At 37.2% G+C, this 144,179-nt stretch overlaps 1 protein-coding gene and 1 long non-coding RNA gene across 2 annotated transcripts; one reads left to right on the forward strand and one right to left on the reverse strand.

Moving 5' to 3' along the window:
- The first annotated feature begins 10,548 nt into the window (after positions 1-10,548).
- Positions 10,549-10,830, forward strand: LOC129777196 (uncharacterized). The gene is made up of 3 exons (XR_008743219.1): positions 10,549-10,579; positions 10,636-10,656; positions 10,716-10,830. It is a non-coding gene; the product is annotated as an uncharacterized LOC129777196 (long non-coding RNA).
- Positions 10,831-26,981: 16,151 nt separating this feature from the next.
- On the reverse strand, positions 26,982-111,680 carry LOC129773613 (uncharacterized). Its single transcript, XM_055777251.1, has 6 exons — positions 111,569-111,680; positions 111,133-111,506; positions 110,694-111,062; positions 110,486-110,616; positions 27,256-27,307; positions 26,982-27,176 (listed from the first exon to the last, which is right to left on the reverse strand). The coding sequence occupies exons 1-6, from the start codon at positions 111,678-111,680 to the stop codon at positions 26,982-26,984; spliced, it is 1,233 nt and encodes a 410-aa protein (XP_055633226.1).
- Between the last annotated feature and the right edge of the window lie 32,499 nt (positions 111,681-144,179).

The following is a 144,179-nucleotide window of genomic DNA, read 5'->3' on the forward strand; positions in this document are numbered from 1 at the left end:
TCAAGATTTTTCAACCGCTTGCAAATAACATATTTCTCCGTTACATGGAATAATCTCAATATACCTAATTTGGTTTCAATTACTTGATTAGTTCTCGAGTAATACAAAAATTGGTGTTCCATTTGCAACGCAGCCCCGCTAAGAGAGGGGGAAGGAATATCTTACCACCGTAAAAACATTTATTGTACCCTAAAACCTCCAGATGTCTAATTTGGTTTCATTTGCTTGATTCATTCTCGAGTAATGCAGAAATTTGTGTTTCATTTGTATGGCAGAATATAACCACCATAGAAACATTTATTGCACTTACTTTAAAACTTCCATATGCCTAATTTGGTTTCATTTGCTTGATTAATTCTCGAGTAATGCAGAAATTTGTGTTTCATTTGTATAACAGCCCCTTTTAGAGAGGGGGGTGGAGTGTATAACTACCATAGAATCATTTATTGCATCCTAAAACCTCCAAATACCTAATTTAGTTTTATTTGTTTGATTAGTTCTCGAGTAATGCAGAAATGTGTGTTTCATTTGTATGTCAGCCCCCCTAAGAGAGGTGGAGGAGTATCTAAACCATAGAATCATTTATTGCACCCCAAAACCTTCATATGCCAAATTTCGTTCCATTTGTTGTTTAATTCTCGAGTAATGCAGAAATTTTTGATACATTTGTATGGTAGACACGCCTCTCCCTCCCCCCCTTAGAGAGGGTGATGGAGTGTCTAACCACCATAGAAACATTTATTGCACCCTAAAACCTTCACGTGCCTAATTTGGTTTCATTTGCTTGATTAATTCACCAGTAATACAGAAATTTGTGTTTCATTTGTTTGGCAGACCCCCCCCCCTTAGAGAGTGGGGAGGAGTATCTAACCACCATAGAAACATTTATTGCACCCTAAAACTTCCATATGCCTAGTTTGGTTTCATTTGTTTGATTAATTCTCGAGAAATGTAGAAATTTGTGTTTCATTTGTATGGCAGCCCCCCCTAAGAGAGGGGGGAGGGGTCTCAAACTATCACGAAAACCTTCCCCGGCCCCAAAAACTCCTACATAGCAATTTTCATGTCGGTCGGTTCAGTAGTTTCCGAGTCCATAAGAATCAGAACAGACAGACAGACAGAAATCCATTTGTATATATATAGACTATCGCAATTTACATGCACTGCTAACTTTTTTTCTGTTTAGAAACATGTCAAGAACATGTCAAACGTGAGTATTTACACGCAAAAATGTTACGAGCAAAACATTTTTGTTTCAGGAGTCTTCATACAAATATATATTATTATATTATATTCCAAAAACTATAAAAAATACATTTGATTGCCTTCGATGCCTTCGACAAAAGTTTATATTTTAACAAGGTCTAAGACTTTGTCGAGTACACTATAACGCTATCTTGACCTTAAACAAAATTAGGATAAGTTGTATTTTGTTCAAAGAAAACATGAAAAAGTTGATGTTCGAAAAACTTTTTTCCTATATATATATATATATATATATATATATATATATATATATATATATATATATATATATATATATATATATATATATATATATATATATATATATATATTTGGGAATTAAAAAAAACCTTTTTGAGAAAAATGAATTTTAGTATTTTTTTCCAATTTTTTTTTTTTTGGAAAAATTCAAACAATTTCCTACATTTCATCCTTTGACAAGAATTTCGTAGGTATCATAGTTTTTCAGTTATAAATTTTTTGTAAAAAAATATGAAAAAAAAAGGGTTTTTCCAAAAAGTAGTCTTATTATTTTTCGAATATTCAAGTATGCAAAGTTGCTTAAATGACCCATGTCTTTACACCCAGAACGTTTCACTACTATCTTAAATTGGTTAAAAAATGCAGGTGCTCCGTCAAATGTTTTTGCTATGAAAAGTGCTCTGCCATAAAATAAAATATGAAAACCCCTGCCTCAGGGTAAGGATAGGTGCCAAATGTCCAGATTCTCGTAAAATTTGAGATACACGTCTTTTCGATATGGGTAGGTCAAGTTCCTGCTTAATCCGCTAGGCAATAAGCTATCCAGTCTCTCAAAGCTGTATAATACGGTTCAGGTCAAATTTCTTGCCACTGTTTCTCCTCTTTTGATCCTCTTCTCTAGCGACCGGTTGCTTAAACCGATATCTTTCAATTTGCGGATTATTCTCCACTCAGTTTCGTCTAAGAACTTTCCTTTCTGCATCGTGCTTAAAAATCTTTCGAAACGCTACAACGCCAAACTGATTATGGCACTGGTGTAGGGTTTCATTGACATGGACAATGGACATCTCGAATTAAAAAAATTAACCCTATAAAAAAATGTTCACCATCTCGAAGAAAAACTCTATGCAAAATATCAGCTCAATCGAACTTAAGGGAAAATAGCGCAAAGCGGTCAAAGTTTGAGTTTTTTTGATAATCGAAAAATCACCGAAACTCGGGGTTTTCGGAAAACTTTTTTGTTGCCAAATGTCTTAAAATTGCCTTACTCGCCGAGATTTACTGTGATCTCGAAACATTTTTTTGACACTTGGTTCTGAATAGTCTATTTTTGACAACAACAAAAAAAAATCGGGATTACTGTAAATGTGGACTTTTTGTGCAATCAGAAAACATTTGGCACCGAAAATAATTTTTGAGAACCTCCAATTTCCAGTGATTTTTATGTTTTCAAAATACTCAAATTTTAACGTCTGCGACACTAGTAAATGAAGTCCGATTGAGCTAATATTTTGCATTTTTTGTGTTTTGTCGTGTAAATCAACATTTCGCACGAAGTACTGTATGAAAAAGCGAGATGGTCATTTTCATTGGAACCCAGTACCATACGTTTTGCTTCGTATTCCGAAAAAAAGTCCGAGAGTGACAATTGTTTTTTCGAGGTGACAGTAGATCTCGGCGTTTCATGCAATATCAAAACATTTGGCATCAACAATTTTTTTTGAAAACCCCGATTTTCTTAACTCCTCGTTTGGGTAGTTTTTCGATTTGCAAAAAAACTTAAACTTTGACCGTCTTGCGCCACGTTCCCTTAAGTTCGATTGAGCTGATATTTTGCATAGGGTGTTTTTTCGATGTGGTGAACATTGGATGACCATTTTCATTAGCACCCTAGTGTACGATGATTTGACAGGTGGTCAATATATTGTCATTAAGGTTGGGTAAATACTAAGATGTCAATTCCGCGTATAGGAATTTCGCTCCAAAATATTGAAAGTATTTCTCCAAAAAAGGATAGAAGCGATAATGATAGCGAAAACTATATATTTACAACAAGAATACACTTCGTTTATTGTTTATTGTTTGAAAATAAACTCATCTGATGAATTAAAACTTAAAAATTAATTATTGAAACATAACATTAAGCACATCAGAGTTCACAATTCTGTTTTTGAAGCTTGGCTCTTCAACAACAAAAAGCAAATCACTCATACTCGAGACCATCCGAATGTATAATATTAGCAATCATCATAGCAAATAATAATGTCAATGTAATGACAACTTTAATTTTTTTTGAACATCCATGAATCATACAAAAACGAGTAGCACAACAAATGATTGCAACAGCGCAGCAACAGCGCAGTGATAAAATGATGTCTTACAGCACTCCGTACGTCGCGATGCTTCCAACGTATCATCTTCCCCTCCGCAACAATTTGTTATCCAGTTTCACTGCAATAGCTTCAAAAAAGCGGAAAATTCTATGTTTTCCTTCATTTACACCGCATCTCCCATCTACTTACGATCCACATTTTCAACGACCAACGCAAGTGCGCATGTTCCTTCAAGACATATCTCTACTCTGCTATAATCGAGAACTGAATATGGTCTCTTTGATGAAAACGTCTAGCCATAAAGGAAATCTGCTACGAGTTATTTCATATAGTATGCTGTGTTTCATTGTACTCTGTCTTTCTTTCTTCGTAATAATATGATTTGTTGGTGAATAAACGGATAATGGATTTGCTATAATCCTGTTGTTTGATGCCCTTCCTTCCTTCTTTGTTTTTAAGAGGATTTAAACTTGGAAGTTCATTCGCCTCTATGATGCCCTAGTTTTCAATTCCATATGAAACCACATGAAATCATTAGGACACGTTTTAAGAAGAAAATCATTTGATTTATACCATGTAACTTCCTGCTTTACTCTGCTATACTCGCGCATACGTTCTCACATACCTAAAGATCAATAATTCTGTTCTGAGTAAGCTGAAGTAAATGACTATTAAAACTGAATGAACTTGTTGAAAAAAACCGTGCGTGAGTATACGAGTTATGATTTTCCGCGCGAGTGCAGGAGGGTTCAAAATATAATCATGGCTATGGTTATGGCTATGTTTTCAACGGATTTTTAACCCTTTGCGGTCGTTTGTCTGCTCTCAGACACCACAGTAAGGAATCATGCTAAATACTTTATTCAACGATGTAATAGTGTTCATATTTTCTAAAATAATTTTAATGTCTAATGAACTTTTCCATGAATGTATACGGAGCTTCTATGCATAATAGGTAACAGTACTAATAAGAGTCTCTTTCAAGCGAAATTAATTCCGACCGCAAAGGTTTCGCTGAGCGTTTCAACACATTAAGCTTTTCGTCAGAAAAGCGATGATCACTGGGACTGACAATTACAAAATAAAAAAATAAAAGAATACATGGTTTGCTTTCGAGTGTGTTACATAACTGCTTACTAGACGAATTTCTGACTAGTAAGTTGTTTTGTTGTTTTGTATACAATAAGTAAATCGTTTGTTTGAGAAACCGCATAAGTCCACTACTAGAAACTTGTTTTTACTCGAAAGTTTGACCTGGTCTACCCATTTGTTACTATATGGTCCGGTTATCACATCCCGATTTAAGAGGGTTCGTAGAACTAACTTTTTTGATAGTCAATGTAAGTACCCTCAAGGACTCAAAAACTGCCAAAAAGTCAATTTTTATCAAATTGGCGCGGGGTTTCTAAAAAACGATTCAAATATCTTTGGGGACTGGTACCGACACTGATGGTGTGTAAACGCTCTTGATGCGGTCCGAGTATGAAGCGCTGCGAGAACAACGTGTTAAAACTGACGCTGCTAATAATATGTTGAGAAGGCGAATAATTTTAGAAAAATCGGAGCTATTCAAGATGAAAAGCAGAAGATAGAAAAAAATCAATTAGACGGGAAGAAAAAAAAAATTAACATTAAGCGTTTCTCAATGTCCTGCTATCAGACAGAAGCAGTTTACTTCCTGTGAAAGCTGTGTGATCCGATCTTGTCCTTTTTACTTCGATGTCGTGCGCTTCCATCTACACTTAACAAAAACATTAGTTAATACTCTCTAACATCGAGGCTTCTGATTGGTTTTTAAAAGGCTGTAAGGTTACGAAAAGTTCATTCCAAGAGTACGCATAGCACTTTGTGCTTCTGGTACAATTCGTGATGAAGTGTGCCTCTAGTTTACTCAAAACTTTGATCGATAGGTCAAGAAAAACGTCTAAACGTATCAGTATGAAACGTTCGCAGGGTTTTTGGAGATACATTACATTAGATTACGAAGCAACAAACGAACCTTATACTAGTTTTTTTTGTAAAAAAATCTGAAGAAACCCTGGATGTTTTTTTTTTGTAAAAATTATGAAGAAACCCTAAGCGTTTCCCAAAAAATTTCTAGATTTTTTCTGGAGATTTCAATTATGTGAAGTTACTTAAGCGTATATGTCAATCGCGTACTTTCTAAACTTTGATTTAACACTAAACCTACCAGAGTGGTCAAATGACCGCTTTTGAAACTTCAATCAAACTTAATAAATTCCATTTTTATATTATTTTTTACTTACTGTACGAGTTTTTTTTCTATGTCGAACCACCATAGAAACGTCTATCGATCCCTAAAACCTCTTTATGTCAAGTTTGATTCCGTTTGCTTGATTATGTCTCGAATTATTCAGCCTTCCTCCACCTTCAGAGAGAAGGAAGGAGTGTAAAACCGCCATAGAAACATTTATTCCCCCCTTTTTCCTCCATATGCCAAATTTGGTTCCGTATGCTTGATAAGTTCGTGAGTTATGCAGAAATGTATGCTTCATTTGTATTGCAGCAAACAACGAAGAAGAACTTTAATGATATCTTTGGAAACTCCCAAAACTTTGATGCAGTTTCTTGCAATTCAATATACTGTCTCTCTACCTAATTCGTCAAATATTTTACAAAAAAGTGTTTTTCAATGTTTTTTACAGAAATTAAATCAGACCGAAAAATACAACTTTTTTTCGATGCGGGTAAAATGGATATATAGTGGGGGCAGAGATGCCAACCTTGATGATGTTTCAGGACTTTTTAGCATGCTCCCTGATACCCTGACGAGCATTCAATTTATGCTGATTTTTCTGAAATGATCCTGTTTTTTCCTGATTTTTGTACTCTTTACATTATTCGTAATAAATATACTGGTATCCATGCCAAAGTTTTCTGTCATGATAGTTCTCCGGCTCGCACTTGTATATATCTTACGTTAAGTTAAACTTTTTTTATCTCTATCTTCAATTGTTTCGTGGCTTCCCAAAACAGTGCTAGAAAATTTCATGAAACCAGATTGCCTGACGAATTTATGAAATTACAACGAGATTAAGTTTGAGGAACAACATTGCTTTATCGAGGATAATGTATATGTAGATGTATCCTCAGAGTTATTAATGTAGGAATACGTTTCAGAGTGTAAAATGTAAAAAGTGTAAAAAAGAGAAAAAAATTATAGGAGGTTGTGTCCAAGATACGACCGCATTGTTGACGTAGAACTACGCTGTTATTTTATATAAGTCGCTTGTTTATACCTTCGGATATTGTTCTATAATGCTGTGAAATTTTCGAAACAACTGCTTAGTAGAATAATCTTTGAAATGTTTTTCATTGTAGAATCAGTTGACGATAATTGATTGATGATTCATTCTTGCCCTTGCAAAACAATACACTAGCTGATCGTATGTCGCAATTTATTTCATGTCAATGCATTGAAAATTTACCTCGAATGCTATTCCGGTGGCCTTTTTCGCAATTGACATAGACTCGGCTACAGTCGATTATATACATGTTGCACCAGCATCATTATTCTACATATCATAACTACATCAATATATCTTTGGCACCGAATGGAAACAACAACAATGACAACACTTGCAAGTATCAAATATCATTCTACATGTTATTTAGTATTGCTTCAAAGAAATCAAGCGTTCGCCATAGCATGCATACAGAACCATACATTGGTAGCTTGAAGCTAATATGAATACAAATACTTCTCATCATTTTGCGCTATTCTCAAAAGAAACGTTTTTGTTTATATTACTGGCCTCAAAAAAAGTTGCGTTACTTTCTCATGCTCGAGAGAAGCGCAACTGTCACCCTTAGTGGAAGATTTTTTGCTACTGGTAAGCGAAACCTAATCACATACAACACTCCAGAACGACATTTACTTTCTTGATGACTAAACAAGCGAAATAAACTTTTTTTTTGTTTATATCAACAACCTCGAAAACAGTAGCAATGCTTCATTATGATCAATATTAGCGCAAATGCAATCCTAGTTGACCAAAACCTAAATAACTTATAACATTCCAGTAATACATTCAAGATGCTTGGTATTCCCCAAATATTTTTTTGGAGCATAACCTTAACGCCTGCTTCGCCATAACGTCAGTTTAATGCATTGATGCATTCTCAAAAGCACCAAAGAAGCCGTTTACATTTTCTACCGACGCGCCGAAATCGCCTATTTTGCTGTTGTTCGTTGCGGTGTGACACTCGCGAAGGCTCGGTTCAGTGCGAGCGCTTTTTACTCCATCAACATCGCGTGCATCATTAGATGACGCTTGCCTCGAAATTGTATTGCCCCTGGCAATGCGTTCGTTTTTTGCAGGGCTCGAGTCTGTCTTCCTCTTCTTCTTGCTCATCACACACTACGTGAAGCGTCCAATTTATGACGCGGAAAGAAAAACACACGATACGAATAACGCGAAAAACGAACAGAAAAAGCAAACGACGATATCCAAGTTGGATTACCACTGGTGGGGTCCAATCTTAGATCGAATCGCAGCGAAAGCAAAGTCAACTGGATTGCTCAATAGTCCGATGCCGAATGAAAGTTTGCCTCAGCGAGATCCACTGTTTATACTCAAGGCAAATATTCCCCTTCATTCTTCTACTTTTCCTTTGTTCACGGCGACTTAAAATCCTACGATTTCCCCTTCGTTTGTCGTCGATAAGTTGCTCGTTATTGACAGCTCTGTTCGGGAAAGCAGACAAATGGACAGAACAAATGTATGGAAAAATGGAAACGCCCAAAGTTTTCATGAATTTTAACCATTTACAAACCAGGGGATTCTGATGTATAGCATATTAAACAAATCTTAGGGAATTTCCGATTTGTTTAGTATGTAAATCCCTAAAATCCGTTCGCGGCAAAAATAGTTATTAAAGTTAACTTTATTCCATAAAAACGTGACCTGTTTTCTGATTTGGCACCCTTAATGAAAGACGTAGTTCTACGTCAAAAATTTGAATCCACAGTCAATATAAAAAGATTTTATTAGTAATTTGTTCGTCTGATTCAAAGTAGAATAAACTTTGATGATGGAACTATGGTAAATATATGCTGATATGCTTTCCTCATTTGTTGGGTAAAGATTTATTCCAAAACATGGATGATGAAATCAGTGAAAATTTGAAGATTGATCTCTCTGCAATTGACTGTAGTGATGTTGCAGGTTTTTCGGAAAAAATGTAAACGATCAGAAAGTCAGGCGAAACACTAGCATTTCCGCTTAAGCGAAGATTTATACAATGCTTATTAATTCTTTTACATACCCGGCCTTCGCCCGAAGAAAGATATACTCTGTTTCTGGTTGGATTTGGAATGAATTCTGTATTATGAGCTACTACAAAGCAACTTGTTTCTCACATGTAAGGCTCGCTGCACTTTTCGACGAGGAAACAAACAGGTTCTTAGCGGATAGAATATTTAAGCTGTGTGAAAGATGGCGAAAGATAGTGAAACAGAACTATGTATATAAAATTAAATTATAATGCTTTGATTGAAAATGATATTTTTGTTTTCCCAAAAATCGACATTAACTTTTCGGACAACCCAATATGAACTATCCTGATTTATCCTGATTTTTATTTTCATTCTTCCTGGTTTTTTCAAATTATAGTTGGCAACCCTGAGTGGGGGTAATATGGGCAGGTTTGTAATATATGAAGCGTAGAGGTTTATCGATCGTGAGAGGAATAATTTTATTCAACCAAGGTCTGAACTTATCACGAATGTCAGTTTAATTATGAAAAAATCGAATTAATCCACCTAGAAGTGATATCTTGCTTTTCAGCAGTATAAATGAACATACCCTCAACTATTTTCAACTATCAGCCAAATGTTTGGAATTTTCTACACACAAAAATAATATTTAGCGCATTGTTTGACAGAAGTTTCATAGAATGTGATATCTACCCATATTTTTACAGCATTTACTCAAGCGAATGGCGAGTTTGTGTATAGTACTACATGGACTGAAAAGTCCCGGGATTTTTCAACAGACAACGCCACTAAAGATGAACATGATTCTTTTCGATTCTTCATCTGTCACCAGCTTATATGTGAAATTTCATGACATTTCGTTTATTTGTTCACAAACTACAGTTGTTTGAGTGTATCTAACTGAGCATTCGTATATTATTTGTTGTGAAATTTGTACTTATTTGTGGTGAAATTGATGCGCCTAACTTGCTCGAGAGGGTGAACTTTCACGTCCCCAGCAAAATTCTACGATGCTCGTATTTGCTGCAACCGCTTCCACATCGTTCATCGTTTGGTCAACATCAACCGATCACGGAAATGATCAGAACCTTTTCGTTCGTAGAGCAGTTTTTTGACTTTGAAGAATTATCCCTACGCTTCAGAAACCGAATTGAAAATCCCGATGTGTTTAATGTAATTGTTACGGGAGAAAATCGACGCACTTGTGGGCTCGAAACTGAATTCGGACACTTCCCGACACTTTGTACTTCGACCGACCAAACTGCGATAATTTTAGGACTTTCTTCCACTTCGGATCAAAAGAAAAATTTTCTCACTTTTGCACTTCACTAGAATTCCTGTTAACTGAACTTTATTTCACTATAATTAGTCGATCTGTAACTGAACCACTGTGATTTTAAGACTGAACATTTCACTATGTTGGTTGATCTGTAACTGAATCACTGTACTTTTAAGACTGAACGATGTACTGAAGGAAGGAAGGTATTGAATTAGAGAGACTTTAAACTCTGAGAGTTCATTCGTCTCTACGATGTACTGAATATTTCGTGCCCCATTTATACGGTACACGCTACAGTAAATTCTATTGTTGCATTATTGCTCGGGTATTCTAGAATATTCGCTATAAACAATGGGGCTTTGTTTTATAGCAGGTTCGTTTCCATGCGTTCCTATCCTATCCTATGACAATTGTTATTGTTTTGATTCTTCAATGTTATTGTTTATATTGTGATAAGTGTTTGTTGTTAACGTCGAGTCCCGAACGTTCTGGACGGAACGGGTAAGTGCTTTTTGTTATGCATAATGCCTAATATAACAATATTTATATTGTTGCAGGTTATTGTTACTGATGGAAAGGTAAGTGGCTATGAATTATATTGTTGATATAATGTACTTTTTAATCCTCCCTTTTCCAGGGGCGGAAAAGATTGGTGTTGAATGTATGACAATATCTATAAATAAAGTGATCTGAAGAGACTAATGTGTCTTTCTCTTCTGTTATCAAATATCCGATTATTCGGACCAGCTCGGGCCGTAACAGTAATGTTCCATGATTTTGTTCGACTATTTTACAACTTTTTATTCATTAATATGATGATGTCGGATGAATGTTATATCTAAACAAATAACCAAATAAACAAATAAACGAATAAAAAATGAAAAAAAGGAATATCGTATTTTGATCAAACATTGTTTTTTTGATGAGAAAGCGTTCGATAATTTTCAATTATTCGTTTCACACTTGCCGGATGAATGTTGATTCTCTTCGCATTCTGATTGTAGGTTACATAATTTTTCATACATCAAGTATTTATTCAGAATTCTATTTTAATCTCCAATTGAATTTCCAATTGAATTGAAGACATCTTGATCGTTTTATAGATCACTAGCTCACCCGGCAAACTTCATCTCGCCCTAAATTTATTTTTTCGTGATCACATTCACGTTTTCTTACCAAGCGCACATTCATGGGTCCAATCGCAGAACTGTTCATTGATTGATCTTCTTATCTACCCTTTAAAATTACCTTTCACTATAAAATTCCTAGTACTTCTACCAAAACTCGTCATTATAATATCAGATTATTTTCAGACACAATTCTCGTTCAATATTTTTCAACCACTTTCAAATAACATGTTTCTCCGTTACATGGAATGAATGTTTGATACAGAAAATATTATAGAATAAAGACAGCCCTTTCTCAATTCCTTTCTCGAGTTTTGCTCTTATTGACACATTCGGCGATCCATTTTTATTTATATAGATAAAAGATGCTATAGGAGTGAGTTTTATCACATTAAAATCCATTTCCACTTTCAAACAAAGATAAATTTCGTTAGTTGTTGTATAACATATGGGAACTCAATTTTCGCAAATTTTCCCATTTTCTTAAGAGTTTTCAGAAAATTTTCAATTGTCACGTTTGGTTAGAATATGTTTGATTGAAATATGTGTTTTTTTCATGAGACCCCCCTCCATTCTACAGGAGGGAGGGGTGTCAAACCTTCATAGAAACATTTCTAATATCCAAAAACCCTCACATCCCAAATTTGGTTCCATTTGCTTGATTAATTCTCGAGTTATGCAGAAATTTGTGTTTCATTTGTGTGGCACTAGAGAGTGGATAGGTGTGTCGAACCACCATAGAGACATTTATTGCTCCCTAAAGCATCACATGCCAAATTTGGCTCGATTTGCTTGATTCATTCTCGAGTTATGCAGAAATTTGTGTTTCATTTGTATGGAAACTCCCCCTCTAGAGAAGAAAACATAGCTGCCCATAGAAACATTCATTGCACCCCAAAAACCCCCACATGGCAAATTTGGGACCGTTTGCTTAATTAATTCTCGAGTTATGCTGAAATTTGTATTTCATTTGTATGGTAGCTCCCTCTTAGAGAGGGAGAGGAGTGTCTATCTACCATAGAAACATTTTTGCACCCTAAAACCTCCACATGCCAAATTTGGGTTCGTTTGCTTGATTAATTATCTAGTTATAAAGAAATTTATGTTTCATTTGAATGGCAGCATTTGTATGGCAGCCCTCCCTTAGAGAGGGGGATGGCATCTCGAACCATCGTAAAAACCTTCCCCGGCGCCAAAAACCTCTACATACAAATGTTTACGTCGATCAGTTCAGTAGTGTCCGAGTCCATAAGAATCAGACAGACAGAAATCCATTTTGTTATATATAGAAGATATAGATAGAAAGAAGAGTCAGTCAATTATTGGGTCTGCTTCAGCAGCTTATATCCGAATAAATATGATCGAAATACAGATGTTTTCATCTGGTGCAATTTCCAAGAAGCTTGATAGATTAGCGCGCTCAAATACACTGTGAGCTGTAGCAGCTTCGCGTTCCAGGCACCGTTTCCAGATTGCTACTACAAATTAATTATTTTGACTTTTCCGTTCCTCTGGTCCGGCGGAACTTGCCACCCAACTTTCGGACAACCCACGAGAAAGCTTCCCTCAGATGCAAGAAAACGTTGAATTTTCCATCCACCAGATGCTTCAGCTCGATGTGAGGTGATGATCGAAAGAAAATTCATCCCGGTCCATCAATAAGCGGTGATAAATTCTTCGCTAATTGATTTTTTATCGTTACCTGTGCGGAGGCAATGAATCATTCGCCAGGTCGAGGAAAACAACAGGTAGCACGCCTTCACTGGAAATTAGTAGTGCGCAAAAAGCAATCTTTGTCAGACTGCTTTACATCTGAAATTGACTACATAAATCATCTCCCTTCAGCAGGATGCAGGGTAATTCTTCGCACACGACGAAGAAGTTGACCCTTCCGATGCCACCGCTAATTTAATTCCGCCCGGATTGTGTTGCCCAATCCAGAGTGGAGAACCGGTAGGTAAAATGCTATAGCCAACGTCAGTTAGTTTCAGGCGAGTGCAAAGAGGACACATTTTGGTAAGTTTTGTGTTGTTTTAATATACTTTAATTACTGCGACGTGAGAAGTTTTCCCTTCTGGATTTCGCTTGCATGCATTGCACATTCCCATCGAGCATGGTCGGATGCATTGCCATAGTGCACATATTCATATGTGCCGGTGGTTGGCAGTTGGTGTGAATTTTACTACGGCAAAGTTTTCCGGGTTCACGACTGAACCAAACTGAGGTGGCACCTGATGTTATCCGAGTATGCAGGCCGATGCTTAGAGGGAATAAAATCTTTTCCGATCCCGTGTTTCTGATAGTGATAAATTTGTGGATACCTGAATGTTTTATGATTTCAAACTGTGGCTGCATTTTGTGCTTTCCCAACACTATCATGAACTCCGGTAGATCAGTAATCACAACGCTCATAAATTGCCTTTTCGTTTCCGCTTCATCGCGAAACGAATCGATTTGGGGTGGGCTTACGCCGTTCATTGCTATCGACTGATTCAGCATTATTAACCTCTGCATTATTCGCTACACTCGATGCAAACCTCAATGAAATGAGCAGCAGCAAACGGGTCGGATTTTCGCGGCTATAATTATCAATAGTTATGATTAATTAATTCCTCCGAGTAAAATTAGTAACACTAGCAGCTGGAATGGCTCGTAATCCATCGGTGCAAATAGTTCGAGCCTCGGTGCCCTGCCACGAATAATGTTGGCATGTCGAAACTCGAACGAAAACAATTGAAACCAGGGATCTACTAGTGGCATATTGACCTCTTTGCCGTGGGCGAGAGTTAATGATAATACTAAATCGGATCAACAATTAAAGCGCTTGTTTAGGAATGGTACAGTGAGCAAAACTAAGCGTAGGTTGTTGGGATGAGCAATTTCGCCCCCCTAGAATACAGCAACACCGTTCTATTCTTCAGAGCATTACCCTCCATGAGCATCCCTACTGTTGCCCCCATCCACGGAAACATTAGTTTCCGCTTCCGCGCTCTATAAAGGGTAGACTACAGCTAGCGAACCTTGCGAAGTTATGTTCGATGCGGCTGCGAAAGCATCCGTTGCGCACATACGATAAATAAATTATGTTCCGCAAGCATTTTGTTATGACCGCAACGCTTTCGAGGCATCACACGGATGCAATAGTTCGAGAGATATGCGTTTAGACACGGTGCCCGCTATGCTGGAGAACAATGGCTTCTAGCAATTTCGGTGGAAGACACGAACAACAAATATGCTGATTATTTCAGGTATTTTGTGCAGAACCAACGCACGCACACGCAAGCCCATCCAGTGCCAACCAGGTGACCTAGGGAGGCGCTCTTGAGCTGAACTACGGTCACCCCCAACACGCCATCCACCTTTTGGGTGGTAACATTCGCTCTGTATGTACAATATGTATTTAGTGAAGTGGGACTAAGCAAATCAGTCGAACGGTGTCTGTGGGAACCAAAACCTTCACGGAATTGATTATTGATTGTTAATTAAAATGGAATAATAATTATTTATCAATTGGACTTCGCACATTTGCATGTGTCATTCGATCGAATGGCTTGTTGAAATTTCACAACTACGCGCAATGCTCGATTCGAAACTTTGACAATCGAGTTGAAGCTGAAACGTTAGAAGATTGTTTAGATTTGACAGTCAGTTTGCAAATTCAACGATGGATGTAATAAGCATTGATTGTTGTTCAAATTCAAATATATATATATATATATATATATATATATATATATATATATATATATATATATATATATATATATATATATATATATATATATATATATATATATATATATATATATATATATATATATATATATATATATATATATATATATATAGGTAAGCTGACCAAATAGTTCTGGAATAAAAACGTGACACGTAACCCATTAAAATTTTCATATCATAATATAGGGTGGGCAACTTAATTAGATGATGATGATGATGATGGTCCCGCCTCCTTCCCCTACAGAGGTTTGAGCAAGACGAGTTATGTAAAAGATATTATTTTGTTTTCTCAGCATTGGAATCAGATTAGCAAAAAAAAAAACAGATTTTATTTACAGATATAAGTTCAAAAAATTACAATGTCAAAGAACAAGCTCAGTCTTGTCCGCTACAGAACCGATACGGTCCCGACAAAGCCCTTGCAGCCAAATGGTCCACCAAGGCACAAGTCCAACCACCAGCCTTGTTTTGGATTGACTTTAAATATCCCCATCCAGAGAAATCGAGAAATTTTCTTTACGAACAATTTCTAGACCAGCTCTTACAAAACTTTTGAATTCTTATCCTTCATATATGTACAACGCGCGCGACGCTCAAACTTTTGTAGACTACTTTTATTTATTTATTTTTTCAACTACTACAATAGAAAAACAACAAAATAAAAATAAAAATAGTCCATCATCACCAAGATCATGACAGACATAATAGAGACGAATACAAATTAAAAAACAAAAAATATAACATAAAAGAAAAATTGTTCAAAATTGTCTGAACAATATAATCCGTTTAAAACAAAACTTCGTCAGGTCATACATTGAGAATAATAAAAACAAACAAAAAAATCGAAAAACTGTTCACTTGAGGATATCCGTTCGTATAAAACTTCGTCAATCAATATTGTTATCAAAATAAAAAAAATTTTGGCTGTTAGAAAAATACAGCTTTAACGTGTGAAATATAGTTTCTCTTAAATTCTGCTAGTGTTGTTGCACGTTTAATATGTCTTGGCATCGAGTTGAAAACATTTACTCCTTTAAAATATAGAGATGTTTGTGAAGCACATGTTAAGAAATGTGGTGTTCTTATTTCATTCGTGTTTCTAGTATTATATCTATGAAAGTCACTTCCCCTTTCAACTCGATCACACAAATATCGAGGCAGCAAACCGTTAACTACCTTAAAAATGAACACCATAGTTAAATACACAATTCTTTGCTTCACAGATAACCATTGCAGAGCGCCCAGCATCAAATATGAGGAAGTGAACCTGCTACATTGTAAAACCAAACGCATTATTTTATTCTGCAAGCGCTGTAATCTCGATATTTGCGTTTCATTGGCCAAAAACAAAATGGAAGAACAAAAGTCTAGATGAGGAGAGATAATTGATTTGTATAGCTGTATTTTACTAGTTAAATCGTTTCTTTTTTTTTATCCCATTTATTTATTTAAGGCTCATTAGCATTTTAGCTGTAACAGAGCCGATTTTTTTTTAATCGTGTACATGTCACATGGTTATCATATCTATAATTAGCACATTACACAGTTGCCATTCGCCAGTATTCCTTCTATACCATTACATATGGTACATTCACACAGTAGCCATTTAGGCGTAAGAGTATTCTTTCTGTTCTTCCATTATCCAGTTGGACCACCGGACAGCGGAAACAGTTGATTGATCATTGTCGAGTTATTTATAGAACAGCAGCCCGATGTGTCTTGCAGAGCAGAGCAGTTGTATGGATGAATCGATCTTATTTCGACCGTGGATCGATCTCCATCGCTGATAATTGTTGCGTGGACGTAGCTATTCTGTAACAACACAAAGATGGTCAATGAGGGTCCTGAGTTTTGAACTCACGATCGATCGCTTACTAAGCGAACGCGCAACCAATGTGGCTACGGAGACCCCCCAATCGTTTCTTAGTCGACACAAAATTCCATACTTCTTGGCAATTTTCTTGATGACATTGTCAATGTGAGTATTGAACTTAAGTTTGTCATCAATAATCACGCCAAGATATTTAATCTCCCGAACGCGATCAATGATCTCATCATCAATCACAATAGAGACGTTTTCATTTATTCAATTTCGCGAGATTACCATATATTTAGTCTTATTAATGTTCAATTTCAATTGCTTATACTTCAACCATCTACTTAAAGAACGCAAATCTCCATTCAAGTGTAAAACGACCTCATGTACATTCTTAGCTGCAATGAATAACACAGTATCATCAGCAAAAAGATTAATATCGCAATATCGTAAAACTCGTCGCATGTCATTGATGTACATAATAAATAAAATGGGCCCTAATACACTTCCCTGAGGTACTCCAAGATTATTCCCTACGGGACTGGAAATGAAATCGTTGAAAGCAGTCCGTTGAGTTCTGTCATATAAATAGCTTTCAAACCATTTATATGCAGTACTCGTAATTCCAAAGCGCTTAATCGTGTTCAACAACAAGGGCCTAGAAATTGTCTCGAAAGCGCGCTTTAGATCCAAGAAAACAGCAACAATCGTGTCTTTACCTTCTAGTTTTTCGTTCCATTTTGCTAACACCAAGTTCAATGCGGTTTCACAGGAATGACCTTCCCGATATCCCGATTGTTCTGGTATTATTAAAGAGTTACGATTCAAATATTCTAACAGCTGGCCTTTAACAACAAGTTCCAAAATTTTCTCTAACGTGTGCAACATGTTGATGGGACGAAACTCTTCAGCTTTAATCGTCCCTGCAACCTTTTGAATGGAAACTACTAAGGATTCCTTCCACACTTGTGGTACATAACCAGTTAGCAATGATGTATTAATGAGGTCCAGCAAGATGTGACAAATTACATGAAAGCAATCTTGAACAACTCTAGCATTAACATTATCTATACCAGCCGTTTTTTCTAATGAGAAACAAATATTTCTAAGTTCATTCAATTTTCAATTGGGTGAAAATCTTCAATTGGGTGAAAATCTTCAAATTTACAACTACTATTAACCGGCTGTTTTATTTCATCGGGTTCATCGACCAATTCAATGGATTGATTGATCAATGAAACGCTGTTGACAAAATAATCGTTGAATTTGGATGCTATTACTTGCTCAGATTGTTCTAATGTGCCATTAAAGGTTATGGACCGCGGTTTGCAACTACTAGGTCTTAACAATGATTTTAAAATTCTGGGGCAAACATGAAAAATGTTTGTTGACGGAATTTGAAAGAACAGATTTCACTCTAGATAATATGTGATTTTCAAAACTATGTTATTTTTTGTGTTTGAGTAAATTAGAATTGAAATCATGAGTTTTTGGATGAAAACCCATCAATAACTCTGAGCAGGATTAAGATATTGACATTTTCTGCATCGCAAAATATTCGTATTGATAAGATCTAAAAGTCGTACGAATGATGTAGAGTTTTAAATATAAAAGTTAGAGTAAAAAAAACGTTTTTTCATAGTTACCCTAATGCAACTCAGATAGAAAGCGCTAAAAACAACTTTGTGGGAGATATTTATTGTTTAAACAAAAACTGTCTTAGATAAAGTTGTTACATATGATAGAACGCTCATTTTTTATGTTATCAAAAATAGGGTGACCAAAATTGTCGATGAAATGAAAAATCTAACTTTTTTATCTTTATAGATAGCGATAAACATAGTTTAACAATGTTGTAACCCCAGTTATTTTAAACAACTTTGTTTTTTCTATCTTTTAAAATAATCGATTTAGCGCTTTTATCTAAGTTGTATTGGGGTGATCACGAAAAAACGTGTTTTTTCTGCTTTAACTTTTATATTCCAATTCTACATCAAAACAGTCTTCGTATGACTTTCAGAGCTTATCGATACCAACATTTTGCGATGCAGAACTTGTCTATATCTTAATCCTGCTCAAAGATATTGATGATTTTTTACCCAAAAACTCATGATTTCAATTTTAATTTACTCAAACACGAAAAATAACATAGTTTTGAAAATCACACATCATGTAGAGTGATATATGCTCTTTCAAATGCCGCCAATAAACTTTGTTTACGTTTGCACCAGAAAGAATGACAAACAATTGAAGAGAGCGTATTTTTTTGGGAAGAAATATCAATAACTTTGAGTGAAGTTGAGATATCGAAAAGTTCTGCGTCGAAAAATGTTTGTATTAGTAAGCTCTAAAACTCTTTTGAAGACAGTTTTCACATAGAATTTGAAATATAAAAGTTAGAGCGAAAAAAATTTTTTTTTCATATTGACCCTAATGTAACTTAGAAAAAAAGGCGCTATAACGATTGTTTTAAGAGATAGAGATAAACTTTGTTCTACAAAGATGTCTCAAATAACTGGGACTACAACATTGTCGAACTATGTTTATCTCTATCTGTAAAGATAGGAAAGTTAGATTTTTTGTTTCATCGAAAGAGAATAACTGTCAAGCTCTAAATGCTAATTTCCACTTCAATGCAACTCCTGGACCATTGTGCAATGAATTGTAAATCATATTTGGATGACAGATATCGACATTTCGCGATCAAGCAAAAATCATCTGTCACCGTTGACTATTTATATAATCAAAATTAATTTCAACATTGTCTGAGCAAGGCCAAATTATGTTTGAAAGGACACTAACGATCCGTGGTGAAAAGTAACTGTAGTTTGAGTTCCTGGCTTCCAAATTAACACCTATGACCTGACGTGTTGATAATCCCTACAAAATCCATTATTAGCATCTCAAACACTTTCGTTTAACAATTTCTCACCTCTCTTTCACCTCTACCACACATAAAAATCCCAAAGTGTTTGAAAATCTCTATAATACAGAAATAAAAAAAAAGATTATAAAAGATAAATATAGTTTTTTTGTGGACTTTGAAGACGATTATATTATATTAGGCAAAATTTATAGAAGAATCTTTTAGTATTGAGTTTTTATATAAAAAAAAATATTTCATTATTCTTCTTCGTGTGATATTATATAATTAGTTTGCTGTATTCTGCTTTTGATCGTTCTGTTTGAATACACTAAACAATCTTTGCTCGTTATACCTAGACAGTGCCGCTATGCTTCCCGTGAGCATGGCTGATAACTTTTGTTTATGCGGAGTACAGTTATTATTGAGTTATCTATTATTCATAGGAGTATCATTTTGATTCGTGACAGGTTCATTAGACATTAAGATTTGTTCAGAAGACGTGTAAACCGATATATTGTTGAATAAAGTATGAGATTAGTATGGTTCCTTGCTGTGGTGGCTGAGAGCAGACATACGAACACGAAGAGTTTAATTGAATATTCATTCTAAAAATAAAAATTAATTTTCTTTTCACTTTTTTACTTTTTACTTTTTACTTATATTTTTACTTATACTTCATATGTTTGTCTTCTAAAACTCCACATTCCACACTCCACAATTTGCTAGAATACCTCGTAGTGTAGAGGCACATATTTCAGAGTTTTTTTCGAGATGCAAAAAAATAGAAATAGAATTGATATTTTTATCATTATTTGTTTATCTATCTTTTCACATTAAAACAAAAAATCATAATTAGAATAGTTATAAGCAGTGTTGCCACACGTACAAATTTATCTGAAAAGGTACAGATTTTTTGGTTATTTTTGGTAAAGATTCTGTACGGTACAGATTACAGATTTCCGTCAAAAGTACAGATTGGTACAAATTTTTTTGCGTGTGAAATTTATCTCTTTATTTGGTCTGTATTAATACTTCAAATCGCTCATTACATTCACCTGAGAATAAATTCCATTACAGAAAAATTCGTAATAAAAAAAGGCGCCCCGGTGTCGTTAACAGTTAAGTCTTTTTAGTATGTAAATGTAGACATAAATTTGGTAAGTGAATATAATATTTTGTAGTAAATAAATGAGTATGTTTTCATGCTTCATGATTTTTCTCTACAATGAATATTTTCGATGGTACAGATTTTTGGTACGGATTTTTTGAAGAAAAAGTACAGATGAGAAAGATTTTCCCCCTTCTGGTACAGATGAAAATGTGGCAACACTGGTTATAAGATGATGAAGTGAGGGGGTTCAAAAATTTACAGGAGGGTTGTGTCCGAGACACGACCACATAGTTGATGTAGGATTCCGTAAGGCTATCTGTTGCATGCTGATTCTGAAAAATTACACCGTTAAAATGTTTGATATTGATTTAGTGGCTCTGAAAAGGACCGTTTAGTTTGGTTATTAGGTATTGTTTGTTCACTCCACAAGTTAAAACCGAGTGATGATGACAGAAGTATGGTGATTAGTCGTTGGATGGTGCGTATCACGATAGAAGATGCCGAAGTGTAATTATATGATGGAAGCCGCCCTCTGTAGCTCGGGACGAGATTGATCCTGTGTTCTGCATGGATGAAATAACGAAAAAAAAACCACAAAAAAATTATACTTTATTACAAAGAAAACAAATTTGCAATGGAACAGGAAATTTTATTTTATAATTTTTACTTTCTGAGAGTGTTTATTCAGCCCAATTCCATTTTCGCTACAAACCCAACGGAGCACGATGCTATATGCCTCAATACAATTTCAATTGGACTAACAGCACCTAATACGATATGTAGATCATATGGGAAAATATTCCTTCACTTTTTCAATTTTATTCGCCGCGTGGTAGGTAGCTAGGGTGACAATAAACACAACAAAACAAACAGTTTAAATCGGACGATTCGTTCTCGAGCGAGAACACACATTGGTTTTCATTTATGAAAATTTAAATAAATCGTTCATATTTCAAGTGATTTTAACACAGCCGCTACTGTATACCATTTTACACTTACTCTTGTGCTAAAGGTTTTACAATGCTATGACCGATCATTGATATGAAACTTTACGAAGCAACCAACAATCAAGTTTCAAATTTGAATTTCATTTACTAGATTTAATCGTATCACTCATCTTACTTGCAATTGAAAATTGTGATTAAACATAATACAGATAATGTACTAAAAGCTAAAAAAATAAGTAGACTAGTAGCCGTCAGCAGTTATGATGAAACCACTAACTGTGGAAAATGGAAATCTCGCAAATCTATCATAAAATGACTAATCAATAATTGTGAGTACAAGAGAAATCTTGTATCTTCACCAATCAGAACGAGGTATTTCCGTTTGTATAACCGTTGAGATTTTTCAGTTGTTCGGTAGTAAGTTCATGACATAGGGGAACCACGGGTAAGACGGACAGTTGGGGGTATAATGGACAGGTGGCTGATTTGTATAGTTGCATTATGAATTTCAAATTTCTGTTGATGGGAACCCCTTCTACATGCTATTCTAGACTATTTCAACCATCCTATGACAATAAATGTGCACCCGTGGCCTAGTGGTTAGCGTCCCACCCTATCATGCCGGGTGTTCGGGTTCGATTCCCGTTCTGGTTGGGGGATTTTTCGTCAAAGAAAATTCTTCCGGCTTGCACTGTGGTCACGCGTATTCTAGAGCTTGCCACTCTAGAGTACATTCAAGGCGTGTTATTCGGCATAGGAATCTCAACCAAGTATTAATGAACGACGCTAGTTAATGAATACTTTGAGACGGCAAAAGTTCCACAGGGAACGTTAACGCCATTCAAGAAGAAGAAGATGACAATAAATATTCATCAAAAGTGGAATAGGGAAACCGAAAACCAAACATGATTCCGCGTGTGGATGTAATTCTTGCGGTTTCGATATTAAGCATTTTGAGTGGTTTAATTGCAAAACTGAATTCGCTGATGGTTATATTTCGGTTTGTGAGTTGTCAGAGAAGCGATATTAGGTATGTGCGAAAAAGCAAAATTCATCCGTAATTGGTAAATTTAAATTATTGAAATAATTGGACAGGCACATTCATAATCACATCCAATGCATGATGGAAGGTGAAGGAAAGAATATTGAACAATTTTTTTATTGCTTTCTCTGTTTGTTCTATTTCAGTTACTGGCGCACAAACACTGAGAGAGAGCGAAATTATTCCTCTCGCGAGCGATAAACTCCTACGCTTCATATTTTTTTTCCCGTTGGGTGTGAATCACTGCGTCCATTATTTTGAACTATTGTGGTATACCTTTTTTATACTACACTTTAAGCTTATCTACTACTTATTGATGAAGGAGTAGACTGAAAGCTATAGCGTGATAGGAATAATCTGTTTGATAAAATTTATAATCCTGATCGGCGACGCAGACCAAATTTCCTTGGGCTCCAGAATAGCTTTATCAAGGTGTTGAAGTCTGCGTCTAGTTAGAGCTCCGCAGTTACAGAGCAAATGTTCCGAGGTTTCGCTTTCGGCATTACAAAAGCGACAAATATCATCTTGTGCTAAACCTATGTTCTTAAGATGGTATTTACTCGGGCAGTGTCCTGTTAAAAGACCAGTGAATGTGCTTGAGCCTTTCTTATTAAGGCTTAGCAGCTGTTGAGTAATTTTAATACTCGGCGTAATAAATTTTTTCGCCTGTTTAAGTTTTGCAGCCATCCAATTGGCTGTCACTTAGCGGTCTTCCCATTTTTTCAGCTCGCTTTCCAACACACAGTCGGAGAGTCCACAGAATGGATCTGGACCAGTGAATGGTGAGTTTGAGCCGTTCCTGGCAAGTTCATCTGCTCGCTCGTTGCCCTCTATACCGCAATGGCATGGAATCCAGTACAATTGTACCGAACTTATCTGACTTAATTGCCGTAAAAGGGAAATGCATTCCCAGACAATTTTTGAAGAGCACTTGAAGGCATTTAGAGCTTTAAGTGCCGCTTGACTGTCCGAGAATATGCAGATGTTAGCATGTCTATACTTTCTTTTGAGGCACACATTTAGACATTCTATTATTGCAGCTATTTCTGCCTGAAAAACTGTTGGCCAGTTTCCCATAGCCACAGAGATTTTTGTTTTGGGACCATACACTCCAGCACCTGTTCTGATTCCCATTTTCGACCCATCAGTGTAGAACATGATTGAACCATTACGAAAGTCGGGGTCACCTTCATCCCATACTGAGCGAGAATGTTCGATCATTCTGTATGGAATGTCATAATTGGTCCTAGGTTCCATCCAATCATTGTTCATCTCTGAGGTCCAATGGGTAAAAGATTCAGGATGCTCAAGTGTCCCCGTCTAGTATTTTTTTCCATCTTTTAAGCTTCGCATTGCTCCAGTATTTGCAACGCATGCTAGTCGTTGGAGTTTGTTTAGCTTTTTTGTCGCTACAGTCTCCTTTGTCTTTGGCCACCATACAAGTGAGGCATAGGTTATCCTAGGCCGCACAATTGCAGTGTAAACCCACATAACCATTTTTGGTTTAAGGCCCCATGTTCTTCCTATCATTTTAGAGCATGCCCATAGAGCTGAATTGGCCTTGATGATTATTGAATCTAAGTGCGCGTTCCAGTTTAATTTAGCATCTAATATTACACCTAGATATTGGGTTGGGGAAAAAGAAATGTCGTATATTGTCAATATATGGCAACACTTAAACATATCTTGTGTTGTACTTATCGCATCGGATCATACTATATGGCTATTTAAAGACGACAATCTGTGCTATAAGTGTCGTTTTGACAGTGTTGTGATTGTCCTTTTCAGTCTCAAGTTATAGCGCGTCAAAGATGGAGTCCACCAAGCAAGAAATTCCCCATATTTTACGTTTTTACTACCTGCGAGGTAAAACTGCAACGGAGGCGGCCGAATAAATTCTTGTAGTTTATGGACCCGATACTGTAACGATTCGCACAGCACAGCGTCGATTTCGTTCTGGTGTAGTGGCTGTCGAAGATTCACCCCGTACCCCGTATCGTTGAAATCATCCAAGTAGACCGGCATGTGACACTCGCTCGATTGGCCAGGAACTGGGTATAGCCTATAAAACAGTTTGGAACCATTTACAGAAGATTGGATTCCAAAAAAAACTGGATGTATGGGTGCCACACGAGTTGACGCAAAAAAATCTATTAGACCGAATCAACGCCTGCGATGCACTGCTGAAACGGAACGAACTCGACCCATTTTTGAAGAAGATGGTGACTGGTGATGAAAAGTGGATCACGTACGACAACCTACGAACCGTCGAAACACGGTGAGCCGGCCCAAACCATCGCCAAGCACGGATTGACGGACAGGAAAGTTTTGCTGTGTGTTTGGTGGGATTGGAATGGAATCATCCACTATGAGCTGCTCAGCTATGGCCAGGCCCTCAACTTGGTTCTCTACTGTGAGCAGCTTGACCGTTTTAAGCAGGCGATTGACCAGAAACGGCCAGAAATGATCAATAGGAATGGTGTTGTTTGACAACGCTCGGCCTCACACATCTTTGAAGACCCACCAGAAGCTACGGGAGCTCGGATGGGATGTCCTATTGCACCCACCGTATAGTCCGGACCAGGCTCCAAGTGATTATCATCTCTTCCGGTCCATGCAAAACGCTCTTGGTGATACTAAGTTGGGCTCAAAAGAGGCTGAGGCGTTAACTGGCTGTCTGAGTTTTTTGCAAATAAGGATAAGCAAATAAGGGTTTAAAAGTGGGGGATAATGAAGTTGCCTTCTAAATGGCAACAAGTTTGCGAACAAAATGGCGCATACTTGACTTAAATTGAAAGTATGTTAAATAAAGCGTCAAATTTCGATCATAAATACGACATTTCTTTTTCCCCAACCCTATATTTCACAGAAGTGCTGCTTTTCCTCTCCCTCAAGATGTAGAGACTGCAGATGCAGTTTTTTTTTTGGTGAACGGAATAATTGTTGTTTTGAGGGATTTATGCTCAGACCTCCTGTGATACACCAAGATTGTGTAAAGTTTAAGGCCATCTGCATTCTGCTCGATAACACGTCGTCAAATTTGCCTCGTACCGTTATGACTAGATCATCGGCAAAGCCCCCAACTTCGAATCCTTTTACCTCTAAACTTATCAGAAGGTCGTCAACTACATGTGACCCAAGGAGAGGTGATGAAACCCCTCCTTGTGGGTAACCTTTCGTTGTGATTGCAATGTTGACGACCCGCCTAGCTCCGATGTGATTCGTCTATGTGTGAGCATGCCCTGGATCCATTTGACTATGGGGAAAAAGTGACCCTCGAATTTTAAAAGCGAACTGGATTAAAAATGTTGATTCCCACGAAAAACTACCCTATGCAAAATATCAGCTCAATCGGACTTCATTTACTAGTGTCGCACAGCGGTCAAAAGTTGAGTTTTTTGAAAACTGAAAAATCACCCAAGGGGAGAGTAAAGGAAATCGGGGTTTTCGAAAAAAAAATTGATGCCAAATGTCTTCAAATTGACTTCAAAATCGACGATCTGGGACTTTGTCGTTTTTTTCGAAATACGAGACAAAACGAATGGTTTAGGGTGCCAATGAAAATAGTTACCTCGATTTTCATACGGGACTCCCTGCGAAATGTTAATTTGCACGATAAAATACCATCTGCAAAGTATTAGCTCATTTGGACTTCATTTACTATTGTCGCAGATGTGGAAATTTAAGTTTTCTGAAAACCGAAAAATCACCCAAGGAGGGAGTAAAGGAAATCGGGGTTTTAAACAAAAAATGTTGATGCCAAATGTCTTAGAATTACAAGAAATGTCGAGATTTACCTTTACCTTGTTACGGTTTGCTAGCAAAACCGGAACAAAAAAATTAAAATAAGAAAAGAATTTGAAAGCTCAATCAAATAACACTCATACTTACCTACTCAGCATTAATACCTACCTGTGAAGACACCGCATGCTGTCAAACGAAAACCCACTGTAAAATTAATAAAAGCGCTTATTCTAACATATATTAACTGGTCGGCTAATTTCCGGCCGGAAAAGGAAGAGAAGGAGGAGAGAAAAAGTGAGAGAGGAGAAAATATCTAAGCGAAGAGAGATGAAAATGGAGGGGAGAAAGAAGGATTCGAGCTTTGAAGGAAAGAAGAATGACTCGACTCCTTCTTGGTTCACGGACCGTCGAAGAAATCAGATCGATTTAGATATCAAGAAAAAAGTAAAGTTGAAGTTACTTGGAAGTTGAAAGTAGAAGTGCGAGAGAAAATAGGGGCCGGAAAGTCGCAGCTCCTAGGAACCGTCCACACCGAGTGACATCCGCCCTCCTCGCAGATATCCGACGGTGGAGAAACCTCGAAAAAGTGGCGGTGGGCAACGAGCCCCAAACGTCATCGTTAACCCATACGCGTTCGGGTGGGTCGATCGGATGTTTTGGAGGTAACAGTGCGGTGAAAACCGGGCTGAACCGATGTGATCGACCACCGTCTGCGGGCACCGTGCGTGAGTAATCCAAGAAACCACAAACCAACCTCTCTCTCTCTCTTCTCCGTATCCGACAACTTACCTGCGTTCCAGCAGCTCCTGTTCGGCCGCATCGTTGAACTAATCCTACTAACCTGAAAAAAAATAAATAAAAATATATAAAGTCTTGTCCAGTTAGAATCCGTACGCGTTGCACATTTTACAGCGGCACAGTCAGTGGCCGCTGCAAGAAAGTTTTTACAGCGGTTTGTTTACAAATGTTTCCTCTTCTGGTGGTAAAAGTTTCAAATTTTTTCGTGCCGTAAGTCCGGAGTTATTCCACATGGAAGACAGAAGAAGAAAATTAATCTTGCACACCCACGTTGACAATCCAACGTGGTCGGGTGCGAAGATCGCGAAACAGTTGGATATCGCTAAAACTACCGTATGTGATGTGCTCAGACGATTCCGCGAGCGGAACAGCGTGGACCGGGCGGTTCAAAAGAAGCGTCGAAGCGGAACCTACGATCGTCAGCTGAATTGGAAGGTGTTGAGAACCGTCAGAGCAAACCCTGGACTGTCCGAACATGATATCGCTCAGAAATACGGTGCCGCTCGTAGTACCGTTCGACGAATCATTCACCGAGCTGGACTTCATTCCTACAAAGCAATCAAGCAACCAAATAGGACGATGAAGCAGAGTCTAGTGACGAAAACTCGCGCTCGTAAGTTGTATTATCAGGTACTAACGAAGTACCATGGATGCCTGCTCCAGGATGACGAAACTTATGTAAAAATGGACTTCGGCCAACTTCCGGGACAAAAATTTTATCTTTCCACGGCACGAGGCGATGTCCCCGCCAAATTCAAGTTCATGTTCATGGACAAATTTGCCAAGAAGATGATGATCTGGCAGGGTATATGCACCTGTGGTGCGAAGACGCCGGTTTTCATCACTACAAAGACCATGGATTCGAAATTGTACAAGGAAGAGTGCCTGAAGGAGCGTGTGTTGCCTTTCATAAAGGCACACAATGGTCCCGTTAAGTTTTGGCCTGACTTAGCGAGTTGCCACTATAGCCGGGAGGTTCTCCAGTGGTACCGCGACAACGGGGTGGATTTTATCGAGAAGGAGTTCAACCCACCAAACTGCCCCCAATTCCGCCCAATTGAAAAATATTGGGCGATTATGAAGCGGAAGCTAAAGAAGACCGGAAAAATGGCTCGGGACGCTGCAGGGATGACCAGATTCTGGAAAAAACTGGCCACAGAGGTCGACACTGCCGCTGTGCAACGTTTGATGGGAGGAATCACCAGAAAAGTGAGAAGTTTCATCAGAAATGAAGAAAAATAATTTTAAGGACATTTTTTTGTAAAAGTGCAAGAATATATCTTTCTTTTGGTTGATCACTCTTTTTTGTATGTCATTCTATCTCCGAGATATAAATGATTTCTTCCGTACGGATTCTAACTGGACAAGACTTTATGTATGCATATAATACTTACCAATATTTTCTTATTATACACAAAACTTATGATATAGTTATTCTACCTTCTACCGCTTAAGTCGTGAGTCCGTTTCGTGTTTCTGGTGAAGTGCCGACCCTGAGGTAACGCTACTTACAACATCGAAAAAAAAATTTCGTCATAAATCGGCTTTTCGAGATAACAGTTAATCTGGACGTTGCTCCTACGTCAAAAGTGATCGAAAATGGTACTCCTTGATTATGCTTCCTCCGAGTCAACCACGGTAGCCATACGCCGGAAATCATTATCAAACAAAAAAAGCAAAGATTTACCCTTCGAATATTCAATTATCAAAATTCACGGTAATTAACACCTCATAACGTTCACTGTTTTTGAAAATTTTACACCTTTGAAAAACACCCTGCGCAACAAGACAAGATAAGGAGCAAAATGTTAACATTATGGCTGAAAATTCCCACCAACAGAAAAGTAATGACTTTTAATAAGCGAAAAAACGAAAAGTAACAATTCGGTTGATCGGATCAACAACACTCCAAACACCTTTCGTTTACCTTTCACTTAGCTAGTGTCGCTCAGTTTGAAATTACCGTCAGTAAGAAGGGTGAAAATGATGTTTGTGATGTTCAACACTATGTATTCTATACTATCTTGCTGCGGAAAGCGCGATGTTGGCAGGATAGCAGGTGCAACTTTATGTGCTCTTTGCTCCAGCAATTTGCAATAGTTATTCCGGATGCTTGAACTTTCGCTTACTTCAACAATGTAGGCTTCCGTTCGTGATTCTCTCTGTCCATTCGCGATCCTCCCGACATGGATTACTGTTTCGAACCCCGCATCCTTCCATCGTAGTAAAACGTTCGAACATACGGAGCACTAATGCCGGAGAAAGTTCCCCGTCCAAGGATGTAAATGTATTTCCTTACCATCCAAATGCACATCTCGTCGCTGTCGGAAGTAAAGCCGTGGAAAAGCTCATTTTCCACTCTCGTTGGTCTCATTTCTCACTCAACCTTTTCGGTGAGGCGGTGCGTGCGGGGACGGATGGCCGGGAATGAAATTGGATACAGTTTCCCGCGTGATCCCGCATTCATTTCAATGTGTGAGCAGGCAGCGAGGCCACACCACCGCCGGAGGAAACGCTCCCGGACGGAAAGATACACCGGGAAGACCAACGAGGCTATACATATCTATTTTTAATCCTATCGGATCCGCACTGAATGATTCCGGACTGGTTGGTAGTGGCGATTGAATTAAGTTTTAATTAAAATTTTAATGTTCTCGTGTTATTAGATTGAGTAGATTCTAATTTAATACTGCATGTTTCTCTGGGACTCAAATGGGCGGATGGGCGAATGAAACTGTAACAGTACACACCATAATCGAGACTCCACGATTATAGCTCGCAACAGCCGTTGGAAATGTTATATAAACACAATAACCAGAGGAAATCGCTGCATTGGATTTCAACTGATAATGACATATGCCCCTGTACATAACATTCCATTCACGGAATGGTGATTTAAGCAGCCCTTAGTTCTCTGAATAGAAAATCCGTTCAGACAGGTTGTCGTTTTTACTATTAAAGTGTGCTTTTAAAACACCTTCAGAAACACATATCAACAGTGCCTTATGACGAAAGCGAGCATTGGATTTAGAAAAGTTTCACATTGTCAAATGAAACTGGAAGCTACAGAGCTAAAGATACTTCACGCCGGGTTGAGCGTGATAAAGTCCACATCAATCAACGATCAATCATAACACAATGGCGATTGTGCTTCCGGTGAGGTGTCAAATCCACATTCCTGAAACATACCAACACGATCCTGTGGCGACAACCGTTTGGCATGTGCTTGCCATGGCTGACGTTCATCTTTTATTCAGCAACCAGTTATGGCGTAACCAGAACGAACCGCAAACGGGAAAGACCATATTTGCTGGTCCAACTTTTCACTATCTGCCGTTTGTTTTATAATCCAGCGCATTCAGGACTCGCGACATGTGAGTGCGGCCAATGGATGCAAAATTGGTGAGCGTATACATTTCTGCAATGCGAAAATATTCCCTCTTCCGTTATGGATTTGCTCGGCTTCGGAAGCTGGACATGACTGCCAACCGTACGACAGTATTTGAAAAAAAAACGGTATGATCAATTCATGACTCTGTCCCTATTAGGTCAAGGTTGAAGAATCAAAGAGGGATTGACATAACATAATAAAAGGCGACAACTTTGTTCCTTGCTTCTGGATTTTTACCTAGCCTGATTCAAGGTTTTTTTCTTCTATTCCGCAAAAAGTTTTAAATTCATTCAGATCCACTTACATTATGTCAAATTGATATTCAGTCTTGAAGCGCTCAATATAATACATTTTATAGTGATGATTGCTATGATCTTTCGTTTAATCACTTTAGTATATCAAAGTTCTAATGACAGTCAATATAACTAGGTTTAATTTGTGCATAGGGGATTTTTTCAGTCTCTTGAATCAACTTCCATTCGTATATTGACGTAGGACTACGTCTTACATTCTTCTTCTTCTTCTTCAATGGCACTAACGTTCCTAGAGGAACTTCGCCGTCTCAACGTAGTATTACTTGCGTCATTTTTATTAGTACTTAGTTGAGACTTCTATGCCAAATAACACGCCTTGAATGCATTCTGAGTGGCAAGCTCTAGAATACGCGTGATCAGAGTGCAAGTTGGAGGAACGTCTTACATTAAGGGTGCCAAATCAGAAAACAGGTCACGTTTTTATGTAATAAAGTTAGCGTTAATAACTATTTTTGCTGCGAACGGATTTCAACGAATTGCATACCAATCAAATCGGATTTAGTTCTCTGGAATATTTCTCTATTGGGCGAAGCTCCGGCGCGTTGGGCGGGTTCATTTCCTTTGGCACGAAGGTGACCCCGTTGGCTTCGTACCACTCCAACACGTCCTTTGAATAGTGGCACGAAGCGAGATCCGGCCAGAATATGGTCGGGCCCTCGTGCTGCTTCAATAGTGGTAGTAAGCGCTTCTGTAGGCACTCCTTAAGGTAAACCTGCCCGTTTACCGTGCCGGTCATCACGAAGGGGGCGCTCCGCTTTCCGCAAGAGCAGATCGCTTGCCACACCATGTACTTTTTGGCAAACTTGGATAGTTTCTGCTTGCGAATCTCCTCCGGAACGCTGAATTTGTCCCCTGCGGAGAAGAACAACAGGCCCGGCAGCTGACGAAAGTCCGCTTTGACGTAGGTTTCGTCGTCCATTACCAGGTAATGCGGCTTCGTCAGCATTTCGGTGTACAGCTTCCGGGCTCGCGTCTTCCCCACCATGTTCTGCCTTTCGTCGCGGTTAGGAGCCTTCTGAACCTTGTATGTACGCAGGCCCTCCCGCTGCTTGGTCCGCTGGACGAATGAACTTGACAAATTCAGCTTATTGGCGACATCCCGGACCGAACTTCTCGGATCACGTCTAAACTGCTTAACTACGCGCTTGTGATCTTTTTCACTGACGGAGCATCCATTTTTGCCGTTCTTCACCTTCCGGTCAATGGTTAGGTTCTCGAAGTATCGTTTTAGTACTCCGTGGATTGGACGATTCCCAGCATCTTACCGATGTCCCGATGTGACAACTCCGGATTCTCGAAATGAGTGCGCAGGATTAATTCACGACGCTCTTTTTCGTTCGACGACATTTTTCCAAATTTACGAAAAATTGACAGTGAAGCATGGCCAACGTGATCTATACACTCTTATCTGAATATAAGCGAAAGCTGAAGATATAATTCCTAAAAATTAAATTTCTACAGCGTTTTTTCCGTGATGCAATTTGGTGTGACACACCCTTTATATAACCGATTACTCGCGGTTGGCTCGAGGTTAGTATTACAAGTGTTCTCATAATTGGGATGTTGCAGTCTTCAGTGCTCTGTACGTATGCCCGACATGGGATACTTCCTATTGGGATGCAGCTGACCGTTAATCAGCAACGCCCCCCTAGTCTGCACCCCATATCTTGCATGGTGCGTCTTTTCCGACTCGATTGGTGTGTATATGTGTGTGTAATTATATTTATGGCTAATTTGAATCCTAGTTTATTTGAATTTCCTACATTCTAATTTGCTTGTATTTTATCTTATAACTAACTTATTTAATTTATTAACCTACCTAATTCTAAACGCTGCCATACAAACGAAACACAAACTTCTGCATAACTCGAGAACTAAACCAGCACATTTTGGGATGTGAGGGTTTTTGGGTATGAAAATTGTTTCTATAATGGGGTTCCATAAAAATATTACAAATATTTTAAACAAACATATTCCAACCAAACATGATATTTGAAAATATTCGGAAAACTCTGAAGGAAAATGGGAGGATTCGGAAAATTCAATTCACATATGTTCTACAATTACATAGTGACAAGCGTTGATAGTTCATTAGATGTTTGCGCTAACGAAATTATTTTTGTTCGAGAGTTGAAATGAATTTCAATGTGATAAAACGCACTCCTATATCTTCGTCTATCTATATAAGTAAAAATAAATCACCGAATGTGTTGATAAGAGCAAAACTCGAGAAAGGAATTGTCCGATATAAGACTGTCTTTATTCTATCACTAGCTGACCCGGCAAACTTGGTGCCGCCCAACATTTGTTTTTTGTTATCAATACCTTCAAACATCCACGTTTTCTTACTATGAGCAAGTTCATGAGTCCAATCGCAGAACTGTTCATTGATTGATCGTCTATTCGACGACCTTTTACTTTAAAATTCCTAGTATTTCTAACAAAACTCATCATTATAATATCAGATTGTTTTCAAAGACAATTTTCGTTCAAGATTTTGCAACCACTTGCAAATAACATGTTTCTCCGTTACATGGAATAAATGTTTTATACAGAAACTATGATAGAATAAAGACGCCCCCTGTAATTTGTGTTTCATTTGTATGGCAGCCCAACAGTTGTGCGATTGGACCCATGAACGTGCGCTTAGAGACGAAGTTTGCCGGGTCAGCTAGTTTAATATAAAAGTTTAACTAATTTGAATAAGTTGTACTATAATTTCATCCTAGTCTCCTGTCAATATTTTTAAGCGTCCACGATTGCTCCTCCATCAAGAATCCCAACTGCTTGTTCAATGGAACGAATAATCTCGACTTTCGGCTGATGAATTCTACGCCAAAGGCATTGTGCATAATTCGACATGGGAAAAATCCCCCATGCTTAGATGAACCACCACATGGCAAGGGTTCTGTGGAACGATATTTTTTGGCGGCTCCGCCGGGTGGAATTTCCCATTAAACGAATTTCTCGCGGTGCACTGGGCAAAACATGCTAATTCGATTGGAAATAGTGCGAGCGGTTCGGTTCGATTCCGCCAAGCCAAGTGCTCGTGGAAGGAATATTGAATAATGCATGCTGCGTGTACGACATTCCAGCTGTTGCTGCTGCTACTTCCATCCCATGGGAGACCGGGCAGCGGCTCAGAAGGCTTTCTCTGACGGATGGGTATGGGAGTGTAACATAGAATCCCTCTCCGAAAGCGGTGGCAGCAACATGAATCCGATCGCTATTCGCGGATTTTGAAATTCCTGGTTCAAGAACATATCCATCCAGTAGTATGTGGAGATGACAACGAAGGACTTTTCCGTAAAATTCATGAGAGTCATTCGAAATTTTTATACGATGAATCAAATCCAAATGGAAGTTAGTCATGTTGATTTGAGTGTGCTCGGAATCACTTTGAATCTTCACAGGTGCCGAAATATAGACGACGACGATTGCTATGGAACCCGTTCTGGCTGTGGGTAGGATGTGTTTCTCATTTTTCCATCAAACACCCCACTATGTTATGAAAACCCTAAACTTTCGCTTAGTTTCAAAGTATGTGCTCTCGGTATTTATTTTAACTTATTTTGTTTTGTTTGTATGGGCATTCATTCTCGCCAATTCACCGCTCCTCTGGAGAACAATAGAATCTTATTTCGAAGCCACACACACAGTTTCCCTAATATCACTCTTTCCTAACCTTGAGTGTTATTTTGACGAGATTCTTAGAAGCTGATGAAACTCAACTAGAACACCCCCAGGAAGAAAAATTCCTTTGAATAGGAAAGTTTTCCACTTCGGCACTCACAGAGCGCAGCATTCTTAACAACTAGTAGTGCGGCAGCAGAAATTGTTCAACGGATCGCACACTCGAATCAAATAAATATTTCAAACTTAATTTGTGCATGCTGCTGCTTTGTGATTCGCCAGACGTAACCCAAACTATTGTGTGCGTTAAATGCAAGAGGTTTGTATTGTTCGTTTTATTAGGTTATTTGCTCACTTTTTATTACGTAAGCAGTGCACAGCGTAATGAAAACATAATCTTTTCAATTGAATTTGTTATTGATTTCTATCAGAACTAGCTAAGAGTAAGAAAATGAAACGTAGCAATCGGCATAGCGTTTTATAGAAGCGATTATCGTTCAATCTTTATATATAAAAATGGATTTCTGTCTGTCTGTCTGTCTGATTCTTATGGACTCGGAAACTACTGAACCGATCGACCTGAAAATTGGTATGTAAGAGTTTTTGGGGCCGGGGAAGGTTTTCGTGATAGTTTAAGACCCCTCCCCCCTCTCTAAGGTGGGGGGGGGGCGGTGTCTGCCATACAAATGAAACACAAATTTCTGCATTACTCGAGTATTAGTCAAGCAAACGAAACCAAATTTGGCATGTGAAGGTTTTAGGGTGCAATAAATGTTTTTACGGGGGGCTGCCATACAAACGAAACACAAATTTCTACAATACTCGAGAATTAATCAAGCAAAGGACATTCATACTAATTTCGGAACTAACCGAATTTCCGAATTTGGAATCTGAAATCAGGAATTTATATATGGAACCCTATAACGAAAATTTATAGTATCCTCCTGAATTGAATGCATGAACCTCGGACAAGTCTAACATATGTTTTTTTGGCAAAATGGCGGCTATTTATAGAAAAAAATGGTGTACAGAAGGTTTTTTTCACGTTTCCCGATTTTTTTTTGAAATAGTTAAATTAAAACAATGTGATTTTTATTGTTTCATGCGATAGAGAAATGTTTACAAATTGTATTCATATAAATTCGACATAAATCGGTTCAGTAGAACTTGAGATATCGTGTACGCCAGTTTGAAAAAAAAACTCGTTTCGAGAAAAAATGCGTTTGGATTGTTATGGCTCTACTAGATTAGAAACTGCATAACTAAAATCGAAACATATTGTATTTGACTACAAAAAACAAGCTGAAAACTGTACCTTAGCACCCAAGGGCCACCATAAATCCATTTCTAGTTGTTATTGATTTTTTCTATATCTGAACACAAAAAAAAATAATAGTTTAGAGAAAAAATCTTGAAAAAGTTTTTGTTAGAAAAACTTTTTTGCCTTAAATATGCACAAGTTGCGATGTGTGGTGTATTTGTTTACCATTACATCAAAATCTGAGATGACCATTTTGAGAAAGTCAACTTTTAGTTTTTTGAACCGTTTTTTTTCAAGTGTACGATTTGAAAAAAAAAATTCAGTATTTTTTTCTGAAAATTAAATTATTTTCCTAAAACTACAACTATTGCATTTGATATGCGTCAATCAATGCTTAGACTAGATATAATCATCTGAATCTAGTTTGAAATAAATCCAATTAAGAGAAGATAAATTTAATCAAACAGTTTTGATAATTGAAACCTCTTCCTTTGAAACGTACCGATACATTTCTCGATAGCTCAATCGAAAATAAAACAAAGACCTGGGATTGTTCTTGAAAAAAAATCGAGGCGTGCTATGTGCTCGTTAAACTGCAGCTTGCTATCAATTATCACACCAAGATCACGAATAGAGTTTACATGCTCAAGGGAGACCGAGTTTGTACTATAGTCGAAGCGAATGAACGACTGTCTAAGTGTGAAGGAGATTATTTTCGCCTTCGCAATATTTATCTCCATACCATTTTTAGAACACCAGCGCAGCAGTTCATTGACATCGGCTTGGAGGGCGCAACAGTCGAGAGCTGAAGTGATGGTCCGGTATATCTTCAGATCATCCGCAAACAGCAGCAATTTTGATTGCAATCGTAGACACAGGTCATTCACAAACAAAACAAAAAGAAGAGGTCCCAATATACTTCCCTGTGGCACACCCGAAGTAATCGCAATTTCCTTAGAATGGGTCGAACCGAGCTTAACGTAAGCTCTACGATCAGTAAGATATGATCGGATCCATTCAGTCACCCATGAAAGGAAGCCCATTCGAGACATCTTGTTGATCATCAGCTCATGTGGAACTCTATCGAAAGCTTTCGAGAAGTCAACGTAGATGGAATCGACTTGGCCGCTTTTTTCTATGACTTTGTTCACTTCATATGTATAACTCATCAGGTTATATGTCGTGGAGCGCTTCTTGATAAATCCGTGCTGGTATTCGCTTATAAGACTGCGAATATCTCAGCAGCACTCCATGGATAATCCTCTCGAAAGTTTTCCCAATGCAGCACAAAATGGAAATACAGCGATAGTTCTCAACTTTGTTGATGCTCCCGGATTTGTGTATCGGAACTTTAGCGGCAACTTTCCATGCATCAGGAAAAATGTTGCTCTGTAGTGATCGGTTGAATAGCATGGCGATAGGGAAAGCCAAAGAATCAGCACATTCTTTGAGGAAGGACGGCGGTAGACCATCAGCACCAGCCCCTTTGCTAGCATCGAGACCTTTTAGCACGCCAAGTACGTCATGCCGAGTAACTGTCATTGGTGGCAAATGCATTTCAATGCTTGTGATATCCTTGGTACTTTCAGGAGAGTTAACAAAATATTCAGAGGAATACACGTTTTGCAGAGACTCAGCCAATAGATCTGCTGCTTCGATAGCTGTATTTGCAGTGCAGTCGTTGTACTGAACATTTAACGGGATCGATCCCTCTTTCTTTCGATTTTTCATAAAAGACCAGAAACCCGACGGATTTTCTTTTAGGCTTGACTGAACACGATTTACATACTCACGGAAGCATGAAATTTGACATTCTTCGTGATGAGTTTCCATCTCAAGTAGGATGCTCTTGTTTTTGTCTGATTTGCAATTGAAGTATTTTTTGCGAGCCTTTCGCAAACGGTTACGTAAATGGCGAAGTTCAGCATTCCACCAAGGTTGCTTGAAGGTTTGGTGCGTAAACCTTCTTCTGAGTGGAACGTTGTCGCGAAAAATGTCAAAAGTCGTTCGTAAAAAACCTCAACAGCCTCGTTCGTTGTTGTACTTTGCAGCAGTCGAATCCAATCAATATCAGCCAGTTTTACATTCAGTGCATGAAAATCACATCGTCGGAAATCGAAGTCCATGACTGTAGTAAGTTCATCCGTCGCTAGGTTGCTGTTGTAACTTGTCTGTAATTGTAGCGTAAACGGCTTATGATGAGAGTAAATTTTTAGAATTGGAGATGGCGGTTCGATAAGCTGCGTGTCACATGGATCAGTCATAAAGGCCAAATCAAGCAATTTCCCATTTGTGTTTGATAGCGAGTTTACCTGCACCAGACCCATTTCAGATTCTGTTAGCTCAATTTCGTGCTCTGAGGAAGCATTTGCCGGAAGAAATCCGTTCACATCATCTTCAAAAGTCCACACAAGATTTGAAAGATTGTAATCACCCAAAACAACGACGCAGTCAAACTCCGTTGCGTGTCTAGAGATTTGTTTAGCCGCGTTCGTATGTCCGGAATACGATGCAAGGCTCGAGTTAGGTCGTATGTAGATGCTGCAGATGTAGATAGAACTATGGGGAAATATGATGCGTACTGCAATTTACTCCAAATCATCGCTGTCAAGAATAGCTACTGAGTTACAATCTACTTTAAGATTTCACAGCAATTAGAACTCCTCCACCTCTTATGAAGTCACTGGTGGCTGTACTTCGATCACAACGGAAAATTTTATAACAGGAAGAGAGTTCCGAATTCTTGATGCCAGCATGGAGCCACGTTTCAGTCAACACAATAGCTTCATAGTCACAGCTGGACAGAAATAAGTAGAATTGTGTAATTTTTGTTCGCATACCTCTCATATTCTGGTAGTAGAGATTCAGAAAGGATTTTTCAGTAGCAGGTACAGTAAAATTATCAGCCGGATTCGGTTCATCTTTGCTATTCACTATTCAAGCTATTACTATTCAAGGGTGGAGTTTACTTCGCTTTTTTTCGCTATCCCCTTTGTTGTTTCTATTCTAGCGGCTGCATAAGTTGCCCGTTATTGACAGCTCTGTTCGAGAAAGCACACAAATGGACATAACAAATGTATGGGGAAGAGGGAATGCTTCCAATTTTCATTAATTTAAATTATATACAGACAATGGGGTTGAGAGCATAAGGCAGACAATCGGATATCCCCGTCCGGGATATCTTAGGTAGCCGTGATCCTGATCTTCTGCTTCATCTATACCTGTTCCTCAGAAACGCCGATGTCAACGTTTAATGATGTTTCCTTCGTTGTGTCCCCGTTTCATATCCCTCCTATCCGATCGATAAACTTTTACTTAGTCGCGGCAATACATACACACACTCTTTACAGATACACGGGCCAAAGGTTGTGCAGTCCACTGATCATTCAACAAGAGCCAAAGGTTGTACCGCTCATGACAACTCTACACGAGCTGATGATTGCGCCGGCTAGTGACCATTCTATCCTGGATTCCTCGAGTCGAGAAAGACGCACCACGCTAGATATGAGGCACAGACTAGGGGGGCGTTACTGATTAATGATCAGTTGCATCCCAATAGGAAGTATCCCGTGTCGGGCACACGTACAGAGCATTAGAGACAGCAACATCCCAATTACGAAAACACTTGTAATACTAACCTCGAGCCAACCGCGAGTAATCGGTTACATATTAAAGGTTGTGTCACATCAAATTGCATCACGGAAAAAACGCTGTAGAAATTCGCCCAGTAGACCGATGCTTTTGAAAATTTTAGACAGTAAAATAAAAACTATTAAACAACTTTTGACATTTTCTTTTTATTCATACTTCGAGCCCAAGCCCGTATGCTCGCACCTTCCTCTTTACCCCGTCCATAAGGTTTTGTACAACGTCAGGTTGTAGTTTTTTTTTTGAACAGAAATCCATTTTCTCTTGAAGTCCGCCTCCGATTTGACAACTTTTGGGTTCTTCCGGAGGGCCTGCTTCATAATCGCCCAATATTTCTCTATTGGGCGAAGCTCCGGCGCGTTGGGCGGGTTCATTTCCTTTGGCACGAAGGTGACCCCGTTGGCTTCGTACCACTCCAACACGTCCTTTGAATAGTGGCACGAAGCGAGATCCGGCCAGAAGATGGTCGGGCCCTCGTGCTGCTTCAATAGTGGTAGTAAGCGCTTCTGTAGGCACTCCTTAAGGTAAACCTGCCCGTTTACCGTGCCGGTCATCACGAAGGGGGCGCTCCGCTTTCCGCAAGAGCAGATCGCTTGCCACACCATGTACTTTTTGGCAAATTTGGATAGTTTCTGCTTGCGAATCTCCTCCGGAACGCTGAATTTGTCCTCTGCGGAGAAGAACAACAGGCCCGGCAGCTGACGAAAGTCCGCTTTGACGTAGGTTTCGTCGTCCATTACCAGGCAATGCGGCTTCGTCAGCATTTCGGTGTACAGCTTCCGGGCTCGTGTCTTCCCCACCATGTTTTGCCTTTCGTCGCGGTTAGGAGCCTTCTGAACCTTGTATGTACGCAGGCCCTCCCGCTGCTTGGTCCGCTGGACGAATGAACTTGACAAATTCAGCTTATTGGCGACATCCCGAACCGAACTTCTCGGATCACGTCTAAACTGCTTAAATACGCGCTTGTGATCTTTTCACTGACGGAGCATCCATTTTTGCCGTTCTTCACCTTCCGGTCGATGGTTAGGTTCTCGAAGTATCGTTTTGGTACTCTGCTGACCGTGGATTGGACGATTCCCAGCATCTTACCGATGTCCCGATGTGACAACTCCGGATTCTCGAAATGAGTGCACAGGATTAATTCACGACGCTTTTTTTCGTTCGACGACATTTTTCCAAATTTACGGAAAATTGACAGTGAAGTATGGCCAACGTGATCTATACACTCTTATCTGATTATAAGCGAAAGCTGAAGATATAATTCCTAAAAAATAAATTTCTACAGCGTTTTTTCCGTGATGCAATTTGATGTGACACACCCTTTACTAACATAGATAATAAGAAAAATTGTCAAAGTATTGGACTCCCGGCCCCGTGAGGCTAACGCCATATGAGCCTTCATAAAAATATATATCTTGGAAAAAAAAGGGGTTGTAAAGGGTGTGTCACATCAAATTGCATCACGGAAAAAACGTTGTAGAAATTTAATTTTTAGGAATTATATCTTCAGCTTTCGCTTATAATCAGATAAGAGTGTATAGATCACGTTGGCCATGCTTCACTGTCAATTTTTCGTAAATTTGGAAAAATGTCGTCGAACGAAAAAGAGCGTCGTGAATTAATCCTGCGCACTCATTTCGTGAATCCGGAGTTGTCACATCGGGGCATCGGTAAGATGCTGGGAATCGTCCAATCCACGGAGTACTAAAACGATACTTCGAGAACCTAACCATTGACCGGAAGGTGAAGAACGGCAAAAATGGATGCTCCGTCAGTGAAAAAGATCACAAGCGCGTAGTTAAGCAGTTTAGACGTGATCCGAGAAGTTCGGTCCGGGATGTCGCCAATAAGCTGAATTTGTCAAGTTCATTCGTCCAGCGGACCAAGCAGCGGGAGGGCCTGCGTACATACAAGGTTCAGAAGGCTCCTAACCGCGACGAAATGCAAAACATGGTGGGGAAGACACGAGCCCGGAAGCTGTACACCGAAATGCTGACGAAGCCGCATTGCCTGGTAATGGACGACGAAACCTACGTCAAAGCGGACTTTCGTCAGCTGCCTGGCCTGTTGTTCTTCTCCGCAGAGGACAAATTCAGCGTTCCGGAGGAGATTCGCAAGCAGAAACTATCCAAATTTGCCAAAAAGTACATGGTGTGGCAAGCGATCTGCTCTTGCGGAAAGCGGAGCGCCCCCTTCGTGATGACCGGTACGGTAAACGGGCAGGTTTACCTTAAGGAGTGCCTACAGAAGCGCTTACTACCACTATTGAAGCAGCACGAGGGCCCGACCATCTTCTGGCCGGATCTCGCTTCGTGCCACTATTCAAAGGACGTGTTGGAGTGGTACGAAGCCAACGGGGTCACCTTCGTGCCAAAGGAAATGAACCCGCCCAACGCGCCGGAGCTTCGCCCAATAGAGAAATATTGGGCGATTATGAAGCAGGCCCTCCGGAAGAACCCAAAAGTTGTCAAATCGGAGGCGGACTTCAAGAGAAAATGGATTTCTGTTCAAAAAAAAACTACAACCTGACGTTGTACAAAACCTTATGGACGGGGTAAAGAGGAAGGTGCGAGCATACGGGCTTGGGCTCGAAGTATGAATAAAAAGAAAATGTCAAAAGTTGTTTAATAGTTTTTATTTTACTGTCTAAAATTTTCAAAAGGATCGGTCTACTGGGCGAATTTCTACAGCGTTTTTTCCGTGATGCAATTTGATGTGACACACCCTTTATTACTAACATAGTTGTAAGCAAACATTGTCAAAATATTGAACTCCCGGTCCGGTTAGGCTGACGCCATATGAGCCTTAATAAAAATATATATTTTGGATAAAAAAAAATATATACACACACCAAACACACAAACCTGTTGTCGGGCGAAAACTCCACAAAAGCCGTGGATTGCGCAATAGACATTTAATAAGCGACATTCGAAAAAGGGAACGATGGGAAAACAAAAGCACTACTGGGTTTACAATAAAAGCTCTTTATCCAAGGCACAACAAAAGCTATTTAGATCGATTATAAAAATTCAAATAAAGCATTTGAAAACTGCAGTTCGACCTGAAAGGACGGAAGGATCAGGTATGGATTGGGATAAAGAGCAAGACCCAGTAGTAACTCTGGATTTTTTCCCATCAGGACCCAGAAATTTGTGTTTCATTTGTATGGCAGACACTTTTTTTTGTACATTGTAGAGAAACATAATGAAGTATGAAAAAATACTGATTTATTCACTAGAAAATATTATATTTATTTACTAACTTTATATCCAGATTTACTCACTACAAATACTAGTACTTACGTATTAACGCCACCGGAGCGAAACTTTTATTATTAATGTATTTTTTTATTCCCCTTTATTACGCGCGGCGAGTGAGGTGAGATGGCTCAAGTCACTGCATTCCCGCAGGCGAATGGCGTGACTATAGTTTGTCACTAAGTGAGATTTGAAGTCGTGTCCTCATATGTTATCGATTCGGGTATGAAAAATAAGTTGAAAAGTAATGAAGCTTCCACAATGAAGCGCGAAATTTTGCCATCTCACGTCACTCGCCGCGTGGAATAATGGGGATTATGAACGTATATTTCCGTAATGAAATTTACTCAGAGGTCAATGTAAGGGGGCAAAGTCTCTGTCTAACGAGAACAAGGAATCGAGACGGCTCCAAAGCCGCCGAGATGACGCAATCCGAGTCGAATTCAGTGTACATTAACATTTGATTGCCTCGAATCACTCGAGTATTTGATGATGCTTATACATAGTATTACTAAATTTAGATTGTTTATTATCATTCAATAAAGTTTTCGAGCTGCCGCCATGATGTTCAATTAAATCTTTTGATCTTAAAATTGCGTTAATCGTATCAGTACTGAGCTGATTTCGAAGATTATTCCTGTTTTAATTATATTCGAAAATACGAACCGTTAATTTTTTTTCTTTTTTCTTTATTATAGTGACTTTCAACACATTTCGGCTGGTTCGTCACTTTTACTTCCATTTTTGGAAGAATGTCGGGAGTGAGAATTGAACTCGTGATCTCTGCGTGAGAGGTATGGATGTTACCACTACGCCAGATCGCCTCCGAACCGTTAATTGTCTTTTGCCGTCTAATTTTTGTCCACTAATCCTACACATGTTCGTTTTCTGAAACTGCGATTTCCTTCCGGAGCAATTTTACTTTTAGGGTACAGAATTTGTTCTCGTTCTGATTGTCTGTCGGGTCCTCGTGTATTGAACTGCATTCCAAATTCGACATTTCGTTTCGTTTAATGATTGTGAATCCGGGTTTAGAAAATCATTAAGTTTTCATTATGGGGATATTTTTCCGTGCTATGAAAATCATCTGGCATCCATGTTTTACATACAATCTTATAGAAATGCGATGGATTTTAGGAAAGAATAAATAAATACATCAAACTTTTAAAAAATTGATTAAAAAATCTTCTTTTTTCGCATCAATTTAACATGCTACGTAATTTTTTCCAGAATATTTTCAAAATGAAGACATATTTTCACATTTGACATTTCTGTTGTAGACTAGGTATAATTTACCAAGCCAAGCTTGTTGCTCGTAAAAATCATATGCGAAGATAGTAAATATAGTATGATTGTATACTATAGTAATGAGATTTCAGTAAAATATTACGAAAAATACACTCGATAACAAAATTAGAGGATCAAAGTGCGAAATCGAAATTAAAATGTTATTTTTGAAATCACCGCATGAAAATTTCGTTCGCATGTAGAAACGATAGTGACTAATCGTTCATTGTGATGGTACGCATAAAAATTTAGTGCTTCTTGTACAGTTTACGATGAACGTAAATGTTAAATTTAAAAATGGATGAATCTATCAATATGGAACCTTCATATGGCTATTGCAAAATGCAAACATCAAAACTTGCTGCAATATTTGCAAAATCACAGAAGATTTTCTACAACACTACAAAAAACTATTTTTGGCTTTTTTTAAACAATAAAGCAACAAATTAACATTGCACACAATTTATTAGAGTTTTCAAAACTTCCACCCGATTCAGAGTGCGATAATTATTATTTATTTCATTCAATTTTTTCTAAGAGTTTTCTAATAAAAATATTTCAACGAAATATCGAAAGGAACATGTTTTGACCTATAAACATTTCTGATATTAAAATAAATTTTTGAGTAAGTTTTTTAAATGTGTATTTAAAATGTTATTTTTCCATAATAGCTCATTGATTTTCCAATAACTTTACTGCGGATCATATTTTAAACATACATATAGATTTCAAGTTATGAATTTTTGGAAAAAAAAGGTAAACGAGATACGTAGGTAAATTATACGATACGTAAGTAAATTATGATTTTAGGTGACTGTCGCCACATACTGTATTGCTCTAAAGATTACTCTAAAGATATATATTAGTGAAATTGCTCTAAAGGTATCAATCAGTTTTTGAGAGTATCAGTATGATTCACCTGAAGGGATACACGAAACGGAGAATATGTCGAGTGACCGACTCTTATACTAGTTTGTCCCATGTTCAGATGTAAATTGCCATTTATGGGAAAAAGGAAATAAAATCAACCCTGGATATTACAATTGTGAAAGTAGTATTTCCACATTGAAATCTATTTTCGCGCGTAGATATCTGAATAACAACCAAAGAAGTGAAATACAGCACCTTCAAAACAGTGCGTTCACTGCTGGATGTGATCGATGACATTGGAAGCGCCTGCGCATTCATTCAATGTCATTTCCCCCCACACCTTATTAGTTCGTCCTAATACTTGGTGGGGCGATTGTGTTTGTGTTATCCCCGTTGCATCTAATATTTTCATCCCGAACAAGTGGTGTCACTAGTATTGTTCAAATGTATACTTCACCGAGTCATAGTCATAGTCGTTTCAGACCACTAAAGCTATCAAAACATAAAAAATGTTTATTGCCATTTTTGAATTCAGCACTGCCCATTCCCTTCTGGTTGGAATTAGTAACCACAATAAAAAATCTTAATTGAAATAAAATGTCGTAATTCATCTAAATTTAATCATAGGAATGTTTCAAATATATAATATTGCTTCCCTTTTGTTAGTTTAATCAGTGATTTGATCTGCTACTAGACCTAGACGAAGATGCTTCATTGCAATACGTTATCTAATTTGAGTCCCGTCACCCTCACAACCCGTTTTGTGGGATTGTTATCCAGCATATGAACCGGTATTCATTATCAATCTCTCCCTCGTCCTTCCCTCGTGTTCAGTTTTGCGGTGTCCGTAAAAGCAATACATTGCAATACATTGTTGGTCTTCTTGGTATTCGCTGTTGTCTGTCGTCTTTTACGGTAAAAGGTAGACGGCAGACAAGCTCGTTAACTATCATAAGCTCGCCGGAGTCGTTTGTAACTCGACCGCCCAAGCAGATCTTGCCACGTTCAATTCCTTTCACGTTGAAAAATTGTTTACTGCGAATCGCAACGTGACAACATAGTAATTAGACTGGGAAATTTCATGTTTTCATTTCCTCGTTTTAATGTCATTTAATTTCAATACAATCTGAGCAAAACATTGGGCCACAATTCCAAGTCTAACTGTTGATGAATTGCATGAAATTGTTCTAGAATACGGTGGTCAAAGGTAACATTGGAATTGAGCTTGGGAAAAAAATCTAGGAAGGAGATTAAGATTGGGTCAATCATAAAGGCATTCCATAAATTGAGCAGAGAAGAGTGTGACAGACTTTAAGCGCCAACTTCTCATTTTTCCATGTTTTCGTTGTGTCTTGAATCATAACGAGTGATGTTCATAACCCGACGACGACCGTACTTAGTTGAGATTCCTATGCCGGATAAAACGCCTTGAATGTATTCTGGAGTGGCAAGTTCTAGAATACGCATGACCACAGTGCAAGCCGGAAGAAATTTCTTTGACGAAAAATCCCCCGGCCAGAACGGGAATGGAACCCGAACCCCCGGCATGATAATGTGGGACACTAACCACTCGACCACGGGAGCAACACAATCAAAACATATAAAAAATCAATTCGGAAATTCCAATACTAAATTTTAGTCGCTTTCATATACTAAATCATCGGCTAGTTCAATCGTTACTGCGTATAGTGCATCATAATATCTAAATGAAAAAAGAAAACGAAGCGAAGCCAGGGTAGTTATTTGTTACTTTGCTGCGGCAAACCGTCAGTTGTCAGTCTGCTACCGTTCTGATCAGATACACCAAATTGTTTACTTCTGAATACATTCTCATAATATGAAGAGAAAAAAAAGTGCATAGATTGCGCAGATTTAGCAGCAAATAAATAAAGCAAAAGAAAAATATTTGCACTTCAAGATGCGCCCTTGCAACCATCATTTGCTCTTTTCATTTTAGCGAGTTTTCATAGCGAAATATTGCACATCTGCTTACGGAGCGAATAATTGTGGGCTCAATCCCAGGACGCTGAATTGTTTGCTGTTCTAATTCACTTTTCTCAAGTCTGAAAATGAAAGCATCTTTTTTGTTTATATGCACTAATGGGACATGTGGCTGATAATGAACATCTTAATGACTGTTTTCGAATCGCGATTATTGAAGATTCAAATCAAAAATTCTTCTTCTTTTTCGCCTTTTTCTTCATTTTTTTCTTCATCTTCTTCTTTTTATTCTTCTTGTGTTGAGTGAATTTTCTGTGGCATCCTATCATGTCATCTGACATTCAGTCGAAATCTTGATGGTAGCCCCAGGTCTAGAAAAGAACGCTGTGATGATGTAAATATTGGGTTAGGGAAAAAGAAATGTCGTATTTCTGATCGAAATTCGACGCTTCATTTCACATACTTAAAATTATCCAATTTAAGTCAAATATGTGCCGTTTTGTTCGCAAACTTGTTGCCATTTAGAAGGCAACTTCATTATCCCCCCCCCTTATAACCCAAAAAAAAACAAAAAACTCAGACAGCCAGTTTTCGCCTCAGCCTCTTTTGAGGCCAACTTAGTATCACCAAGAACGTTTTGCATGGACCGGAAGAGATGATAATCACTTGGAGCCAGGTCCGGTCTATACGGTGGGTGCAATAGGACATCCCATCCGAGCTCCCGTAGCTTCTGGCGGGTCATCAAAGATGTGTGAGGCCGAGCATTGTCCTGGTGGAAAACAACACCATTCCTATTGATCATTTCTGGCCGCTTCTGGTCAATCGCCTGCTTCAAACGGTCAAGCTGCTCACAGTAGAGAACCGAGTTGAGGGTCTGGCCATAGTTGAGCAGCTCATAGTAGATGATTCCCTTCCAATCCCACCAAACACACAGCAAAACCTTCCTGTCCGTCAATCCGGGCTTGGCGATGGTTTGGGCCAGCTCACCGCGCTTCGACCAAGACTTTTTTTCGCTTTAGGTTGTCGTACGTGATCCACTTTTCATCACCAGTCACCATCTTCTTCAAAAATGGGTCGAGTTCGTTCCATTTCAGCAGTGCATCGCAGGCGTTGATTCGGCTTAAAAGATTTTTTTGCGTCAACTCGTGTGGCACCCATACATCCAGCTTTTTTTGGAATTCAATCTTCTGCAAATGTTTCCAAACGGTTTGATGGTCTATATCCAGTTCCTGTCCAATCGAGCGGGTGCTCACATGCCGTATCTTCGACAGCCACTACACCAGAACGAAATCGATCAAACCAACGCTGTGCTGTGCGAATCGTTACAGTATCGGGTTCATAAACTACTCCAATTTTTTCGGCCGCCTTCGTTGCAGTTTTACCTCGCAGGTAGTAGAAACGTAAAATATGACGAATTTCTTGCTTGGTGGACTCCATCTTTGACGCGCTATAACTTGAGACTGAAAAGAACAATCACAACACTGTCAAAACGACACTTGTAGCACAGATTGTCGTCTTTAAATAGCCGTATAGTATGACCCGATGCGATAAGTACAACACAAGATATGTTTAAGTGTTGCCATATATTGACAATATACGACATTTCTTTTTCCCCAACCCAATATAACTTGTGCCCACTTGTTTTGTGACGACCAAACTTACAAAACTGCTTCTCCTAAGTTTACGACTACTTATTTGATAACCTTGTAAGGGTTCCAATGTTTATGCGATTTGTCAAGTGGTTTTTGGTGAGGTTAAAATTAATGTTCAATGAGAAAGGAATTTACCATTTTTTTTTCTACGATCAAATGATCGGAAAGATCGAAAAGCAAAGATCGATTTTCGTGGTTTTTTGGAATTGAAAAATCAATGAAAAAGGAAATGATCGATCTATCTAATTAACTGACAATAATTTGTATAATAATCCTATTTACTGACACTAATTTGACATCCTAGAAAGCAATCCAAATGTTGACATTGTGTTAATAAAATTTATCAGGTGTCGACCTGTGTCGCGGGATGAATGGTCTGGAGGAGGGGGATTTAATGGAATACCCTACCGATAACGGAGCTTTTGAGAGTAATAGTAAAAGTAATAGTAATAGTAATAGTAATAGTAATAGTAATAGTAATAGTAATAGTAATAGTAATAGTAATAGTAATAGTAATAGTAATAGTAATAGTAATAGTAATAGTAATAGTAATAGTAATAGTAATAGTAATAGTAATAGTAATAGTAATAGTAATAGTAATAGTAATAGTAATAGTAATAGTAATAGTAATAGTAATAGTAATAGTAATAGTAATAGTAATAGTAATAGTAATAGTAATAGTAATAGTAATAGTAATAGTAATAGTAATAGTAATAGTAATAGTAATAGTAATAGTAATAGTAATAGTAATAGTAATAGTAATAGTAATAGTAATAGTAATAGTAATAGTAATAGTAATAGTAATAGTAATAGTAATAGTAATAGTAATAGTAATAGTAATAGTAATAGTAATAGTAATAGTAATAGTAATAGTAATAGTAATAGTAATAGTAATAGTAATAGTAATAGTAATAGTAATAGTAATGTTATGGCCGTACCAGGCTAGATACCGCATCACTAGAACAACAGAAGAACAACAGGCCCGGCAGCTGACGAAAGTCCGCTTTGACGTAGGTTTCGTCGTCCATTACCAGGCAATGCGGCTTCGTCAGCATTTCGGTGTACAGCTTCCGGGCTCGCGTCTTCCCCACCATGTTTTGCCTTTCGTCGCGGTTAGGAGCCTTCTGAACCTTGTATGTACGCAGGTCCTCCCGCTGCTTGGTCCGCTGGACGAATGACAAATTCAGCTTATTGGCGACATCCCGGATCGAACTTCTCGGATCACGTCTAAACTGCTTAACTACGCGCTTGTGATCTTTTTCACTGACGGAGCATCCATTTTGCCGTTCTTCACCTTCCGGTCGATGGTTAGGTTCTCCAAGTATCGTTTTAGTACTCTGCTGACCGTGGATTGGACGATTCCCAGCATCTTACCGATGTCCCGATGTGACAACTCCGGATTCTCGAAATGAGTGCACAGGATTAATTCACGACGCTCTTTTTCGTTCGGCGACATTTTTCCAAATTTACGAAAAATTGACAGTGAAGCATGGCCAACGTGATCTATACACTCTTATCTGATTATAAGCGAAAGCTGAAGATATAATTCCTAAAAATTAAATTTCTACAGCGTTTTTTCCGTGATGTAATTTGATGTGGCACACCCTTTATGAGATTATTATATCACATGAAGAAAACAATGTTTTCCACTCACACTGAATACCAGTTTGATACGAAGAAGTTAATTTCCATTATTGATTTTTTATTTGAAAAGTGCTCATTCTGCCTGAAAACTCATTATTATCTTCAACACTTCACTAACTCGTAAAACGTAGTTCAATGGCGTGCCGTTTATTTCGTTTCCACCGTGAAGTGTATTCGAGAATCAGGCCGTCTATTCGGTCATATTATTGAATGCATATGCTTCAGAAATCTGAAGAAAAAATAATTTTGATTTCTTTCAAATTTCTAGACTAGAATACTGCTTTTACAGTTCTGAATTCGTACCACCTACGATGTTACTCAATGCTAATGCTAAGCTAATAATTATAAATATTAGAAATGTGTATACACATACTTTCAAAATTAAAACTATGCCATCTCAAACTAGCGTTGACATAAAAGTTTATTTTTATTGTGCTACATTGACAAATGCACAAATTAAGGCACCTATTTTTGAAAGTGTAAGTATGGAGCAGACATCTCATTATATCAGAGTGAATGTCGCCTAGAAAATGTAGCACAAAAATAATCAAACGATATCAAGACTATACCAATGTCGGACCAACCAAATTGAACCAAAACCGACTGAGTTGTAAAGCTGTTCCAATCAACCACCACTGGTACCGTCATATCAATGCAGAAGATCAACATATTATAAAATGAAATTGGATCTTATAAGTATACGCGAAAGAGAGCTTTTTTTTTTGCTGATTATTGATGTCTCTCATTCTGCTCTCAAATTCCTATGACAGATATATTATACACAAATTCGCCTCCCGCTTGAGTATCACTATGGGTGGACAGCACTTTTAATGATACTTTTAAGCTCATTCAAAGTAATGTATGAGGATGCCAAAAAAAGTGCTAAATATATTGATTATGGGTGTAGTCACCTTCCACACTGTGATGCACATGTGCCAGTGTACGTTCCACACTCCTTGAAGGCCTTCTGGATGTATATTTTTGCTCTTATCATTAGTGCCCTCTAGCGAGTTTTGAATTATTGGATTTCTGTAATTTTTTAATGTGGAAAACATAGCAACGATATCACACACAACACAAAACATAACACAACGACTTATACACAGCAAGTGTGTGTGTGATCCTACACCCAAAAGTCCATACGACGTCAACGGGGATCGAACCAAAGCCGGCTTGGATTGCAAAGATATGTCACACAACCACGCTACCCATATAGCTGCCAGCGCTGATATATAAAAACGTGATAATATTACACCTCATCATAAAATGAAGTTGGAAAGCGTTTTCTAAGAGCATAAAGAAGAACATGTACGAGAATATATCTTTCTCTGTCTGGGCCGTGTATTTGGCAAACTATGCAAAAAGCTTTCATATGCTTTCATTTAAATATGTCTCCTGTTTCGCTTGCTCATATTGGCTCTAGCATATACACTCGACAAAAAAAAATAGAGCAACATAGTGCGAAGTCGGAAATTTTAAGTAATTTTTTATATATTGTAACTTCGTGAAAAATCAACGCATATCCATAAGCTGCGCATCATTTTGAAGCCACAACTTTCAGGTGTTAGAATATTTTAGGTACATATTTTTATCTTGGTGTGTGTAAGTGTAGTGGGCAACAATATCGGGAAGAAATGAAAAATCGATTTTTCTTTGTTTTTTTCAAGAATATTCTGGACTAACAAAAATTTTTGCTAACCATCTCAACAGCAAATCCAATTAGCCTTATCAACCAGCTTTCATTTAGTTTCAAGAACGTTCCTGTAGGACCTTCCCACACAGAGATATTTCAGTTGAATAAAAAATTACTCCTTCGTCTTCGATAATGAATAATTCAGTAAACAACCATCGCACCGCATATCGACAGGCAGTTTTGAAAACTCCTTTAAATTCTTCACAAGAATAATATGTTACTTTGACGAAAAAAAAATTATTTAAATTTTTTGCATCGATTTCAAAAAAATACCAAAAACAGGATTTTTGTAGTGCTTTACAAGATTTACTGTAATTTTGCAAATATCGCAGTAAGTTCTAATGTTTCCAGGTAAATTTTGGGTGTAGAAAGGTTTGCGTACTAATATCATCATATAAATTATGAGCATTTTGAATGATTAACTCCGTGTATAGCTACCAATTGGAAACGAGACGATAAGGGAAACATATTCAACTTCGTTGGTTCCACAAAATATGAGCTATATCACTTTTTCTTGGTTCAATCCGGCATTTATTAAGAAAAATATTCAATCATTTTGAACCATTTTCGATCGAAGACGAAAACAGGGGAAGGCGAAATGAAGCTCGTACGGTCTCGCAATGTGTATTTTCCCGTAATGAACAAATAAACAAACATTTTCCGTACACTTTGCTCCAACTGCTCCCATAATGTCTCAATTTTCCAGACGACCAGCTTCCGATGCTGATTATTTGGAACAAATTTTCCTTTCCCAAGCTCCCACAGAAGCTTACACATCACCGAACAAATCGATACATCTCTGGCCGTAATTGGCTTATCATCAATCACTCAACCTTGAACCGAAAGGCATCATCTGTAGGATAAACTTCCAGACAACACACACCCCAAAACGTTAAGATGGGAACGGACGCACACCTTAATGTGTACCTTCCGCCATCGCAGGTACGAAGAAAATACGAATCGAGGGACAATACAGAATAAAATCAGCCCACCCACAAATGAGATTTTCCAGGAAGGAAACCGACATTGGTATACTTCCGAAAGTACTTGGGAAACGGGCGTGCAGCTATTCGATAAAGGGAGCTTTTCTTTCTGACTTGGCCAGAATGTGCCATTGGAATGGTTGAAGGTACGTAAATACCCAAACCAAGAGCAGATGACGCCTTTGCGTGCCGTGAATTGATTCGTCAAACATTGTTGTCTCCGAATGGCTGAGTGTAGACAAAAGCTTAACTCGAGTGCCTTCGTGAGATTGAATTGTGAGGCAAATCATTATGTCACTGTGAACGTTATCATCGAGGAAGCCATTTTTGTTTGACTTATTTCTTGCATTCATAAGTTGTGGATAATATTTCGAATGGCTCAATTAAAAAAAAGAATAGGTAATTTACGAGATCTCTATTCAACGGTTCGTTAAGCTGGGACGGTATGTTCGCGGTTAACGGCAGCTTTTTCCCGTGAACTTTTGCTCTTTCGAGCACGATTCCCAATGGGAGAGGCAGCGTTGCGGTTGTGCTAACAATCGAATTTAGCCTCTATCAAGTAAAAGTTTAAAGAGCTATTCGTACCATCTAAGTTGTGCTAAAAGTGCGAAAGAGAAATCCCGACGGATGAGAAAAAAAAGTTGTTCACGCCGACGACGAACGTTGGTTCTAGGCCGCAGAAAGGAATAAAAAGGACGATGAATGTGGCTGTAGCGATACAAAAACTACCAATGGTACTTTCACTCTGCAGAGCTGCCACTGACAACAATAGGACTCCACCTCAGCGCCATCTAACCAGTCCAGCACCAACCAGGAGGGAGAGAGGTTATTCTTCTGCAATGCATCCGTCTTCTTCACTATTGCCAGATTGGATAGCACAGTCATTCTTCTGCAACAATAGGTAAATAAAAGTTTAGTTTCAATGGAAGAAAAACGAGCTCAAATGGGCAAAAATGGGTGGGAAATGGAATCGAACACGTGTGGGTGGCAGAAGCTCCTCCAGTCACAGGGCGGGAACGAGTGGTCACGATGCAATGGTGACGTTTATGAAGGAAAAAAATTCCACCAAAGATTCCTCCCATTCTTGTGCCTCGCCTCTTCTCGTCATCCTTTAGCTTTATTTTTTGTTTTGTTCATCCTAAAGCATTTTTTTCTCTCTGAACAATTCCTTTGTACACTTGGTTGGAATGATTTGAGGAGCGAAGAAAAGAAAACTAAACTATAGCTGGGGCGAATCAAACGGATGAGTAATCCACATTTAAACGATACACCCAAGTTGGCAGAAATCATATCATCTTCGGCAGAAAAAAAATGCTTTTTCGTCGGCTAAAGAGTGAAATGAACAAACCATGAACCAGCACCTTGTATCAAAAGCTTTAAAATGTTTGTATGTATGGGAGCAGAAATATATTTCTCTCACACTGAACGTCAGCTTGGGGTTGTACCCAAAAAAAAGTCCAAGTGATGTCAACGGTAATCGAACCAAACCCGGTTGGTAATGCAAGGCTATTTTACACGACCACGCTATCCACATAGCCACTGGTGCTGCTGCATAAATGTGCGGTCATATAACACCTCATTATAAAATGAAGTTGGAAAGTGTTTCTAAGAGTAAAAAGGATAGCATAAACGTGAATCTGTATTCTTTTTGGTCTGGGCTGTGTATGTGGCAAAGCTTTAATGGGTGCTTATTTGAAATGTGCCTCTTGTTTCACCCGCTCATATTGCTCTTATACTGCTAAGGCATATACAGGGTTTTTCATTTCGGGCTTCCGAAAGTATACAGCCCTGCGCTGACAACCGTTTGACATAGCTGTCAACCAAAGCGTCATATCGTTAGTTGAATGTCTGCCATTTTACAATATGGATCGTTTTAGCATCGCACAACGTGTTAATTTTGTTAAATTATGCTATAAAAATGATGAAAAACCGGTAAATGTTTTTCGAGCATTACGGACGGATTTTGGTCGTCATGGACGGCCTACAGAGCACACAATCGCTAATGTAGTCCGTAAATTCGAACAAACTGGATCCGTAGCGGATATTGTGAAACCTGTGCATCATCGTAATGTGCGTTCGGCCGAAAATATTGCTGCTGTTGCTACCAGTGTGGAGGATGACCCGAATGTTTCGATTCCACGGCGTGCTCAGCAATTGGGCTTGTTAAACACATCATTGTGGCAAATTTTACATTTGGACTTGCACCTACATCCATATAAAGTCCAACTGGTACAAAAATTAGAGCGTGGTGACCATGGAATGCGTCGGGCATACGTCGATTGGGTGAACGAACAACAGCAGCAAAATGCTGAATTTTCGCATCAAATTTTCTTCAGCGATGAGGCACATTTCGAGCTCGGTGGCTATGTGAACACCCAAAATTTCCGTATATGGGGCTCAGAAAATCCACACGTGATTGTTGAGAGGCCATTGCATCCGCCAAAAGTCACTGTTTGGTGCGCATTATGGTCTGGTGGAGTCATCGGGCCGTATTTCTTTGAAAATGAGGACGGCGAGACGGTAACTGTGAATGATGAGCGCTATGGCCGCAAGTTAACCGATTTTGTTTGCCACAAATTGAAGATATGGATACGGATGACATGTGGTTTCAGCAGGACGGCGCCACGCGCCACACAACACGACCGAACATGGCCATATTGCGAACGAAATTTGAGGAACGCATAATTTCGCGTTCTGGTGATGCCAATTGGCCGTCCAGATCATGCGATTTGAACCCGCTAGACTTTTTTTTGTGGGGTTATGCGAAAGACCGTGTCTATGCCAACTCTCCGCAAACATTCGTGAAGTTATGACCGAGATACCGCCCCATATGTGCCGAAAAGTCATCGAAAATTACCTGTTCCGAATCAAGGTGTGCGAGGAAGCCCTAGGTGGACATTTGTATGATGTTGTATTCCACACATAATGGCATAAACCAAACTTTAATTTGAAATAAAAGTTTCATCGAAATTCGAATTTTAAGTGTGTTTTATTTCAATTTACTTTCGGAATTTAAAGTTGGAAAACCCTGTACTGTACAAATGCTATACCAGTATGAGAGAGAGAGTTAACACTAAACCTACCGATGTTTCATGTATACCTATTCCAACCCGAGCGAGTCAAGTGACCCTATATGAATATTTAGTGAAGAATGACTCGATTTATATGGTTTTTGTTGAGAAACGTGACATACTATATTTCTCCTGTATATTTCGACATTTTTAGGATAACAATTATTAGTAAAATAATGAAATTACAATTTTTGACACGTAAAATAGCACTGTAGCTCAGCCATTCCGTGCCAAAACGATATACACCCATACCTCGCTTTACGGTCTAGATACGTTTCACGAAATTTGGCCGCAAAGCGAAATGCCGTGTAAGGAATCTATTATTCTAATACAAATTTATACAAATTCAATCAGATCGGTTCCAAATTTGTTCAATTTATAACATGGTTTATCATTCAAAATGCATTTTATCGTTTTATTTTTATTTAATTAGAATTAAAAATTAAATTCATTTAAATTTATTTCATTCAAATCAAAAATACAAACATAACATAAACATAAAACACACATAACACATAATACAACATACATACATAAAAACCAACAATAATCTATAAACAAAAATGAAACAACTTCATGTTACATAGAATATGTGTATGTATACATACCCAATGTTTCTGTTGCTTATTATCTCGCGAATATTTTTTCACTTCTGTGCAGAAGGATTTTTTGATTTTTTTTTTACTAAAAAAAGTATTGAACTTACGAAAAAAATTGATTTTATTTTCGTAATTATTGATTGTATTCGTTTTTTATTGTTTTCATGGTTTTGGACTTGAAGGCTGAGGATTTTTTACATAATACATATCGATATCAGAGGTGCAATTTTTTCGGTTTTGAGTTATTATTTTGTAAATTTAACATGTTTCAAGTCTTCGTTCAAAATTCGTGTGACTAGACTAGACCTGTGCGACTAGAATTCAATCATCCCGCTAGTGTAATATTTTTTTCAAAGAAAGTTAGTTTATTGGCTCCGATTCAATATGTCGATCATCTAAATCGGTTCAGTAGTTCAAATGTTATGATTTTTTCCAAAAAGTCATTTTTGGATAAAGAGAGAAAAATGATTTTTCGAACCACCGGTTAACATTGAAAAATCATATCTCAAAAACGAAAAAAATAGCATCTCTGATACCGAAATATCTTACGTAAAAAATCCTCAGCTTTCAAGAAAAAATATAAAAAATATAGCGCCCTCTAGTCCAAAACCATGAAAACAATAAAAAACGACTTCAATCAATAATTAGGAAAATAAAATCCATTTTTTTTGCAAGTCTAATATTTTTTGATGAAGGCTGGCTGGTTTATAGGCTTCAATTTGATATCCCGTAACAATGTCTCTAGAAACAATAATATTTTGATTATGAAAATAAACATGACAAATTAACTAGATGAACGTGGTGAGATTTAAATCGCATATTACACAGAATCATTTTCGTGATCAAGGTCATACAATATTTCCTTAGACGGGAAACTTTTCCTGTTATTTTTAGTGTACAATACGAAGAGTTATCACTCGCTGAACTCATAGGTTTATTTGCTCTAACTTTTATATTTCAAAGTCTACATGCAAGGTCTAACTAAGAAAAAAAATGCGATGTAGATCTTATCAATATCTCAACTCTACTCAAAGCTATTAATATTACTTCCCCAAAAACGAAATAAGAATATAATATAAGAATATAAGAATTTCAAAACTATGTTATTTTTTTTTTGTGTTTGACTACACTAAAACACAAATAATGAGTTTTGGGTGAAAACCCGTCAATAACTATGAGTAGGATTGAGATATTAACAAGTTCTGCATCGCAAAATGTTGGTCTTGATAAGCTCTAAACGTCATACGAAGACGAAATCCCGATTTTTTCATGGTCACCATAATGCCACTTAGAAAAAAAGCTCTAAATCAATCATATTAAAAGATAAAAAGAACTGTGTTCTACAAGGTTGATTAAAACAACTGAGACCATCGAAAATATTCGCTGTAGAAAAAAAAATCATTTTTATCATCATGACAGAATTCTCATGACCATATAATATGATATTTACCCACTGACTTCATATTTATATTTTCTTACTACAAGTATTACATTTACTGTAAATGTACATTAACATTTGCAAGCTTCAAATTACTCGTGTGTTTGATGTTGCTCACACACAGTCTTTCCAAATTTGGATTGCATAGTATCATTCAATAAAAATTACAAACTGCCGCCACGGTGTTTAATCAAATCTTTTGATCGTAAGTGCGCTAATGGCGTGCATCATGTCGTTGCTGAGCCGATTTCGAAGCTTATTCTCGTTTTGATTGTATTCAGAAAAAAATCGCACGATGGCTGCCGAGGAACGAGGCATAGTGAGAATGTTAGAAACAAACCATCAATGCGCCGAAAATGCGAACGAATCGGTATTTTTAGGCATTCAATTCGGTACATATTCGTTTTCAGAAACCGAAATTTCCTCCCGGAGCAACTTTACTTGTAGGTAATTTGTTTTCCAGACCAAGTAAAATCCCATCCTAAAACCCTGGAGATTCTTATACTACTAGGCTGGAAGAGGACAACAATTGAAGCATCCATGAATCACGAATCTGTTCTTCACATCAAACTTCACAGATAAAGGGTGTGTCACATCAAATTGCATCACGGAAAAAACGCTGTAGAAATTTTATTTTTAGGAATTATATCTTCAGCTTTCGCTTATAATCAGATAAGAGTGTATAGATCACGTTGGCCATGCTACACTGTCAATTTTTCGTAAATTTGGAAAAATGTCGTCGAACGAAAAAGAGCGTCGTGAATTAATCCTGCGCACTCATTTCGAGAATCCGGAGTTGTCACATCGGGACATCGGTAAGATGCTGGGAATCGTCCAATCCACGGTCAGCAGAGTACTAAAACGATACTTCGTGAACCTAACCATCGACCGGAAGGTGAAGAACGGCAAAAATGAATGCTCCGTCAGTGAAAAAGATCACAAGCGCGTAGTTAAGCAGTTTAGACGTGATCCGAGAAGTTCGGTCCGGGATGTCGCTGAATTTGTCAAGTTCATTCGTCCAGCGGACCAAGCAGCGGGAGGGCCTGCGTACATACAAGGTTCAGAAGGCTCCTAACCGCGACGAAAGGCAAAACATAGTGGGGAAGACACGAGGCCGGAAGCTGTACACCGAAATGCTGACGAAGCTGTTCTTCTCCGCAGAGGACAAATTCAGCGTTCCGGAGGAGATTCGCAAGCAGAAACTATCCATGTTTGCCAAAAAGTACATGGTGTGGCAAGCGATCTACTCTCGCGGAAAGCGGAGCGCCCCCTTCGTGATGACCGGCACGGTAAACGGGCAGGTTTACCTTAAGCAGTGCCTACAGAAGCGCTTACTACCACTATTGAAGCAGCACGAGGGCCCGACCATCTTCTGGCCGGATCTCGCTTCGTGCCACTATTCAAAGGACGTGTTGGAGTGGTACGAAGCCAACGGGGTCACCTTCGTGCCAAAGGAAATGAACCCGCCCAACGCGTCGGAGCTTCGCCCAATAGAGAAATATTGGGCGATTATGAAGCAGGCCCTCCGGAAGAACCCAAAAGTTGTCAAATCGGAGGCGGACTTCAAGAGAAAATGGATTTCTGTTCAAAAAAAACTACAACCTGACGTTGTACAGAACCTTATGGACGGGGTAAAGAGGAAGGTGCGAGCATACGGGCTTGGGCTCGAAGTATGAATAAAAAGAAAATGCCAAAAGTTGTTTAATAGTTTTTATTTTACTGTCTAAAATTTTCAAAAGGGTCGGTCTACTGTGCGAATTTCTACAGCGTTTTTTCCGTGATGCAATTTGATGTGACACACCCTTTACGTTTTGTTATGTGTTAATTCATACCGATTTTGCCATCCCTAAACTTCAAAAGTTCTGATAGAATCTTATAATAAAAAAAAACAAAAAGACGCATTCATGATGAAAACTTCTACAAATTCATTACAAACTATGAACCTACATTTTTGATAAACGCATACAGCATTGAATAGCATTCCAATATGTAGAATGCAGAAAAATGTTTTCAAAACTGGAACATTTTGACCACACAGCAGCACTTTACACTTTAAGGACCGGGAAGAAATCTGTAAGACATACGCCTGGGACCGCACGTTTTGACTTGTGTGAAGTTGCTTGCTTTGCTTGCATGTTTTTAATAGGCTTTAAACTATGCAGTTCATTAGAGGCGATGTGTAAAGGCGATGTGTAAAGTTAGCGGATGAAAGATCAGCGGATAAAAGTTTGTGTTGCGTGCGAGTTTCTGTTCATCGTCTTGCTGGATTTAATGAATAATGAATTGTTTCAGTTGAAATAAATTGATTGTTTATCAAGCAACATCCCTTTAAAGTCATGCTCATTAGATAGAGAATTGAATCATTCCTCTTCCAACATAATTCATTTTATTCTTGATCGTGACAGAGAAACGTTCTAGACTGAAACGTGAGCATGGGTCAATATACAGCCATTCCATGCCAAACCGATATAGTGGTTCTCAGATTTTCGTCAAAAGTGGTAGTTTTGTTGTTCATCGCAAATTATTAGACCCGTTTTTTTTTTGTTAGGGCGACCATTACCATTTTAGGGTGGTCCGAAAAATCATTTTTTTCCCATTATTTCCAAAAATGATTTTTTTCAAAAATTCATAACTTTTGAACCACTGGACCAATTCAAATGTTGACATATTAAATTAAAGCCAATTAGCTGGTCTTTTTTGTAAAAACACTACAGTTGCAAAAAAAATTAATTATGTTTTCGTTATTATTGATTGTATTTGTTTTTTATAGTTTCATGGTCTCGGGACCAAAGGCGCTATATTTTTTTTCATATTTTTTCTGGAAAGCTGAGGATTTTTACATAACATATCTCGAAACCATGGAGGCGTTTTTTTCGTTTTTGAGTTGAGATTTTTCAAAGTTAACCGATGGTCCGAAAAATCATTTTTCCCATTTTTTTCACTACAAAAAATCATAACTTTTGATCTACCGGACCGATTCAGATGATCGACATATCAAATTAAAGCTAATGAGCTAGTCTTACCAGGTTTCCAACACCGGACCAAGTCTTCTGAACGTTTTTGTCAAGCAGCTCTTCTCGCTTAATTCATACTCTGGGTCGTTGTTTCGTTTCGAAAAGCTCGAATTTGCTTTCGTTTGATCACTGCACCTTTTGTCAGAACGAGATTGGCTTGTGTACGTATTTATTGGAGAACTCCAAACGTTTAATCTGGTTGACCTTACAGATTAACGGTCTTCGATACGCAAACATGCTTTCTTAAACAATCTCAATCGCATAATTCGCTCCGATATGTTCTATGATAAGGTTTCTGTCATATTTCTGTTTGTAGCTCTTGTTTTTTTTTTTTTGACGTAGGATTACGTCTTTCGGGAACATATTGGGGTACAAATTTAAAATCAGAAATCGAGCACATCGTGAAAATTTTCCAATTTCAAACGCTTATTGCTCAGTCATTTCATGATGGATTGATGATTTTTTTTCGAAGGTAAATTTCGGTACTCCATGACAATTTTTTATATTGAACAAAATTAAACTAACTATTGAACAATGAATAATCTCAACCCCTATTCTAACGGAAATACCCACTTCTGATTGGTCGAAATTGACGACACATGCGGCGGGTCCCAAACAAAAACATCAAAACCAAGGTGTCTGAGGGAAATCGGCATTGAAATACATGAAAGTAGGGGGAACTTTTGTTCCTACCGAAATGTATTCCCCAACAGAGACATCAAAACCAAGCTGCCTGGGGGAAATCGGCATTGCAAATACATAAAAGTAGGGGGGGGGACTTTTCTTCCTACCGAAATGTGTTCCCTAACAGAGGCATCAAAACCAAGCTGCCCGGGGGAAATCGGCGCTGCAAATTCATGAAAGTAGGGGTAGCTTTTGTTCCCACCGAAATGTGTTCCCATTGAAAATATATGCAAGTCGGGTGGATTTTTATATTGCAAGTATGTTGATTGATACGATTAGTTCCAGCAAATAAAATTTAAATTTGGAACTTTTGGTTGCTTCGTGAAATTTCATATCAATGACCGATCGTGTATTGTGAAAAATTTAGCACAAGTTTAAGTGTAAAGTTGTATATGGTAGCAGTTGTTTTAAAAGTTACTTGAAATATGAAACGATTTATTTCAATTTTCACAAATAAAAACGAAGGTGTGTTCCTGCTGGAGAACAGGTCGTTTGGTTCAAGCTGTCTGTTTTGTTGTATTCATTTTTACCCATAGAATGTTTATACGGCGAGAAAAATTGGAAAAGTGAAGAAATATTAGAAATATTAGTATTAGTTGTTGTTGGTCCAATTAAAATTTGCATTGGGTTGAATATACACTCAGAAAGTAAAAATTATAAATCAAAATTACCTTTTCCATTTCAAATGTGTTTTCTCTATATCAAAGTAACATGTTTTTACTGATGAGAAAAATTGATAATTGTGTTCGGTATTGGTAATTATCTTATATTACATTGGTGAGTTTTTTTTCTTTATTTCATCCATACATAACACAGGAGGCATCTCGGCTAGGATCACAGAGGGTGGTTTTCATCATATCTCGTCCCACTTCGGTATCTTTTATCTGATACTTATCATCCAACGACTGTTTACTATACTTCTGTCATCACCACTCGGTAAACACTCGTGGAGTGAACAAACAATACCCAATAACCAAACAAAACGGCCCTTATCAGGGCCACCAAATCATTATCAAACAGTATAACGATGTCATTCTTCAAACATATCCCCAATCAACAGATAGCCTAACGGAATCCTACGTCAACCATGCGGTCGTGTCTCGGACACAACCCTTAGTGACTTTTTTTTTGCACTTTTCTGACGATTCTGGCATCATCCCGGTCCGTTGTCAAGCGTTTGCGTTTTCGTGCAACTCGGTCGCGAACGGTACCAAGCTCTTGGTACTTCATCCAAAAACAACATTTGTGGTGATAACTGTTATCTTACACATGAAAACAAACGATTCATGAGCAAAGAGGAAAAATTTAAACAGTGTATTATTTATTATTGCCAGTACTGTATATCTCTGAAGGACTAATAGATATAAATTATGTATGTAATGCAATAATAATACAATAAAATAATTATTCTAAATTTTATCCTCACTTGATAAGAATTTAAATGAAAATATTCAACGGTCCGGATCAATGTTCTAGATAACTTCTCTGAAGACACCTGACCTCTAAAATATAAGGCAATAAATATAAGGAGAAAAGCGCTAAAACGTCAAAACGTTTTATGTTGAAAATACTTTACACAATCACCAATACAACATAAGTTCCAATTATGCATTTTGCTCAACTGCAATATTTGCCCGCATATCACGGATCGAAACTACTCAAAATGTAAATTTTAAATCGACACCACTGTCCTTTAGGGGGCCCGCGAAGCCTGCCTGCTGCCTCGGTAGAATCCGGCTCAATGCGGTATCAATAAAATGCTTTTTTCTACAGGACTGGCTTCTTTTCGGTTTCCGCCTTTTATTTTCCCTATCTGCTTCGTCCTTCACTGGAGACGGTAATGATAATACCGATAGAATCTCCCAGTGGATGGGGGTGGGGGGAGCGGCTTAAATCGGCAACCCAAATGAGAGAAGCAATTGCTTTGAACTGAACTTTCGAGGGCTTTTCGAGAACCACTCCGCCACCCACACATAGCCGTGACATCCCATTATGAAACAGTGAGTTATAAACTTCATTCTTCATTCACTGTACTGCGCCGCTTCTGCTATGGATGCTATTCAAGTATTCTTCGCTCGTTTGCAAATGGAATTTTATAAAGTTCACCCGAAGATGTTTTTTTTTTCTTTATTGAATCGAGATTTTCTTTTCTTTTGCGTTTCTTTTCACCGGATCGGATCCTGCGTTTCACAAGCGAGATGTGAAAAACGGCTTTTTTACTTCTGCTATGGCTGTGGGTGTGGTGGTAGCGAGATGTGGCCGAGGATATAAGATACACTTCTTGCGGTGTCTCTCCAGATGGCTTGCGGAGGAAAAAATCCAAAACAAATGTCTAAGGGAATAACATTCTTCCTCACAGTTACGTGTACAGCAGCTTGTGTCAGGTTGCTTTCTCAAATCTGATAGTATTCTTTGATATGGTGATAATTTTCCAAGAAATTTCTGTGAACTTTTTACATCGCTTCGTAGAATAATAGGGACGTTTGTTTACTTTTCGTTCTTTAGACCGGCGAGCTAGTGAGTATGGTCCTGAATAAGATGCAAACCCAACTGTGAGATTAACAGGAAGAATAACGACTAACACAATCATTAGCAGCAAGTAAAGCACACCAATCTAATAATCTCTAAATCTACCCCCAGATATTTCCAACTATATTTCAGCGATGTGGATAAAAACGATTGTCGGTTTCTGGAAAGAGCTCCCAAATAGAAGCAGTGAATGCGTGAAATCGTGGAATATGATCTGATGAAATCAAAACTTACTCCACAATTCTATGGCGCTTCGGCGAGGACGAGTGGGTGGGAATTCCACCCGCATCAGTCAACCGCATTGGAAACGGGGAAATCTTGTTATCTAAATAAAACATTGCGGGTAAATTTCATATTTTGATTGTGTCTAGTACAGAAGCCAGTGAACGATGTGATAGCAGATGCTGCGTTTCGTTCCAAGGATATCAGCACGATTCGCAAACCGAGCAGGGAGGAAAAACAAAATAGAGATAGCACACCAGAACCAAATAAATAATAGTGGTACACAGGAGCGATATGAAAGCAATCTTCTTCTCGAAGTCGTGACGAGATTGCGACATGAAGAAAGGCGTGTTTTCTCTGGTTTGCGATGGGAACGAAACATGAACTCGTCACCGATATACAGAGTAAACTCAAGGTCCATGCTGGAATCCAAAAAGGTTCCAACAAATTCATAAAACGAGGAAGAAAAATAGTAGAAAAAACGAGGAAACTACAGTCGGACAAAAACCCTTTCGATTGAACCTCCTAAATGAAAAAATGCAAGTTTTTCGAACAGCCATTTCCAAAAAAAATTACGAGTGGAAAGAAAACAATTATTAAAGGCTGGTTTCTTTAACGCCAATAATCCAAATTACTCCAACGGCCTTCGTTGGAAAATATTATATATACATGAGATTATTCAGATGACATTAGACACTTATGCAAACAATTATTCTGCTCTTTAAAAACAACTACTTCAACATAATTTAAACCAGTAGTTACTCAAATAATGATTTCTGCGCATCCGAAATGATCAGAACTGTTCACTTTAGATTAACATAGATTTTGTCGCTTGAGACACATATGCGATTATTGATGAGACATGAGACATTTATGCAACCAGTAGTTCTGATACTTTTGAACAATCTTTTCCATCACACCAAAGTGTTACAATGGCTAAATTCTGCAGTCATGATTTTTGTCCCACATTCCTATGCATTCGACGCATTGTACGTTGTTTTGTTTTAGTGACTACTTTGTTTGCTACCGAGTACCGCTATCTATTACTCATAGGAGCACCGTATTCATTCGTGAATAGGTTCACTAGACATGAAGCTTCATTAAGGAAAAGCTTAAACTGATACTTGGTTGAGTAAATATAAGATTAACATGGTTTCTTGCTATGGTGGCTGAGAGCAGACAAGCGACCACAAAGAGTTAAAGGATCTTCGTTACATGGAATAAATGTTTGATACAGAAAATATGGTAGAATAAAGACAGCCCTAAATCGGACGCTTCCTTCCTCGAGTATCAACACATCAACACATTTATTTTGTTGGAAGAAGATACAGGAGTGTGTTTTATCACATTAAAATCCATTTCCACATTCGAACAAAGATCGATTTCGTTAGCGCAAACATCAAATGGACTAACAACGCTTGTCACTATGTAATTGTAGAACATATGGGACATGAAATTCCGAATTTTGCCATTTTTCTTCAGAGTTTTCCGAATATTTTCAATTGTCATGTTTGGTTGGAATATGTTTGGTAAAAATTGTGTAATATTTTTATGGGACACCCTCTCCATTCCAGAGGAGGGAGGGGTGTCATACCATCATAAAAACATTTCTCGTAACCTATACCGTCACATCCCAAATTTGGCTCCATTCGCTTGATAAGTTCTCGAGTTATGCAGACGTTTATGTTGTGTTTGTATGACAGCCCCTTCCCCTTAGAAGAGGGGAAAGGAGTGTTCAACCATCATAGAAACATTTATTGCATTTGGTTCCATTAGCTTGATTAATTCTCGAGTTATGCAGAAATGTGAGTTTTTAACATGCCCTGTAATGTGTGTGTGTGTTTGTAACATGTTTGCAACATATTTGTAACATGTTTGCAACATATTTGTAACATGTTTGTCTGTAGCGCTGACCCACATCAATAGAAATTTGACCCCCTTTTGTAGACCGAGTGATCTGAAATTTGGAACACACCTTTATCTTCAGATCATTATAAAACTGCGTATTTCATGATCTTAAAAATCCAAGATGGCAACCGCTACAAAATGGCGAATCATATATTTTCTCAAAACCTCATCAATATGGGTTTTCCAAAACCACATCAATATGGGTATCTGATGAAAGGGCTTGACTAGTAGAACACAGTTATTCGATAACGCGTTTTCAACGGTGAACAAAATTCTTCATGCACAGCTCTAACATTACGACTCCGATGCTGTTGAAAATCCGAGTTATTTTTTTTTTCATTAAGTCTCTCCAAATTTCGTGGCTTATTAACATAGCAACGGCCTTCACGTACCCCCAGAGGAAGTATATGGACAAAGTTTCATTAAGGCTTCGGTTGCTCGAGTAATACGATTTCACTAAAAATACTCGTTCTTGTAAATTGTACATCTTGACACTAAAAGCAGATCAGACTGAACGAGTAGCCGAATATTATCGACCCGAAGTGGGGAATGCAGTGTTACCATCGATGGAGCGAAAAAATACAATGTATAAGGAGCTATTCGATTTTTTTTTTGCGTGAACATTTAATCTGAAAAACCCTGTAGATAAAATATAATATGTAACAACAAAAATCAGAGAAGCGTTTTTTTCTGTAGCTTAAGGTAGCTCAATGGAAAATATAACAGATGAACTAACTTTATTACGATTCTGCCATATGCCGATTTAGAAACCATAAGATTGTTTTATCGAAATATTCTGTATAATATAATGAATATCTAATCAAAATGTACATCGATATGGAGTTCCTTATAGAGCTGTAAAAACCAAAATATGGTCGATAAAATGCTAGCACCACACCTTGGAGTTGAATAAACGTTTTCTAATTGACTTTAATTTCATTTAACGAACAATATAGGTTTATTATTTTTTTCTGATTTGCGTGAACAAGGGTTGAATATAGGATTTAATGATAAATAGAGCAGGAATTATTAGGCATAGAGCTAAACAAAACTATCATAAAATCGTAACACTATTGGGGTTAGTTGGGTCACTATGCATCGTGAACATTCTCTGATGCTAGACATAGTGCGGCCCCAGGCCAGGCGGCAAGGCGATTATATATTTGTTCCCCCACCACTGTTATCTATTTGATAACGCATTAAATCATCAATTCGTACGTGTAATTCAATCATACACAACCAATCTCCACATGAAACCGACGTGATACATCATATTCAATCAGCCCTATTCTCTATTCCGACGGATTTGCATTTCGTTCGAAATCGTTATTTCGTTCGGGTTATAATTGCGCATTCCCTATTTCGAACCTTTTGCCCATTTATTGTTCGAAGAGAAACGAATCGAACGAAATGCAATTCCGTCAAAGGGGGTCTTCGTAGCCATTTGGTTACGCGTTCGCTTACTAAGCGATCGATCGTGAGTTTAAACTCAGGGCCCTCAATTGACCATATTTGTGTTGTTATAGAATAACTACGTCCACGCAACCATCATCAGCGATGGAGATCGATCCACGGTGGAACAAAGATCGATTCATCCATACAACTGCTCTGCTCTGCAAGAAACATCGGACTGCTGTTCTATTGATAACCCAACAATGATCAATATCAACTGTCTCCGCTAAGTCTGGACTTGAGTCGGGACTTTAATCGCACCTTCTCTCGACTCATGTCCAATCACTGTTCGTTAGACGCGCTACTCTTTCGTTTTAATCTTGCCGATGGCAATATCTGTGCTTGTGGCCAAGGTTACCACGACATCGAACACGTTGTTTGGTCATGCGAGGAGTATCTTGTTGCCAGATCGAATTTAGAAAACTCTCTTCGGGCTAGAGGAAGGCAGCCCAATGTGCCGGTGAGAGATGTGTTGGCTCGGTTAGACCTTGATTACATGTCTCAAATATATGTCTTCCTAAAAGCTATCGATCTTTGTGTGTGATTGTCCTTATATCCTTATATTCTCCTTTTCCTTTTCCTTCGCGAGAAACCAAATCCCTTCTTACTAAAAATAGAATGAGGTGAAATGTAAATACATATTAGATATAAGATAGGCTTAAGAATCGAGTATGATAAATGTGAGTGTGAACATTGTCAACATATCCTTATATCCCTTCCTTTTCCTGGAAAAAGATGTCACCCTTCTAAACTCGAGCAAACCGCGAGTAGAATTAATGAAAAATGTTTATATATACTTGTAACAATACAGATAGGAGTTTAGATCATTTAAACTTATGTAACTGAGCCTGTAAGAATAAACGATTTAATAAAAAAAAATAATTAAAAACTGTCTCCGCTGTCCGGCCTGCTGAACAATGGAAAGCAGAAAAAATACCCTTACGTCTAAATGGCTAATATTGTGTAATTTACCATAATGTTATGGAACAGAAAACCTAACGCCTAAATGGCTACTACTACTGTATAATTCACAATTTGTAGAAACATGAAACATATGTTCCTGTACACGATAAAACCCGGCTCTGTTACAGCTAAAATGCTAATGAGCCTAATAACAGAATGGAATTTTATTGAGTCGTTCGAAATATTTCGAATCAATCGAAATACAGAATAGGGGTGAATATTTCCCTCTTACTTTGCTTCTGTCCGTCTTAGCAAGCTCTGCACTATGATTACTTCGCACATATATTGATAATGCATTCTGAGGTGAACATTTTTTCCGTTCAACACGATAGCACCAGTGATACCAGTAGTTTGCCTTCAGATTGGTTTTTGAGATATGGAATAAAGTTTTTGGGTCAAAAAGTATCAAACATCATCACTCATACACCTCTTATCTTTCGAATGAATTGATTGTAGTACCACATCGTTTAGCCGACTATTGCCGACTATAGGGGCTCAAATGCTTGTATTCCAAACGTAACGCTTTCGTTTCGAAGGTACAACTGAGCAAAAATACAAAAATGATTTGGTGCAAACATGCAGACGGACTGTCCACCAGAAGGGACGAAAATCGAAATGGTACTTTCATCGAACAAAATTGAACCACTGTGTATGATATCTATCTTCCATTCTTTCTTTGTGTCGAGCGATTGATCGATTTGTCCCCAAGAAAACAGCCTGCAACTCCCGTTATCCGCCATGGTCTAATCATCTTTTGAAACGTTTGAAGAGGGAAAAACGTTCTACTTTGAGGAAATTTTCCAATCTCCGTTGTGCTTTTTGGAAATCCCGTTACTCAGAAATCAACAAAGACTATAAACAATTAAACAGAGCGCTATTTGGAGCTTATCTGGACCGTGTTCAGAGTAATCTGAAAAAGAACCCACAAGAATTTTGGAGATTTGTTGATGTACAGAGGAAGGAGTCAGGACTACCAACCATAATGACACGCAACAATGTGGATGCTTCAAACAAAATAAGCATATGTGAGCTAATCCGAGAACAATTCAGTAGCGTTTTCGTTTGCGAAAGACTTCACAACGAGCAAATTTATGAAGCCGCCTTGCCTACCTGCTATCTGTATTAATCCTGATATAAGTTCTAGCAAAGTACAACTTGCGTGTTTGGATCTTAAGAGATCTTCGAATCCTGGACCAGATGGCATCCCTTCTATCGTATTGAAAAAGTGTTCAAGCATACTCTCTTCACCGCTAAGTCTATTGTTCAGTCGCTCACAACGCTGTGGAGTTTTCCCGAAGGCATGGAAAAATTCATTCGTTTACCCCGTTTTTAAAAAAGGCAGCAAAAAGGACGTCAAAAATTATGGAGGTATCGCTTGCCTTTGTTCTATCTCCAAACTATTTGAGATAATAGTTTTGGATTTCATCTCACACGCCTGCAGTAGTTACATCTCCGACCAACAACACGGTTTCGTGCCCAGAAGGTCTACTTCTACAAATCTGGTGCTGTACACATCGTTCATCACCCGCTCTCTGCAGTCTAGTAACCAGATCGATGCTGTTTATACAGATTTTTCGGCCGCGTTCGACAAAATCAATCACGATATCGTTGTCGCCAAACTCCAGCGTCTAGGTTTCTGTAGTTTTCTTTTGAACTGGTTACACTCATATCTGACTGATCGTGTGATGTCAGTGAAAATCGGCGATACCGTTTCATCTCCTTTTCGGGTGACATCGGGCGTGAATAGTGTCGATAATGCGTTATTCCTACAGCAACAACTCGATATTTTCTCTGATTGGTGCGAAACCAATAGAACGGTTTTAAATCCAGCAAAGTGTTCAGTCATATCGTTCACGCGGAAACGATCGCCTGTAACATTTTCGTATAAAATACGCAATATCTCTTTGAAACATGTTTTTAACTATCAAGGATCTTGGTATCGTCTTAGATTCAAAGCTAACGTTCAGCGAACATATATCATACAGCACCACCAAGGCATCTAGGATGTTAGGTTTCATTTTGCGCATCACAAAGCAATTCAAAGACCCACATTGTATCAAAGCTCTTTATTGTGCTTTAGTGCGCTCTCATCTTGAATATGCGTGCATAGTATGGTCTCCCTACTACCAAAATAGTGTCCAGCGAATTGAGGTGATCCAGCGGAAATTCGTCCGTTTCGCCCTACGCAACTTGCACTGGAGCGATCCTTCGAACTTACCCAGCTATGAGGATCGTTGTAAATTGATCGGACTCGATTTGTTGAGCTTACGTAGAGATGTAGCGAAAGCAACTTTTATATCCAATCTAATTTCCTCGAAAATCGATTGTGCTGATCTTCTTCAGTCGATCGATTTTAATATACGCCCTCGTAATCTGCGTTCACATACATTTCTCTGCCTTCCCCACTCTCGCACAAACTACGGTTACAACGAACCCGTATCAAGTATGTCTCGTGTATTTAACCGCTGTTACTTATTTTACGACTTTCACTTATCTCGCGCCAGTTTAAGAAAGGCATTCTTGATCGCTCTTTCCAGTTAGGCATAGTTTTAAGTAGATTAAGTATTTTAAGTTATTAATTTATTAGGTATCATTAGGGCACTCATGTTCAGGCCTGTTGATAGTAATTAATAAACAAACAAACAAACAAAAACAGTGTGGCATACAAATGAAACACAAATTTCTACATTACTCGCGAATTAATCAAGAAAATGAAACCAAATTTGGCATGTGGAGGTTTTAGGGTGCAATAAATATTTCTATGGTAGTTAGACTGTCCATCTAAGGGGGGGGGGCTGCCATACAAATGAAACACAAATTTCTGCATTACTCGAAAGCTAATCAAGCACAATTTGGGATATGAGGGTTTTTGGGTATGAGAAATATTTCTATAATGGTATGACACCCCTCCCTCCTCTGAAATGGAGAAGGGGTCCCATAAAAATATTACACATATTTAAACCAAAAATATCCCAGCCAAGCATGACATTTGAAAATTTTTGGAAAACTCTGAAGGAAAAAAGGAAAATTCGGAAAACTAAATTCCCATATGTTCTACAATTACATAGTGACAAGTGCTGTTAGTCCATTTGATGCGTGCGCTAGCGAAATTGATCTATGTTCGAAACTGGAAATGGATTTTAATGTGATGAAACGCACTCCTATATCTTCTTCTATCTATACCAAAAAAAAGCACCACCAGATGTGTTGATAAGAGCAGAACTCGAGGAAGGAATTGTCCGATTTAGGGCTATCTTTGTTCTATCATATTTTCTGTATAACACATTTATTCCATGTAACGGAGAAACATGTTATTTACAAGTGGTTGAAAAATCTTGAACGAGAATTGTGTCTGAAAATAATCTGATATTATAATGATGGGTTTTGTTAAAAATACCAGGAATTTTACAGTAAAAAGTAAATTCAACGGAGAGGAATAGAAGATCAATCAATGAACAGTTCTACGATTGGACCCATGAACTTGCTCATAGTATGAAAACGTGAATGTTTGAATGGTATTGATAACAAAAAACACATTTTTGGCGGGACGAAGTTTGCCGGGGCAGCTAGTACTCAATAAATTGAAAACGGGTGGAGCTGAAATTGCGATATTTTCTCCATCCACATTGTCAATAGCACGAACGTTGCATTTACAACTTCTATTTCATTAAAATGTGCCCTGTTTCTGAAAGACGTAGTCCTTCATCGAAAAAGTTAGTTTATATTTTTTAAGATTTTCGTTATTGGGCAATTAGAATCCGCCGGACCGCAAGAATAAGCTGGTCTAGAGGAACAGACTTGAAGTTGACCACAATAAATTACAAATCAATAGTTTAATTTCATGATGAATAGAAACCGTAATCCGGCATGAATGACCCCCGAATGTCATCCAATAATTAATATCAAGTGCAATAATTTCAATCCAATAATGTAATATTTACCAGCGACAAATTGAACTCGATGGAGCATCAGTAAATCAAAAATCAATATGACGACTCCCGGTGCCGCATACACAAATCACTATACAGTGCAAACGCTATCCCAAAATCGCTGAGTCTGCGAAAAGCACCAATCGAACAACTACCGCCCAAAAACAAACGACGTAACACAGTCACGGTTTCAAATTGCAAATTATGCTAATCTTGAATCAATTTGGATGGTTTTATGAGAATGCCCGGTAAAACGTGACCTGTCAAACAGGTCGCTGGCTAAATTTTGTTCATTTAAGGTTATCCATCCTGGTGTTGCTCTATAGTCTGTTGGGATTTTTCGCATTTGCTGATAATAAACGTTACTCATCAAGTGGTTTTTTATTTCTTGGCCCTCCTAAAAGGATTCATGCTGGTTTCGGTCCGAATCGTCACAGGATGGCTTGAATCATATCCACGGGGGCAGAGCTGGAAAGTATGATTAATTTTATTACTTGCTATTCTCTGCCCGTCGTGACTCGAAAATGAGACCCACCAAATGCTGACGATCTCCGCGGGATGATGAGGAAAAAATTGTTTGCACAGGACATCCCGGCGCTCGCAATCCACTGATTTATTATAACCATTATCATGATAGAGGAGATTACCCGCAAGCAGTTTCCCGATGATGGTGATTAATCTCCGTGCTCAATCTTCAGCAGTTTCCGTAATGCCGTAATGCTGAACTTTCTTTGTTGTTAAAAATGCGCATTTCGAATGATAGTTGCAGTGAAAATCTTGATTCCAATGTTCACAAAGCACTACTCAACAATTACTTCCCGATCATTCCCTAGAATCGAGAGCACTTTTCATCAAGGCAATCCAACAAACGGAAGCGTAAAATGATGAACGAATAATCCTCGCGTAAGCTGCTGGAGCCTTTCTAAATCACGTTGTAACACCTGCAGGAACTAATAGCCGCCGGATCAGAACTCAAATGCTATGAATATTCAACAATGGTGATTTGAAAATAGAAGAAAAAACAAAAAAAAATCGGGTCATCGAGAGTGATTTATTTAACAATTAGCATGAGAAACGAGCTTTCCCAGCGAAGGGTGCTTTTGTGAGCGAGATAGAATGGAAAGATTGCTGGGTATTAGCGTTACTCCGGTTATGCCACGACTGAAAATGCTTTATGACGGCGAACACCAACACCCAAAAAAAAAAAGAACCAAAAATCAAAGAGTGAGAATAGCGACCACGGCGAACGGGATTGGAAAGGATTAAAATTGCGGTAATTTAATTTGTTCAACGTGCGCCGGTCGCACCCCATACATCGCATCCTTTCCTGGGAGTTAGGATTCGTACCTTTGGTCATCATCCTGCATAAATGCTCCGAAGAGATCCGGGCTCGTTGTGTGCAAATTTAGTGGACGGTGTAACACTATGGCAGCAGGGATGTTCCGTTCTGTTGACATTACGATTTGATGAATCAACACTTGGAAGTGAGCTGGAAACAGTATCTGTTTGTTCCGTTTGTTTGGAACAGCAGTTCGGAATTAGTGCAAATCGTTACACTGGACTCAACATCGGGAGGTTTTGATACGAGATTTCTGTTTCATTTTCCGTTATCTACACGATTTGCAAGTCAACGTAATGTTTGTATATGCAGCCAAATTCTATTCAAAACATTTAACATTAGAAAAGGAAAATAAACCTTGCATCACTCCGTTTATTCAGATAAAAACATTTGCTTTGTGAGTGAAGAGCAATTAATAAAATCATAAGCATGCAAATTTATCCAAGATTATATCAGAGACTGCCTAACGATTCAGAATGGTAATTTGTTTTTACTTTTCTTTCTCAAAATGTTCTCCTTTATAATATACAAGTATTCGAATACTTTCGAGTCTCTTTTCGTATCACATTTTCGCTTGGATGGCAACAATGGTAGGTATTGTGCTGGCATCAAATTCATCAAGAGATGCTGGTTGGTAGGGACACACCTTAGACATTATCTAGACCCAATGAGAATATTGTAATCGAACAATTCCATACCAAATCGGCTGGCCCCCAACTCGACCCTCTTCGTTTTTTTTTTAAAAAACTTATATAAATTCGTTTATTTTTACAGGCTCAGTTACATAAGTTTAAAGGAGCCGAAATCTTAAATATATTTTAAAAACTATATATATGAACAATTTTCCTAAATCTATGGTTAGTAATGTGGGAAACCGATTACTCGCGGTGGACTCGAGATTTTTAAAAACTTGGTATTTATGATAGAAACTACATAAAACTACATTTCTACTTTTTTGAAAGGGCGTACTCAAAATTCAGATGTATGATTAAAATATGATGCTTGACAAAGTTGTTGGAAAATCATGAACTGTTTAGGAAAAAAAACATTTTGAATGCACTGTTAAAAAATTTAGTCAAGAATTGAATTTAACGTTAAAAACTTTGTATCTCAAAACAGCCTCGCTTCGATATACAGCCATTTCATGCCAAACCGATATTGTGGTTCTCCGATTTTCGTGAAAAGTGGTAGTTTTGTTCTTAATCGCAAAATATTAGACCCGTTTTTTTTTATTTTTCCATTAGGGTGGTCCAAAAAATCCTTTTCTTCACCTTTTTTTTCAAAAATGACATTTTTCGAAAATTCATGACTTTTGAACCACTGGACCGATCCAGATAATCGATATATCAAAATAAATTTAATTTAATTAAAAAAATATTACACCTGCCAAAAATTTGGGTTTTGTTTTCGTAATTATTGATTGTATTGGTTTTTTGTTGTCATGAAAGAAATGAAGGCGTTGGACTAGAGGGCGCCATATTTTGTTTTATATTTTTTCTTGAAAGCTGAGGTTTTTCTACATAACATTTCCAGAAATCGAAGATGCATCTTTCTTCGTTCCTGAGTTATGGTGTTTCAAATTTAACATGTTTTCAGTCTTCATTCAATATTCCTATGCAACTAGACTAGATCTATGCGACTAGAATCCAATTTTTTCGCAAGTGTTATATTTGTTCAAAAAAGACTAGCTTATTGGCTTTAATTTTATATGTCGATTATCTACAAGAAATGATCTATCGGACCTTCGGTTAACTTTGAAAAATCATAACTTAAAAGCGAAAAAAATCACATCCCTGATTTTTGGATATGTTATGTAAAATATCCTAGGCATTCAAGAAAAAATATAAAAAAGCGCCCTCTGGTCCAAGGCAAATAAAACAACAAAAAACAAATACAATTAATAATTACGAGAACAAAACCCAAATTTTTGGCGAAAAAAATGTGTAATTGACTTTAATTTGATATATCGGTCATCTGAATCGGTCCAACAGTTCAAAAGTAATACATTTTTGAACAAAATCATTTTTGGAAAAAAAAGTGAAAAATGATTTTTTGGATCATCGGTTAACTTTAACTCACAAACGAAAAAAACGCCTCTGTGGTTTCGACATATGTTATGATAAAAGTCCTCAGCTTTCCAGAAAAAATATAAAAAATAGAGCGCCTTTGGTCCCGAGATTATGAAAACAATAAAAAACGAATACAATCAATAATAACAAGAACAGAATTCGAATTTCCTGCAGATGTAGTATTTTTTCATAAAAAGACCAGGTGATTGGCTTTAATTTGATATGTCGATCATCTGAATCGGTCTAGTAGTTCAAAAGTTATGAATTTTTGAAAAAAGTCATTTTTGAAAAAAAAAAGAAGAAAAAGTTGATTTTTCGGAAAACCCTACAATACATTTCAACTGAAAAAATAAAAAAAAATACGAATCTAATGTTTTGCGATAAAGAACAAAACTACCACTTTTTACGAAAATCTGAGAACCACAATATCGGTTTGGCATGGAATGGCTGTATATATATATTTTTATTTGTTATATTAGGCTGTCAAAAAAGTCATGCGGTATTTCCGCGAGGTGTCGTTGTAAGCGCGTAGTTCTAGTTGTATTCATTGTATCGAGTCATACTATAGCTTGTTGGAAAGGTTTTTGCGCGCTATAATATAGTCCTTGACAGTATTTTGTTTGGTTAAGTCGTTTGTGAGTTATAGTGTCGCAAATATGGAGCAAAATAAAGAGAAAATACGACATATTTTACAGTACTACTATGACAAAGGCAAAAATGCATCTCAAGCTGCCAATAAAATTTGTGTAGTTTATGGACCCGATACAGTTTCCATTTCCACCGCACAACGATGGTTTCAACGTTTTCGTTCTGGTGTAGAGGTCGTCGAAGATGCGCCACGCTCCGGAAGGCCTGTCGTCGAAAATTGCGACAAAATCGCTGAATTAGCCGAGAAAGACCGGCACAGTAGCAGCCGTAGCATCGGCCAAGAGCTGGGGATAAGTCATCAAACCGTTATTAACCACTTGAAAAAGCTTGGATTCACAAAGAAGCTCGATGTATGGGTGTCACACACGTTGACGCAAAAAAACATCTTTGACCGTATCGACGCATGTGAATCGCTGCTGAATCGCAACAAAATCAACCCGTTTCTGAAGCGGATGGTGACTGGCGATGAAAAGTGGGTCACTTACGACAACGTGAAGCGCAAACGATCGTGGTCGAAGCCCGCTGAAGCGGCTGAGACGGTGGCCAAGCCCTCATTAACGGCCAGGAAGGTTCTGCTGTGTGTTTGGTGGGATTGTCAAGGAATAATCTATTATGAGCTGCTTCCCTATGGCCAAACGCTCAATTCGGACCTGTACTGCCAACAACTGGACTGCTTGAAGGTAGCACTCATGAAGAAGAGGCCATCTTTGATAAACAGAGGCCGCATTGTCTTCAATCAGGACAATGAAAAGCCACACACTTCTTTGGTGACGCGCCAGAAGCTCCGGGAGCTCGGATGGGAAGTTCTTTTGCATCCGCCGTATAGTCCGGACCTTGCACCAAGTGACTACCACCTGTTTTTGTCCATGGCGAACGAGCTAGGTAGTCAGAAGTTAGCCACAAAAGAGGACTGTGAAAATTGGCTATCCGAGTTTTTTGCCAATAAGGAAGCGAGCTTCTATAACAGGGGTATTATGAAGTTGGCATCTCGTTGGGAACAAGTCATCGAACAAAACGGCGCATATTTGACTTAAAACAGATGATTGTAACTAATTTTATGAACAAATGAAAATTCAAAAAAAATACCGCAGGAATTTTTTGACAGCCTAATATATAATAATTTTGTAATTTCGAGTAATTTCAATACTCGGCGTGATAAGTTTGTTTGACCGGTAAATGATGGTCAATTGTATGGCTGTACCCATACAATTGACCATCATTTACCGGTCCTCCCATTCCTAAAGCTTGCTCTTCAACACACACAAAAAAAAAAGGCAAATGCAGTATCACACAAAGTTAGGTAAGAAATAAAAATAAAAATAAGTTGAATGGTTTTAATGTAGAGAAGCATACGAGGTTGCGTTACTTTCTGTGTATTAGAGATAGGAAATTGCGTTACATAGGGGGGGGGGGTGGAAGGGGGTTCAAAATCCGGATTTTTAGCGTTACGTAATTTGTGCACGACGCCTAATGGTACAGATAATTGACTAAAAACTAGAAAATAAAGAAAGTTAAGCAGCTTTTTAAGTTATACGGTTTAATGTACTAAAAGCTAGAAAATAATTAGACAAGTAGCTGTTAGTAGTTATCACATCCGTTCCTTCATTAATCTAGGGCAATGATGAGACTAAAATAAAATCGTGTGGCATATGATGGAACAACTAACTGTGAATAACGGAAATCTAACGTTTATGTCTTACCTATTTTTTTTCGGAATATTTTCATGATGTACTGTATTCTGTTAGTCAAATCGTTTCATTTGATACCAATATTGAGGGGATTGCAAAAAATACATAGTCGACCAATTAGTGGCACCGACCTTTTCGAATTTATGTTGTTCATAATGTAGTCTATTCTCCAAGTCAAAATGGTCGAATATTTTTTAGCGGCGGCCAAATTGAATTTTTCAAGATCATGGAATACGCAGTTTTATAATAGCAGTAAAATTAAAGGTATGTTCCAAATTTCAGAACAATCAGTGATCAGGAACGGAGTCAAATTTCAATTAATGTGGGACAATCCTACAAACACTCAAATATACATACAAACAGGGCAAGCTGAATGAAACCATTGAAAAGTAATTAGTTATTTGGGGACTGCGGCCATCTTGGATTTGGAGTTTTCATGATCCCATATTGATGTGGTTTTGAAAAAAAATATATTTGGCGCCATTTTGTGGTGGCGGCCACTTTGGATTAGCATTTTTAATAAATAACTGTGTTCTACTAGTCAATCCCTTTCATTTGATATACATATTAATGGGGTTCTGATAAAATGTGTAATCCGCCATTTTGTAGCGGCCGCCATCTTGTATTTACATTATTCATAAAGAACTGTGTTCTACTAGTCAAGCCCTTTCATTTGAAACCCACATTGAAGCGGTACTGAGAAAATATGTAATCCGTCATTTTGTAGCGGCCGCCGTCTTTGATTTACATTTTCCATAAAAAACAGTGTTCCACTGGTCAAGTCCTTTCATTCGATGCCCATATTGATGGGGTTTTGGGAAAACCCATATTGACGGGATTTTGAGAAGATATGTACATCCGCCATTTTGTACCGGCCGCCATCTTGACTCTTCACGATCATGGAATATGCAGTTTTATAATGACACCAGAGGTAAAGATGTGTTCCAAATTTCAGATCAAACGGCCAACAGGAAGGGGGTTAAATTTCTATTAATGTGGTACAGCGCTACAGACAAAATTACAAAATTACAAAGTTGCAAAGTCACAAACAAACGTACAAACGATCCAAGTCCAAGCTAGATAAAACCGTTTAATAAATAAGTGCAAATCATAATTATATTACGTTTACCGATGGAAAATTCGTTCTTGACATAGAACTACGTCTTTCAGGAAGGGTGCCAAACCAGAAAACAGGTCACGTTTTTATGAAATAAAGTTAACGTTAATAACTATTTTCACTGTGAACGAATTCTCATGATTTGCATACCATTCGAATCGGAAATTCTCTAAGATTTGTTTGGAATGCATTACAATTCGTTAATCTCTGAACGGTTTAAATTCATGAAAACTGGAAGAACTTCCCTTTTCCCATATATTTGTTCTACCGATTTGTGTGCTAACCCTACCCGTGTTTCGAATGCTTATAACTCGAACATATCTTAATCACAATAAATAAACAAACAATTCTTTTGAACGAAATTGACGTTAAATATACTTTATTCTAAGCATTTTACAACATATAAAAGTATTTTGTTGAAATCTTAACTGTTTGTGTTGCAACGAAATATAATCAGGATGGTCTTATAGAAGTTGGACAGAGTGTATATGTGAAGTTCCATGACATTTTGTTTATGAGTTTACTAACTACAGTTGTTTGAGCATTCGTATAGAAAATGGAGGAAGAGTAATATCGTGCTTTGGTCAAACATTGTTTTTCGATGGGAAAAACTCCTGAACAATCAATGCAGTTGTTGACGAAATGTTGTTCCACTTCTGCTCCTTCGAGAACAGCAGTTTATGGGTGGTCTGGTGAATTTGAATTGGGCTGTACAAGCACCGCAGATGCACCTCGCTTTGGAAGGCCAAAAGAGGCTTACTGAGGCATATTTCGAAGACTTAGACGTTTAGTACTTCAGAAAGGGGATTGAAATGTTGGAAACTTGCTATACCAAGTGTATTGCCCTCGAAGGAAACTATGTTGAGGAATAAATACAGCACGAACTACTAAGATAAATGTTTTCATTTGATTTTTTTTTACGCATCGCCCAAATTTGAATTCTCCTTGGGCGATTTGACCACCCCTATCAAATTGTCCCCCGCAATGATTACGGAAGAATTCATATCCCGCATCCTATTGTCACTGCGTTGTCGCTTCTTTCGCAAACGCTATTACTTGATAAACATTTAAATATTAAATTCATAATCCTGTCGGAATCGGAAAGGAAGCGGTATTTTTCGGCTAGGCAAAACAAGAATTTCGTACCAACGAGAGAAAACACACAAAAAAAGTCACAGCGGCGGGTTTTGTGCACTTCTTTCTCCTTTTTTTCGCCCCAAGATATCTGATTATCCTTGAAGAAGTTATGCGGCTTCGACCGGTTGTTATGAGTTAATGCTATTACGACGAACTTGTGATTATGATGCTTTTCTCCTCGCTGGTCGATTGATTTCTGCCCACGAGTTAGTAGCGTCTAACTGCAATTTTGATAATGAAATTAAACAGATTTAAATTTTATAGTGCAGGGTGTAGTATTTAACGTTGACAGTGGAACCAGGACAGGACATTCTAGTATAGGAGATTATACTCATGCCAATCTATACGCTCGCCATTACATAAATTCCACCTGGGTGTAATCCCTCACAGAATGTGCGGATCTTAAGTCGACATTCACTTACCTGTAAGATACGGAACAGTGATAATACCGTGCATACAGTACAAAGCATTACAAGCGATTTAGCCCCACCGTCTCGAAAATGCGTCCCTAAATGGAAGAAACTACGCCAAAGCTGGTGGCACTCGAACCCCACAATGCCTCAGGACGCAAACATCCTTCATGGAAGTGCTCCTGAGCGGACGAACCGCACCACGAACAGTCTTCACTCATTCCGTAAGTCGGCGCTGGTCTACAGTGTCAGTCACTCTGGCTAACCACAATTCGGTCCTAAACCATCGCAAGCCGAGTAACAAAAAATCCATCAAAATGGATTTTAATCCCAATCTTTCTCTCGCTCGCTGTTTTTTTTGCCTTCTAAAAGATTACATATTTATAGCATGCGCGCCTTTCAAAAAACACGACAAAAGCCATTCTGTCCATATATGCAAAAGAGAGCGCACTGGTTTTCGCAATTTTTGGATCCATCGGATGTGAATGTTCATTCATCCGGCCGAGCTGCCGGATCCCAAATACACCCGGTTACTCGCCCAACCGCCATTTCACGGGGATAAGCTTCGGTCGAACACCGCCCCCCCCCTCTGCCCTGCACACACCGGTTCGAATTCTTCCGGTCCGAGGAATGTATGTATGATACTGCGTCATTGGGTAAATATTAAGCTTCGAATGGAGTGATAGAGCGGGAGATAGAGAGATATGGTAAAACCGAAACGTTACCATAAGCAAATATACATCAAAAGAAGTCTGGAATTAAAGTCATTGGTTTCGTCGGGTTGGTAGCCGATGATGACGGGTTTCGGGTTGGGTAACGATATCGGTTACGAAAAATAGTTGTTTCATGTTGCAGAGATGAATAATTTTCATCTGCCTGTTTCATCTGAAAAAATATTGTTTGACGTCAGTGCTGTGTATCGCTTGTAGGGATAGTGGGGGCAAAGTAGTCACCTGGGGCAAAGTGGTCACCTGCTTGTTTGGTAGTATAACTATTGACTAATGACACCGTATGGATAGGCACCTTATGTTTGAAGAATTTGATGAATTTTGAGACACCCTGTACTTCAATAGAGCTGTCGCATGTCGAAATATAAATAAAAACAGAACTTGCTCTCCCGATAGCCATTCGGCCGTACTTCTGTTCGCATGGTATCTAAGGAATTTCTCGTGAAATTTAGTTCATTCAATCTGATATGTAGAACAAATTATCAGTTTGGACGACTGTTCACATACTCTAGGAGAGGTGAACAGATATTTTATTGAATCTCAGCGATTAATTAGCACAGAAATTACTTTGATGTTTGAGGGCAAAGTGGTCATAGGTGCATAACGACTTACAATGTTCTGTTTACTAAAGCTAATATACCTCATCACATTCTGCTCTTGAAGAGGTTCCTTTTGTGGCTTTGTCCCTGGAAAATATGCCACTCAAATTGAACCATGCCTCATTAAACGAAACGTTATGTGTTTCTTACAACGTTTTTGTATGCATGAGAATATTTGATTTAACACTCTAGGTGAATATATCAAGCTTATTTCATACCTTTACCTACTAAATCTAATATGATTTGAACAAATTTGGACGAAAAAAACGCATAAATCTATCCCATTTAGCTTGACATGTACGAGTGACCACTTTGTCCCCACTATGTAACCACTTTACCTCCAAGCTAACACCGATTTTTCACCTTTTTTTCTAATGATGAAAAATGTACAATTTTGATTTTTTATAGTAAAAGCCGTATGTTATCTTGAACAACAATGAGTTGAACTATTATAATCTTAAAAAAACGGGAATTGAAAAAAGCGGGAATGTGGACGCTGGAAATGGACATATTCCTTAGGGTGATCACTATGCCCCCACTTCCCCTACTTCTCTAATGAATCTACCAACGTGATATAATCGACTTGTTTCTTCAGTTGGAGCATTTTGGGAAATGTTTTATATAAGCTTAAAACATAACTTCATGCTGACTTTGTTTTCAATATATTTTTTTGCGAAGACAGAAAAAAGCTATTGTCTCTTACAAATCTATGACTAACCATACGTTTTTTCTAGAAATTTGACCCATCGAATCATGCTTTCGATAAAGTTCGAATCAGTTGAGTGTAATCACCGTCTTCCAGTATTTCAAGGTTTCAGCTTCCTGGGTGTCACTTTAGGACCCCCATTTTTGAATACGTCAAAAAAGGTACCTCTGATTTGATCTCTGTATTTCTTTGTTTTACTCTCTTTTTAACTACTGAGCAATTCCAAATGAAACGACAAATGACAAAACATGAGTATTTTTGATTCGAATTAAAGTTTGTATTCCGTTTGGGTTGGAGGAAACATGAGTTTTCTACAGCATTTGGGAATTTTTTGACTCAAATGTAACTTTTGAAAAGGGCGTATCGATTTTAGTAAGAGAAATCTTTGATAATTTATATCTAAAAAACTATGAGTCCTACCGAAATAGTGTCTGAAAAAGAGTTATAGAGTATTGATGTCCAAACGTGAAAAAAACATACACTGAAAAAAAAGGAGGGGAACCGCGGTAAGACGGACAGTGGGGTTATGATGGATAGGTGGTTGATTTGTATAGTTGTATTATAAATTTCCAATTTCTGTTGATAGGAATCCCTTCTACAAACTATTCTAGAATATTCAAACCATCCTATGACAATGAATACTGATCAATAGTGAAATGGGGAAACAAAAACTGAAAATCAAACATGATTACGCGTGTGGATGTAATTTTAGCGGCTTCGATATTAAACATTTCGAGTGGTTTTTAGTAAATTGCTAAATTGAATTCACTGATGGTTATATTTCGGTTTGTGAGTTGACAGAGAAACGTTATTAGGTATGTACGGAAAAGTAAATTCATTCGTAAGCGGTAAATTTAAATTATTGAAATAATTGCACTTGTGGGGTTGAAGTGGACAGTCACATCCATAATGGCATCCAATGCATGATGGAAAGGGAAGGGATGAATATTGAATTTTTTCATATTGCTTTCTCTTTTTGTTCTATTTCAGTTACTGGGCGCACAAACACTGGGAGAGAGCGAAATTATTCCTCTCGCGAGCGATTAATTTCTACGCTTCGTATATTATTGACCTGTCCATATTCCCCCACTACATGTCCATAATGCCCGCATCGATAAAAATGTTCTACTTTTCGGCTTGTTTTAATTTTAGTAAAAAACATGAAAAAAAATTATAAACATTTGGCCAATCATTTCGAAAACCTCAATATACTGGTAAGAAACTGTAAGAAAGCTGTAGCTTTCTTACAGTTTGTCTAAGTTTTTGAAAACATGAATTTCCAAAGCTACAATTGAAGTTTTTTCTCAACATGTCCGTCTTACCCCCATCTCCTCTACTTTTTTTCTATTTACAAAAAAAACATAAATTTTCAATAGCTAAAATATGTCGGGGGTCTTCGTAGCCACTTGGTTACGCGTTCGCTTACTAAGCGATCGATCATGAGTTCAATTTCAGGGCCCTGAATTGACCATATTTGTATTGTTATAGAATAACTACGTCCACACCACAATCATCAGCAATGGAGATCGATCCACGATGGAACAAAGATCGATTCATCCATACAACTGCTCTGCTCAGCAAGAAACATCGGACTGCTGTTCTATTAATAACCCAACAATGATCAATATGAACTTTTACTGTGTTTTACCATAACGTAACGGAACAGAAAACCTAAACGCCTAAATGGCTACTACTACTGTGTTATTTTACAATTTATGAAACCATAAACATATGTACATGTACACGATTAAAACCCGGCTTTGTTACAGCTAAAATGCTAATGAGCCTAATAAATAAACGAATGGGTTAAAAAAAAAATCTAAAATATATATATTTTAATTTTTTTGAATTTTTTTCATATAAAATAAAAGTCATGTAGAAAATTTAAAGAATGGGTACAAGATGGTTAAACCATTTTTGACGAACTTTATGGAACATCGATTTTTTATGAATTTTCGAAACTTGGAATTTTTGTATGTTAACAATCATTTTAGCCACAAATTATGGATGCTGGTGTGATCTAAAACTTAACAGCACTTTATCAATCTCCTTCTAAATGAAGGCATTTGAAAAAAAAAACATTTTGAATTTACTGTCTTTTTCAACTTTTTTTTTTTAAATGTAGATATGTATTTTTTATTTATTTTTTTATTTTTAATATAAAACAGAAGTCATGTAGAAAATTTAAAAAAATAGTACAATATGGTGAAACTATTTTTGACGAACTTTGTGAATTATCGATTTTTTATGAATTTTCGAAACTTGGAACATTTTTAGCAATTGTGAATTTTGATGTGATTTAAAACAAAGAAGCTCATCATCAATCTCCTTCTAGATACAGACATTCTCGAGATATTTAAAAAAATATTTCTAATTTATTGTCTTTTTAAACGGTTTTATTTAGCTTGCCCTGTAATTTTTATGTTTGTTTGTTTGTTTGTAGGTTTGTAACATTTTTGTCTGTAGCGCTTTACCACATTGATAGAAATTTGAACAAAACATTTACAAAATGGCGGATTACATATTTTCTCAAACCCCCTTCAATTTGGGTATCAAATGAAAGAGATTGACTAGTAGTAGTAGTATACACAGTTATTTAGAAAAAATGCAAATCCAAAGTGGCTGCCACCACAAAATGGCGGATTACATAGTTTCCCAAAACCCCATCAATATGGATATCAAATGAAAGGGCTTGACTAGTAGAACACAGTTATTTATGGAAAATGAAAATCCAAAATGACCGCCACCACAAAATGGCGGATTACATATTTTCTCAAAACCCCATCGATATGGGTATCAAGTGAAGAAGCTTGACCAGTAGATCACAGCTATTTATGGAAAATTCAAATTCAAGATGATCACTGTAACAACATAGCCAATTACTTTTTTAAACGGTTTCATTCAACTTGACCTGTTTGTGTGTCTGTAGAGTTTTCCCACATTCTTAAAAATTTGACCCCGTTCCCTTTGACTTATTGATCTGAATTTCGGAACAACCTTTCTCTCTGCTGTCATTATAATACTGTGTATTCCATTATCTTGAAAAATCCAATTTGGCCGCCGGAAAAAAATGGCTGAATGGGTTGACTTGGAGAACACACTACATTATCAACAACATAAATTCAAAAAGGTGTATGTATTTTTTTGTAATTCTCTCAATATCTTTATCGAATGAAATGAATTGTCTAAAAGAATGCAGTACATCATCAACATATTCCGAAGAAAACTAGGTAATGAATAAAAATAAAAAGTTACAGGAAGGTTGTGTCCGAGACACGACCGCATAGTTGACGTAGGATTCCGTTAGGCTATCTGTTGATATTGAATATGTTTGAAGAATTACATCGTTAAACTCTTTGATAATGATTTGGTTTTAATGTCTCTATTAAGGAACACATTTCGGTAGGAACAAAAGTGCCCCCTACTTTCAAGTATTTGCAATGTCAATTTCCCCCAGGCAGCTTGGTTGTGATGTCTCTGTTAGGAAACACATTTCGGTGGAAACAAAAGCTCCCCCTACTTTCATGTATTTACAATGCCGATTTCCCCCAGGCAGCTTGGTTTTGATGTGTGCACCCGTGGCCGAGTGGTTAGCGTCATAACTAACATGCCGGGTGTTCGGGTTCGATTCCCGTTCTGGTCGGGGGAATTTTTCGTCAAAGAAATTTCCTCCGACTTGCACTGTGATCACGCGTATTCTAGAGCTTGCCACTCAGAATGCATTCAAGGCGTGTTATTTGGCATAGAAATCTTAACTAAGTACTAATAAAAATGACGCAAGTAATACTACGTTGAGACGGCGAAGTTCCTCTAGGAACGTTAGTGCCATTGAAGAAGAAAGAAGAAGAAGGAGCTTGGTTTTGATGTCTCTGTTAGGGACCTGCCGCATGTGTCGTCAATTTCGACCAATCAGAAGTGGGTATTTCAGTTAGGATAGGGGTTGACATGTTTCAATTGTTCGATAGTTAGTTTCATGACATATATTATTTTCTTCAATACAAAAAATTGTTATGGAGTGCCGAAATCGAATGACGCAAAAATTTCATCAATACATCATGAAATAACTGAGCAATAAGCGTTTGAAATTGGACAATTTTCACGGTGTGCTCGATATTCGATTTTCAATTTGTACCCCAATATGTTCCCGAAAGACGTAATCCTACGTCAAAAAAAAATAATGGTTTTATTGTACAGAAGTATACTGATCATACAGATAATGTACTAAAAACAAGAAAATAAAAAAAGTAAAAAAAAAATTAAGTAAAACGATTCGATGTACTAAAAGCTAGAAAAATTAGGCAAGTAACAGTTAGTAGTCATCACATCCCTTTCTTCATTAATCTTGGGCAATGATGAAACTAAAATAAACTCGTGGGTCACGTCGGAATTCCATTATCCACAGTTAGTTATTTGATCATATGCAGTAGCGAATGTCTGGAAATTTGATTCACTGGAATAATAATCAAGTTACAAAGAAACTTACCGGTACACCTAATAGTTTAACCATCTTGTAGTAATTTTTTAAATTTTTCAAATGACTACTATTTTTTATGAAATTTTTTTTTATAAATGAAAAATACATGTATAAATTTAAAAAAAAAATTGAAAAAGACGATAAATTAGAAATGTTCTTTTCAAATATCTCGAGTATAGCTGCATTTAGAAGGAGATTGATAATGAGCTTTTTTATTTTGAATCACATCAGGATTCATAATTTGCGGCTTAAAATGATTGTTAACATACAAAAATTCGAAGTTTCATAAAATTCATAAAAAACTCGATGTTCCACAAAGTTCGTCGAAAATAGTTTTACCATCTTGGACTAAGTTTTTAAATTTTCTACATGACTTCTATTTTATATGGAAAAAAAAAATAAAAAATATATATTTTAGATATTGCAAACTTTTTTTTTTCTCAGTGTATATTTTTTCTCGTTTGGACATCACTACTGTATAACTCTTTTTACGACATTAGTTTGGTAGCACTCATAGTTTTTGAGTTATAAACTATCAAAAAGTTCTGTTACTAAAATCGATACGCCCATTTCAAAGGTTACATTTGAGTCAAAAAATTCAAAATGTTGTGGAAAACTCATATTTCCTCCAACCCAAACTGAATACAAACTTTCGTTCGAATCAAAAACACAAGTTTTCAAAATCTGCCTTTTTAGTTCTAATTCATTTGAAATTACACTACTGAAGTCGCAAAAAAAGCAATATTATGGCTTTTTACAATTCAGGGAGTCTGACCCCCTTTCCTATTTTATTTGGTTACTAGCTGACCCGGCAAACTATGTCCCGCCCAAAATTTGTTTTGTGTTATCAATACCTTCAAACATTCACGTTTTCTTACTATGAGCAAGTTCATGGATCCAATCGCAGAACTGTTCATTAATTGATCTTCTATTCGTCCCCATTGAATTTACTTTTTACTATAAAATTCCTATTATTTCTAACAAAACTCATCATTATAATATCAGAATATTTTCAGATACAATTCTCGTTCAAGATTTTTCAACCACGTGTAAATAACATGTTTCTCCGTTACATGGAATAAATGTTTTATACAGAAAATATGATAGAATGAAGACAGCCCTAAATCGGACAATTCCTTCCCCGAGTTCTGCTCTTATCAACACATCTGGCGATCTTTTTTTTTTGGTATAGATAGAAGAAGATATAGGAGTGCGTTTCAGCACATTAAAATCCAATTTCGAGTTTCGAACAAAGATTAATTTCGTTAGCACAAACATCAAATGGACTAACAGCACTTGTCACTATGTAATGGTAGAACATATGGGAATTTAATTTTCCGAATTTTCCTTTTTTCCTTCAGAGTTTTCCAAAAATTTTCAATTGTCATGTTTGGTTGGAATATTATTGGTTGAAATATGTGTAATATTTTTATGGGACCCCCTCTCCATTCCAGAGGAGGGAGGGGTGTCATACCATTCTAGAAACATTTATCATACCCAAAAACCCTCACATCCCAATTGTGCTTCATTAGCTTTCGAGTTATGCAGAAATTTGTGTTATATTTGTATGACAGCCCACCCTTAGAGAGCGGGAGGAGCATCTAACCACCATAGAAATATTTATTGCAACCAAAAACCGCCACATGCCAAATTTTGTTTCGTTTGCTTGATTAATTCTCGAGTAATTCAGAAATTTTTTGTTTTCATTTGTATGGCAGCCCCCCCCCCCCTTAGAGAGAGGGGTGGAGAGTCTAACTACTATAGAAATATTTATTGCACTCAAAACCTCAATATGCCTAATTTGGTTTCATTTGCTTGAATAATTCTCGAGTAATGCAGAATGTTGTGTTTCATTTGTGTGGCAACCCCCTCCTTAGAGAGGGGGGTGGAGAGTCTAACCATCATATAAACATTTATTGCACCCTAAAACCTCCATATGCTTAATTTGGTTTCATTTGCTTGATTAGTTCTTGAGTTATGCAGAAATTTGTGTTTCTTTTGTATGGAAGACCCCCCCCCCCTTCGGATGGAGAGTCTAACTTCAATAGAAACATTTATTGCACCCTAAAACCTCAATATGCCTAATTTGGTTCCATTTGCTTGAATAATTCTCGAGTAATGCAGAAACCCCACTTAGAGAGGGGGAGGTGTCTCAAACTATCACGAAAACCTTCCCCGGGCCCAAAAACCCCTACATACCAATTTTCATGTTGATCGGTTCAGTAGTTTCCGAGTCCATAAGAATCAGACAGACAGACAAAAATCCATTTTTATATATATAGATGTAAGTTTCCACATAGAAAATAAATACAATTTGTGTTTGAAATATTCATTACAAAGATTTCCTGAATGATATAATTTCAGCTGCGAAAGCAAGTACTACTTATTATATCATGGGCGAATACAAACCAAATATAACTGGTTTGATTTACAGGTTTTACCGCCATTATCACTCGCAGTTACCGTTCAATGTTTCCTGCTTCCGAAAATGATGCCACATCTTCTGGCTGCAAACCACCCGCCGAGGATGATCCACCACCACCACCACCACAATGACAGTGGTAGCGGAACAAATATGTCATTGCGCGTAAAAAGAACCAAAAATTCAACGACGGCACAATGTCCCAATCCGGCCCGGTGGAGGAAATAAATAAAATAATACACAGCGCTATCGTGTGATGTTTCCATTAGCACCCAGTTCGCAATTTGTTATCCAAACCAGCAGCAAACAGTTATTGTTTTACAGCGGTTGAGTCGCAATGTCCGACGCGCATTTCCGGTCGTGTGTGTTTCTCGGTACCGAGACTATGCCCGCAGATCCTGCGGAAAGCTGCCGGTGATTTACGGTGTTCGTTTGGGCACATCCACCACCGAGATCAACGGTGGTTTTGTGTTTTTGATAATCCATATAAGGTACGGAGTGGATAAATTGTTCAATTTGGCGTTTCAATGGTGATTATGATACACTTTAAAGCCGAGTTGATAGTAATAGATTAGATTCCGTTACAAAATAACGATACGTGATTTTCAACATATCGTTTCAAATCGTATAAATCATCGGAAAACTCTCCAAACGAGAATTAAGTTTAGTGATAGGAATTTCACGGATATAGAAGTTTATCTAAAATGCTATCTCTAGTCTAAACATTCCGTCGACTCCAGAGAATTGCATTTGTTTTCTTACTCAGTCTCATCTCAGTCTGGCAAGTAGTTGTAATCATGCTAGAGTATTATGAGAAACTTCAACCCACCAAAAATTATCACTTCTTCTTTTTTAAATGTGTAACAGTCGTTCATCAGTATCTAAAGTGATGACTCTGCCCATTACTAATATAGATCAAAACCAACCAGTTGTTCGCTAACTCAACACAGCTAACTAGATGAAATGTTACGTCCATAAATGGGGCAACAGTACGGTTACTCAAAAGGATAGGACATAAGTGTGCTAGCCCTGTCGGCATTGTTCTCTTTCGTTCATAATATATGGTCTTACTTCCTGTTACTGACCGTCTCCGGGAATAGAATTTCGCATAGTATAAAGTGAATGTCTTCAATTTTAATATGTAGTTAGTTAAAAGTTAGTAATGTTAGTTAATGTTGCTGTAGGTTTTTAAAAATTCTCGAAATTCAATTCGAAGAAAAAAACCGAAATCGTGAGCATCGTTAAAATATAAAAATATGAAAAGAAAAGGTGATTGGTGAAGGTAGAACTTTACCGACTCCGACTCTGACTCCCCAATAAAATCAAAATATTTAGCTCAATAAACAAAATTTTATTGAATTATAAGGAAATTTTGATGTCAATTTTATGTATTACCATCATGTTCAGAGTTGACAAAAACTCAATTATGCCTGAATGACCTTGATTCTTGTACTCGTACTAAATCCTTGATTTTTGTACTTTTTATTTTATCAGAATGAAAACTATCCTTGAAACATACGCTAAGATCCCTGTCGAAGTTTTCTTAGTTGAAAATAAGAGAGGTAATAAAAGCTCTCCGTTCCGCACATGTGTGATGCTTATATAAAATTATATTCTCCTGATACAATGCTGTATCTAACTTTTAATCAATGTGTTTGATCGTTGCAATTCGACAAATACCAAATAAGTGAATAAGTGAAAATCCTACCTTATTTTCACTACGCACAATCTCGAAACAATTGTGCATAGTGAAAATAAGGTAGGCTTTTCAAAGGCTATATAATTTCATGAAACTAGAATATCTGAAGATTTTTAGAAATAATAACGAGATTAAGTTTGAGGAGCAACATTCTCTTGTATGATTTAAAATCGAAGTCTATATAATGACATGTTATATAACATTTGTTCGCTAGATTCAAGGTAGAATCAACTCTAATGGTGAAATTATAGTTAATATATCTCTTATCGCATCAAATAACATCAAAATTTAAAAAATTGGCAAACAAAAAACAAAGCATTCTGTTGGTATGCTTTGTTCATTTGGTGGATATAAATTCATTTCAAAGTATGGACATTGAATTCAAAGAAATTCTTAATATTAATTCCTCTCTAATTCACTGTAATGATGCTGTGTGTGTGGAGGCGATCTGGCGTAGTAGTAACATCCATGCCTCTCACGCTAAAGGTCACGAGTTCAATTCTCACTCCCGACATTCTTGCAAAAATGGAAGTCAAAGTGACGAACCAGCCAAATGAGTTTGAAAGTCACTATAATACAGATATATTTATATAAATATATATAAAAAAAATGATGCTGTAGGTTTTTGGGAAACATATAAATGATCAAAAGATCCCTGCAAATTTATTCCAATAACAATAATTTCACCTCTATTCCAGCCAGCATAAACCAAATTTACCAAATATATACGTCTTGGAAATTAAAATGTAGAAAAATGTGAAATAGTTAGAGATCTTGGCGTCGTCCTGGACTGTAAACTCACATTCATAGAACACTACAACTCTAAGTAAAGGAGTTGGCAAGTTCAGAAGTTCCTTTCGGTGAAAGTCATAGTCTTGGGTTGTAGCCAACTCGGAAAAGTCTCCCATAAACCTACTTTTGCTGGTTTCGCTGGTGGGAAAACTGAGGCTACCGGTGCGACTCTTCCCAAATTCAATGATTTGTCAAAAGTGCAAGTCAGTTGTTCATACAGCAGCTTATTGCGCCTACAAGGCGCGATTTTGTATTTGTGTATTTGACACTTTAACCCACTAAAAAGCATCTTTTCTGCCAAGAATGGTATATTTTCTGTCAACGCTAATTTGTGTGTAGGAAGACAGCCAAGTAGAGAGGTGAGAGACGTGTTAGCTCAGTTAGACCTTGATTAAATATCCAAAATCTATGTAAAGCTATCGATCTACGTATGTGATTATCCTTATACCCACAAGAGATATAAGAATGAATTGAGAATTCGGTGAAGCCCTCAACATTATCACACTCTTGTTATGTCTCCTCCTCTTCCTGGAAAAAAATAAGTTATCTGTCTAAACTCGAGTCAACCGCGAGTAATCGGTTTCGTATCGTTTTCACCCTAGAGTTTAGTAACACTGTTTTCAATTATTATTGACATTGGACTACGTCTTTCATTAAGGGTATCAAATCAGAAAAAAAGGTCACGTTTTTATGAAATAAAGTTAACGTTAATAACTATTTTTGCTGCGAACGGATTTTGACAATTTGCATTCCTTTTTGAATCGGAAATTCTCTAAGATTTGTTTGATATACTATACATTACAATCCCATAATCTAGAAATAGTTTAAATTGATGAAAATTGGGGGATTCTCATTTTGTTCTGTTCATTTGTGTGCTACCCTATCCGTGCTGTTAATAACGGGCAATTTATGCAGCCACGAGAATAGAAACAACGAAAGGGATAACGAAAATATAATATTTGCAACGTAAACTCCACCCTTGCATAGTAAGTCCACAGCGTATAAATAATGCATCTCCTCTGAGCAAAATTTTCACTTCCCGTTTGGTGGTCATCGAAGCAATATCGTTGCCGGCGAACGTCGTCGTTGCTAACTGCACTTGATCGAAAAATCACAAAACCAAGTGTATTTGGTCGCAGTATTATATGGATAGAAAACATTAAAATAAATCCTTTCGCTTGAATGTATTGTTCAATTCCAAGGGGACTGGCAGATTATTTTTCAACAACGATAACATCTTTCCGGAATCTTCTCGATGCTGGATGGCAAGCAAACGAAACGAGTTCCGCGCGTGTATGTGTGTGTGGTGGCTGCTCCGATGTCTCAAGCGGAACCGTTTTTCGATGCCGATATTCTCTTGGTCGCCTTTTCAATGACATTATTCTTTAGGCTCGACACCATTCATCAGCGCTTTCATCATGAACGAAGTTAGCTTCACCACAACAGCGACAACATGCTCCAATCGCTGTTCAATCATAACTGAGTGGATTTCCGAGCGGCGCTCGCTTATATACCGATTGGTGATTTCAATAGCCTGTTTTGAAAGCAATTTTAAGGCTATTGAAACAAGTTTTTGGATCAAAAAGTAACAAGTATATAACGCGTAGACATTTTATGATTCGAATGAAGTGTTTATCATACAATTTCGTTTAGTTGTTTAGGAGCAATTAACACTCAAAATCTCGGTCTCCGGCGTAACGCTTTCGTTTTCGAAACTTTGATTTTACACCCCGGTATAGAATTGAAAGACGTAGTCCTACGTCAAAACATGTTTTGGACAACATTTACTGCTTTCGGTGGTGTACGAATGGAAAACATGGTCATATTAGCGCTTCACAGTACTAAATTGAGGCGCGTAATCGCTAGAAGTGGACGTGAGTTGTACAATTCATTCCAATCTTAACATTCATCGTCGAAAAATGTAATGAATCATTGCATGAAAATTTCTTAAATTAAATCCAGTCACAATTTAAATTAATTGTAAATGATAAATATTGCACTCGAATAGCAAAAAAGCTCATGTGGCTCTTAATTTGAATAGTAATCTTTGTCAAATTTCAATCGGCTAAAAATATTCTACTCAATGATTAAGTATCAATGAGTAGAGGAGGTGATTTGTTTCCATGTTTTTTTCACAATATGTTTCCTACGATTCAATTTCATCTTTGCGAGAAAAGTGTGCAGAAAAAAATAACCTCTGAAAAAATGTCTTTCAATAGTAGTCATCATAACATCCATCCGACAATCGTAAGGTCAGTTCACTTCGTAGGACATTCTTTCGGCAGAGCTCTTCAGTTGTTAAATCTCCTCAAATGGCTCCCTGCAGAACGGTCGATTGCACTCTGAATGGTCCTCGCTACCCGTCAGGATCATTTTTACCAATTATGGCCGCCCACACCGGGCTACGTGAACGCCTGCAACTGATTGCACCGGAAATGAACGTTTTCATCACTGTCTCGTCTCCGGTTTGTCTCTCACCAGACTGCGCAACGCTTGGGCGTTGTGCAATCGTCCAACGATATATCGTTCGGGGGTGTCATCGATGATTTATGGACGATGAAAGTTATAAAAGATTTCAACAAGCTATTTTTGCACCTGTCATTTTAGCAACAGATATTTGCCATCTTTCGAATCCACCCACCGGGATCGTATCTGATGCATCCTAGCCCGTAGCGAGCCTAGATACACAGCAACCGGCTCAACCATACCCTTCTGGTCCGCATCATGTACGGAAATTGTTGTTCATGGGGATAGAGTCTGCCCGATGAATGTGAAAATGGAAAGAGTGAAACATTTTGGGAATTTCATCCGCACCAGGAGATGGACCGTTCTTTGTGTGTTCAACGGGGAGGGAAAATGCTGGGCCCAATTGGCATTTGTTCAATTTTACTGAATCATATACGGACATTAGTTATCGAAAAATGGCAATAAATTTGCCAAGGAATTCATTCCATTATCTACGGGGTGAGTAGTGCTTGGTGCTTTTGTAGCTGATCGATAGCGACTGTAGCAACAATGCTACCAAACCCGGATGCCGAATCCCATAAGCGGCCTTTGTATAGGAATGTTTCGATCGACACAATTCACTTGAGACATTCTTCCAATCATTTAACGATTCCTTCGGCAGTCTGGTCAAAACAGGCCAAAGTTTCAATATACGAGTAGAAGAACAAATTGTTCTAGAAAGTGTATTGCAATATGCCACATGGCTTCTTTCGGCGAATCTGTTTTTGCCTCCTAGCCTTCCGTTTCGTATCGTATGGATGAGGAACAGCCCTTCGAGGATATTAGAAAACAAGCGAATAGGGAGAGGTCAGTTTGTGGCGGGGGCAGCGGATTCTGATATAGAAGTTGTTTGTATACAGATTTGATTTTTCGGATATTCACAATCGGCCATGCTGTATACTCGAACGGTGGACGGGGAAATTGAACGGGCGGTGCTTCAATATTGAAGGTGCATTGATGATGATACTCTTTGGCCACAGTTCTCCTCCGTCGATGCCGTGGAATCGAGGAATATGAAGAAATTCGGCTGGCCTGAAGTAGGTTTCTATTTGTGTCGATGCAGACAGGACTATTCATGATAAAATATATATATTGTAGTATTTTTGTGTTATATTCTTCGACCGTGGTTTCTCGTTGCATTTGTGTTAATAGCTATGTTTAGCAATGTCGTGGGATTTTTATTTCGAATATTGTCGAAGAGGAGCGATATTTATTTGTTTTCTTTGCTTTTCTTCAGTATATTGATTCATGTTATCGTCGTACTTAGACCAGATTTTTTGACCTAGCTTCCGCACATTATAAGCATATTTCTCTCATTTAAAATAAAATATACATTCTATCAAATAGATAACGAATCATGCCAAATACACGAACACAGTAAAACAATTGATGTAACCATGTCAAGGTCAATGCTCAAAGACTATTTGAATAGAATAAGATATAGTTAAATTTCACTGTAATATTTGGGCAGCATATTTAGTCTGCGCTGGTTTGACGAAATAAATAAATAAATAAATAAATAAAGTTTTTGATTATGTAACTTGTTAAAACCGTATTTTGAATAAAACGGATAAATTATCCAGCCAGCTCTTTTTAGTTTTTTTTTAGTTTTAAGTAAGTAGTTTTAAGTGGTATTAAGAACAATTTCGATTGACGGCAATAAAAATAAATAAATAAATATACTGGAATTCGTAATACTAAATCTTCTCTCTGAACTTTTTTTTATGCGGTACTACTGTCAGTCGTGTTGATGTCAAATTTGAGTGCGATCTGTCATTCATTTACTTTGTATACAACGTCATTGAAAATAGGTTAACTTTTTTTTTGTTCGGCGATTTGTGATAGTGTCTGAAATATTGTGTTGCAATCAAAATTCCTTGTGCCGAAACGTTGAAAATGTTACAGAATACATTTGGTGATTCAACTTTGCTGCCGTTCTACACATGGTTGTCTCATGTTCCAAAATCAGCAACTGAGAGAAACGCAATCAAAGTGTTATATATTTATCTACCAAAAGCTTTAAGCATTCCAATTTAGCAATATACCGTGTTTTTTATAAGCACTATACTATTGTTTAATAAAGTGTGATGAGATCCTCTCACTGAATCAATCAAGCTTGATTACGGGTTAAAAAATTCATGGTGGTACTGTTATGTCTAGAATATCAACATGGGACAATTGAACTTGATGTTGTTTTTTGATATACTGGAAACAAACAATATTTTTTTTGTGTTTTTCCGAAAGATTATGCATAGAAACATCGTTTTATCAAGAAATGAATGATCTGCAATACCTTCGCAGAATATAAATCTCATTGTTATTAGGCATTCGCTAACAAGGTGTACACGTGTTCTGTTAAACTTTTTCTTATTTGTTTGAGAATTAGTTCGTTCTTCCGAACCAGAAAAGAGTGCATTAGTCCTGCTGAAAGTGTGACATGAAATTCTTGTACTTGAACCGACTTATACGATATGGATCTGCAAAAAATTCATGGTGGGACAGTTATGAATAGAATATCAACATGGGACAATTGAGCTTGATGTTGTTTTTTTTAAAGTTGGGAATAAACTATATGTTTTTTTTTGTGTTCTTTCGTAAGGAATAAAAACAACGTTTTATGAAGAAAAGCGAAAATCGTCAAAAAGTAACATGAGACAACTATACGTAGAACGGCAGTATGTACTTTCAAATGTTCAAAACAGATCTGAAATGTGAAAAGTTCTCCTCGATGAATCAATCAAGCTTGATTGCGGGTTTAAGAATTCATGGTCGGACAGTTATGCCTAGAATGTCAACGCGGGACTATTGAACTTGTACAAGGTCTTTCAGATTAAACGCTCACGCAACAATTTTTTATAACTTCTATAAAGGTGAACCGATTTTTATTTTTAAAAATCCAAAATAAAGCTTATTTTAGGACATTTTCGATGTGACCACCTCTTTTTTCGATAACATTTTTCAACGGCGAACAACGCCGATTTTCAACGGCTGTTGAAAATCCGAGTTATTTCTTCTTTAAGTTCCTCCAAATTATGTGGCATATTAACATATCAACGGTCCTCCACGTATCTCCAGAGAATGTAATCGACGACGAGAAATGTTGAAATTCTTACCATAAGAGGACAAAGTATCATTAAGGCTTCAGTTGCTCGAGTAATACGATTTCACTTAAAATACACGTTCTTGTAAATTGTACATTCTGACACTAAAAGCCATCCGATCAGACTGAACGAGTAGCCGAATATTATCGTCCCGAAGTGGGGAATGCAGTGTTACCATCGAAGGAGCGAAAAAATTTAATCGTTTAATCTGAAACACCATGTGGTTGTTTTTTTTTAATACTGGAAAGAAAAAATATTTTTGCTTATATTGTCCGAAAGATTATGCATATAAACATCGTTTTATGTAGAGGGAAGTGATCTGCAACACCTTTGCAGAACATAAATTTTATTGTTATCAGGCATTCGTTAACCAGGTGTACACGTGTTCCGATAAACTTTTTACGTAGGATTACGTCTTTCGGGAATATATTGGGATACAAATTGAAAATCGAAAATCGAGTTTTATTCAAACGTTAATTGCTCAGTCATTTCATGATGGATTGATGAAATTTTTGCGTCAATCGATTTCGGTACTCAATAACAATTTTTTATATTGAAGAAAATAATATATGTCATGAAACTAACTATCGAAAAATTTAAAAATCTCAACCCCTATCTTGAAATCGGCAATGCAAATATATGCAACTCGGGAGCATTTTTATACTGCAAGTAAGGTGAGTGATACAATTGATTCTAGCAAATAAAATTTAAATTTGGAAATCTAATGTTGGTTGCTTCGTGAATTTCCAATGACCGATCGTGTATTGTGAAAAATTTAGCACAAGTGTAAGTGTAAAATTGTATATGGTATCAGTTGTGTTAAAAATGACTTGATATAGAAACGATATATTTAAATTTTCATAAATAAAAACCAAGGTGTGTTCTCGCTCGATAACGGGTCGTTTGGTTTAAGCTGTCTGTTTTGTTGTGTTCTTTTTCACCCAATGAAAGTTTATACGGCGGGAAAAATTGGAAAAGTGAAGAAATAATAGAAAAAGTGATTTTTTTTTTTCTTTATTTCATTCATACATAACAGGAGGCATCTCGTCTAGGATCACAGAGGGCGATTTTCATCATATTTCATTGCACTTCGGTATCTTTTATCTGATACGCACCATCCAACGACTGTTTACCATCCTTCTGTCATTATCACTCGGTAAACACTGGTGGAGTGAACAAACAATACGTTCGTTCTTCCAAACCAGAAATGAGTGCATCAGCCCTGCTGAATGCGTAACATAAAATTCTTGTACTTGAACCGATTCATTTATTTTAGATCTACAACAAATACATGGTGGGACAGTTATGCCTAGAAAATCAACATGTGACAATTGAGTTTTATGTTGTTTTGTAACTGGGAACAAACTATATGTTTTTGACGTAGGATTACGTCTTCCGGGAACATATTGGGGTAAAAATTGAAAATCTAAAATCGAGCACATAGTGAAAATTGTCCAATTTCAAACGCTTATTGCTCAGTCATTTCATGATGGATTGTTGAAATTTTTGTGTCAATCGATTTCGGTACTACATAACAATTTCTTATATTGAAGAAAATAATATATGTCATAAAATTAACTATTGAACAATTGAAAAATCTCAACCCGTATCCTAACGGAAATACCCACTTCTTACTGGTTGGAATTGATGACACATGCGGCGGGTCCCTAACAGAGACATCAAAACCAAGCTGCCTGGGAGAAATCGGCATTGCAAATAATGGAAAGTAGCGGGAACTTTTGCTCCCATCGAAATGTGTTCTAGCAAATAAAATTTAAATTTGGAACTTTAATATTGGTTGCTTCGTGAAATTTCATATCAATGACCGATCGTGTATTGTGAAAAATTTAGCACAAGTGTAAGTGTAAAATTGTATATGGTATCAGTTGTGTTAAAAATAACTTGATATAGAAACGATTTATTTCAATTTTCATAAATAAAAACCAAGGTGTGTTCTCGCTCGATAACGGGTCGTTTGGTTTAAGCTGTCTGTTTTGTTATGTTCATTTTCACCCAAGGAAATTCAATATGACGAGAAAAATTGGAAAAGTGATGAAATATTAGGAAAAGTGACTTCCCATATGCTCTACATAAAGTTTTGATTGTTGGTAGTCCAATTAATATGCATTGGGTTGAATAAACACTCAGAAAGTAAAAATTATAAAAGAAAATTACCTTTTCCATTTCAAATATGTTTTCTCTATATTAAAGCAACATGTTTATACTGATGAGAAACATTTATAATTGTGTTCGGTATTGGTAATTATCATATATTATATTGGTTTTTGGAGTTTTTTTTCTTTGTTTCATCCATACGTAACACAGAAGGCATCTCGTCTAGGATCACAGAGGGCGGTTTTCATCATATCTCGTTCCACTTCCGTATCATTTATCTGATACGCACTATCCAACGACTGTTTACTATCCTTCTATCATCATCACTCGGTAAACACTGGTAGAGTGAACAAACAGTACCCAACAACTAAACAAAACGGCCCTTTCCGGACGCACCAAATAATTATCAAAGAGTTTAACGATGTAATTCTTCAAAAAAAATCCAAAAGAAACAGATAGCCTAACGGGATCCTACGTCAACTATGCGGTCGTGTCTCGGACACAACCCTCCTGTGACTTTTTGTTCATCCGGAAGATTAGGCATAAATACATCGTTTTATGAAGAAAAGTGAAAATTGTAAAAAAGCAGTAGAACGGTACATTAGCTATTTTAAGTACAATGAAGTAAAATCATGATTTTTGAAGATTCCAATTGAAGGCTCACCAGAATTTGTTCAAAATGATATTGCAACGAAACTAAAAAAGATAGTTAGGTACCAAAGAACAAATTTTAGAACGGTTAGAAAGCTCAAAAGCTAAAGCTTAATAAACATGATAAAAACAATCATGTTTATTATGAATTTTGGGGTAAAATTAATAATAAATCCTTTGATTTTTTTTTACCTTCACAAAGTTTGTTAAATCCACTGATTCAGATGTGTCACTACAGTATTCTGTATTGAATTTTCACGTTTTTCAAATGAAAGTAACAGAATAGGTCCTACGTAGCGTTCTTTTTGAGGTATAACCAGTTTAAAGCAAACAGATCCCGGAAAAACAATAATCAAAAAATCAGTCATTGTTGAGATTCACCCACATGCGTGGGAGGATTTTTTGAACAAATATAATCCTCTATCACCTCCTGAAAAATTCAGTATATATGTATTTTTCGTGTAAGAAATGTGATGATAGAAGTGGGGGTAAGACAGACATCTTAAGAAGAACTACAATTGTAGCTTTGGAAACTTATGTTTCCCAAAACTTCAATGCATATTCTTACAGCTCAACTATTTCAACTATCGAATTAGGCGGTCATCTGTTTCACAAAACCATGTTCATATACAATGTTTTCACATGATTTAAAGACAGACTGAAAAATAGAACATTTGGTGTGATGTGGGGAAACGAACGTGTGGTGAGGGTAAGACGGACAGGTAGTGTTCAGAATACAACGCGGTACAATTTTTACGCATTCACGTGAACTCTCACTGCTTGTATACACATGCGCTCTGGCGGATGCACACGCATCGAAACATAAATGAAATGTTTTGTTTTCAACACCGCTCGCTTTAAGATTCACACCGTGTTTATATACCTCGTTTGCGGTACGATCATACCTCGAGAACGGTAGGTCCTAGGATAAAACGTTATACACAGTTTTTCATTTTGAATCGCATGTTGATTCAATTTTTCATATTACTTTTTTAAAACGGTTAGACTTCACAAAGTATTAAAATCTCATAAATTCATATCTCCATTTCGGTAAGTCCGACACGGCACCACTGTACGTGAAACTTATTTCATTAAAAGGGGTTTTTCATAAATTTGCTGTCTTTTGGTCAATTTGGTGCGGAACTGCTCAAAAGTAACATGATCCGTCATTTTACTAGCATTATTTCTATTAAAAGAAATGAGCTATATCTCGAGAATATTTGCTACTAGCGAAATCTTTATAAACATTTTTTAATGTTGAACAGCATGTAGATTCTATTTTCTATATTACTTTCCTTGAATGGTTACGATTTCACAAAGTATTGAAATTTCATAAATTTTTCAAAAAATCATATCTCTATTTTGGTGTGTCCCCAATAAAAATGGTGTTTTGAGATATAAAAGTTTTTAATATTTAATTTAATTTTTGAGCAAAATTTCGTAACAATTCATTTAAAATGTAAATTTTCCTAAATAGTTCGTTGATTCTCTAATAATTTTGTCAAACATTGTATTTTAATCAGACATCTGTATTTTGAGTCACAATTTTCTGAAGAAATAAATCAATGATTTTTAATGCGCCCTTTTAAAAAAAAAGTCGTAATTTCTTTTAGTTATATGATAATGAAAATTGTAATCACATTTGAAGCGTTTGGTCATCAAATCCTCGGGTATTTGAGGTGAAATTCACATCTGATGTTTGTTTGTTAGCTGTTTGTTAACTCAGTATTTCATACGATCAACCATTTAAAATTAAACAAATCAAGTTTCAAAGAAAATATAAATTATTCAAAATATTTTTTTTATATCCAAGTGTACATTCACAATCAATGAAGGTCCGCGTGGACCTTTATATAATATATCGGGTTCCATGCGTTTGGTAAATGTGATCGTTTTTCAGTGTGGCCACTAAAGGTTCATGCATTAGCATTCGGAGTCGGTGGCTACAACTTGAGGAGCGCTTACTCTAATTTTCAGTAGTAATAATCGTCTCAGCCTCAGACTGTGCATAGCTTAGTGGCCAAATTTGAGTCTACATTTCCGCTGTTGGATGTTCCCGTGCTAACGAGAAGCCGTCTTGCACGAATCAACGAAAATATCGCAGCCACAAAAGAATCCATCCGAAATTATGCAAATCAGTCAACACGACACACGACGCTTTCAAGAATTGGGCATCTCCCAAACCTCATTGTGGCGTATCTTGCGAAAAGATCTTGGGCTACATCCTTACAAGATCAAATTGACTCAAGAACTAAAGCCACTTGTCAACAAGCAAAATATTCTTTATTGATCAGATGCAAACTCAAATGTGCTTCAAGAAGCACCATTTCATCCATCAAAAAAATTACTGTTTGGTGTTGTTTTCATGCCGGAGGAGTATTTTTTCATCGATGAGAACGACCGTCATGTTACCGTCAATGGAGACCGCTATCGCCACATGTTAGAAGACTATTTTTGGCCAGAATTGAAAGATCTTCACATCAATTATATGTGGGTTCAACAAGACGGTGCCACTTGCCCCACAGCGCACGTTACAATGGATCTATTGAAAAGTAAGTTCGGTGAACGTGTTATTTCGAGAAATGGACCTAGAAGTAGACAAGTCCTTAATGAAAGACCCGATATAAAAACTCGAACTCTACTAAAGTTTACTAAACGATCACTGTCCTGCATGCCATTAGGACTATACCGCCAACTGGGTCAAAATTATAATCGATCAGCTACGGTTTTTAATTGAAAATTATTATTGAAATACCGTTTACTACAAGGGCTGAAAGGTCCCGGGATTTTAAATGAAAACAATCGTTTTTTGGGTGAAGCTGTATTTATTCCTGAACATAATTTCCTTCGAGGGAAATACACTTGGTATAGACAGTTTCCAATATTTCGATTCCCTTTCTGTAGTACGAAATGTCTAACTCGAAATATGCTTGTCAGCCACTAGCTTTTTCATGTCCAAAATGTCGTGAAAAATGTATCCCAATCGTTCCTTTGAAATTCCAACGGCCTCAGGTAACTCGCGTAACTTCTTTTTACGATCGTTCAAAACGAGTCGATGCACTTGTTTTACGATTTCGGATTCGTAGCCTCTTTTGGCCTTCCAGAGCGAGGTACATCTGCGTGCACCTTATACGGCCCATTTTAAATTCGCTAAACCACTGATAAAGCAGAAGCAGAAGTGGAATAAGATTTCATCAAACACTGCATTGATTGTTAAGGAGTTTTCCCATCAAAAAACAATGTTTGATCAAAATACGATATTCCACTTTTTTCATTTTCTATATAAATGCTCAGGTAGTGAAACTTCAACAACTGTAGTTTGTGAATAAATAAAAGAAATGTCATGATAGGGCCTGGCCGGGTAAGGGAGTAAAATGTGCCCCCAAACCAAATCACTAGCTGTATGGCAAATATTGTAAAGGATATTAAATAAGAAATTTTGGTGGTTTATTTGAACCCCTATGTGGTTTGACGTAGGATCTATAGTGAAAAACGTACTTTTACGTTTATTTCACGCCATCCTCAAAAGATCCGAGATAAAAATTTGAAAAAAATACTGAATGTGAATGTGTACTAAAAAAAGTTGAAATTTTGAAATTTTTTCTTTTTGATTTAGAGATTCAATACTACTCTAATTCATATTTTAATGTGTTTCTACGGCTTTTCTAGATATGTGTGATTTTTTTCAGTGTTGCGCGGTATCAAAATTTTTTTTTATATTTCCAAAGAGTGGTTAGGTAAGGGAGTAAAAAGTGCCCCCAAACCAAATCACTAGCTGTATAGCAAATATTATAAAGGATATTAAATAAGAAATTTTGGCGGTTTATTTGAATCCCTATGTGGTTTGACGTTGGATCTATAGTGAAAAACGTACTTTTTCGTTTATTTCACGCCATCCTCAATAGATCCGAGCTAAAAATTTGAAAAAAATACTGAATGTGCATCTTACCACGGTGTATCAAGAAAAATTATCAAAAAAATATTTCATCAAAAATTTTAGTACTAAAAAAAATATTTAAATTTAGAAATTTTTTTTTGGGATTTAGAGATTCAGTACTACTCTAATTCATATTTAAATGTGCTCTTACGGCTTTTCTAGATTGATAAATATCTTCAAGCTGTTTTTTTTTTCAAATATCTAATAATAAAAATAAAATAATTCACAGTACGAAAAAATGTTATAGATTTTCTGGCATTTCGAAATTTTGAAAAAAAAAATGTAACTTTGGGACCACAAATCCGTTTTGTTTTTTTTATTTTAATCTTTCAATTAAAAACCACGAATACAATAAAATAATCGATTTCAAAAAAATAAAAATAATAATGCAGACGATGAAGAAAATTATTTTTATGTCACACAATGCTCTTAAAAATTCAAGAAAAATTACGCCACATGTCGAAAAAAGACACATACGAACGCATTTAAATAAAAATTTGAGCAGAAGTGGGTCTCAAAGTTATATTTTTTTTTCAAAATTTCGAAATGCCAGAAAATCTATAACATTGTTTTGTACTGTGTATTTTTTTTTATTTTGTTTTTTTTATTAGTTATTTGAAAAAAAAAACAGTTCGAAGATATTTATCAATCTAGAAAAGCCGTAAGAGCACATTTAAATATGAATTAGAGTAGTACTGAATCTCTAAATCCCAATTTTTTTTTCAGAATTTAAATATTTTTTTTAGTACTAAAATTTTTGATGAAATTTTTTTTGATAATTTTTCTTGGTACACCGTGGTAAGATGTACATTCAGTATTTTTTTCAAATTTTTATCATTGTTCTATTGAGGATGGCGTGAAATTAACGAAAAAGTATGTTTTTCACAATAGATCCTACGTCAAACCACATAGGGGTTCAAATAAACCACCAAAATTTCCTTATTTAATATCCTTTACAATATTTGCCATACAGCTAGTGATTTGGTTTGGGGGCACTTTTTACTCCCTTACCCGGCCAGGCCCTTTCACACATAATCTGATGACAGATGAACCTCTCGAAATGCATCATGTTTATTTTTAGTAGTGCCATCTGTTAAAAATCCCGGGACTTTTCACCTTATGAAGTACATAGTAGTAACGTATCTTGTAGCGTTCCATTTTCTACAGGAGCAAGTGAATTTGGGAAGCTTCTATTATTGTCATAAAAGTGGAACGAACTTTGAGGAAAAATGAATTGAAATCTTTTCTCTCATCTTTTCTCACTTCCACAATAAATGACGAACAAGCGAATAGCGCGTTGAAAAGCTATATCGATCCCATAATAATTCAACCAGTTGAAAACGAGTACTCTGTACTCAGCGACAGGCATTACGCCTGGGATCGAATGCCTGACACAGTGATAATCAGATTAATTTAAAGCTGCAATCACATTACCAGTCATAATTGAATTTGACAATTTGATTGTTCTCTAATAGACAGAGTAGCTCATGTTGAAACGTAATTATTGATCCAAACCCCTAACCCACGTGTGCGTACATGACTGAATCATATCCAACAAAGCCTAAAGCTAGGTGGAAATAAAATAAATCAATTTGGGTCTTGAATTTCCGCAGAACTGAACGTTTAGGGCAATGACCTGAATCATAGAGAATGTCGGAGTTCAAAATTGAATCCACATGTTGGTGAGAGTTTATCGATAAATGGATACGACGAAACGGAAATACACTGAACTCAATCAGAAGTGTTTTTCATTTCGTTTTTTTTTTCTCTGTCACGTCTGGAGTCTAGCCGTGTGTACATACATACAGCTATCAAAATGATGCTATAAGTGGGCGAAAAAACGCGATGCATTTCGGTTGATAACCAACACTCCTTGCCCCGCTGGGATTGTTCCATTTGGACATATGTTTTTCTCGTATAGTGATACTTATCGGACAGTTATGAACCTAGAAATATCTCTAACTACTTAGATGGCGTCAGGAATATTATGATGGACAATGGGCATATTCCGTGTTCCACTTTTTCTCCCAGGTTGAACCCCGCGTTGACCCCTAAGGACTTGCATTGAACTTTTTGTTAGGAAGCGTTGGTCACTGGAACACAGCAAGAATAGTGCCGGATTCAACGTGTTTATGAGTGACGTTGCTTCGGATGCCCAAAATATGTATATACGTAAATCTAATGTACTTAGAAAAACTTTAGATTTCCACGCATATGAATTATTATGACGGTAAAAATCAGGGACGAATATTACTTGAGCTACCATCTTATAAACAACCGTATAACACAAACATTATACCGTTCCGAATCATATTTCGGACGCTTAAGGCATATGATGCAGAAAACAGATCTAAACTTTATGCACAGGTATTATTTGGTAGATATTTTCAATAAATTAGTTCAATATACTTTCAAGCTTTCTATTTTGGTACCTATTTGATTGAAAACATAATAAAATCATCGAATAAAATGCTTTTCAAATGAATCGAATAAGAATCAAACTTCGGACACTAAATCAAATTTCGGACACTTTATTTTGTAATTTTATGGACGAAAATTACATTACACTTGATTATACTTGATAGTCAACTGCGAAACACTTACCAAGCAATCACAGTAAACGGTTAACGATGATGAGAACTGATGAAACACGGGAGAAATTTAAATATTTATGAACGGGTAAATTCTACGTGCTCACGCAAAACAAACGTCAAACACAAACGATAATGAGTGGTGCTGTTGAATTTTTTCCTACCAGGGGAAAGTAGGTAAAGACGGACACCCTAAGGTGTAATCTCAATTTTTACACATGTATAGCTTTCGTGATCGCAGTTGTTGTACAAATTGAAACTTCAGGTCTTTTTCTATCATAATTACCGTTGATACTAGTAAATTTATTCCAACATTGATGTATTCTGGGTCATTGAAAAAAATGCATCGAAATACTATTTCTTCACATGGTCGGGAAAGACGGACATCTGGAATGGGTAAGACGGACACTAAGGTGGGAAAGATGGACACTTACGGAAAAGTTGTAGTTTTTGTACGTATTTTAGTGTTTTCAGCATTGGGGAGTGTTCTTGAATTACGCTACGATTCGAAAGGCTACTCATGTTGTTCGTGGACAGTTTCACCCTTGGAAGAGAACGACAGAAGAGGTCAAATACATACACTCCAAGCAAAAATATCTGGATTTTTGCGGGCCATTGTCCTCGCAAAGGGAGGAAAAGGATCTGAAATAGCCAACAACCTGTCCACGCATATTTTAAATGACCTCCTAGGAAGACGATAATTCATTTGTAAAGTTTAATGATACACTTAAAAATATTTCAAAACGAAAGTTTATTTATAAAGCATTAAAACCAATTCATCGATGGTTTAACTTCATTTGAGTATTTAAATTAATTCAATTTCAAAACAAGAAAAAAAGAAGAATCAGGAGCAGTTCTGACAAATAGTTGCAGCAGAAGTAAAGCATTCAGCGTGGAACCATGAAAGAGCATTGTAAGCATATTGTCCAACCTGTCCCGAAATCTGAATCAGAAAACTGGCTTCCGCATTTCTTGCATAGATTTTCAGATGAGGTGTCCCCTTTGCCCTTATTTTGCTTAGGCTTCTTCGAAGAGCGTTGTTTTTGTTCTTTTTTGATGGATTTAATGTCTTTCGATACTTTTGCCTTCTTCAAAGTGCCAGCGTATTGAGCAGACGTTATGTCAGCTGCCTTTTCTGATTGGCGTTTTCTCTTCGTGACTCTCAGGGTGACCATTTTCGGTAACGGAAGTATGATCGACGGAGATATTTCAAACACCGGGTTATTGGCCGTTGAGATGCTGTCCGGTTCTGCGAAATCAGCCATGATGTCTTCGGGAAGCACTTGAACTTTATCCTCACAGGAAATGCGATTTACGGTCGATTGACTAGGCGCACCTTCAAGATGCAATCGAAACGTCTCTTCTTCACGAAGAATCTCAGGATCGGGTTGATCAGTCACCGTGGCCGGGGCAAAGTCGTCATCGGAAAAAAAACAGGAAGTGGGTTATATCTATGGTATAACCGCAAGGGTGATGTAGGACTATCGTTGATTTAGAGATCATTTGTATGAAGTTGAATCTGAATTCATTCTGAATGAATGAATATTTGGAGAACTTCGAAAACGAGAGCGTTACGTTGGAGGCACAAGGTTTTATGCATCCAATATTGGATACGGAAATATCCTACAGATGGGGAAGAATAATCTTCTGAAGCTATCCTGTTAATTGCGATTGATTGAAAAACCACAAAACCAAATGTATTTGATCACAGTGTTACATTGAAAGAAAACATTCAAATAAACTCTTTAACATGAATATATTTTGAAAATTCCCAAAGGAACTGGCAGATTATTTTCAGTAACGATTAGATATTTCCACATTTTCCTCGATACTGGAAGTCCACCAGTGGTTAATGCCAACTCGATAACCACCTGTTAATAGCACTTGATTGAAATATATTTGGTCACAGTGTTACATGGATAGAAAACATTCAAATAAACTCTTTCACATGAATATATTTTGAAAATTCCCAAAGGAACTGGCAGATTATTTTCCAGCAATGATTAGATCTTTCCGGAACTTTCTCGATGCTGAATGACATCCTAACGGAAAGAGTTCTGCGCGTGTATGTGTCGATCCTTCGCCGTCCACCTCCTCCAGCACGTTAGGCAACGATGTTGTCTTGTCGATGTCCTCACGAAAAATGAATGTGTCTCACCACCAGAATATCGCTTAAGTATGCTTTTTGTGTGTGATTGAATCGAGAGAAGGTGTGGTTTACGATGGCAATTTGGAAGGCAAACTAGAGGGGAATGAACTCTCTGAGCTCGGAACTTTCGGCGACTGAGCAATAATCGATTGCGGGCGCATACAATATTGGATACGGAAATATCCTACTGATGGGGAAGAATAATCTTCTGAAGCTATCCTGTTAATTGCGATTGATTGAAAAACCACAAAATCAAATGTATTTGGTCACAGTGTTACATGGATAGAAAACATTCAATTAAACTCTTTCACATGAATATATTTTGAAAATTCCCAAAGGAACTGGCAGATTATTTTCAGTAACGATTAGATATTTACACATTTTCCTCGATACTGGAAGCCCACCAGTGGTTAATGCCAACTCGATAACCACCTGTTAATAGCCGCGCGTGTATGTGTGTGTAGCGATGTCTTCCCAGGGAACCGTTTGTGGCATCACTCTCCTCCTGATAGATTCCCTTCTGGCCTAGGGTGCACAAACAGGCTCTTGGTGACACCGTTCATCCGCGCTTTGATGATAAATAAAGAGCTTCACCGCAACAGCGACAACATGCTCCAATCGCTGTTCAATTAGAACTTAGTGGATTTCCGAGCGCCGCTCGCCTTAATACCGATTGGTGATTTCAATAGCCTGTTTTGAAAGCAATTTTAAGACTATTGAAACAAGTTTTTGGATCAAAAAGTAACAAGTATATAACGCGTAGACATTTTATCTTTCGAATGAAGTGTTTATCATACCATTTCGTTCAGTTGTTTAGGAGCTATTAACGCTCAAAATCTCGGTCTCCGGCGTAACGCTTTCGTTTTCGAAACTTTGATTTTACACCCCGGTATAGAAATGAAAGACGTAGTCCTACGTCAAAATATTGCGATCAAATGGCCAAATTCCTGTTTTTTCGAACCCATTCTCAGCAATTTCCGTAGTAGCCGTCTTGATGAATGCAGGTTTCATGAGCTCGGCAACGTCATATTGGCTGACGAGTTTACCTGGATTCTGTTGTAGGAAACGCTCTACTTCCTGTGCGTAGTACGTCTTGAAAGGTGCCATAAAGGATTCATCAAGCGGTTGAAGTTTGTTGCTAGTGTGAGGTGGTAAAACTAGAACCTAACAAAGTTAGCTCTAGCTTTCTCGGTAAAAGCTAGGTTCTTCGTGTGCGACGAGTGGCCATCAATTATGAGCAAGACAGGACTGTCTTCAGAAGGTTTTACATGCTCCAAAAAGTGATCGAACCACTCATTGAATATTTCAACCGTCATGTAACCCGATGCATTACAGGCAAATTTGCTTCCACGTGAAGCCCCTTTCTTCAAAGCTTTGTGCATCCGCATGCGAAGAAAAATGAAGAACGGCGGAAGGTGCTGTCCGGTTGCGGACATGCACATTACTGCCGTAGCTGTTTCTCCGCGTTCCGCAGATGTAATGCCACCAACCTGTTTTTTGCCTTTCAATGCCGCTACCTTAGACTTCTTCGAAGGAACCTGTAAGAAAGTATGAATAAAAAATTAAACTGATTTTTAAACTAACTACAATGCCAAAACAAATACTAACGGTACAAACACTAGTCTCATCGGCGTTCAAAACACGATCTGGCGTCAATTTGGGATCTTTCAGCGCTTCTTCCAGTAAATCGTAAAACGCAGATACTGCTGGCTTATTGAAGCCTCTGGCTCGGGCGGCAGAGGTAGCTTCTGGTTTACGGAACGACAATTTGGGATTTCGTTTCAGAAAATTGCTTAGCCAAGCTTTTCCAGCCATCTTAGTACACTTGTTGAACGGGTGTGGCAATCCATTTTTTTCGGCCAGATCAAAAGCAAGCTTTCGAACATTAGTCATCGTTATTCCATAGAACCTCTTTTCCAAATCCAACAGATGTTGTACCAGCTCCTCTTCTTGTTGAGAATTGAATACGGAATCAAGAGGTCCTAGCCGAGTTGATACAGTTGGACTTGTGAGGTGGCGAATCAGTGTGGATCTTGGAATTAACTTCTTGCTGCTGTCTTCACCGGCGATCCACTTTTTACAGCCTTAATGGCTTGTTCCAACTGCTGAGCGGTCCATGACTGCCGGTTACTCTTGCGCTTGTAATTTGTAGGCATCTTTATAGTAAAACCAAACAGTTTTGTTAAATACCCTAGGAAAATACTAGTGTCCGTCTTTCCTTACCTTAATGTGTCCGTCTTGCCCGAACTGGCAGCTTTTTTTCGAATGACCGTAGCTCTTCCTATAAGCGTTGGAAAACCTTTGATTTATCACAGGATAGTTAATGATGGACTAAATAAACACTTACCCGTTGGAGGAACACGTAAAAAACAAAAAATCACGAACTTTTCGCTATTTTCTACGGAGTAAAAAATACATCGAATGGTGCACCCGCGAAGATAATTTTTGTTTTGTTTACAAGCTTGACAGTTCGCTCGCTGGAAATCAACAGTGTGTCTCGAAAGTATTGATACACTTTTTTTTTTTCCAAAATATATTTTTTTATTAAGGCACATGTGGCGTTAGCCTGACGGGGCCGGGAGTCCAATATTTTGACAATTTTTGTCTTACAACTATGTTAGTAATATGTAACCGATTACTCGCGGTTGGCTCGAGGTTAGTATTACAAGTGTTCTCATAATTGGTATGTTGCAGTCTTCGATGCTCTATACGTGTGCCCGACACGGGCTACTTCCTATTGGGATGCAGCTTACCATTAATCAACAACGCTCCCTAGTCTGTACCCCATATCTAGCGTGGTGCGTCTTTCTCGACTCGAGGAATCCAGGATAGAATGGTCACTAGCCGGCACAATCAGTTCGTGTAGAGTTGTCATGAGCGGGATACACTTTATTGAAAGTATTTGCATAACTAAAATATTTCAAAAAAATTTAATTAATTAAATATTAAAAGTGTCCATCTTACCCGCAGTGTCCGTCTTTACCTACTTTCCCCTATGTGATAATTCAAATGTTATTCTCAAATGAAGTGATATTGAAACCAAGGGATCACTCTAAAGAAGCAATTGTGATATTAAATTTATAGTTATATCATCAGTGCATGAAGCATTTCAAGATATTAGAACAAAGTGTCCGAAATATGATGTTGTCCGAAATATGATTCAGAACGGTATATGCATTCAAGCACACATTCTTTTGCCCATCAACATAACCGGAAAAACACATACCCCTCAATCGATAACAATCAACTGTCTCGAGAATCAAATAGCGAACAGTTCACCAAGTGCGCTCAACTGACCACATAGGAGAAGGCAAAATTGTCAGAAAGCTTACCTGAACTGGTCACACAGTCGATGGGGAAATCTCACCCCAAATCGATGGGTGGTACAGGTGAAAAGCTGTGCGGGAACTAAATGCAATTGGTGGCATCTGGAGGGAGTGAAAATTTCCTGATAATGTTTCCTCGTCGCTTGTAGTTTGCTACACTACACAGTGAACGCTATAATTTGCACCAGGCGTTGCGTGAAGGTGATTAATCGAAGCTCAAGTCCTTTCGAGCTCTGAGATAGATGAGATTTTTTTTGCGAAAAAGAAAAATTTTAATTGATTGAAATGCAATTTACAGATCGAACGAATGCCACATTTAAAGAAAGTTTGAAATGCACATAAATAACGGCGAGACAAGTCAACTCGATGATATATGAATTTAAGGGAAATGCTGAAATGATTTTGGACAATTAGTTCTTACAAAACTTCTCTTGAGGTGTTTTTTCACCAGCAAAATCATCCGCTACGGATAGGAACAGGTGGTAATCAACTGATGTGTATGCATAAGAACCTTCCAACTGAGCTTCGGGAGCTTCTCATGCATATTATGTCCTGATGGAGCACAATTCCTCTCCAAAATATGGATGGCTTTGGACGATTGCTTCCTTCAGACGGTCCAAATAGATCCAGTACAGGTTCAAATTAAAAATGTGTCTGCATGGGAGCAGCTGTACGACCTCTTTCGCCTAACATTGTCGAAAAAGAACCCATTCACCACTTCAGGAATAGATCAACTATTAGGATTAGTCTAATATTTCCAAATCAATACGGTCTATATAAAAAATGTTACACTGAACACAGAGCTACACTTGTTTTATCTCAACCAAAAATGTTTAATCATTATATCAAGCTTCAAACTGAAAAATATATCATAAAATAACAGAGATGATTTTTGGATATTAAAATTCGATGCGGGGTGATTTGGTCCAGTGTGTGTTTGATCGAAAAATCTTGGCCAGATTCTAGACCAGAAAAATGCATTGCTGCATTGAGACCATTTAGAATTCTGCATGGATATTTTCACTGCTGTTCAAGCATGTTCAAACACATTCGATGCTTGGTCGAAGAAAATCCGTCCTTGATGGTCTGCGTTGCCATCCTTTTTTTTAAATTCAGCGGCATCTGGAATCAATTAGACCAAAGAAAAGCCTAAAACCTGTAGGACGAATTCACCCCACAGAAACGTGTCCATGTCACCCCACACAACATGCAAAAATTAATTTCATTTATTGTTAATTTCATTTATTGTTATCAAACTTAAAGTTTCGCTGCATCAAATTGTTCCTCTTCTGTAGGCAAACAGAAATTTAGTGCATAAAGGGTGTGTCACATCAAATTGCATCACGGAAAAAACGCTGTAGAAATTCGCCCAGTAGACCGACCCTTTTGAAAATTTTAGACAGTAAAATAAAAACTATTAAACAACTTTTGGCATTTTCTTTTTATTCATACTTCGAGCCCAAGCCCGTATGCTCGCACCTTCCTCTTTACCCCGTCCATAAGGTTCTGTACAACGTCAGGTTGTAGTTTTTTTTGAACAGAAATCCATTTTCTCTTGAAGTCCGCCTCCGATTTGACAACTTTTGGGTTCTTCCGGAGGGCCTGCTTCATAATCGCCCAATATTTCTCTATTGGGCGAAGCTCCGGCGCGTTGGGCGGGTTCATTTCCTTTGGCACGAAGGTGACCCCGTTGGCTTCGTACCACTCCAACACGTCCTTTGAATAGTGGCACGAAGCGAGATCCGGCCAGAAGATGGTCGGGCCCTCGTGCTGCTTCAATAGTGGTAGTAAGCGCTTATGTAGGCACTCCTTAAGGTAAACCTGCCCGTTTACCGGAACGCTGAATTTGTCCTCTGCGGAGAAGAACAACAGGCCCGGCAGCTGACGAAAGTCCGCTTTGACGTAGGCTTCGTCGTCCATTACCAGGCAATGCGGCTTCGTCAGCATTTCGGTGTACAGCTTCCGGGCTCGCGTCTTCCCCACCATGTTTTGCCTTTCATCGCGGTTAGGAGCCTTCTGGTCCTTGTATGTACGCAGGCCCTCCCGCTGCTTGGTCCGCTGGACGAATGAACTTGACAAATTCAGCTTATTGGCGACATCCCGGACCGAACTTCTCGGATCACGTCTAAACTGCTTAACTACGCGCTTGTGATCTTTTTCACTGACGGAGCATCCATTTTTGCCGTTCTTCACCTTCCGGTCGATGGTTAGGTTCTCGAAGTATCGTTTTAGTACTATGCTGACCGTGGATTGGACGATTCCCAGCATCTTACCGATGTCCCGATGTGACAACTCCGGATTCTCGAAATGAGTGCGCAGGATTAATTCACGACGCTCTTTTTCGTTCGACGACATTTTTCCAAATTTACGAAAAATTGACAGTGAAGCATGGCCAACGTGAGCTATACACTCTTATCTGATTATAAGCGAAAGCTGAAGATATAATTCCTAAAAATTAAATTTCTACAGCGTTTTTTCCGTGATGCAATTTGATGTGACACACCCTTTAAACCTCGAAAAGTTTGTTTATTTAGCGGAAAAAACATTAAAACCACGATCGAAAAATTTATATTTTCAATCAAAGTGCTTCCTTTGTTCATGCTTCCGTTTCGCTCCACCTGTTTTATTTTTTAAAAGATTTTTTTATGTAAGGTAAATACGGTTCAACAACAAAAGGAGATGACATTATGAAAAATCCAAGTACTTTTCGAGATGAAGGGGTGGTCCAAATCATCCCAACTTACCCTAATTGTTTCTGATGTGGCTATCTTCACAAGACATCCGCGCTATCTCATATTTACTCTTTTGTTCTTGGAGTGGACTTAAACGTAGGGTGACCATCTGTCCTGATTTTGAGATCTATTTGGGGCGTTCTGATTTGTTTTTCACAATTTAGCCTTTGTCCTGATTTTTATGAGAAACTAGCTGACCCGGCAAACTTCCCGCCCAAAATTTGTTTTTTGTTATCAATACCTTCGAACATTCATGTTTTCTTACTATGAGCAAGTTCATGGGTTCAATCGCAGAATTGTTCATTGATTGATCTTCTAATCGACCCCGTTGAATTTTGTATGGCAGCTCCCCCTTAGAGAGAAGGGGTGGAGTGTCTAACCACCATAGAATCATTTATTGCACCCTGCAACCTACACATGCAAAATTTGGTTCCATTTGCTTGATTAATTCTCGAATAATGCAGAAATTTGAGTTTCTTTTGTATTGCCGCCCCCCTCAGAGAGAGGGGAGGAGTGTCTATTCACCATGGAAACGTTTCGTGTCCCCCAAAACATTCGCATGACAAATTTGGCTCCATTTGCTTGATTAGTTTTCGAATTATGCAGAAATTCGTCTTTCATTTGTATGGCAGCCCACCCTTAGAGAGGAGGGTGGAGTGTATAACTACCGTAAAAACATTTATTGCAATTTGTTTTCATTTGCTTGAATAATTCTCGAGTACTGCAGAAATTTTACTTTCATTTGTATGGCAGCCCCCTCCTAAGAGAAAGAAAGAGGAGTAGTTTCTAACCTCCGTAAAAACATTTATTGCACCCTGAAACCTTCACATGCCAAATTTGGTTTCATTTGCTTGATTAATTCTCGAGTAATGCAGAAATTTGTGTTTCATTTGTATGGCAGCCCCCCCTTAGAGAGGGGGAGTGTAGAGTCTAACCACCATAGAAACATTTCTTGCACCCTAAAACCTCCTTATGCCAAATTTCGTTTCATTCGCTTGATTAATTCTCGAGTAATGTAGAAATTTGTGTTTAATTTGCATGGCAGCCCCCCCTTAGAGAGAGGGGAGGGGTCACAAACTATCACGAAAACCCTCCCCGGCCCCAAAAACTCCTACATACCAATTTTCATGTTGATCGGTTCAGTAGTTTCCGAGTCCATAAGAGTCGGACAGTTTTTGTGGTTTGACTAAATTCCAAGTTATTTTTTTTTTCAAATGTCTAAACGAAAGTGTCATTTTACCAACGAATTGTGCCAAAAGTAACCATTTTTTTCCGAAAAAAGAACTTAAGGATTATTTGGCCAACGCTGCATATGTGATTCATAAGTGTCGGTGGCCCATAGCGGTATTTAGATTTAGCAATTTTGTTGAAACAGAATTTTTAAATTACCTATGAAACATTACAGATAGATCTGTTAGGAAAAGCATATCCCAACACCGAAGCATTGCCAGAATACTCGATTGATATCCACTTCCAAATCCATGTTGAACTGTGTGGGGCAGAAATCTAGCCGCCCACAAAATTTGGGTTGCAGAAGGAGTTCTTGCGTTTCATACTCGTGGCTTGTACTTTGGTACCATCATCCGCAAATTGATCACCGGGGTTTTAAAAAAAAATTAATAGTATTATTTAATTAAATTTCAACCTTTTTGATATGACATGTTCAAAAACCATCTGTGGGTGCTTTTCGTCAGTGATTCTCATCAAATCGCTTATAGAAAAAGATCATTTTTAAGCAATTTATGCATCAAAATTTATGCTTAAAAAATATCTTTTTGTGAACAGCATTTTCGTTTCCATGGCAAAGAAATATATGTTCAACACATTAAAACGCTACTAATCTACGCTGAACATATCAATTCACATTCAGCTGATTCTTTACGAATTGAAAAACTAATCAGATAGTCAAAATTACTATTAAAACATGAGTGAAAAATCTATTTTACAAAAAAAAGCACAATGCGAGACAACTTTCTTCATAACCAGGCAACCAATATTGCGGAACAGTTTTCTCGAAAACGGCTGAACTGAATTGGACGCAAAAAGTTTCATTTGAAAGCTCATTTCATCTAATTTGAGAACCTTTCAAAGTTTCATCGGAATCGGTCTACGGGTTCCGAAGATTTTGCGGAAACAAGTTCTGGGGCCATAAATTCCAGAACCCAAAACAACACATCGTGGGTATCAAACTTCATGGTTTTCCTAAACTAGCTTATGGTGATGAATTCAAGACTATATTAAATCATTGACGTAACCCATATATGTTCCGGATCAGGTCTCCGTGGATGTGACCACTTTATGGCTAGAACCAAATCCCATCATTATTATTAACATATAACCATAGGTAAAGAAACTAGTGATTTTCCAAACTAACGTTTAAGATAATTTGTGAACAAAACATTGCATAACGTTTTATAACCTTGGCACCAGTACTAGTTTCAAAAATAATTGGGTATAGATTAAATAAAACATTTCGGAAATGTCTACATTGTTCTGAAAATCATGATCAATTTGTCCCCGATTTACGGTACCATTGCACTCTATATTTGAAACTCTGAAACCACCAAAAAATCTCCAGTGCTTGTAAGAAGGCAGAATCCATTATCTCCGTACTATTTTCACCGCATGGATCGCCCAAGAAATATGTTAAATAAATCAATTTCACGTGTTTTTATTTATTTCTAACTCAAAGAATCATAATGGTTTGGTTATAATCGTAACTGTTGCGGGTGTCCTGATTTACAACTCCGGCCAGATGGTATCCCTACTTAAACGCGTTAGTGGAAACTCACCAACAACCAGTTAATATTATCCAATTTTATTTATCGTATTGTAAATTGGCAAAAAAAAAATTGTGACTTTTTTAATTATAAGGGCGAATCCAGAATCGAAGACTTTAAAAAAATGTAACTTGTAGTCCAGTCGTCTGATTAAAACATAGTGATGATCAAAATGCTTTTTAAATCCAAAATATGTATATTTTTATTCAGGGGTAGTACACTATAAAAAGTACGTTATTTTCGTAATTTTTTTCCAACGAGAAAATAAATTACTATGGATAATCTCATATTACAATTTTATTAGGTACTGGCTGACCAAACTTTGTTTCGCCCAAAATTTATTTTCTGTTATCAATACCTTCAAGCATTCGCGTTTTCTTGCTAAGCGAACGTTCATGGGTCCAATCGCAGAACTTTCCATTGATTGATCTTCTAATCGACCCTTTAAAATTATACAATTCTTAGTACTTCTACCAAAACTAATCATTATAATTTCAGATTATTTTCAGACACAATTCTCATTCAAGATGTTTTAACCACTTGCAAATAACATGTTTATCCATTGCATTGAATAAATATTTTACCGCGAAAATGTGATAGAGTGAAGAAAACTCTAAATCATATTCACTAACACACATTCGGCGATCCATTTTTCTTTGTATAGATAGAAGAAGATATAGGAGTGCGTTTCATCGCCTGAAAATCCCTTTCCAGTTTCGAAAAAAGATCAGTTTCGTTAGCGCAAATATCAGATGGACTAACAACGCTTGTCACTATGTAATTGTAGAACATATGGGAATTTAATTTTCCTAATTTCAGAGTTTTCTGAAAATTTTCAATTGTCATGTTTGGTTGAAATATATGTAATATTTTTATTGAACCCTTGCAGCCAAACCCATCTAAACTGGTTGGAGTTCTACAAGTTTTTCTAGTGGAACGATTTGAACCAATGACTTTTTTACGAAATCTTGAATATATTTCCTGTCATCGTACGTAGGATGTTTTCAAAATATTGATTTGTCAAAAATCGAGACAAAAACGTTCACCAAAATTTTTTTTTTCAATATGTCAAAAAAAAAATTCGTACGATGACAGAAAATTTAGTGATGAATCTGGGAAAAACTATTACATCAAAATCGGATGGGCCGTTCCGGAGGTAGAACTCCCACCAGTTTGCAAAACTTAGGTTCGAGAAAATGCGTTTTAAATTGTGGGTCGAAGCTCCTTACGCAAAGGCCTACGTCCACCAATTGGCTTGTAACTTTGGAACGGAGCATTGGACAAACCTGAGACAAAAACTACAGTAAAGTAGACATCCCAGAGAATATTTTAGGCCAGGATTTTTTTTAATTTTTTTTCAAGTTTCCATAGTGTACTACCCCCTTAACGTTTAAAATATTGCACTCCAGCGTCACTCTCGTTTTCGAAACATGAAACATTCACCCCTGTATAGAAATGAAAAACGTAGTCAAATCCTCTATTCCATACTCCTCCTTCAGCTGTCTTAAAAAAGACGATACATTCCCGCTCGATGCTCGCCGGCAACGATGTTGCTCCGATGACCACCAAACGAGAAGTGGTGTATCTTCAGGTAAGGTAAGGTAATGTATCATAGAGACTTTAAACTTTCGCAGTTTCCAGTTCTGTTCATGATTCCGGTCCTAAATTTGGTTGCGTCATTTCAGTTGTTAACATTAGGTTTACGGGAAGCGTCGTTTCGACGCAGTTCAAATTTTATAAGGAAAATGACAAATTTTTTTGCATTTTTATTTTATTTCTTGTAATGACTTTTGTCCATTGATCGAATAAATATACAAGGGCAGTCTGATATGTACTTAGCCTACAAATGCCAAAATTTTGGAAAAAGATTTGGAAAAGTGGTGATTTATTCCTCAACATTGTCTCCTTTTAGCTCGATACACTTGACCCAGCGATGCTCCCACTTCTTTAATCCATCTGAAAAATACGTTTCCTCGAGGTCTGCAAAGTAGGCCTACGTGGCGGCGATGACCTTCTCATTCGACTCAAATTTCTGCCCGGCGAGTGACTACCTTTTTTTTGGAAACAAAAAAAGCCGCACTGGGCCAAATCTGGAGAATACGGTGGGTAGAGCAGCAGTTCGTAGTGCAATTCGACTAATTTGACCGTGGCGACCGAGGAATTTCCATTTTTTTCCATTTTTCTAAAATCCGCGGACACGCCCGCTTCCACACAAGGTCAAAACAAAACTACGAGTCCGATTCGGCTGAAATTTGACAGTAGCCGTTGACGAGAATGTACTACACGATAAGTAATCTTACTTGCGATACTGACCCCTTCGGGCGATGAGGCTAAGTACTTATCGGACCGCCCTCGTATATTAAAGTCTATTTTCTTCAAAAGTGTTGAAATATGGAAGTTTTTTATTTGGTACACCTATCTCTACGGATATGCGTCAATTTGAGCAAATAGTCTTACATATTTTCATTTTTACTTATAATATATTAGGCTGTCATTTTTTTTTGAATTTTCATTTGTTCATAAAATTAACAATTATCTGCTTTAAGTCAAATATGCGCCGTTTTGTTCGATGGCTTGTTCCCAACGAGATGCCAACTTCATAATACCCCTGTTATAGAAGCTCGCTTCTTTATTGGCAAAAAAACTCGAATAGCCAATTTTCACAGGCCTCTTTTGTGGCTAACTTCTGACTACCTAGCTCGTTCGCCATGGACAAAAACAGGTGGTAGTCACTTGGTGCAAGGTCCGGACTATACGGCGGATGCAAAAGAACCTCCCATCCGAGCTCCCGGAGCTTCTGGCGCGTCACCAAAGAAGTGTGTGGCCTTTCATTGTCCTGATTGAAGACAATGCGGCCTCTGTTTATCAAAGATGGCTTCTTCTTCATGAGTGCTACCTTCAAGCGGTCCAGTTGTTGGCAGTACAGGTCCGAATTGAGCGTTTGGCCATAGGGAAGCAGCTCATAGTAGATTATTCCTTGACAATCCCACCAAACACACAGCAGAACCTTCCTGGCCGTTAATGAGGGCTTGGCCACCGTCAGAGCCACTTCAGCGGGCTTCGACCACGACCGTTTGCGCTTCACGTTGTCGTAAGTGACCCACTTTTCATCGCCAGTCACCATCCGCTTCAGAAACGGGTCGATTTTGTTGCGATTCACCTGCGTCGATACGGTCAAAGATGTTTTTTGCGTCAACGTGTGTGGCACCCATACATCGAGCTTCTTTGTGAATCCAAGCTTCTTCAAATGGTTAATAACGGTTTGATGACTTATCCTCAGCTCTTGGCCGATGCTACGGCTGCTACTATGCCGGTCTTTCTCGGCTAATTCATCGATTTTGTCGAAATTGTCGACGACAGGCCTTCCGGAGCGCGACGCATCTTCAACGACCTCTACACCAGAACGAAAACGTTGAAACCATCGTTGTGCGGTGGAAATGGAAACTGTATCGGGTCCATAAACTGCACAAATTTTATTGGCAGCTTGAGATGCATTTTTGCCTTTGTCATAGTAGTACTGTAAAATATGTCGGATTTTCTCTTTATTTTGCTCCATATTTGCGACACTATAACTCACGAACGACTTAACCAAACAAAACATTGTCAAGGACTATAGTATAGCGCGCAAAAATACCTTTCCAACAAGCTATAGTATGACTCGATACAATGAATACAACTAGAACTACGCGCTTACAACGACACCTCGCGGAAATACCGCAGGACTTTTTTGACAGCCTAATATAATGAAATTGCTTTCTGAATGTTGTTCTATTTGTGTTTCGTCAAAATGATGCCTATTCGTAGAGATAGGTATATAAGAAACGTGCGTAAACCTAGTGAAACGCATTTTTTGATGAACGACTTTTGTTTTAACTACAGATGTTATAAATTTCTTCGTACAATGCAAATAAATGGATAGAAGTACTGGATTTGATTATTTTTCTCAAAGTTTTCTTGTTCTTCAACTGAACATGTGTGTCAACTTTGAAAGAGGTCAAATTCATGCTGCCTAAGTTTGCACCCCTCGGGACCAGTTTCACCACTTTCGGCTCTGAATCTACCAACGATGCGTTTTCACTCTCAGTTGGTTGAGGATAAAATGCAGAGAGGTAGATCCAGACCAAATAGTCGTTCAGTTGTATAGTTTTGAGGACTACCACTATCCTCACGCCTACGATTCGATGCATTCGTTGTAGCTGTCGATCGCTTAGAATTAATCCACGGACTTGAATTACTTTCAGCTGATGGTGTTTGCGCGTTAATTTTGCCGATTAAGTTGACACCGCGTCACTCAGCATTGCGACTTCATATTTCAGAGATGTAAACGCTTCCGATTCAGTAGTTCCGTTCAATTGTTGGTCATGATGTTCGGTGCCATTGGTGAACAACTCAGAACAACTGTTACACACCCGGAAAATGTTATTCGCTTACTACCATATGTGATAGTTTAAAATAACTGACGATTTTGAACATGTTTTGATTTCCGGTTCGCTGACAATGAACCATTAATGATATAAAACCTCCAATGATATGGGTATTGGGTGAAAAAAAATTAAAAACGTAAGTCGATAATCATATTTAGACGTTATTCAAGAATCAAATACAGGTCGGACTCGATTATTCGGAGACTCGATTATCTGGAAACTCAATTACCCGGAGTATTTTATTTTCGATTTCCGGAAATTTTGAATAATTTGTATAATAATTCTATATTGAATAGCTAGTATGGGTATCAAATGAAAGGGCTTGACTAGTAGAACACAGTTATTTATGAAAAATGCAAATCTAAGATGGTGGCCACTACAAAATGGCGGATTACATATTTTCTCAGAACCCCATCAATATGGCTATCTAATGAAAGGGCTTAACTAGTAGAAGTTATTTATGAAAAATTCAAATTCAAAATGGCCACCACCACGAAATGGCGCCATATATATTTTTTTCACAATCCCATAAATATGGGTATCAAATGAAAAGGCTTGACTAGTAGAACACAGTTATTTATTGAAAATGCCCAAAAATGTATCAAAAGAAAGTTCTCGACTAGTAGAACATAGCAGATAATGAAAAATCCAATTTCAAGATGGCCGCAATCCCCAAACAACTAATTACTTTTCGAATGGTTTCATTCAGCTTGACCTATTTCTATGAATGTTTGAATGTTTGTTGGGTTGTCCAACATTAATAGAAAACTAACCCATTCCTGTTGAATGATTGATCTGAAATTTTAACCTATATTTAATTCTTCTTTCATTATAAAACTGCGTATTTGATGATCCTGAAAAATTCAATTTGGCCGCCTCATTTGCTGAATATCTTGATTTGGAGAATACACTACACTATGAACAACATAAATTCGAAAAGGTCGCCGTCACAAAATGGTTGACTATGTATTTTTTGCAATCCCCTCAATATTGGTATCAAATGAAATGCTTTGACTAATAGAATACAGTACAGGTCGGACTCGATTATATACAGACTCGATTATATGTGAATTGATTATATACAATTTTGGACTCGATTATATTCAGTTTGGAAAAAAAAATTTTTTTTTCATATTTCAAATAAAGGGTGTGTCACATCAAATTGCATCACGGAAAAAACGCTGTAGAAATTCGCCCAGTAGACCGATCCTTTTGAAAATTTTAGACAGTAAAATAAAAACTATTAAACAACTTTTGGCATTTTCTTTTTATTCATACTTCGAGCCCAAGCCCGTATGCTCGCACCTTCCTCTTTACCCCGTCCATAAGGTTCTGTACAACGTCAGGTTGTAGTTTTTTTTTTGAACAGAAATCCATTTTCTCTTGAAGTCCGCCTCCGATTTGCCAACTTTTGGGTTCTTCCGGAGGGTCTGCTTCATTATCGCCCAATATTTCTCTATTGGGCGAAGCTCCGGCGCGTTGGGCGGGTTCATTTCCTTTGGCACGAAGGTGACCCCGTTGGCTTCGTACCACTCCAACACGTCCTTTGACTAGTGGCACGAAGTGAGATCCGGCCAGAAGATGGTCGGGCCCGCGTGCTGCTTCAATAGTGGTAGTAAGCGCTTCTGTAGGCACCCCTTAAGGTAAACCTGCCCGTTTACCGTGCCGGTCATCACGAAGGGGGCGCTCCGCTTTCCGCAAGAGCAGATCGCTTGCCACACCATGCACTTTTTGGCAAACTTGGATAGTTTCTGCTTGCGAATCTACTCCGGAACGCTGAATTTGTCCTCTGCGGAGAAGAACAACAGGCCCGGCAGCTGACGAAAGTCCGCTTTGACGTAGGCTTCGTCGTCCATTACCAGGCAATGCGGCTTCGTCAGCATTTCGGTGTACAGCTTCCGGGCTCGCGTCTTCCCCACCATGTTTTGCCTTTCGTCGCGGTTAGGAGCCTTCTGAACCTTGCATGTACGCAGGCCCTCCCGCTGCTTGGTCCGCTGGACGAATGAACTTGACAAATTCAGCTTATTGGCGACATCCCGGACCGAACTTCTCGGATCACGTCTAAACTGCCTAACTACGCGCTTGTGATCTTTTTCACTGACGGAGCATCCATTTTTGCCGTTCTTCACCTTCCGGTCGATTGTTAGGTTCTCGAAGTATCGTTTTAGTACTCTGCTGACCGTGGATTGGACGATTCCCAGCATCTTACCGATGTCCCGATGTGACAACAATGAATTCTCGAAATGAGTGCACAGGATTAATTCACGACGCTCTTTTTCGTTCGACGACATTTTTCCAAATTTACGAAAAATTGACAGTGAAGCATGGCCAACGTGATCTATACACTCTTATCTGATTATAAGCAAAAGCTGAAGATATAATTCCTAAATATAAAATTTCTACAGCGTTTTTTCCGTGATGCAATTTGATGTGACACACCCTTTATGGCTTATTTCATGAAGAAATGTAACCTTTCAACGTTAAGGTGAAGTTTAAGTGGCTATTACATGTACAGTGGGGTATAAATCGTGATTTTTGAAGATTTTGCTTGATTTTTCACCAGGAATTGTTTATATCGATTTTGCAGCCAAATTGAGAAAGATAGAAGTTGTGCGTCAAAGAACAAATTGTGGAGCGGTTAATGAACTTCATTTTAATTGATAGAAACAATCTAGTTTAATATAAATTTTTAGGATAATATTAATAATAACACATTAAAAATAATTAAGTTTTAAGTGTTTCACTTCCAAAATGTTATTAAAATTCACTAATTTAGTTGTTCCACTACTATATCCTGTACTAAATTTTCTCATCTTTCAAATGAAAGCATCAGAATCGTCTTCCGTAGCGTACTTTTCAATGTTCAGCCAGTTTGAAGCAACAGAGTACGAAACAAAAAAAAAGTTCTGTAACTCTGTCATTGTTGAAATTCGGAGGATTTTTTTTAATCAAATATGATCGTCTATCACCTCCTGAGAGAATCTGGGTAATTTTCTTTTTCATGTGAGAAAGGTGTTTTCTGACTTTAAGGGGATGCATCAAAAATCAAATTCCTCTTTTATTTTCAAAAAACTAAAAATACATGTAAGAAAAAACAAATAAAGAAAAAAAATATTTCTGTCTCGATTATCCGGAGGATTCGATTATACGGAATGAAAAAAAATTACTCCGGATAATCGAGTCCGACCTGTATTATGTTTTATGGTTCATTGATAACGGCCTCAAAAGCCCGGAAATGGAATTAGACAAAGAAAGTGTCTGAGACGAAGATCGTGTTAGAGTGAAATAGCGATAGTAAAAAAGCACAACGGAAACAGAAGCGAGATCGAATGCAATGAAAACTCTTGAATAATGGTCAACGGTCAATGCTCAATGCTAGGTTTAAACAGAATTTGTTATTTTTGCATTGTTATTTTAAGTAGCCTCACATATGCAATAATTATATTATTTGCAAAATCGAAGAGGATCGTGACAGCTGCCGGATAATTTTGGCTGTAATATAGATGGATTCTACCATATACTATAGACTATAGATTCTCGAAGAAAATCTTAGGGAAAAGACGGAATAACTCGCAAGTATAGCACTTGCCGGGAAATTAATTAACGCCTGACTCTCTTAAGTACACGTCTTGCCATCATCATCAGCTGGTTGAACACTTTTAACATCTTATCATCAACTGCGCACACCTTCCCGCCCAACGCCTCATCTCGCGGCGCTTGTACCTAGTTCAAGTGTTGTTGCTAGTGGTTGAAGACTCGTTCCGCAAAACTGCATGTTAAGAAATCACCGCGCTGCAGTGTTCGTGGTTTGTTCGCATGTCATAATAAGTTTATTAGCAGCGTGCGAACACTGTTTCTCTGAGTTTCTCACAACTCAAGCCTAAAACTATTATAAATCTTGAAGTATCATTTGGAATAATGCTCAGTAGTTAGTAGCGCTATTGTATAAACATACAAAAACTCTTTACAGAAACCAACCCAGCACTTCTCCCTGCAAGGATTCAGAGTTTGTCGCTGAACGGTGGTGGAATTTCAATACAGCATGCTCGCAACATGTTTGCGAAAAATATGCTTACCGTCAGTGACTCGTGATGAAGGATCATCAGAGAGGACAAGTAAAACTGAATGAACCTAAAAAACGGGAGGGAAAGAAGTGTAAAGATCAGTCTTCTGTGTACACTGGCTGCCATATTCCAACAGGACCGGGAGCGGAAACTTTATCAAAAATTAATTACAAAACTTGGAAATTATGAAAACTTCAGCCTGTCTACGGCAGCCAGCCAGTCTCGGTTAGCTTTGTTCCCTTTCGCATCCCTCATATAAGAGTGCTCCCATCTATTTCAATTATAATGAATTTTATTGAAGTATGCTCGAGATGGTATCAAACGATAAAAACAATTTACGAGAGTAAACACACGTTAGAATTGGATGAAAACTATTGAGAGCAATGTGTTTAATTGAATCCTGTGTGGGCCATTTACGACCGAGAGTAAGAGATTTAGGTTCCATCAATTCACCCTTTAACATACCAACTCAAAATTACGATTCCTTGAGCAGTCCAAAAGAAGCGCCGTCTCACCTGAGGCGCAACACCCGTGTTCACATGTATTTCATTTAAAGTTGATGGAATATTTTGTCGGGGGCAAGAAGCACCCAATTTCCTCAGCGAAATATGCCATCGACTTTGGATGAAGGACAAAAAAAAACATATGACGACGGAGTAAGTCCCGCTAAAAAAAATGCGCCGAGGAAGTTTACCTTCCTGTTTTTGTTTGCTGAGAGTGACTGAGCGAATTAAGCAGGAAGTACGCCAGTTAGAAGTTTGCTCATGTTTTTATCAAAAAGTTGTGTGTTTGTGCTAGCTCATGGTTCGGCCTAGGGCATCAAATAAAGGTGTTTATTTTTGAGGAGTTTGCGATTTTATGTCCCATTCAGCACCCACGTCGTATGTGAATATTTGTATAAAAACTTAGTTTCTAAGACTTGTATAAAGAACTAGATTTCAGCGCTTTATGACAAAGTATATGCGCCCTGAGCGCCCTTACTTGTGAGGGAGAAACAGTTAAAACTGGCCATGAACATGATTAGGTGCACATGGACTATATTATTATGATATTTTGTAGAGCAAATCAACGTTAATTTAGTCAAAAAAGTCGATTTTGACCCTTTCCTATATGATTTTTTAATTTTTTTTTGCAGCTACTCAAAATCACGATTTTCAATAACGGGTGATCAATTTCAATGACTGATTTTAAATAATTTTAAACATAATCTGGCGCTAGCTGATTGAAATACACTCTACAGAAAAATTAGAGGAACATTATCGTTTATTCCAAGGGTACGCATAGTACTTTGTACTTATGGCACAATTTGCGAGGTAGTGCTCCTCTAAGGGCCTGGCTGGGTAAGGAAGTAAAAAGTGCCTCCAAACCAAATCACTAGCTCTATGGAAAATATTGTATAGGGTACCAAATAAAAAAAACTTGAAAGCAAATACTGAAATTGCATCTTACCATGGCGTATCAATAAATGTCATCAAAATTTATTTAAAAAAAATAAAGTACCGTCATCCGGGGGCAAACTGACTACCGCACAGTGGTCCAAAAGCGCAAAAACGTGATCGTGAGGGATTTCTCCAAAACGGTTAATTTTACGTATATGATGTCTTCGGAGAAGTTTTAAAGTACAAAGCCCACCTTTTGAGGGCTGCCATTTTGAAATGAATCCCCCTAAAAGTGAGATTCAAAATCCTTTTTTTTCAGCTTAAGAGATAGGAAGTTGGTGTCTTCATAAAAATTATAGCTCTTATCAAAACAAACAATTTTGCTGAAAACATGAACTTTCTATCTATTCAGGTAAAAAAGTTATGGGACATTTTTGGAGAAAAGCACCAAAAAATCATATTATCGTCCTAACTTTTCCTCTTGATTTTTTACAATTTTACAATGTTTAGAGAACTTTTTTTGCCTATTCAAAACACACATTTTTGACGCACGTTGTTTTTTCTATCTCTTATATATTTATATATTACATATCTGTATCCACCTGTATCCTCAAAAGTTACACTTAATTTAAAGGAAGGCCTCCATCTACGATATCCTGTTAAAAAAATATGTTATTTCTATTACAGTGCACTGTAATCGTAATAACATAACATAACATAACAACAAACAACATAACATAAACTGGCAAACAAAAAGGTTTGTTGAAATAAACTGCATTTTTTTCGAGAACTTTTTCTAATGTTCGGTTATGTTTCTTCCAAAGTCGGCTAAAATATTTGCAAGTATTGGATACATATTTTTCAATTTCCGGTACAATATCAGGTGTCAATTTCGTATCTATTACAAAATGTTTGGACACTTCTTCTATCAGGTCAATCATGTTAACATTTTTATCACCCTTGCCATTTTTCCAAAGCATAAACACTTGTTGATAACTCATTTTTCCTGTAGATATTTGTTAAGAATATTCTATTATTACGTTATTACGTTATTATTATGTTATGTTATGTTATGTTATGTTATGTTATGTTATGTTATGTTATGTTATGTTATGTTATGTTATGTTATGTTATGTTATGTTATGTTATGTTATGTTATGTTATGTTATGTTATGTTATGTTATGTTATGTTATGTTATGTTATGTTATGTTATGTTATGTTATGTTATGTTATGTTATGTTATGTTATGTTATGTTATGTTATGTTATGTTATGTTATGTTATGTTATGTTATGTTATGTTATGTTATGTTATGTTATGTTATGTTATGTTATGTTATGTTATGTTATGTTATGTTATGTTATGTTATGTTATGTTATGTTATGTTATGTTATGTTATGTTATGTTATGTTATGTTATGTTATGTTATGTTATGTTATGTTATGTTATGTTATGTTATGTTATGTTATGTTATGTTATGTTATGTTATGTTATGTTATGTTATGTTATGTTATGTTATGTTATGTTATGTTATGTTATGTTATGTTATGTTATGTTATGTTATGTTATGTTATGTTATGTTATGTTATGTTATGTTATGTTATGTTATGTTATGTTATGTTATGTTATGTTATGTTATGTTATGTTATGTTATGTTATGTTATGTTATGTTATGTTATGTTATGTTATGTTATGTTATGTTATGTTATGTTATTACAGTGTTATAGTAATAACATATTTTTTTAACAGGATAACGTAGATGGAGGCCTTCCTTTAAATTAAGTGTAACTTTTGAGGATACAGGTGGATACAGACGCTTGAAGTGTGGTTTTGCAGCATTTTGCGTGTACTTTAATTTGTAATTGGTTTGGTCTGCCCCAATATGCCTCTTTATGAAATATCCTAGTTCAAAAATAGGTCAATTTTAACATAAAAACTCAAATATCTCCAAATTTATAAGAGATAGAAAAAAACAACGTGCGTCAAAAATGTGTGTTTTGACTAGGCATAAAAGTTCTCTAAACATTGTAAAATTTTAAAAAATCAAGAGGAAAAGTTAGGACGAAAATATGATTTTTTGGTGCTTTTCTCCAAAAATGTCCCATAACTTTTTTACCTGAATAGATAGAAAGTTGATGTTTTCAGCAAAATTGTTTGTTTTGATAAGAGCTATAATTTTTATGAAGACACCAACTTCCTATCTCTTAAACTGAAAAAAAAGGATTTTGGATCTCACTTTTAGGGGGATTCATTTCAAAATGGCAGCCCTCAAAAGGTGGCCCTCGTTGTACTTTAAAACTTCTCCGAAGACATCATATACGTAAAATTAACCGTTTTGGAGAAATCCCTCACGATCACGTTTTTGCACTTTTGGACCACTGTGCACCGGGGTAAAAATAAATTTTCAGAGGTATTATGCAATTTAGTTTTAAACTTTTTTAATCTGACATGTTCAATAATCATCTGAAGGTTCTTTTTGTCAATAGTTCTCAACGAATCTCTTATTGAGTTTCATGCAAATTAATATTTTTCCAAATAGGTTTTTCGTTTCCATTTTTAACTATGATAAAAACCATATTTTCAACACATCAAAACAATATTTATATACTCTAAATATATTAATTCACTTCTAGCCGATACTTGATGAGTTGAATAAGTAATCAAATACTTGTTGTTAATATTCAAACAAGTGTGAAAAAACTATTTTACAAAAAAGCACCACGAATGACCAAAACCGAATCCCATCATGGGACATATCGTACGTCTTGGATTGTCGTAACTAGCTCATTGGTGACCATTTTTAGGATTTTTAGGGCCACACTAGGATAACCCGAATTGTCTCCGGATGACCTGCACATCAGTGTTCAATTCGAGTTATGGAAAGGCATAACCTCAAACCCTTGAATAATCATTAAAATTACCGTAGATAAAGAAATAATTGATTTTCTATACATTCTTGTGCATATGATACTATCAAATCCTGAAAAATAAAGATTGATCAATTTCACCCTGAAGCTACATTTTAAAATTATCCGCTAAAAATTTTCCAAATTAACGCTTAAGGATTTTTTTGAACAAAAATTACCATAACGTGTTGTGGCCTTAGCACCAGTACTGGTTTTAAAAATAATTGGGTATAAATCTAACAAAAAAAAAATCGGAAATATTCACATTTTTCTGAAATTAGTGGTCAATTGTGCTCAATCAGAGATTTTAGGAAAATAAAGAACAGAAAAAAATTTAGTTCTCGAAAATTTCCGCAAATAATATTACAAATGTCAAAAAACACATGCGAGCATATTTAAATATAAATAAATTTTGTGCCTTGCGACACTGTGAAAATGACATGTATCGAGAAAAAAAAATCAATATTTCGAGATTTTTTCTTTGGTTTACGGTACTAATATTTTTTCAGTCATTTTTTTCTGTTCTTTATTTTCTGAAAATCTATGATTATATTGTTCTCGTGTATTCGTCAGAAAAGCCCTAAACCTTACCACTGGCACTAAGGAATATATTGTGTACTATACATAAATATTGTGTACAATTACAAAATTTGGTACCACATACAGGAAAACTTCGATATAACGTACCCTCGATATAACGTCACTCGATATAACGTACACATTTCCAAAGTGTAAAGAAATTTTTTTTTCTATATATTTTTTTTTTTTTTTGATAGAACAATGAATTATCTGTATTGTGATGTTAAAACAAGTTTTGTACCTTTAATCAATCCCGAAATATAGCTGGTTTTGTGATTCCGGATTCTAAATGAATCAAACTTTAATCAACAGTACGAAGGGAAACATCATGAGAAAGGCTGGCTTCGTCTTCTGATTGAAGTTATTTATTAACTGTACTAAAACAGCAACACAATAATGTTGTATAGACTACGTTTGTTAGTGTTAGTTTATTATGCTTCGATATAACGTACAATTCGATACAACGTACAATTTTGAAAGTGAAATGTACGTTATATCGAAGTTTACCTGTACAATACCTTCCATAGTGCCAGTGATAAGGTTTGGGGTTTTTCTTACGAATACACGGATACAATATAATAACAAATTTTAGGAAAATAAAGAAGAGGAAAAAAATTATTAAAATAGAGGTTTGGTTAAAAACATAATTGTTTTTTCACGCCATTCTCAATAACTTGGAAATGAAAACATGGAAAAAAATATTCAAAGTACATTTTACTATGAGTTTTAAGATACACTAGGCCAAAAATATTTTTGCTAACATTAATAATTATCGGAATATTTGCAAACTTACTATACAATTTCCAAACAAAAATTCGATCTAGATGTCGAAATTAAAAAATTCACGTTCTAAGGATCAAATAAAGTGGAACAATACCGTTAACTGAATTTGTTATTAACTCAGTTAGCAAAAAAAAAAGCGGTACAAAACTTTGAAAATATAATAAATAGCTTTTTTCTTATTGTGATTTTTGCCTATTAACTACAAACTACAAAGGGGGTCTTCGTTGCCACATTAGTTCGCTTATTAAGCAATCGATCGTGAGTTCAAAACTCAGGGCACAGTAGTTCAAAAGTTATGATTTTTTGTAGTGGAAAAAATGGGAAAAATTGTTTTTTCGAACCATCGGTTAACTTTGAAAAATCATGTCTCGAAAACGAAAAAAAGCATCTCTGATATCGAGATATGTTATGTGAAATATCCTCAGCTTTTAAGAAAAAATATAAAAAATATAGTGCCCTCTAGTCCAAAACCATGAAAACAATAAAAAAACTGCTACGATCAATGATTGTCCCCATAATAAACCCCATAATAATCAAAAATTAAAAGAATACGGGTCTAATGTTCTGTGATTTTGTGATTACCACTTTAAACGAAAAACCGAGAACCACTATATCGGTTTGGCATAGAATGGCTGTATATTAGGGTGCCAATGAAAATGGTCATCTCTAATTTAAAAAACTTACCTCATAAAAAATGTTCACCACATCGAAAAAACACCCTATGCCAAATATCAGCTCAATCGGACTTAAAAGAGAGTAGCGCAAAGCGGTCAAAGTTTGAGTTTTTTGAAAGTCGAAAAATCACCCAAGGGGGGAGTAAAGGAAATCGGGGTTTTCGAAAAAAAATTGATGCCAAATGGCTTAAAATGGCATGAAAAGTTGAGATCTCGATCTCGATTTTTTTTTTTGTAAAAAATCGGCACTCTGGGACTTGTTTTTTTCGGAACACGAAACGAAAAGTATGGTTTTGGGTGCCAATAAAAATAGTTATCTCGATTTGTCATTCGGAACTTGCTACGGAATGTTGAGTTACACGATAATGTATTCTATGCAAAATATCAGCTCATTCGGACTTCATTACTGGTGCCACAAACGTTAAATTTGAGTTTTTTTTTTTTGAAAAAAAATATGATGCAGAAAAAAGATCTAAATGCACAGGTATTTTGGATGATATTTTCAATAAATTAGTTGAATATGCTTTTAAGCTTTCTACTTTGGTACCTATTTGATTGATAACATTTAAAAATCATTGAATAAAATGCTTTTCATATGGAGCGAATTAGAATCAAACTGCGGACACTAAATCAAATTTCGGACAGATTGAATTCAAATTTTGGGCTCTTTATTTTGTAATTTTTTGGACGAAAATTACATTACATTTGATTATATTTTATAGTCCACTACGAAACACTTACCAGACAATCACAGTAAACTGTTTACGATGATGAGAACTGATGAAACACGGGTGAAATTTAAATATTTATGAACGGGTAAATTCTACGTGCTCGCGCTAAACCAACGTCAAACACAAACGATAATGAGTAGTGTTGTCAGATTTTTGCCGATTATGTTATAATTCAAATGTAGTTCTCATATGAAATGATAGTGAAACCAAGGGAATACTCTAAAGAAGCAATTCTGATATTAATTGTATAGTTATGAAATCAGTGCATTAAGCATTTCAAGATATTAGAACAAAGTGTCCGAAATATGATGTTGTCCGAAATATGATTCAGAACGGTATCTCGATTTTTTTTGTCAAAAAAAAAAGTTTTTTTTGCACATACCTAGTCTTTTTTCCGCCTGAAAATCGATTTTTGAGAAAAAAAAGTTTTTTTTCAGATAACTGTATATTTCGACATGTAATCATGTGTATTATGTAATTTGGCATCTTTTTTTTTAAACCCCGATTTCCGGTGATTTTTAAGTTTTCAAAAAATTCAAATTATAACATCTGCGACAATAGTAAATGAAGTCCGAGTGAGCTAATATTTTGCATAGGGTATATTATCGTGTAAATCAATATTTCGTAGCAAGTTCCGAATGAAAAACAGAGTGCCGATTTTTGACAAAAAATATTTTTTTGAGACGACACTAGATCTCGTTTCATGCAATTTTAAGACACCAAATTTTTTTTTTCGAAAATCCCGATTTCCTTTATGAATGAACAACTCCCCCCTTGGGTCATTTTTTGATTTTCAAAAATCTCAAACTTTGACCGCTTTGCGCCACTCTCCCTTAGGTCCGATTGAGCTGATATTTGGCATAGGGTGTTTTTTCAATGGTGAACATTTTGTATAGGGTAACTTTTTGAAATTTTAGGGTCGATTTTTTCCCATAAATTCATTAGCACCCTACTGTATATATTAGCTTGAGGAAAAAAATATCCATTATTTTCTCGATAGCTGGCTTTAGTGATCAATATCTCGCTTAATATCGATCACACTATTTCAGATATAGGCTCGTTATAAAGGTGACATTTCACACTAAAAAATATATTTAACTTTTTTGTGTATGTTCCATTCAGTTGTGAGTTACAGGGTGTCAACAATGGAAGTCAACAAAGAGAAAATTCGGTATAATTTACACTTTTGCTTTTATAAATGCGAAAATGCAAGCCAGGCCCCTGAAATTTCGATTGGTGTGTATGGTGTCGATACTGCAACAGTAAAATGCGCGCAACTTAATTTATTTTCAAAATAATTTTTATTTCTATAAATTTGTTTTTCTAAATTTTTTAATTTTTTTTTCAAATTTTTATTTTAGTGCAATATATTAAATTGAGATCTCTACTGTCAATAAATGAATCGTTGGAAGCTAGCAATTGACCATAAAACTGGCTAACAGAAGAGGTTTTGTGTTCCATCAGGACAACGCAAGGCCACAGTTTCCGAGAGCTTGATTGGGATATTTTTATGCATCCACCATATAGTTCGGACCCGGCACCAGGCGAGTACCACCCTTTCCACGCTTTGCAAAATTTCCAGAGTGATTGTGTGAAGAGAAGATTGTAAAAATCTATTGCTAGAATTTATCGCCAATAAGGATCAAACCCTCTATGATAGAGACATTATGAAGCTTCCTTTAGAATAGCAACAAAACGGTGCATATTTGACTCAAATCGGACAATCCGAAGCATATTACAAATAGTTTTGAATTTCACTCAAAACTAATGGATTACTTTTTCCTCAACCTAGTATATGTACTACTGAATTCCAAAGAGTCAATTAAAGAAAATAAATAAATATTGTGTTTGTTAAAATAGTAAATGAAACCAATCCGATGTATGCACGCAAAATACAATGTCCAATCATTTCAACCCACAATAACATTCAAATTGCTAATACAATGGAACATCCCTGAGGGCCCTGGAGGAACAGATAGTTGGAGTGAATGATCAGTATGACAATGCCTCATCCGAGGCATGATTATGTGACTTGATGAGCACCAGACCGTAATAAGAGTGCGAATGTGATATAACCGCTTCTCGCTCAATAGCAATAGCTTTTTTACTTTTTTTCGCCCATCATTGCTTGAGATTGTAAATGTCTGACATTCCCACACCCAACACAAGACCCTCCCCCACCCCCTCACAGAACACCAACCCAATTGACAATGAGGTCAGGAAGCCAGACGAGCGAAAGAGATGGCCGGCTGGTGTGCGCACCGAAAACGAAAGGATCGTATTTTATTTATTTATTCTTTCGTCTTCTTGTACCGCTCTCCAAAGATTTTTCTCGGTCAACTTTGTATCTACTCCAGCGGAAACGGAATGCATACGGATGAACTTGTGCGGCAGCTGTCAGACTGCCGACTGTTCGAACGGAGACTGAATGCACACTGGAAGAACTGATGCTAATATTGTGGATTGGGAGTTTGCGAATGGCTTGGGTGGAAATTGTTTGCTTTTCTTTCGGAGCTTTTCCGACTGGTTATGGTTGTGGTTGTGAAATGAAATACTGATACAGTGATATTGAAGGGGAGTTAGTTTTAAATGTGTTGGTGCCGTATTGTGTGCGTCAGTGTGTTAGAGCACACGTGGCTCACAGACTCGATTGAATTTATCACGGCTTTCAAAACGTGCAGAATCGTATGTATTCATATTTTTCCTTCGTGGTTCGAAAATGGATAGAAACAAATAATGAAAATCACTAATTCCAACGAAAATCTTGTAAAATGGGTGAAAATGCAATGAACAATTCAGATTCAGCATCAGTCGAAAAAAATAAGTCATACAAGACGATGCCAACTCGACTAGTAATTTTCAGCACCACCTCAGATTGGAAAAAAAAACTACCGTTCTGAATCATATTTCGGATAACATCATATTTCGGACACTTTGTTCTAATATCTGGAAATGCTTCATACACTGATGATATACAGGTCGGACTCGATTATATATAATCGCAATTTCACTTTCAACGTTAATTTTCGAATTCAATACATAATCGAATCACAAAAAAGCTATTTTTCTATTAATGTTTGACTACATTAATGAAAAAATTGTTTTCTTGAGATTCGATTATGTATAGGATTTGAAAATAATTGTTGAAAAAAAATGGTCGACTATATATAATCGAGTCCGACCTGTAACCATAAAATTAATATCACAATTGCTTCTTTACAGTAATTCCTTGTATTCCCTATCACTTCATTTGAGAATTTCATTTGAATTACAGGTCGGACTCGATTATCCGGAGTATTGATTTTTTTTTCACTCCGGATAATCGAATCCTCCGGATAATTGAGTCAAAACTATTTTTTTTCTTTATTTATTTTTTTTTTGCATGTATTTTTCGTTTTTTGAAAATAAAAAAGGAATTTGATTTTTGATTCATCCCTGTAAAAGTCAGAAAACACCTTTCTCACATGAAAAAAATTAATTTATCCAGATTCTCTCAGGAGGTGATAGACGATCATATTTGATGAAAAAAGTACTCCTACGCATATGTTCGAATTTCAACAATGACAGAGTTACAGAACTTTTTTTTTTGATTCGGACTCTGTTGCTTCAAACTGACTCTACTTTAAAAAGTACGCTACGAAAGACGATTCTGCTGTTTTCAATTGAAAGATGAAAAAATTTAGTACTGGATATAGTAGTGGAACTACTAAATTAGTGAATTTTAATAACATTTTGGAAGTGAAACACTTAAAAGTTAATAATTTTTAATGTGTTATTATTACTTTTATCCTAAAAATTTTGATTAAACTACATTGTTTGTATCAATTAAAATGAAGTTCTTTAACCGCTACACAATTTGTTCTTCGATGCACAACTTCTATCTTTCTTAATTTGGCTGCAATATCGATATAAACAATTCCTGGTGAAAATTCAAGCAAAATCTTCAAAAATCACGATTTTTACCCCACTGTACATGTAATAGCCAAACAAGCCATATTTGAAACATAAAAAAAATATATATATTTTTTTTTTCAAACTGAATATAATCGAGTCCAACCTGTACTTTGACTAATATCATTTCATTTGATACCAATATTGAGGGGATTGCAAAAAATACATAGTCGACAATTTTGTGGCGGGGGGTCTTCGTAGCCACTTGGTTACGCGTTCGCTTACCAAGCGATCGATCGTGAGTGGCCCTCAATTGACCATCTTTGTGTTTTTATAGAATAATGACGTCCACGCAACCATCATCAGCGATGGAAATCGATCCACGGTGGAACAAAGATCGATTCATCCACACAACTGCTCTGCTCTGCAAGAAACATCGGGCTGCTGTTCTATAAATAACCCAACAATGATCAATATCAACTGTCTCCGCTGTCCAGTCTGCTGAACAATGGAAGAACAGAAAGAATACCCTTACGCCTAAATGGCTACTACAGTGTAATTTACCATAATGTAATGGAACAGAAAACTTAATGCCCAAATGGCTACTACTAACTAAAGGGTGTGTCACATCAAATTGCATCACGGAAAAAACGCTGTAGAAATTTAATTTTTAGGAATTATATCTTCAGCTTTCGCTTATAATCAGATAAGAGTGTATAGATCACGTTGGCATTGCTTCACTGTCCGTCAGTGAAAAAGATCACAAGCGCGTAGTTAAGCAGTTTAGACGTGATCCGAGAAGTTCGGTCTGGGATGTCGCCAATAAGCTGAATTTGTCAAGTTCATTCGTCCAGCGGACCAAGCAGCGGGAGGGCCTGCGTACATACAAGGTTCAGAAGACTCCTAACCGCGACGAAAGGCAAAACATGGTGGGGAAGACGCGAGCCCGGAAGCTGTACACCGAAATGCTGACGAAGCCGCATTGCCTGGTAATGGACGACGAAACCTACGTCAAAGCGGACTTTCGTCAGCTGCCGGGCCTGTTGTTCTTCTCCGCAGAGGACAAATTCAGCGTTCCGGAGGAGATTCGCAAGCAGAAACTATCCAAGTTTGCCAAAAAGTACATGGTGTGGCAAGCGATCTGCTCTTGCGGAAAGCGGAGCGCCCCCTTCGTGATGACCGGCACGGTAAACGGGCAGGTTTACCTTAAGGAGTGCCTACAGAAGCGCTTACTACCACTATTGAAGCAGCACGAGGGCCCGACCATCTTCTGGCCGGATCTCGCTTCGTGTCACTATTCAAAGTACGTGTTGGGGTGGTACGAAACCAACTGGGTCACCTTCGTGCCAAAGGAAATGAACCCGCCTAACGCGCCGGAGCTTCGCCCAATAGAGAAATATTGGGCGATTATGAAGCAGGCCCTCCGGAAGAACCCAAAAGCTGTCAAATCGGAGGCGGACTTCAAGAGAAAATGGATTTCTGTTCAAAAAAAACTACAACCTGACGTTGTACAGAACCTTATGGACGGGGTGCGGGTGCGGGAGGAAGGTGCGAGCATACGGGCTTGGGCTCGAAGTATGAATAAAAAGAAAATGCCAAAAGTTGTTTAATAGTTTTTATTTTACTGTCTAAAATTTTCAAAAGGATCGGTCTACTGGGCGAATTTCTACAGCGTTTTTTCCGTGATGCAATTTGATGTGACACACCCTTTACTGTGTAATTTACAATTTATAGAAACATAAACATGTGTACATGTACACGATTAAAACCCGGCTCTGTTACAGCTAAAATGCTAATGAGCCTAATAAATAAATAAAGGAAAAAAAATTGTGGCGGCGACCTTTTCGAATTTATGTTGTTCATAGTGTAGTGTATTCTCCAAATCAAGCCATTCAGCCTTTCTTTTTCGGCGGCCAAATTGAATTTTTCAAGATCATGGAATACGCAGTTTTATAATGACAGTAGAATTAAATGTATGTTCCAAATTTCAGATCAATCATTCAACAGGTAAGGTCCATTTTCTATTAATGTGGGACAACCCAACAAACATTCAAACATTCATAGAAACAGGTCAAGTTGAATGAAACCATTTAAAAAGAAATTAGTTGTTTGGGGACTGCGGCCATCTTGAAATTGGGTTTTTCATTATCTGCTATGTTCTACTAGTCGAGAACTTTCTTTTGATACATTTTTGGGCATTTTTCATAAATAACTGTATTTTACTAGTCAAGGCCCTTTCATTTGATACCCATATTGATGGGGTTGTGATAAATATATATGGCGCCATTTCGTGGTTATAGCCATTTTGGATTTGAATTTTTCATAAATAACTGTATTCTACTAGTCAAGTCCTTTCCCTAGATACCCGTATTGATGGGGTTCTAAGAAAATATGTAATTCACCATTTTGTAGTGGCTGCCATCTTAGATTTGCACTTTTTATAAATAACTGTGTTCTACTAGTCAAGCCCTTTCATATGATACCCGAATTGATGGGGTTTTGAAAAAAATATATATGGCGCCATCTGGCGGTGGCGGCCATTTTGGATTTGTATTTTTCATAAAAAAACTGTGTTTTACTAGTCAAGCCATTTCATTCGATACCCATATTGATGGGGTTCTGAGAATATATGAAATCCGCCATTTTGTAGTGGCCCATCTTGGATTTGCATTTTCCATAAATAACTGTGTTCTACTGGTCAAGCCCTTTCATTTGATACCCATATTGATGGAGTTCTGAGAAAATATGTAATCCGCCATTTTGTAGTGGCCACCATCTTGGATTTCCATTTTTCATAAATAACTGCATTCTACTAGTCAATCCCTTTCTTTTGATATCCATATTAGCTATTCAATATAGAATTATTATACAAATTATTCAAAATTTTCGAAAATCAAAAATAAAATACTCCGGATAGTCGTATCCCGGATAATCGAGTCTCCGGATAATCGAGTCCGACCTTTATTACATAGTAGGGAAACTCATTATTATTGCGTGAGCACGTAGAATTTACCCGTTCATAAATATTCAAATTTCTCCCGTGTTTCATCAGTTCTCATCATCGTTAACAGTTTACTGTGATTGCTTGGTAAGTGTTTCGCAGTTGACTATGAAATATTATCAAGTGTAATGTAATTTTCGTCCAAAAAATTACAAAACAATGTGTCCGAAATTTGAATTCAATCTGTCCGAAGTTTGATTCTTATTCGCTTCATTTGAAAAGCATTTTATTCGATGATTTACTTATGTTTTCAATCAAATAGGTACCAAAGTAAAAAGCTTAAAAGCATACTGAACTAATTCTTTAAAAATATCTACCAAATAATATCTGTTCATAAAGTTTAGATCTGTTTTCTGCATCATATGCCTTAAGCGTCCGGAATACGATTCGGAACGGTATGTGGGTGAAAGGATATTGATCATTTAATCAACTTTGCTCACTTGAAATCCCTCAAAAACAATCCAGACGACTTTTTGAAAAAGGCCTAAATTTTATTTCTTGATTTTTTACCAAAAACAGGATAATATTAGAATATTGACTTTTGTAAAAGATTTTCTACCTCTGAAACATATTACATTTGTGCATAGAGACTCCTGAAAAAATAATTTTTACTCGTATCATTTTTCAGAATAAATTCTAGAGATTAACGTGTGCTGCAAATATGTTTCTATATGTAAAAAAAATGCAGAACATGTCAATCGTGAAAATTTGCCCACAAAAATGATAAGGGTAGTGGGGGCAAATTGGTCACCTGCTTGGTAGTATAACTATTGACTATAGATGCCGTATTGATAGTCACCTTATGTTTGAAGAATTTAATGACTTTTGAGTCACCCTGTACTTCAGTAGAGCTGTCGCATGTCAAAATACAAATAAAAACAGAAATTGCTCTCTCGATAGCCATTCGGCCGTAGTTCAGTGCGCATGGTATCTAAGGAATTTCTCGTGAAATTTAATTTATTCAATCTGATATATTGGACAAATCATCAGTTTGGACGACTGTTCACATATTCTAGGAGAGGTAAACAGATATTTTGTTTAACCTCAGCGATTGATTCGCATTGAAATTACTTTGATGTTTGGGGGCAAAGTGGTCATAGGTGAATATCGACTTACAATGTTCTGTTTACTAAAGCTGATAAACCGCATCACATTCTGCTCTTGAAGAAGATCCTTTTGTGGCATTGACCCTGGATGAATATGCCACTCCAACTAAACCAAGCCCCATTATGCGGGACGTTATGTGTTTCTTACTACGTTTTTGTATGCATGAGAAAATTTAAATTGAGATTATAGGTGAATAGGCCAAGCTTATTTCATACATATACCTACTATATCAAATATCATTGGAACAAATTTGGACGAAAAAAACGCATAAATCTATCCCATTTACCTCCAAGCAAGGAAAAAGTTCGAATTTTCACCTTTTTTTTCCTAATGATGAAAAGTGTACTATTTTGAATTTTTATAGTAGGAGCCGTTGGCAATCTTTGAGAACAATGAGTTGAACTTTAATATTCTTCGAGAAACGGGAATTGAGTCGGTGTGTGGACGCTGGAAATGAGCATATTCCTTAGGGTGACCACTATGCCCCCACTTCCCCTTATGTCTCTCACTGAAACACCATTCTCGAGATTTTGGTTGATTTTCACTTTATTAGCAATAAACTAACACATTTCTGTCCATTCGCTTATATACGTGACACACGACCCATTTTCGAAAATTCAACGGTTTAGCCGAGTTGCTTGAAAGAAGATTTGTCCAATAATAAAGTAGTTTGACAGCTAGTTCCCCGTTACACGATAAAATACTAGCATAGACATTTTCAGCGCTTTACACAGGATCCCATTTTTAAACTGAAGAATGAACAAAAATACAAAAATGATGAAAAATGATCACGAATAAATAAATTATTCTTCAATTTCATTGTTGGAACGCTCAGAACATTCGGAGTTCATTTAAAGAGGTATAAATAAAAGCGACCCGAATCTTCACTTAAGAGGTTCATGCGATAGAGAGATGCCTGCAGATTGCATCCATATAAATTTGACATGAAGTCGGAAAAACGCATTTGAAGTTTATTGTTATGGCCGTACCAGGTTAGGTACCGCATTACTAAAGGGGCTCTAACTCGGTAAATAATATGATTTTCGATAAGTCATTTCTAAGGTATATTCTTGAATGCCTAAACTACAGAAATATGAGGGAAGAAAAATTTGATTTTTTTCAAATTTCTAGACTAGAATACTGCCCTAAATACATCATACTAGCATTTGTGCAATGGAGCTAAACTAAATGTATGTACACTCAAACGGATCCTCACCATCGTTGCATTCGCCTCTTAAACACACCGAATGACATGCTGCTCTGTATTATTCACACTGTCTAGACGAAAGGGTTGTTGTTCCAAAAAAAAAAAAGGTGCCACGGCAATGGAACAGATAAGCGCCGCGGTGACACGCTTCACTGCTGCGGAAATTGGATGATGGTTCGGGTGCAAATGTGATGCTAAAGAGAAACGTTGCAAGAAAAGTAAACTAGTAAACCTCAAATTATGGTGTGTCTTCTAGCCATATCTTAAATCCTTCTCGATTATCCATTTCCAATCGATGTCATGCGATGCATTCAATGTAAGGAGAATCCATCACCAATTGGACAAAAATGAATGAAGGTAAGTTAAGTAGCTACATTGCTACATAGTTTAAAGGGAACCTAAATAAGCTTTTATCTGTTTATCTGTTGATGTGCGGTAAAACAAACACCAGCAGAACTGTTTTATTTGTCTACTTGGGGTTGGTTATTGTTTCTCGACATTCTATCACCTATTTAATGCAACGTATCAGTACTATTGAAAGTTAGACAAGCGCATGTTTTATCCTGACTGCTGAACTAACTAACCTATCATTTACTGAAACATATATCAGATTTCGATTTAGGAGCAACGTCCATAGGTTTTTTCTCTACCAATACCTCATCGCCCTAAAGTAAATATCCCAACTGATGGAGACGCATTACTCTCTTTCTAATCGGAGCTCTTAAAGTGTAAATACCTAATTGGATTTGGTTAAATTTTCATAATTCCAAGCATTCCTCTTCGTCCACATGTCACACCCTCGCCCAGCGTGGATCAAGCTGTGGCGAATTTTAGTCCGAAAACAGCACAAAAAGCGAGTTAAACTTTGCCACCAGCAAAATCACACATCAAAACGACATGTTTGCACCCACACGATGAATCGGTCATCCAATCATGGCCCAAGGTACGAACGTGTGCAAGCAATGCAAATGGTTATGAGATCACATACGTGGCAATGCTGCTGCCAGTTGTGGAGTCTGCAAAGGTTACAGTTTTCCACTGAGATGGGTAACTGTGTGGAGCTCTTTTGAC

This window comes from Toxorhynchites rutilus, chromosome 3, assembly GCF_029784135.1.
Source record: "Toxorhynchites rutilus septentrionalis strain SRP chromosome 3, ASM2978413v1, whole genome shotgun sequence".
Lineage (NCBI taxonomy): Eukaryota > Metazoa > Arthropoda > Insecta > Diptera > Culicidae > Toxorhynchites > Toxorhynchites rutilus.

Coding starts and splice junctions, on each gene's coding strand:
- LOC129773613 (XM_055777251.1), bottom strand. CDS start 111,680: ATGCCTACAAATTACAAGCGCAAGAGTAACCGGCAGTCATGGACCGCT. Junction 110,617..110,693: donor AGAAAGCTAGAGCTAACTTT/GTTAGGTTCTAG, acceptor GCACCTTTCAAG/ACGTACTACGCACAGGAAGT. Junction 27,308..110,485: donor ACGGAAATTGCTGAGAATGG/GTTCGAAAAAAC, acceptor ATTTTTTTTCAG/GTTAGTAGGATTAGTTCAAC.